At 45.2% G+C, this 113,661-nt stretch overlaps 27 protein-coding genes across 27 annotated transcripts; 7 read left to right on the top strand and 20 right to left on the bottom strand.

Annotated features, from left to right (window-relative positions):
• Positions 1 to 8,610: 8,610 nt before the first annotated feature.
• On the top strand, positions 8,611 to 8,963 carry DFL_003714 (uncharacterized protein; the record flags this gene model as incomplete). Its single annotated transcript, XM_067632690.1, has 2 exons — positions 8,611 to 8,819; positions 8,876 to 8,963. The coding sequence occupies 2 exons, from the start codon at positions 8,611 to 8,613 to the stop codon at positions 8,961 to 8,963; spliced, it is 297 nt and encodes a 98-aa protein (XP_067490934.1).
• A 1,889-nt stretch (positions 8,964 to 10,852) lies between these two features.
• Positions 10,853 to 11,943, bottom strand: DFL_003713 (uncharacterized protein; the record flags this gene model as incomplete). Its single annotated transcript, XM_067632689.1, has 3 exons — positions 10,853 to 10,871; positions 10,922 to 11,347; positions 11,411 to 11,943. 3 exons carry the CDS (start codon positions 11,941 to 11,943, stop codon positions 10,853 to 10,855), a joined length of 978 nt encoding a protein of 325 aa, XP_067490933.1.
• An 836-nt stretch (positions 11,944 to 12,779) lies between these two features.
• Positions 12,780 to 13,860, bottom strand: DFL_003712 (uncharacterized protein; the record flags this gene model as incomplete). Its single annotated transcript, XM_067632688.1, has 2 exons — positions 12,780 to 13,794; positions 13,853 to 13,860. The coding sequence occupies 2 exons, from the start codon at positions 13,858 to 13,860 to the stop codon at positions 12,780 to 12,782; spliced, it is 1,023 nt and encodes a 340-aa protein (XP_067490932.1).
• Positions 13,861 to 16,157: 2,297 nt separating this feature from the next.
• DFL_003711 (uncharacterized protein) lies at positions 16,158 to 16,850 on the bottom strand (the record flags this gene model as incomplete). Its single annotated transcript, XM_067632687.1, has 1 exon — positions 16,158 to 16,850. The coding sequence occupies one exon, from the start codon at positions 16,848 to 16,850 to the stop codon at positions 16,158 to 16,160; it is 693 nt and encodes a 230-aa protein (XP_067490931.1).
• Positions 16,851 to 22,691: 5,841 nt separating this feature from the next.
• DFL_003710 (uncharacterized protein) lies at positions 22,692 to 23,651 on the bottom strand (the record flags this gene model as incomplete). Its single annotated transcript, XM_067632686.1, has 1 exon — positions 22,692 to 23,651. One exon carries the CDS (start codon positions 23,649 to 23,651, stop codon positions 22,692 to 22,694), a length of 960 nt encoding a protein of 319 aa, XP_067490930.1.
• Positions 23,652 to 26,729: 3,078 nt separating this feature from the next.
• DFL_003709 (uncharacterized protein) lies at positions 26,730 to 27,813 on the top strand (the record flags this gene model as incomplete). Its single annotated transcript, XM_067632684.1, has 2 exons — positions 26,730 to 27,018; positions 27,083 to 27,813. The coding sequence occupies 2 exons, from the start codon at positions 26,730 to 26,732 to the stop codon at positions 27,811 to 27,813; spliced, it is 1,020 nt and encodes a 339-aa protein (XP_067490929.1).
• Positions 27,814 to 29,179: 1,366 nt separating this feature from the next.
• Positions 29,180 to 30,106, bottom strand: DFL_003708 (uncharacterized protein; the record flags this gene model as incomplete). Its single annotated transcript, XM_067632683.1, has 2 exons — positions 29,180 to 29,553; positions 29,773 to 30,106. The coding sequence occupies 2 exons, from the start codon at positions 30,104 to 30,106 to the stop codon at positions 29,180 to 29,182; spliced, it is 708 nt and encodes a 235-aa protein (XP_067490928.1).
• Positions 30,107 to 30,834: 728 nt separating this feature from the next.
• Positions 30,835 to 31,305, bottom strand: DFL_003707 (uncharacterized protein; the record flags this gene model as incomplete). Its single annotated transcript, XM_067632682.1, has 2 exons — positions 30,835 to 30,897; positions 30,964 to 31,305. The coding sequence occupies 2 exons, from the start codon at positions 31,303 to 31,305 to the stop codon at positions 30,835 to 30,837; spliced, it is 405 nt and encodes a 134-aa protein (XP_067490927.1).
• A 781-nt stretch (positions 31,306 to 32,086) lies between these two features.
• On the bottom strand, positions 32,087 to 33,893 carry DFL_003706 (uncharacterized protein; the record flags this gene model as incomplete). The annotated part of the gene is made up of 2 exons (XM_067632681.1): positions 32,087 to 32,914; positions 33,855 to 33,893. The coding sequence occupies 2 exons, from the start codon at positions 33,891 to 33,893 to the stop codon at positions 32,087 to 32,089; spliced, it is 867 nt and encodes a 288-aa protein (XP_067490926.1).
• A 1,784-nt stretch (positions 33,894 to 35,677) lies between these two features.
• DFL_003705 (uncharacterized protein) lies at positions 35,678 to 37,502 on the bottom strand (the record flags this gene model as incomplete). The annotated part of the gene is made up of 4 exons (XM_067632680.1): positions 35,678 to 36,365; positions 36,432 to 36,862; positions 36,930 to 37,161; positions 37,228 to 37,502. The coding sequence occupies 4 exons, from the start codon at positions 37,500 to 37,502 to the stop codon at positions 35,678 to 35,680; spliced, it is 1,626 nt and encodes a 541-aa protein (XP_067490925.1).
• A 913-nt stretch (positions 37,503 to 38,415) lies between these two features.
• Positions 38,416 to 39,654, bottom strand: DFL_003704 (uncharacterized protein; the record flags this gene model as incomplete). The annotated part of the gene is made up of 5 exons (XM_067632679.1): positions 38,416 to 38,472; positions 38,529 to 39,220; positions 39,354 to 39,393; positions 39,452 to 39,468; positions 39,558 to 39,654. 5 exons carry the CDS (start codon positions 39,652 to 39,654, stop codon positions 38,416 to 38,418), a joined length of 903 nt encoding a protein of 300 aa, XP_067490924.1.
• A 1,769-nt stretch (positions 39,655 to 41,423) lies between these two features.
• On the bottom strand, positions 41,424 to 43,405 carry DFL_003703 (uncharacterized protein; the record flags this gene model as incomplete). The annotated part of the gene is made up of 3 exons (XM_067632678.1): positions 41,424 to 42,754; positions 42,816 to 43,170; positions 43,253 to 43,405. The coding sequence occupies 3 exons, from the start codon at positions 43,403 to 43,405 to the stop codon at positions 41,424 to 41,426; spliced, it is 1,839 nt and encodes a 612-aa protein (XP_067490923.1).
• A 669-nt stretch (positions 43,406 to 44,074) lies between these two features.
• DFL_003702 (uncharacterized protein) lies at positions 44,075 to 46,266 on the top strand (the record flags this gene model as incomplete). The annotated part of the gene is made up of 7 exons (XM_067632677.1): positions 44,075 to 44,126; positions 44,217 to 45,201; positions 45,264 to 45,363; positions 45,427 to 45,536; positions 45,617 to 45,809; positions 45,868 to 46,000; positions 46,064 to 46,266. 7 exons carry the CDS (start codon positions 44,075 to 44,077, stop codon positions 46,264 to 46,266), a joined length of 1,776 nt encoding a protein of 591 aa, XP_067490922.1.
• A 4,405-nt stretch (positions 46,267 to 50,671) lies between these two features.
• DFL_003701 (uncharacterized protein) lies at positions 50,672 to 53,804 on the bottom strand (the record flags this gene model as incomplete). The annotated part of the gene is made up of 5 exons (XM_067632676.1): positions 50,672 to 52,231; positions 52,282 to 52,650; positions 52,717 to 53,003; positions 53,058 to 53,116; positions 53,260 to 53,804. 5 exons carry the CDS (start codon positions 53,802 to 53,804, stop codon positions 50,672 to 50,674), a joined length of 2,820 nt encoding a protein of 939 aa, XP_067490921.1.
• Positions 53,805 to 57,419: 3,615 nt separating this feature from the next.
• On the top strand, positions 57,420 to 58,040 carry DFL_003700 (uncharacterized protein; the record flags this gene model as incomplete). Its single annotated transcript, XM_067632675.1, has 1 exon — positions 57,420 to 58,040. One exon carries the CDS (start codon positions 57,420 to 57,422, stop codon positions 58,038 to 58,040), a length of 621 nt encoding a protein of 206 aa, XP_067490920.1.
• A 6,965-nt stretch (positions 58,041 to 65,005) lies between these two features.
• Positions 65,006 to 68,632, top strand: DFL_003699 (uncharacterized protein; the record flags this gene model as incomplete). The annotated part of the gene is made up of 2 exons (XM_067632672.1): positions 65,006 to 65,220; positions 65,278 to 68,632. The coding sequence occupies 2 exons, from the start codon at positions 65,006 to 65,008 to the stop codon at positions 68,630 to 68,632; spliced, it is 3,570 nt and encodes a 1,189-aa protein (XP_067490919.1).
• A 3,614-nt stretch (positions 68,633 to 72,246) lies between these two features.
• On the bottom strand, positions 72,247 to 74,405 carry DFL_003698 (uncharacterized protein; the record flags this gene model as incomplete). Its single annotated transcript, XM_067632671.1, has 7 exons — positions 72,247 to 72,643; positions 72,709 to 72,953; positions 73,026 to 73,122; positions 73,178 to 73,326; positions 73,380 to 74,035; positions 74,102 to 74,194; positions 74,264 to 74,405. The coding sequence occupies 7 exons, from the start codon at positions 74,403 to 74,405 to the stop codon at positions 72,247 to 72,249; spliced, it is 1,779 nt and encodes a 592-aa protein (XP_067490918.1).
• Positions 74,406 to 76,674: 2,269 nt separating this feature from the next.
• DFL_003697 (uncharacterized protein) lies at positions 76,675 to 77,570 on the bottom strand (the record flags this gene model as incomplete). Its single annotated transcript, XM_067632670.1, has 2 exons — positions 76,675 to 77,114; positions 77,198 to 77,570. The coding sequence occupies 2 exons, from the start codon at positions 77,568 to 77,570 to the stop codon at positions 76,675 to 76,677; spliced, it is 813 nt and encodes a 270-aa protein (XP_067490917.1).
• A 407-nt stretch (positions 77,571 to 77,977) lies between these two features.
• On the top strand, positions 77,978 to 79,567 carry DFL_003696 (uncharacterized protein; the record flags this gene model as incomplete). The annotated part of the gene is made up of 1 exon (XM_067632669.1): positions 77,978 to 79,567. One exon carries the CDS (start codon positions 77,978 to 77,980, stop codon positions 79,565 to 79,567), a length of 1,590 nt encoding a protein of 529 aa, XP_067490916.1.
• A 284-nt stretch (positions 79,568 to 79,851) lies between these two features.
• Positions 79,852 to 80,292, bottom strand: DFL_003695 (uncharacterized protein; the record flags this gene model as incomplete). Its single annotated transcript, XM_067632668.1, has 1 exon — positions 79,852 to 80,292. One exon carries the CDS (start codon positions 80,290 to 80,292, stop codon positions 79,852 to 79,854), a length of 441 nt encoding a protein of 146 aa, XP_067490915.1.
• A 1,825-nt stretch (positions 80,293 to 82,117) lies between these two features.
• On the bottom strand, positions 82,118 to 84,043 carry DFL_003694 (uncharacterized protein; the record flags this gene model as incomplete). The annotated part of the gene is made up of 7 exons (XM_067632667.1): positions 82,118 to 82,363; positions 82,430 to 82,506; positions 82,564 to 83,290; positions 83,346 to 83,400; positions 83,464 to 83,504; positions 83,616 to 83,956; positions 84,037 to 84,043. The coding sequence occupies 7 exons, from the start codon at positions 84,041 to 84,043 to the stop codon at positions 82,118 to 82,120; spliced, it is 1,494 nt and encodes a 497-aa protein (XP_067490914.1).
• Positions 84,044 to 88,464: 4,421 nt separating this feature from the next.
• DFL_003693 (uncharacterized protein) lies at positions 88,465 to 89,226 on the top strand (the record flags this gene model as incomplete). Its single annotated transcript, XM_067632666.1, has 2 exons — positions 88,465 to 88,966; positions 89,024 to 89,226. 2 exons carry the CDS (start codon positions 88,465 to 88,467, stop codon positions 89,224 to 89,226), a joined length of 705 nt encoding a protein of 234 aa, XP_067490913.1.
• A 704-nt stretch (positions 89,227 to 89,930) lies between these two features.
• DFL_003692 (uncharacterized protein) lies at positions 89,931 to 90,443 on the bottom strand (the record flags this gene model as incomplete). The annotated part of the gene is made up of 1 exon (XM_067632665.1): positions 89,931 to 90,443. One exon carries the CDS (start codon positions 90,441 to 90,443, stop codon positions 89,931 to 89,933), a length of 513 nt encoding a protein of 170 aa, XP_067490912.1.
• Positions 90,444 to 94,140: 3,697 nt separating this feature from the next.
• On the bottom strand, positions 94,141 to 95,758 carry DFL_003691 (uncharacterized protein; the record flags this gene model as incomplete). The annotated part of the gene is made up of 3 exons (XM_067632664.1): positions 94,141 to 95,347; positions 95,410 to 95,599; positions 95,692 to 95,758. The coding sequence occupies 3 exons, from the start codon at positions 95,756 to 95,758 to the stop codon at positions 94,141 to 94,143; spliced, it is 1,464 nt and encodes a 487-aa protein (XP_067490911.1).
• An 8,133-nt stretch (positions 95,759 to 103,891) lies between these two features.
• Positions 103,892 to 104,888, bottom strand: DFL_003690 (uncharacterized protein; the record flags this gene model as incomplete). Its single annotated transcript, XM_067632663.1, has 2 exons — positions 103,892 to 104,738; positions 104,794 to 104,888. The coding sequence occupies 2 exons, from the start codon at positions 104,886 to 104,888 to the stop codon at positions 103,892 to 103,894; spliced, it is 942 nt and encodes a 313-aa protein (XP_067490910.1).
• A 683-nt stretch (positions 104,889 to 105,571) lies between these two features.
• DFL_003689 (uncharacterized protein) lies at positions 105,572 to 107,270 on the bottom strand (the record flags this gene model as incomplete). The annotated part of the gene is made up of 2 exons (XM_067632661.1): positions 105,572 to 106,730; positions 107,095 to 107,270. The coding sequence occupies 2 exons, from the start codon at positions 107,268 to 107,270 to the stop codon at positions 105,572 to 105,574; spliced, it is 1,335 nt and encodes a 444-aa protein (XP_067490909.1).
• Positions 107,271 to 108,101: 831 nt separating this feature from the next.
• On the bottom strand, positions 108,102 to 111,605 carry DFL_003688 (uncharacterized protein; the record flags this gene model as incomplete). The annotated part of the gene is made up of 4 exons (XM_067632660.1): positions 108,102 to 108,175; positions 108,249 to 109,119; positions 109,185 to 110,929; positions 110,990 to 111,605. The coding sequence occupies 4 exons, from the start codon at positions 111,603 to 111,605 to the stop codon at positions 108,102 to 108,104; spliced, it is 3,306 nt and encodes a 1,101-aa protein (XP_067490908.1).
• Between the last annotated feature and the right edge of the window lie 2,056 nt (positions 111,606 to 113,661).

Genomic DNA, 113,661 nt, shown 5'->3' with positions numbered 1-113,661 from the left:
AGATCCCTGATTTTGTCTCCCCTCTTGAATTTTTCCGATTCGTACTCGATTTCTTTCGTTGTCAATCCAGCTCGTGCTTCTTCTATCTAACGCTCAAACTCTTTGACTTTATGTGCAGTTTTTTCTCCATCTAATCTGCGTTCTAGTTCTTTGATCCTGTCCGTTTGTTTCAACTCTCTTAACTCTCGCTCTTTCTCCCGAGTCCCTCTTCGTCTAGGTATCGAGTCTCTGACGTTGTAATTACGAGAAGATTAGCGTTTTCCGTTATATCCATTCATGAAATTGATCTATTAGGGTCTTGGGTCTGCTTCTCTTCCTGTAGCATACCTTATATAATAAAACCCGATATTTAAATGAGCTCTGGCTACGACAAAATATTAGGAAGATTGGGCAGGGGGAACGAACAGAGGTGGAAGAATACTGCATATATAAGTTGTGAGTATTCGTAAGTATAATAGGGTCTCCTTTTTTTTCGCGAGCCTGAAAACCAAGTGTTTAGTAATAGCGATCATAGGAGTGACCAATTCCTCAATATTTAAAAGAATATCGCGAAAGGTTTGACTGCTATCCAGCGCAATGGGAAGGCGTCTCCTTCGTGCAAAAACGAAGTTCTGAGAAACTTCGCTTCCAAAAGAAAGCCGTGAAATTACGACGTGTTGTGAACTGATTTGATACATACAGCTAGCGCTAGCTGTATATCTAAATCTCGGTATATAGGTACTCTCTGCGCCATTACAAAGCCATTAAGCGGCGGGTTCGATGCTACCATTAATCTTCATGGCAGCTTTCACGCAGCCTATCAGCTAGCTATGCCTTGGATCTTTCGGTCGGAAAGGATCCTTCGGCTCTGACATTGTGCACTTTTGTCTTGATAATATATGGCTACCTAGATGGGTTCATGACTGCATACCAAGAGAATTTTGCTGGAGGTTAGTATAGCCAAAACTCCTTTTTTCAGCTTGGAGTAATAGAAATATTGCAGCGTTAACCCTGCGGGGTCAATAAGCCCTCTGGTCATCTCAAGTGGTCGAATCTTGAGCACCATTTAAAAAATTTTTATTTTTTTTCATCTAGTAATAATCGGTAATCAATGGGATTGGCCGGTCCCGTTTAAAACCGCTCCTACATGACGTAGGATTCGTAATAAATATTCACCCTAAATTCAATTTGGAGGGCTGGTCCTTTCAACTTAGTTCTCACAACCAAGGCATATAAATACCTAAGGATAAAGATACTACCTAATACATATGCTGTACTAGCTCAACGAGAACCAATTAATATAACCAAGACATCTTTTCAGTTGTTTCTAGCCCCGTTTAGAGTCAGTACTAACTATCTTCTACCCACAGTTAACCCTAACTTTAAATCAATCTCGGCGCGGATGGATTGCCGGCTAATGCATATGCCATGGGCTTGCTCTTGAAACGAATATTTTATCTTCAGAATCTACTGCTGGCAACTATATGCCATGTTAACATGTTATATTCTGATTTTAGATGCTTAAAATTATTAGTATCATGATATATCATTGCCTCGTGTAGTAAGTTCAGACGGCGCAACACCGGACGCTGAAGGGTAGAACAAACCTTTCAGAGGGCCAGCTGGGACCGGGTCTTACAGCTTGGCTGAACCACACACCTGCTGCAAAAGCAAGGATAATAGCCTTCTCTGAACTGCCCGACACACCTTATCCAAGCAAGGATACCACACATGAAGCCTTAAAACATTGAATTGAATATCGTACCAAACTTGTCAAAGGAACTCTCACTCTTTTGCAACATTTTGAACAACTAGATTTTTTTTTTTTAAGCTAGTAAATGCTTCCACTTTCCAGCTAGACTAATTACCGGCGTACTATTGGCCTGCGTCGTAGCCCCTAGCCTGCTCGCTTGTTCACCAACTGACGAGTGGTACCGTGGAAGCCAGCTTGCGAACTGTCACTCTGTGGACGTGCCTGTGAACCGGCCTGCCTGCCTGCTTGCCTGACTGACTACTACTTAGTAAAGAGATATAGCATTTGTATTACCGAAATTAGTATTAAATTTGTGCGTTTAGACAGGCTAATTAGTAGACGCGAGTGGTTCGTAAAATAAGCGGCGTAGCCCCCGGCTAAGCGACAGGGTAAGTGAGAGGACCCAAAAATATTACGTAACACTATGGAGTCGCATGTGAAATATGGGAATTAGCTATGTGATATTAGGTGGTAACTAAATGCTAACCGCTCCGATATATTGTACCACCGCATATGTACATCTTGGATGCGCGGTTGATCAGCTGAAAGGTTGGTGCCCTGGATTGCGCGCACAACACTTGGCAAGAGACTAAGTGTCTAGTAATCCTAAAATCTGAAGCTGCCTTCTAAGCCTCATGTTGGAGTGTTCGATTAGTACTGTCTAATCAAAATGGATTACTTCATTCCATTTAAGTTATTGTATTATAAATGATTGTATATAGTTTACAATCTTGCTCTGTTTGCGAGGAAGTTCCACTGGAAACCGCAAGGTATTCTACACCTGTATCGCTACAAACGTTAACCGACCAAACCGAACCATAGAATCCACCACCACTTCCAGGCATATGGCAAGCCTTGATGAATGAAAATATCTGCATCACGTGCTGCAACAACTTAGTTTCTGTCGACCCAATTTTTTTTAGCCACAAAATTTAGAATAACCTTGGGTCTTCGAATCGATCGGAAAATATAAATATCGTCGCCATATATGGGTTAGACTAGCCGAGTTACTTGTCGACTAGTACGGCTGTCGTTAGCGCGTTACAACCTACCACTTTAGATTCATTAATGCAAAAATCCCCCCTATGGCGTATTGATTGTGAGTTCGGGGTTTGAAGTTATCTGTGCAATTGTGTCGCCGTGAAAACTCCGAAAAGGAATCAATTTTATAGTGTCTAAGGGATTTCGGGCGTTCTAATATGGGGAGGGTATCCGATGTGCCATATACACAGGTTGGTTATCGAGAGACGCTGATTCGCAAGCAGGTGGCCTAGAAGCTATCAGACCTGAAACAGGCGGTAGCTAAGTTGATGATATTGCCGGTTTGACAAACAAATAGGTGCTTGTTCCTATAGTATTATGGCATAAATCTGTTTTCGATCGTTAGAATCCTTAATATCCATGAAAATAACTCTGTAACTGAAACGGAGTCAAGCAGAAGGTTCAAATGAAAATGTTTTTATGGGTATAAGCATCTAGTAAAGATGTATCCGTAGCTGCAAAATGAAAGCTCCTCGAAATCTAAAGAAGCTAATACCAGGCCCAATACAGCACATCTAAGGAGTCTATTTGATATTTTGAAAAGGATGGAGGAATTACTGAAAAGCCATAATATCCCGATCGTGACGATAACTTTATAAAGTTACCCAAGCATATGTTGGAGTGCTGCGCAATCAGTATATTTGGATTCTACTGCATCGTAGCTTCCATTAACATTGTTCCCGTATAAAAGTTAGATTTGATAGCGACAGAAAGAAAAGAGAGAAAAGTTTTAGATCCTGAACTTTCGAGCGAAGCAAAAAAAAAAAACAGAAAAGACGAAAGGAAAGGAAGACGGAACTCAATATTGAGGGGTTATGGCTAGGTATTGCAATGCATCGGCGGCGAGTCTGGGTATTTGGTCATGGGACTGGATTTGCCTTAGCTTTCTGGAGGGGAGTCACATAGGGATGATCGAGCTCTGGGAACAGTAGCCTGTCAGGGTGCCATAGAAGTCTTTGCTCACATTACACGTTGCCACAGGGCCCGCAGTTGATTTGAAGTCATCCGTTGTCATCCAAAAAACCAGGCTGTGGATCTGCGCCTCTCGTTTTCTTTCGTTAAAAGTTTTTATTTGTTGCTAGCGGTATCTGCATGAGCGCGCAAGACCCAGCCATCTTTTATTCTACTTTCCGTAAAGAATTGCTCAAAGAAGAGGATGCAGGATGTTCTGCAGTTTGAGTTAATTATCGCCTACAATAACGCTGTGAGATGCATGTACAGCTCAGTAGACGGGGTTGCAAAACAGCGTCGGCAGCGCATGCACATTAGGAACGTCATTCATGAACACAGTTTCTCAGGTAGGTGTACGATAATTAGTCTACTTAAAATATTTACACTTCCTCTCAAGGATTTTATTTTTGTTTCAGTGCGCATGGGGTATAGCATCTTAACTGCAAATTTAATTGATGGAATTTGTTTATTCTCGAAATCAAGGATCGGCCGAGTCTAGGTGCTGCCTAACGCAAACTGAATGAGCCAGCTTAGACATTTTCTTCTCTCCTCAAGAATTCTTTCACACCACTGACCAGGTAATTCTGTATTCACATATATAGTGATTTAGCATAGTTTACTGTGATTGCGACATGTAAAAATCTGTATGTTCAGACAATTTTAAGTGGAGCGTTCTGAAACAACTTTCAATTCTTCAAGTGGTTCTATGAGTAAAGCGCTCTCGAGTTTTTGTGGGTGACGAAACCGTAGGCCTAGAAAACGCCCATGTACAAACTTTCGCATCTCCTGACTTCGTTTAGTACAGTTATTTCAATGCATTAATGTACAATAATGTCTTTCCAAAATTTCGACCGACTCAAAACAAAGCTTGCAGCCAGAGCAACAATATGGCAAAGCTTTGTTGCGATATCCATCTTCCGAGCGGGCGTGGGCTAAGTAGAAGCGGTGTATTGGTTTGACCAACATCTCCCACTTGCAACCGGGGACCAGACATTTTGGATTTCCAACGTTCCATGTAGATTGTATGCGACTTGTTACTCGTATTTTCCGTTGCACCAGTAACTGCAGCTTTTTAACACGATGCTCTCTGTTGTTGGTCAAGTTTGTTTTCTTGAAGTTTTCGCGTAGATTGTTTTTTAGGCTGGGGCTTCCAGCTCAGTCGGTTGTACGTGGACGCGAGGCGGTTGCGCCGATGAAGTAAACCTTGGTGTACTTTTGAAAGTCCAAATAGAGGGCGGCTTATGTGCTTTCCGGAAACTGTGGGTTTCGGTTCATCGCCAATGGTATTTGTGGACAGTTGTATCGCGATGTTGACGCCATTTGATTGCTGGTTATTTCCTGTGTGCGTGTTCATTTTAGTTTGGAGGTACTTGCGTCCGTCAAGGGCCGATTGAATTGAGAGGGTGGAGCAGACGGCTGGATATTGGATGAGATATGCCAAAAGTAATTTTAATTCTAATATCAAAAAATTTATAGTTAAACGAGCTTTGTAACTGTTCTTAGAAAAGCTTTGAATTCCTCCCTCCAGCTTTTTGGGCGACTAATATACTTTATATCAGCGAATATTTGGTTTGGGCCTCCGCCTATAGTTGTTAGCCAGACACGTGAATTTGTAAACATCATTCAGACAATTATTCTCCAAAGCATGCAATTACTCAGGGCCCCAATTCAGCAGACATGATGGTTCTCACTAAATTCCACCCCCCATTTTCCTCATCGATAGATCTTAGGATTATTCTTAGAGTTAAACATGTAACTAACGCAGACCTTTGGTCGATTAAAATTGCGACATTGCTATTAGTGGGTAGTTTAACCTCCCCTACCACGGTTTATGGAAAATTAATAGTGCTTAACTGAAATCACATATATAACGCGGTCAAAGCTAGTCTCACGGCCGAGCTGAAGCTATAGTTCATATGAATCAAGTTTCTTTTAATCTAGAATGAGCCTACGTTCAGAAACCAATGGTAGTTTCTTATTCCATCTTGAAGAAAAGGATTTGATCTTAGTAGATTTACTAGATTTAGATTCTAGCTTCCTGGTTGACTAGGTAGAACCAATGAAAGGATATGTTATATAGGTTCCATGACTTCGACCACGAAACCAATGATAGATATAATTGAAGTCTACATTGGTGCCAATAAGTTCTCTAAACTGTTTAAAAACGGTCAATTCATGGTACTGCTCGATTGCCCATGGTATTTATTGTGTTCTTTACACTAATGCCAGTGACTCCGCTTTGAAATTCTCTCTCCCAATCTTGCAAAGGAATGCTGGGTACTAGTGACAATGAGACAACCAAAAAAGCCAGCTTCTAATTCTGCTCACTAGTCCAGCTGTGCTCTTCAAAGTTCTAACGATTTCCTAGATATAAATGGCGGATCGTGGTAACTTCCTTGTTGAAAACTCGACTACCTAATAATTATCGGCATAGGGTCAAGTGCATTTGCTGCACTAGATGAAAAGGGGTTGTGCAAGTTAGCAGACCAGGTAAAAATGATTTGATAAATGCTATAGCGCTGATAAAGCGTAAATTACGAACCTTATATGTGAAGCTTCATCATCGTGAGCTTGGGGTACCTCTCGGCTAGTTATTGCTATTCAAACGTCTCTTTCTCGCTGTCCGGTTGCTCTTGGCCCGGTCTATGCAATGTCTGAAAAGTCACTGAGGATGGAAGAGTAAAAGGGAAGGAATATGGGGTGGGATATACCAGGTCTTTAGGTAGTTTTGAACAGCTCCAGGCTTTATATTGAGTATATTGACTTTGAATTAATGTAGAAGAAGACGCTCACTTTCTTACTGTTTGAGAAGATGTGAACAGAGACTATCAAAATAGAAATAATGTAGGGCGACTGGGAAAAATGCTCAAAAATACTGGGAGGTGTCGGGTATATTGAAGAATTATGGACCAGTATTCGCAATTGGCTTGCCGGGCGGGCGACCGACGTGTCGCCCCCCCAAGTAGACCAAAACAAAAACATAAACAAAGGCTCACAGGACAACAGTGCGCGGTCTCATGTCGCATGACGTATCAGAACTGCTGATGCCGACAAGCTTCGTTGTATTTTAGTAGCATCGAATCCGTATTTTAGCGGCCCGTTTGCTGTCTGTGCATGAGCTTGTCTTCACTAAACGAAACTGGAAAGTCCAAGCTAATACTGAATCACGCGTACAGCCACTAGACAGGGTTAAGACGTCTTTGATGTTACACAAAAGTTCGACAGCCCGCTCTTGTAGATTGCCTGCTCGCGCTATAACGCTACTAGTTGTCGCCTTCAATGGATGGCAAAAGCACTTTCAAATTAACCGTAGTATCAGTTCTAGAAACATCTATCAGACTGAAATGTGATGGCGGGCGTGAAAATCTGGCAGTAGGCATCCCGCACGACAAGTGAACCCGAAATTTTCTTTATATAAAGAGAATGTGCTTTCTCACATGTTTGAATACACGAGTTTAAGGTAGCCTCGATCGACTAAAGTACCGAGTACAATCCAGTCCTCGCGGCCCCGTTTATCTAGCCACACTGAAGAGAAAACATCAAATACCCTCGCTTTTCTAGATCTTAGCTATAGCCATTGAACTTAAGATCTGATTTGATTCTTCGAAATGCCATCTCGAAAAGCTACTCGCTCACAAACAGCAATGAAGGTGTGTGTGATAGCTCTAGAAGAATATTTCAGTCCCCAAAATACAGAATAGCCACTAAAAATCAGTACAGAAGTTAGCGCGAGTGGTGTACAAAGCCATAATTGCAAAAGTACCCGGACAATCTAGAAAACCTTGGGACAGGATAAACCTTTCCCTACAAGACCTAACTGTACATTTTCTTACAAAAAACGCCGGCCTCCACGTATACCAACATTCTTATCAATCGCAGGCAAGAGATATTATGTCTCGACACATTTACTATCGGATAAAATATCGCCGAAGGAAGTTCCTAGCTACCGGATGCAGATAAAGTCAAGGAGAAATATCGAGGACTGGACCATCATTGTGCTGCGTTACAGCTCGAGCTCCGGCCGGTTCAAGTGCTTAGTAAGCTCTTGAAACCCAATAAATTTTGTTTGGGCCACAGAGAAACTTATCTTATGGCGTTTAAAATATGTCATCTTATTACCGGGCAATTTTAGATCAAAGTTTTAGAACTTTGATCGAGGAGGTTGCATAGCAGCCTCGAATCTTTTTGAAAAGAACTTCATACAATTGTAACGAGTACGATAGGAAAGCACAGTTATCGCTTGTGAGATAATGACTGGCCGCTTTTTGTACAGTTATTTGGTAGGTTCTTGGGTCGTCGGCCGGCAGCTGTTAGTGCCAAGTCTTGGGGACGCCACTGTGACCCGTGCGCACAATTATCAGAGGTCCTTAAAACATCCATGTATTGCAGTTGGCAGCTTAGCATAGTAGTCTTTTCATACAGGTTACAATCCTCAAATGTAGTATATTAGCTAGTCTTCTACCTAGCTGTTCAATACGAGGGGATGTGAAAGGTATACACCTCTTCTCTTTAAATTCTTACCCACAACGGTCAGCCGAATAAGTTGCGTAGGATGGCGCGATCTTTTAGCGATCGCTAGCTGTATAAGTGCAGTAGTTACAGCAAAAGATTTCACCGGCCGGGTTGCACATGGAGGTACCGTGGGCTTGGGCCTAAAGCAGTGGGATCCAGTATGTGCCTATGCCTGTCGTAACTCCGCAGCGGGCTTCATGTTTGACTACGGGGAGTCCCACCACGGCATGGATAATGGCTCAATGATGATGCATCATATGCCGTCGCCCCAATGTTATGCTACCAACGACTTTTTCATGCAAACATTAGCTTAATGTATCCATACTCATTGTCCCGAAGATACACCTATTTCGAAGTTGGAGACATACTGGGAAATGAATGCGGCCGGGCGCAAGGATAACCAACCACTGCCAAAATATTCATACCAAGATGCTCTAGCCCGTGTCACCGACCCACCGACGGATATTGTCAATTCCACCGAAGTTCTAAATCGAACTTCGTTGGTTAACGAATGGTTCTACTCCGCCAACTACGGGGTGCTCTCTGCTATTGAGACGAATATTTCAGTTGACAATGTTTACACGTAAGTTCTACACCTACTAGTCGACGAGCTCTCTACTAATAGTTTAATTTTTTTAGTCTCATCATTTTATTGATGTGCACACTCGGACCGATACTTTTCTCCTTCGTCCCCTCCTTACCCATTCTGCAATCGCTAGTAACATAAATTTACTCGAACTTCATCGATCCACCAGCTTTTGGGTCTAGCCACGCTGTCCCATTGTATCCCGAACCTCTGGTATGAAGGCCTACAAGCCGTCGCAATGTCGGTCGCAAATCGCGTCGGCATGTTAAGCTTCGGAAACCTCATCCTGGCCATTCTCTATTCCAGTCGCAACAATCTCCTTCTCTACGTTAAAAATTGGTCTCGCTCTAAGTTTGTGTTGATCCATCGTTGGCTCAAATTCTTGACTATCATTCAAGCATGTCTGCACTCTGTTTTATACCTTCAGGCTCAAGTCGAAGCGGGCACCCATGCAAAAGAAGCTGCTTCTCCATATTGGTACTGGGGTATCATCGGTACTCTTGGGTTTACCCTTATCCTTCCGTTCTCTATCCTCCCTATCTGTCAGTAGATGTATGAGTTCTTCTTAGCTTCTCATATCATCTTGTTCCTCGTTGCTATCATTGGGACATTCCTTCATGTTTATTTCCGTCACTACTGGTAGTGGGACTATGAGATATGGGCTGCAGTTGCATTCGTACTTTGGGGATTCGACCGCTTCCTCATGAGGCCAATCAAATCGGTCCAAAACGGCCCCGTGAAAAGAGCCCACATCTCTATCGTTGGCGACGACTACCTCAAAATCGAGATCCCTAGCGTCGATGTACAAGGTCAAGCCTATCTATATTTCCCAACATTGACTTGGCGTGTTTGGGAAAGCCACCCGTTCTCGGTGCTACTCCTTGCCCTACGTCACGGAGCGCCACACCTTCTGAGGATTTAGAAACTGGAAAGGAGGGCGGTGCAGAGGCCAAAACAACTGTCGCTAGAGTTAGTGGGGGAGAGCAAAGAGGTCCAGGTATTGTATTCTTCATCCGACGTATGGGCGGGCTGGCATCCAAGCTTGCTGCGCACGCTGGAGGCACCAATGGTCTTCTAATACTCGTCAAAGGCCCTGAAACTTCTATTCTCTATTCACCAAATCCCCGGCCTTCTACCCAATACCCAAATGTGTTGTTCCTCGCCGGCGGCGTGGGGATTACTGGAGTTCTTCCACAACTCGATCGCCCATTCTTTCTTCCGTCCCAGGCACAACTAAGCTTTTCTGGGGCGTACAAACGGAGCCTTTAGTCCGAATCGTGGAAGATTTATTAGGCGAGCGAGGTTGTAAGTTCGTCGATGGAAGGCAAGATGGGGCGCGGCTGATATAAAGGTATCTGTTGGTGTGCATTTTAACCTTAAAGAAGTGCTAGAGGCCGAGCTATTGGGGGAGCATGGCGGTACCACAGTTATGGCTTGCGGGCCCCATCTATGAGAGATAAGGTTAGGGTATTAGTCGCCCAGCTCGGGAAGAGGGGCGCTGTAGTGAGGTTTACTGAGGACCAATATGGTTAGTGATTTGTAGTTAGTATAGTGCGTTATCGAGGTATCGTAGTATTTCTCCCTCAAATATGTAATGTTTACATCTGAATAGTCGATATCCTGTAGCGCAAATTTTGTGAGAATGCAGAGAAGCTCAATCTCTTGGCTGCCGGGCTTTCTATTGACCTCATGAGATTTTTTCCCAAAGCGTCGCAACCAGGATATCCATGAGGGGTAGCAAGCACCGAAAGAGGAAATCAGATCTGGATGGTATGTTATGATAATTTAGTTTACAATGGTAGACAACAGGAACTTGGATAATAGCGAGAATATGTGAGTTTACATGAAGGAATATCGCAGCAACGCACCCAATGTCAAAGAGTCCCTGCAGTATAACCATAGAAGAGCTGTTGATAGTTGTCAAGACGAAAAACACAACAAAGATATCGATACTCAAACAAACAGAAGTACCTTACAAGATACAGTCGGCCTAAATAAGCTCTTGGCCTCATCCAAAAGTTCAAAGTAGTTCACTTGGTGAATTCCATACTGGTCAGTCATATGATCATATAATTAGCCGAAGTATCTTCAAGAGTAACCAAAAGAACACCACGACCCCAATAACAGAAGCAACTTCCGGGTTCTCCACCGCAAGCAAATGCCCCACAGAAATCACAATCTTTGTCCCATTGACCATAACCAGAAACGTAAGAAACGCCACGAATACTGTCATAACAGGTGTGAAAACCTTCTCGCCAAGCCATTTGACCACCGTATCATCAGGGCTTAGGTAGTGATACTTTGCGAATTCGACGGGGTCGAGTCCGTCCGTCTCTCCTGGATATCTATCTTGATATTGGGATTCGTCGTCTAAGTTGGTGAAAATGGCGGTTTCATATCGACCGGTTTCAGGGTTGAACCAAATCTTCTTCTTGGTGTAAATCACGTTCGAACGGGTGAGTGATCGGTATTCTGCGCGGATGTTGAAGAGGTCCCATCCTCCATCAACTGGAGGGTAACGGAATCTGGTTGGCATAAAAGTTAGCAATATTAACCCTTAGGAGAAAGAAATCTAAGAGATCACATACGCCAACTGCCTCCATTTTCCCGGTCGTCTGACATTCGCCCCAAGCCAACTGGAAAACCAGTAGACTATGTAAATGTACAACTGTATCAAAGCATATATCCACTCCCTAACTTTTTCCGTGATGCGATACCTTTGTCCACAATTAAACACCTGCCGAACATTCTCTCTCTGGTTCTCAAGTTGCTCGGGCCTTGGCGCACCGCCTCCATCCAGAACATGGCTTTCATTGATATCTACCCACTTCGGTTTGGGGGCTTCAGCTGGCTCCGGCCGAATGATTTCGAAAGGTCCTTTGCGTTCAAAAGACGTATATATTGGGATTCGGGTGAAAACACTCCCCTGAAGTCGTTCTTTGAAGAGTTCATTCGCCTTGGTGTTAACCAGACGAACTAGATCCAGGTTTGCTGGTGCTTCTGTCTTTTTAGCCGCGAGTACGCCAGGAGTTAATCTACTGTAGTAGGCTGCATTGTTGGACTTTAGGTCTGGATCAGGGATCTTGTTGCGAAGACCTGTGGGCTGCTTTGGGACGCGCATAGACAATTTTTTGGGGGCGGTTTTTTTTTTTGAAGTATGCCGTGGAAGATTTTGCACATGCGAGAAGACTGCGGAAACTCTATTTAAAGCTATGAATAATCCGTATCAGTATACAAGCAAGGGAGAAGGTTGAGGCCTATAAAATGTGACTATTGAACATCATCGGGCTTAGTTTGGGAAAGGTGAAGACGGTCCATTATGAGTTCATAGAAGCTAAACACCGCGACTCTTTCGTTTTGAACTACGTTCCACCATCCCTACGCGTTTTACGCGGGTGGAGAACAAAGGCACAGTCTTACCACGAATGAGATTGAAATCTGTTTTATGTTTCTCATTGTTGCAAACCATAGTAGGTGATTTCAGTGCCACCCAACAGTATGGGTGACATACTGTGGCCCTTGCAAACAAACGACACGGCTACGAATTTTTATTTCAAGGGATACAGTACGCCAAAGCCAAAAGGCGAGAAGCCAAAATTTATTCTTTCGATGGTGACTTGTACTATTTAGTGTTGTAAACAGTACAGGTTGACGACCCAAGAATATTCCATGAGCAAAGCTTTAGATTGGGCCAGGAATAGGCGGTTTAGGCTCAAAAATACTCAAAGAATTACTATAAAGTGAAGTAGTAAGACCATTGGTCTAAAAATAAGAGAACCTGCCGCCATTAGTTCAAATAACGATTAACTAAGACCATAATCCGACATCTTCGCTCCCCTATTTTTTGCGACCCTCGTCATCAGCATTCTCATTTTGCTTAGCTGCGTAATAATCTTGCCATCGCTTAAAAACTCTATCCCTCTGCGCTCTCGCGGCCGCTGCTTTTTGGTTGACGTTCTAAGTTGCCCAGTAGGCGACGACGAGATAGACGACCATGGCGGCGATCAAAACGAGACAAAATTTCTTAATCTTCCACAATGTCTGTTCCGATTCATCATTTTCGTCATCGATTTCATTGTCGTTTGATGTCTTCAGTTTCTTGAAGGCTTCTAAATCTTTGCGAAGTTTAGAATTTTCGAGTTCTGAGGCTTTGACTCTGGCTTGGAGATTTTGGATGACGTTAGCCATATCGAGTAGCTGCTCCTCAATTGAGTTGAGATGTTTATCTGCCTCTGTCGCTCTAAGCTTCAATTGTTGGAGTTCAACAAGAGCCGAGAGGGTAAGAACGCATTCCTTCGATTTGACGCGACCCTGATCTGCAACCGCCGAGGTAGCAACGCTTTGCTTTTTCTTTTTTTTAGCAATCCTAATGTAGGATGTAGTACGAAGCCCGTCTCCGGATGGACCTCTGACATTATCGAATGAAGGTGGAGCACTTTCATCACGGTAAGGCATGACGAATTTAACCAGCTTCTTACTCGGAGGGACAAAGATTTTGGTGGCCTTTGACGCAGAATTAGTGTGAGTGGACGATTTGGGGCCTCGGGGGAGGGTATAGTTGTCATCTAGAAGAATGGCGTTTTCTAGAGCGACATCGACACCGGGAGGCGTTTGACGATTTATATCAGTATTGTAGGTAGACGGTGCTTGAAGCTTCGTTTTGGTGTCGTCACCGGATGTGGTTTGGTTTTTTTTATTCTTCTCACGGTTAGTAGTGGGGACCTTGGATTGATACTGGAAGTTAAAATTAACGTCCTGGGAGGAGGTGAACGTGAATGTCTTCTGGGAACTGGGTGCTCCATTGAGTGTGTTTGAGATAGGATTATCTCTAGTAGTCGTAGGAGGCATGGTTTCGTTGTTCGAGGCAGTGCCAGTGATACTACAGTCCTTCTGTTGAAGATTGTAAGCTGAAATCGATCGAGAATTGGTGTTTGGCGCTTTCTCGGTAGGTTTATGCCCCTTATTCAATCCTCTACAATCACCACGTCAGGGAAGCATGAAAGGCTATTTTGATACTAGTGAATACATACCCGGTCATTTTGGACTTCTTGAAGCGGTGTAAACTACAAGTTTACGTTGTGCAGGGAGTGGAAGTGGACGTGGTGAGAGATGTGGAGAAGGATTGAGGTGGAAATTGAAAGTTTGCCGAGGGGAGTACATTTATACTCTAGGGCGGTGAGGATATTGTCAATATATACGCGCAGGATCCAGACACTGACTTCAGCATATGGAATCCTTTCCAACCACCAATTCTCCATTTCAGGGCAATAATTCTAAATTTTCTATTTTCCTGCCAGCGGCCAACCCAAATTTCTACGATTTAGTGTTCGCCAATCAAATTAAGCTCGCAAACATCCAAGTAAAATCGTCCAAGGATTATTCTATTTCTATTACTAAGTTAAGAAACACTAATGAATGTATAGCTCAGTTTCCAAAACCCTGGCAGGAAACCTTAGACGTAAAGCTTTGCTAAGACGCTTCCGGGCGTAGGAAATAACCGTTAACCCAGGCCTAAGGCTCTAAAAAGTAAAGCCATGTTTAGAGATAGGAGTGTCATTTATGGAATCCCGGAAGTAATGACGCTCTCCCCAGGTGTAGTTGGTGAAATGATTCTCACATTCTGGTCTCTTCCCTCCGTCATACTTTCCTCAATTATGTAAGAAATAGAAACAACCGCTTTACCGATAACGGACTTCATACTCGCCCCTACGCTGAAAAGCACACTCTTGAGATTGACATTTCAGGTGAGGAGAAGTATGATTAACATTAAGGGGATCCAGATAATCATTAGCGCGATCCTGGATCATTCGTCTGCTCGCGGTACTTTGGGTAATTGTATATTGGCGAATTCCCAAACCTGTCCCGCATTGTACGTTCTTTAGATATGAGTTATTTGAGTAGGGCTAGGCGTCCTTGCCTAACACTCACTTGGTCAAGTTTTTCAAGTTCGAGCGGAAGGGCAAGTTTTCTCTCCCAATCCTTCAAATATGCCTCGATTTCTTATTTGTTAGAGTTTTAACCAGGGATATAGGATATCGAAGACTAAATAACATATCTGAAAGTTCTTCTGAATAACCCCTCACAGAGGTTTCATTTCGCTTTCTATTGCGTGGACTATTATCTTCGGACATACTATACTGCACTGAATTCACGAACCGATGTAATATCACCCGTAATATGGATAGGTTGAGATTAGGCACCGTAGTCGAGCGGTTCAGATTTGGCGCTGTTTAAACTTTCGATAGCTACTAGAAATAACAGCTTTTTTTACAAGAACTCTAAGGTATATATACTTATTTACTCTGTGGGAGCTAGGCTTCATCCGAGGCTCGCCAAATTCGTTTGGCAGAGGTATAGTATTCCATCGTTGAAAGAAGTTTAGATTTCATGCATGAACCCGGTAGATCGGAAGGGGTCTAAAGCATATTGGAACCGATCATACTTACGAACTCATGCTCCAAACAGAACTAAAATTGTTTTTCTACAGCAAAACGGGAAAGAAACAAGAATGTGGTAATTTAGCTTGCCAATGAAAGGGTCATTCAAATATGCATTACCTATTTTGACACACACATAAGGACACTTTACTTAATTTTTACAGATCTTGGAGGCGTGGGAAAACCCACTAGTTTCATTAGAATTGGCTAATGTACTCCTGAAACTAGAGGCAGTGTTTAGAAACGAGTCGTAATAACAATGCCATTGGCCTATGTAAGGGATAACCTAGGGCAGTAAATGCTAACGTAGGTGCCAGAAATTCGACTCAGCAAGGGGTAAATGAAACAGGCCATCGAAATGAAGTCAGTCAGAAACAAATGCTTGGGATGGCCGAATACAATCCACGCATAAAAGAAAAACTAAAACAAAACCTTTAAATCATTTAGAGGTCGATCTTGGAGACAATTTTTGCAGTAACCCTGGTGAGAATCAAAGCGGTCGATTGTTCGTTGGTCGGAGTCGTAGGGGCATCGGTAGCTGTAGCGATGGTCTGACATCGGTTGAGGATAAAGGTATCCCAGAGACGAGAGGGGCTTGCTTTTCGTGCATGCATTGCAGGGAACAGATAACAACGACGGCCAGAAAGAGGAAGAGGAAATAGGTGGCGAAGCAAATGACATTGCGTCGGGCGGGCAGGATCCTAGGCTCGATGGGCAATTCTTTGTCTGAGGTATGAGGGACAACGTTGGGAGTGATGGCCCCGCCATGGCCGTTTCCTTGACGTCGAAGATATTGTTGTTGAACCTCAGGGCTGCCATAGCGAAGAATCATTCGGGGCTCGATATTCTCTTCGTAATCTTGGACCTCGCGTTCTAGATCCGAAGAATCTATCATGTGCTACAGAATTTGGACATCAACCTCAAAGCCATCACCCTGAAATTCTTGATCTCGTTCCTCTGCCTCCTCAATCTCCTCAAATTCATCAACGCCTTCCTCAATCTCATCCTCATCATCTGCATCAGCACTCTCACCATCATCATCCAAAAGTTCATCATCACTATCGTTGTGGCCTTCAATTCCGTCGGCGGCGGCCTCGAGATCCGAGTTAGCGGCCGTAGATGGTCCTGAATTTGACAGGGAATTGGACCTCTCTCGAGCAGATCTGGAACGGCTAGCGGCGCGTTGATTTTCCTTTAGGCACCAAAGGACAAATTGGTACAGAAGCCAGCCAACAGCATCGGCCTCGCGATCTCGGCCTATGAGTTTTCGAGTGAGAGGAGCATTGAAGAGATCCATATGTTGGCTCGCAATACGGCAAAGAAGCTCGCATTCGCTGGTTAAACGGAGGTTCAAGCCGGGAAAATCTGGGTTCAACTCGATGATATTTTCCAAGACAAGGCGGACAGAACGCATTTCGTCGTCTCGAAGGACGAGATGAGATTGAAGACTATTGTAGCCAATGTCCGAGCGATGGAGGATTGAAGTTGGGATGGTATTCGGTCGAGTGGAAGATAATCGAATGGCACGTCTAGACAAAGACGAACCGCTACTACGGCTCTGTTTTGATCTGCTCTGCCTTGAGCTCCTCATTATGAGACTATCTATTCTTAGTCCGGGACTCTAGCCAATCTCGGGAGTAGAACCTACCTTGCTTGGCTCAGAAAGAGCCCTGAATGGGGGTTGATGATTCGGCAGAGTCGTGGAAAAGCTTAAGGTGGTGATGAGGGTTGATAGTTTGGTTGGTGGGAGGTGAATCTGAAGCAAGAGATAAACATGCAATCATCGATTGAGGGATCGGTGTCTTCTACAAAAGCCAAGTCACAGGGAAGCCAACTTCTTAATTGTGGCGGTTCTACTATCTTACCACCGGGACGATTGTTACAGGTTCTTCTTGGAAATCGGGGGTGCCAGGGCATCATGAACTAACATTTGGGGTCAAAGATGTCCCGGAATAGCCTCGAGACCAGGCGCTCTTGAGGCAGAGGACCCAGAGCATAAGATCTAGAATTATTATTTACATTATTTTGCAAAGACAATTGATGTTAATGTCGAAACCAGTATATATGCAATTAGCTTCAGATACCTTATAGGCTTATCTCAGGTCCCCAAAGTAGTGGCATTGATGTCTTTCGGTGTAAATAACCTCACTAGCTTCAATGATCCACAATATCTTGATTACCATAGCAAAGCCGACAATAGCTAAATAACTGATAGTGCCCTTCCACTGGGCAAAAACTCCCAAATTGCCCTTCCAATACCTTCGACAGATGGTGAGTAGTCCGACCGGTATACAGGATAGTCCGATCAAAAACAGCATTTCCATTGTGGCAATGGGGAATGCGGTTGTCCAAAAAGAAGATGTCATGATTAAAAGCAGAATAACCATTTTAATATTCTTGCTTTCCGCCTTTAACTCCGTTCTATGCTGCAAGCTAACAGGGTGCAGTAATCTTCGTCTTCGGGACGGGAATGAGGCTCGGGAACTTGTCGAAATAATCACCCGTGAAAATCGAAGTAAAAGAACTTTAAGCTTCGATAGAATTCGGAAAGGGTTCATTGTAGTCATCCACAGTCTTGTCTTCAATCTCCATAGGGGGTTGGACTTCTTCCGTACTTTCACACGGTGCAATATCCTTTTGTGGACACCGTCTTTTTGTTTAATTTCGAGGTTTGTGGGCGTAACGTTTGTCAATTGGTTGTGTTCGTGATTCTCAGAGCTATCCAGCGTAGAGTATTTCCCTTCTGGCTTAGAATCCGAAATTTCATCTGCTTTGCCATTATGTGTAGAAAATCGCGAAGGCGGCAAAACAGGAGTTTTCTTCCCAACTGTTGTCCTTAGTTGTCGGGTAGATATATCTTGATCCACGGCTTTCGGTATGGGTTTTGTATTTTCATATAAACGTTTCTTAGGAGGTGCCATTCCGTTCCCTGTTCTAAATTTGAATCGCAATTTCGATAGACCGTAGGTTATATCCTACCGTTTTTTGACGCTCCTGGTGTAGTGATTCGAATACGTGGATTTCGAGACTAAATATGACCATGCATAATTTTCGACATGTCGGAAACCCCGATGACGCCTAGATTTGCAATGTGTGACTTCTCATTATGCTGAATATTTGTTTAGGTTTGTGCATTTACGGTCGATCGACTTGTTGGTTGCGTGTTAAGTTGGTTGTGCCGCATATCGAACAAAGAAATGGCTGTCAGAGCTAGTTCCATGTTAACGTGTTATATTTCCAGCTTTGAAATCATCTATTCGTTGTTTGTAATGCTACCTCGCGTGTGAAAATAGTGTATCCTATTAGTTTGTCAGCCGGTGCCATTAGACACCACAGACTTGGTTCCGATTTTGCACCCACAGCCAGGAAAGGAGTACATAATTCAGCCGCACTGATTTCTTTCCCGCGAATTACAACATCCGGCATCCAGCTATTTTGTCCCAGAAACCTTCCTGATATTTAGCTACATATTCTTGAATTCATGTATTTGGCTAGCCACCATATTTCTCGGCTAACTCTGTGGGATCTAGATCCGGATTGGATTCCTTCGTCCAAATATCTCCGTAGCTGTCACACCGTTAAAACAACTAAACTCAATGGACGGAATGATCTTTCGGCCTACATACGTCGAGCATTAACTACTCAAGTTACAATGACCGAAGCATACTATAGACTGGCTATTAATACTCAGCAGAACCTTTCAGAAACCTGTTTAGGAACGATAAATTAGGAGTAAAGCTAGCACTAAGAATGAACTATCGGAATTCTATTTCCTGAGAAGAGAAACTATGTTCTCCCGTACCTCTCTATTACTGAACCACGCCTACTAGAGTGTCTCCTCCAAATCCACTATAAATATATGGGCACCTTGGCGATCCTCTCCCTCATCATAGCTTTTAATCCCGAAATACTTGTACATCTTGATATTTTGATCGGTAAATCCAGTCATCCAGGCAAGAAAGTCCGATGCAGGTTTCTTGACTGCTGCCGGCGGTTGAACCCACGGGTTCCTCAGAGCTTCTTTCCCTCTCTCGGTGTAACTAATTATGCAGGCCTTCCCGGTTTTTGTTAGATATCAATTACACGGCATGGAGATAATAAAACAAGCTAACCTCTTTGATAAAATCCTTTCCAATCTATGTAGCCATGTGCATTGCTTCGATTTCCTGTGTTCCAGCAGTGTCTTCAAGCTGCCCCTCTCTGACCCTTCGAGCTTTGCCATTTGTGATCTCAGCTTTGAGAAATCCACGATCTAGCCACTCAATTATCCGTAGAAATTCATGAGACTTCTAGAGCCACATTTATTCCTTAGTCCAACTCGGTAAGTTAATTCAGTCGTGACTCCAGCACCAGTTTTCTCGTTAAGAACAGTAGTAGCTGCGAGGAACTAATTGTATCCCTTCCGATTATATCCAGTGAAGTTTATTTCCTTCGCATCGACGTTCATCCCCAATGTTTTCGAAAGAACTTGTGCAGCTCCATCCCGGCTGTATCTGAGACGGATAATTTTTGTGGAACTCTTTCAATAGGGCTTTCGGGGATAGCTTGGTAACGATAAGCGTTTCGGAGCGGGTACCGGGTTGTTAGGCTGATGAATGTTGACGGTGCGATTGGATCTTGGTTGGTGAAGCTGGTCGTTGTCAATGAGGGCATCAAACAACACATCATGACGGAGTGCTACACCGCACAATACCACATCTCTGAATTGCAATTAATATAGGGTGTATATGGTCCTGTAAACTAGACAACGATGTAAATATACTATTCCATTATACTAACAGCTAATTTATTTGACATCTTCTATGTAGCCTGGATTCTAGGCTGTCTACCTTCTTTCGGATGAGTGTGCTGTGCTCCGGACTTTCCTCTATCCTCTGCAAGGTCCAACGACAACATCCATTGCCATCACCAAATTCATCCGACCACTCAAGCCTGGAGAGACGTTAAATATTCCGTCTGCTAATCAACATCTTCTTCAGCCACTCAAAAACGATGAGTTCACCCTCCCAATCTGAAAATAACCAAATCACTCCCTCGCAAATGTAACCGTACTCCTTTCTCACAGACCGATACGAGAGGTTACCGCCTTAAACCCAACCAACTTCTCAAGCACCATAAAGGAATGAAATACTTGACTCCAATGAAACTCTTCATTTGTAAAATCCGCACTAAGACTTTCATCTTGATTCATACTCTTCATTCCTTCCTCTGCGATATCCATGCCGTAAAGGTGTATCTTTTCGACGTCCTTCAATTCGTCGACAAGATCCAAAAGCTTTGGTTCATAGTACCTAGTCCTTCGAGAATTAGCAAGGTCAGATTACGCGAACAAGGGATTTCGATGTTCTGAATGATGTCGCTGGACATGTAGATGCTTCGAAAAGACAGTCTTTTGATGCCATCAGGCATATTCTCAGTGAAACGTGACATGATCAAGTTATCGTTGCAGCGGAATCTCTCCGAATATATCTTCATCTCTTTTGCATCACGGATGAACATGGGCAACCCGATGTTGGACGATATATATCCGAAGTAATCATTCTGGAATATCTCGTCAACCCACTCGTAGCCGGCCTCTCGATATCCCCGGAGATTTGGAAAGTCACGCCAACGGTAGAAGTATAAGTTTATTTTTTCAACTCAGCAGATTTAAGAATGTTCAGGAGGCTTCTGAGAGTGTGATATGGCGACCAGTCGGTTCATCTTTGAAAATGAATTATTCCTATCAAAAACGGTCGGGGGTTCGCAGAATGTAATCGATTTAAGTAGTTTGGAGGAGCTGCTGAGAAGATCCCCAATGAGAGCGATTTCCCATCTTGGGTCTGTATTCCACTCTAAGATGGCCCGTTGAATCAGATTTTCACAAGCAGCAATAAGCCATCATCCGATATCCTAACCTTGTATTATGTCATGACTATATCCAAATTGGATATTAAAGGAAATGGTGAGATAGAGAGATGTCTCATATAGTGAGCCAGACGATTTTGATGCCCACGAGTGAGCTCTTGAGCCGCTTTCTTGGTGTGTTCACTGTTATAACAACGTCGGATCATCAAAAAGGCCAGTAGGGTAGCAATCCTCTCGAACTTCCGACAGACTAATCTTAGGCCAAACAAGGTCCTACTGTCTACCTATCACAACTCTTGTCCCTCAGCTCTGCTTTCCTGTTCCTGGGGTTTGTCTCGATGCTCGTTAATATCGTCCTTAAAGTGGGGTTGTAGACTCGGTCCGCACTCCAGATCACGCTTCAGATCACATTCAGAGAAAATCTCCCATTCGGGGTTGTCACCGTGTCGACATTGAAGTACGAAATTATCTAGGGTTTTATCTGAAACTCAGCGAAATCCACAAAGGTTATACCGACATTATGCATGCCGGCACTTTTGCCTTTAAAGTCGTCTAGGAGTGGTCTGGTATATCTAGAATAGTCTCAACAAGGAGTTTAAATTTCAACGTACTCGATGCCAAATTTCTGTTGGAAACTTCGCAAGAGCCATGACTAGCTAACAGAGAATGGTATGAGGAGCGACGGAGCGAGAACATTCATGCGGGTGTGAGCGATGATGGAGCGCGCGTGAAGGAGCGCTAGATCATGACTATGGCGACCATGGAACATAGACAACCGTTTTGTGTTTTATGGATCCGTTTTGGACAAAACGCAAAGATTCTATTGGCCGCTGTCGCTAACCTTTACCACTCTTGGAAGACCAACACAACTTATGTCAAGAAAAACTTTGGTTGAAATCTGTGGAGTATTAGGTTTTCGATTCACATATCAGCATATATGATACATTTTCTTTTTACTTGCTTAAGTTTATAAAGTATAGGGGAGGAAGCTAAAATCTCGACATAATAAGCACAAGAAATTAGACGTTGACACCAGGGCCTGAGTAGTCTGTACAGTCACAAGTCGAGTGCTATCCCAGGACTACATTAGTAGATTCTGTACTGCCCTGCTACAGCAAACTTATAGATGCTAGACGAAGCTTCGAAGTTCCAAGGCACCACGGTACCGCCTCTTCCTGCCTACCAGCTTCCCAAATGCGTGGATCCCCTCTCATATTTCTTGTCAGGCGGCTTGATTTCTATTTCTACGCAAAGTTTTGATACACCTTTGTCCTTTCGAGATTTTAGATAACTATAGATTATATGTATGCCCATGAGACTAGGTTAGAAAATTAGTTGAAGAAAGTCATTCATGCTCAAAAAATAATATTGGGTTGCTACATCAAAAGAGTTTCCTCCCGGTGCAGACTAATATATACACATCATAAAAGATAAAAAAAAGGGCTGCGAGCACAAACAAAGATGCATCCGCCAAATGGTGGGTATATATACATATGAAGGGACCCCCTACCCTTCTAGGGATACCGATTCCTTCAAAATCCTACCTCCTTTCAAAACAAAATTCAATAGCTGGTTAAAGAAACATTTATAGGCACTGGGAGTAGTATGGGTTAAGAACTTGACAGGTTCCCGATGCGCAGGAAGTTGGGCCAGTCCAACCTTCGCCACCGCACTGTCCGTACATCGGGGCGCCACTTCCACCACTGCTACCGCCGGGAGTAGTAGTTCGGGTGGTCTGAGCGGCAGCGGTAGTAGTGCGAAGGGTAGTTTGAGCAGCAGTAGTTGTTGGGTTACCGCCGCCACCGCACTGCTGCTGCTGAACTGCACCACCAGGGGCAACGTATGTCTTGCCATCGTTATCGGGCTTGCCGGAAGTTCCGTAAATGTTGAGGAGGATACCAGGGTCGCTCTGGGAGTAAGAGCCTGGGAAGCTGAGGAAGTTGGAGCCAGTCCAGCTGCCGGAGCCGCCGACTCTAAGTTGAGCGCAAGATGTGTAGAATTGCACACCCTGGCTGCTGTAGGCGCTGTGGAGAGCAATGATCTCGGCACGGGCGAGGTAGTCACCTGGAGCCAAGCAGGTTGGGAGGTTTGCATACCACCAACCGTTGTTTTGGATCATGGTGTCAACACCCCACTTGCCACCGCTGAGACCCTCAGAGGCAACCTTAAACCATCGTTGGCCGGTCTTGGAGGCAGAGGCTGCGTTATCAACCTTGGCGAGGTAGAGCTGGATGGGTCCCTTGTGGGAGGAAGCGATCGGGTTGTCTGGGTCATTAGAACCCTGTGGGCCACCAATGACGTGCTGCCATTGAAAACCAATTTTGTCACCTGGAGCGACATCGATGATAGAGCTGGAAGTGGTTCCACTGGCACCACAGATGATATCTTGGGAGCTGACGTCTCCGACGGGGTTATTGTTTCCTGGGGCGCGGATACCAGTCAAGAGACCCTTATCGGCTCCATTGACGGAGATCCTTTGCATAATTGCGTGGGCATTGGCAGAGGCAGCCAGGCCTACAGCGGCGGCAATAACAGAGACCTTCATGTTTGATAGAGATTCGTAACGAAAAGAGGATTCGTGAAATTTGTTGTTTTTGTTGCAAAAATTGTGAATAGAAGGAGACGTCAAAGGAAACCTGTTCCCAAAGATATCAGCTGGATATGTGATCCCGATCGCTAGGATATTGATGAGAATGGAGAAGCATGATGAGGAGCGACGAGGCGTCCATTTTATAATCCAGCTTCTTGTAGGGAATAGGTTGTAATGGGTATATAATATCAACAACTTCCTTGTTCATGAACGAACAAGATTCGATTCAGGCGTTGTCTTGCAAACATAAGCCGATATATTCGAGACGGAACCCTAAGCCGGCAGCGGTTTTGCGGACCGCGGGCTTCACAGCCGACAAGTCTGTCCAACGTGACCAAGAAAGAGTCCTCCACATCCATCCTCCGACCCCAACATGGTGTGGCCAGATCGAGCCAAGTCGAAACTTAGCCGGTTTCTCCGCACTACGATTGGCTCAATTCATAATACCCCTGTCGTAGCCCTCTATCGGATATGTTCGCCGGGGATTTTTCGAAACCCAGGCGAGAAAATGTTTCATGGCTTTGTATCGAGGAAATTTGGGGGTATGACAAAGGTCCTCGTGATGGAAAACTAGGGGGCAATTCGGTAATCCAGAATGCGTAGATGCCCCGAAGTTTCTAGCCTAGTTCTGGAATTGTGATATCTCTTCTCTATACATATTTTATGAGAGATTGAGAATTCCTGCCAAAACTTCGGGGTATATCACGACCTCTCAAACAGCCCAAGTTCTTTGAATGTCTAGATGGCAGTACGAGTATACTGGAGTTTAGACCATTCAACGTTCAATAGTCTGGATCATTTTGTCATCTCGCCGCGGCGTTAATGCATTTTCGACGCCACGGGTGTACAGACATTCGCTTCCGCCTCTCGAGCTGCATGTCAGGCTTTCTCAAGCTTCCACAGAAGTCCCCCACTGTTTCGCATGCTGTACGACGGTATCTTGGATATCTTGGTACGGACTTGTCGGTGGAGAAGTCCCTACATAATTATTATATTCCAGTTTCTACAGCTGCAAACCATTCCTGGAAATTACAAGTTGACGGCAGCCAACCCCTAGAAGCAGCGTTCCTACTACAAAAAAAAAAGAAATCCAGGCGCATTGGAGCATGACCTTGTCTCGAATCCCTGACTTAAAATTGCTGTTAACCTAGGCATTATATATCCTGCAATGCTGGAATATTGAGATCTACAATACTTACGCTAGCGTATCCCGTTGACATATTCAACGGGGAAGCTCCAAGCTTTGTTCTCATAGAGCAAGCTTTGCTTCGACAATATATCCGGCGTAGGCAAGATAGCTTCCGCCTTAGCTTCATTTCTGTAATCGCCAGGCAGGTGTAAGAGGCATGGGAGGATGTCAAGCTTACCTTGGTCCATGACTCGGGTCCGCTTGGCGCGAAACTGGTTCGATCGATAGCCTGGCGAGAAACAGAGGATCCTACTGTTGCTTTCCAAGTTTTCTCTCCTAGCATCTAGGCACACGTGCTAGGACAAGGGCACAATTATATAATCGGAACAAGCTGGGAATTAATTTTGTATATCCAGTATTACGTATTGGACAGTGACTTGCAGAGAGGCCTTAGCTTCGATCAGCGACCGGAATTACGAGACGAGGCGTTAGACCTAGTCTATGTCGAGCATGTTGCTCGGCTCGATACACCATCTTTTACTAAGTCATGATATTTATGTTGAAGGGCGCTCCTGTTGAGAATCAAAAAGGGTCACGGATATGCGGACAGAAATATCCTTTCAAAGATTTTAATATTTTCAAAAGTCCAGCCATTCGCGCAAAGACGATGCATATTTCTGCTTGCCGAAACAACCGTGCCTATTAATGGTAGTTGAGGCTCCGCTTCACGTCTCAAAATTTGGAAATAAACCTGGACCATTGTCACTTCCCGAAGCCCAGAAAAAGACCGCAGGCCCATTCTGTATCCGTACCCGGATGGTTTTTTTCTCTCACGATACCACCGAACATTAAGACGAAACAGCTCACAATGAAAGCTCACAGCCAATTTTCTTGTGTTGAGTTTTGCCTCCACGTGAATTCCAAATCGAATGTGGCTTTGCTAGTACCTGTCGACGCACAACTGCCGGCACACGGCCATGGCCGGTTGTTACTATAATTGGCCCCGCAATACTTTTCGAAATGGCTTCTTTTCTTGACTTCAAAGTTATACTAGAGGAGGCTCATGAGCAATCAGGTACTTTTTCGTTCCCCCGTTTTAAGTCCCCAGCCTGTAAGCAGGTTTGTACCGCCACGATCTGCAGGTCGCCTTTGATACTGACCGTTTTTCTCGCCTCCCGCTCAAGGCTAAGGCTCAATGGTTCACGGGGATATATACAACTCAAAACGGTATACAATATGGCTCTTAAGATTCCCAAACGAAATTGCGCTCGTCATTGCCATCGACGATCCTGCTTAGTCCTCACCTCCAATATCCTTCCATCTGCTAGCTTACCCACAATGCAATGATAAACCGCAAGTCTCAAAATAGTATCAACTAGACCAGGAACCATGACGCTTGAGCGTCGGAGCAGTGGGGCTCCACCTCAAATCTCCAGATACAATACAGCGGGTTCCCCAACAGTCCGACAGGAAAACCCAAATATTCGATGAGGACATCGGTGCATCCTAGGATAGGAAAGTAAATTTTCTGCTTTGGCCAAGCCTGGTTCATGGATTGGATTGTCAGAAACACAACTGGTAGATCAAAGCTTCATTTCTCGAGCTCGGGATGTTTTAAATATGTAGAGGGGGAACCCGGCAGCTGATGTCTCCTTATATTTGAACCTTTTCCCCTGGAGACCTAAGACCTTTTTGCCGTTAGGTTTTCTTTTTGATTTTCAATTTTTTTTCTTTCCTTTGGATCCTTTTTCGCAGATGGCTTTTTTGTAAATATCGAAACCCGAATCTTCAGAAGATAGTTTTTCCTTTCAATCTTTTCTCCAAGCTGTCAAATCTCTGCATCAGTGACGTGACATCGCGGCCGAAGTTCCGACAGCCTAGCCGGGTTAAAATAATCCAACAAGATGCAACGCATCACTACATTCTCCATAGCGTTACTCCTGCTCAGCCTATCGTCGCTAGTTTCCGCACAAGATCCAGACCCGCGACCGTGCTTTTTCCCCGGTGGCTCAAGAGCGCCAGGTTACGTGGCATGTAATAACGCCGCGACAGGGCATTCTGCCTGTTGTAGGAATAATAACCAAACAACATGCTTTTCAACGGGGTTATGTTATCTGGAACGCGGGTTTTACGAGAGAGGGGCGTGTACGGATCAGTCATGGCAGAGCGATAGCTGTCCTGGGCCGTGTAGAGGTAACATGGACTCACCATCGCATCTACATAATACGGAACCACTCTAACACAGATAAATAAATAGACTTCAGAAATTCCGGCCAAAACATCCTCGCCTGCTCCGACACCACGAGCTCTTTCTGCTGCGGAACCGGCAGTAACCCTTCCTGCTGCCAAAACCGAGATAATTTCTTTACATTCGAAGTTGGACAAATCGCATTTATAAATGGCGAACCGGTATCAAGAACACGCACGGCCGGTCCCGCAACGGCTACCGGAACTTCAACAAATTCACCTACAGCTACAACAGAGCCTCAGATAATCGAAAGAACTTTAACCGGTGTTATTGCTGGTATGGCAGCTGGTATTGGCGTTGCGTCGGCGATTGCCATTGTATTTGCTATAATGTACTTCCGAGAAAGGAAGAAGTCGCGGAAAGCCATGGGAGGTGGGATGAAATACGAAAGTAGTGGGAATAGCGGGAATGATAGGATGTATGATGAGCACGATGACTACGGACACTACGCCGGACGCCACGATGCAGGCGAACGAGAAGGTTTCATGAGTCCCAGAGGTGCTTGGGCGCCGAGTGGTGATGGTGGAAATGCAGATAGCCCTCGAATGGCGGCAGCAGTCATCCCGCCAAAATATGTGCCTCCAGAGAGGAGAGGAGAGCCTATCGTACAGCCCCAACAGCCACAGCAAACTATGGATGGTGGGCAACTCCAAGGTACGCCCGTGGGAGAATTACCCGGCCAGGGGAACAGCATAGAAGGGTTGAGCGAGCTGGCTGGAACCGAGTCGAGGAGGTATTAGTGAAAAAGAATTACTGACAGAATACTGAGTATTCCATACCCTCGTTTATCAATATTCAGGAATGTATCCAAGGAGTTTTGTTTTCATTTGTCGAGTATCTAGCGTTTAGATGTGTATCCATGATACCAATACCATAATTTTATATCAACCCGGAGCCCGTCCGGCAGCGTCCGCAGTCGGGAAGCACTCAACACCCCGCGTTGACGCTGCAAATCTTCACCAGTCCAACGCACGGTGTTGAGCTTGCCGTTGAAATAGAGTGTTTCTTTTGTACGATCCTATTCTTCCCATTGACAGCAAAAGCGGCGATGTTGTATCAGCCGCCCTCGATATGTCTACACGATATACATATAGATGCACTATTGGGCACTGGTTTAGCTGGGATCGTACACTGGCCTTCCTCAAGTTTTCAGTGAGTCTTGCTAGGTTCATTTCCATGTATCTCTCCGTTCATAATAGGCAGCTATCCTACCCTAGCTTCCGCAGGCCAAGTTCACCGAGTTCCCCATTCAAAGACGGTTATCTGTCGGCACCCGTCGACGAGACACAGGCACCAAATCAGAAGCACGCAGCAAGCCATTGCCAAGCTGATCGGCACTCGCTTAACGGATTCGGTCGCACGTGACAAACATAAACAACACGCTGTGTTGAAAATTTTTTCGCATAAGCCTCGCCCTTGTGTAATTACAGGCGGCGAACAGAATTCGAACATCAGGATCCTTCTCACATATCGGAGGCGTTCCGGAAAGCATTAAAGGAGTCAATGCAAACGTAAGTTTTGGGGTCATTTAAGACCAGTCATTTGGATATTATGATACCAGCTATTTGGTAACAGAGTATTGCAGAGGAATAACGATATCGCGATGCGCATCCAGGGCAAGAAAAACAGGACTTCCACACCCAAGCAAGGAAATAGTAAAAGAACTCCAGCGATGAGAAATAATCGAATGATGAATACCAGAAAAGGGAGGTGACAGTGACCGCACGCACGGACTGAAGGTGCTGCGAGAGGAAGTATTTTCAGAAGGAAAAGGATATGATGTTGTGGTCGTTGAAGGAGAGAGGAGGGTAGAAATACAGAGGGGGAGTTGTGCTATTGTGAGGCTTTAGCAGGTAAATACGACTGCTTGAACAAACACAATTGCGCGAGAGAGGAGATCGAAGATATGGGACTCGGGAGTTGGGAGTATTGATGAGAAGGAAATGCATATAGTAGTATCAGCCACACGGGGCCTCGAGAGAAATTCAGAAAGGCCAAAGGGGCTGTAGTTTTGGCTGCTCACACTGCTCATGATAGAAAAGGAATGGAGGGAAAAATCCAGGCAAAGGTCCAGGGAAAACGAGAGATTTAGAAGAAACACCCATCCTATTTCTCGGTATTCTTGTCCTCTTCGTCGACATCCGGAACTGGGGGAGCGACTGGCTCTCCGGGCTGTGTGGTGTCCATGGGGACGTTAAGAAGTTCCTCTTCAGCTGGAGGAGGAGCAACGACACCCTCAGCGGGGGCCTCAGCGGCATTCTCCTCGTCTGCCATCATGACGGCCTCTACACCGAGTTTGCCCTCCTTGAGCATCTTCAAGACACCGTTACGCTCTGGAGCGAGCCAGCGCATAGGTCCCTCTCGTTCGAAACAAGTTGGGAATTGTTCGCCTTCGTCGACATACCAGGAGTATCCCTTAGCGGATGCCTTAGACTCGCGAAATTGTACAGCCTCGGCGGGAAACTCTCGGCCAAGCAGATCTGTAGCGAAAGTGCTTGTTAATATATGATGGATAGATAAGACAATGCTAAAGTTGATGGAGATATAGATAGGCGAAAACCAACTGGCTAGTTAAACCAGGTCCCAGCTTGAAACCACCGGCCAGAGACATGGCAAGCAGAGTGGATAAAGATGGATACCGGAAGGACGAGTAATGGAAATATATTAAAAGTCAATGGTAATGGTAGGAAGCTACATACTACTAATCAAACTGCCAGCGATCTCACGGATCTCTTGAACCGTGTTATCTCGCGACGTGTACTTGGTCTTAGGTCCACCAGGGGTAGTAGGCGACTCCAGACCTCCGGTGGTAGGAGTATTGACCTTGGCTCTCTTTGGCTTCTTCTTCGACTGCGGTGTCTTCGAGCCAGAGACACTCTTACGCTTATTGGTACGCGTTGCAGAGCCTGGTTCACCATCGGCATTCTCTTGTTCGAACTCCGAGCCTTCGGACTCGACCTCCTCGACCGGAGATTGCGGGTTGGCGCTGGACTCGGGCTTGGAGGCCGGTTTCACGATTTTGGTTCTAGCCATGGCTTCAGAAGCGACCGTTTGAAGCAATCTTGATATCGTAGGGACGGATATGGGTTGCGTGGATGTGTTGAAGAGTTGTGATGGAGGGACGTACGTGTGTTGAATGGAGGTGAAGTTGGATGTCGAGGTGTTGATGTGTTGAGAATTTCTCAGATTCGGAGGAGCGAAAGGCTCTGTGCTGTGATTTGCTGTGGATTCGCTGTTGCTGGGTTCAAAATGAAGAGGCGCAGAAATCCGATAGTTTTTTTTTAATTGTGTTTTCCTTAGTGCCACTGCCAAGACGTTTGGTAGGAAAAAACTTTCCTAAATTGGAAAAAGCGTGCAAACATGTGCAACATCCAACATTCCACGAGCGCCAAAAAAAAGCTATCAAGTGTGCGCTAAGAGGCCGGAGATGCCGTTGGACGGTGGAGCCTGTATGACTCTGTATTGGGTGGTTTGGTTGGGCTTGTATCACACCTTTTCTTTGCTGTGAGAGTACGAGTTGTCCAATTCGGCATTTTATGTGTAGGACTGTTAGATAATCCTGCATGCGTGAATTGGTGCGGCCGAATCAATACTGGGCTGACTAATTGTAAGGAAATATTAGTTATCAATGGTGCGAAAGGAAATAATATCATGATCATGGGAGTTGTAATCATACAATATTTCCCCAAATCAGCGAAGATAAAGATTAGGTCTGTACGAGACAAGAAGTTTAAGTAAGTATATATCACACCATACCTGACTTAAGAGGCAATCAATTTTGAGAGTGGTATTCTTATCGCAAACATCTGAACAGTCAAAATTGCCTATGGCAATTGATCAATATAATTATCTATAATTGTTATTATTTCTCCCGGTCTATGTGAAACAACCTCTGCTTCCATATCCTCTGCATCTCCCGAAAACGACGGCCGCGGGAAACTAACATAACTCCTCCTAACCCGTCTCTTCAACTCCCGATTCTCATTCCCCAATACTTGTATTCTGGATTCCAACTCCCTCATCCGATTCAGATAATCTGCTCTCATCGGTTCTACCTTCATGTCTAGTTGCTGAGTGAGGACGTCAATATCGTCTCGTAGAGACCTGCTCTGCCATCTTTGGGCTTTGTTTAAGTTCGTCAGTCTTACGATTTCCGCCTGTAAGGTCCTGCTATACTCTCGTTCGGTGTTTATTTTCTTCAGTAGGATTTTGTATTGTTCTCCTACTGTCATTCTGGTTTTGGTAGTAGATGAGAGGATGGTGGTGGCTTAAAATCGTTGCGGTTGTCGTCAAATAATATGTTCAAATGACAAGGGGATATGGAAATATTTTCGAATTCTAAAAAATCTGGCGTAGCTGTAGCTTTGGATATCGGTCGTGCCTCGAGAGATATTATATTTTATGGAAATCGGTAATGTACGGGGAATATTACATTCCCGACATATAGATCCGTAGAGTATAAGACGGCACGATTATTCTAAATACACAAGGGATCGTGAAATTTCCGATAAAAAGGTCGCATAGTACTTTACCCAATCTCGCATTTTACATGCAAGCTTACCTGTTCGGAACGAAATTCTCGGAATATCATCTACTGCCTCACCCAGGTGTTTCAGCCGCCAGGTGAACCCACACAAAAAAAAAAAAGCTCCGAAGGGCTCCCTCCACAATATTCTCCTACATGCAAATAACGGGTGACGAAAGCGAATCCAAACTCCCAAAAGGTGTCGGCCGAATTAGTCTGCTTCGGCAACCTTTCGGAGAGCCAAGCTCGCGCTCGTGCAAATACCAGGCCCCCTCAGGCGGCGAGCATCGACCGGCCTGATGGTCGCCACCACCTCCCAGGCCCTACCCCGGACTTCCTCCAAGTCCTTTTTGTAAGGGACACAGAACTTCTCCTCTCAATGTTCTCCCCGGGGTTTTGAAGAGCCCAAACTTCTGCTCGTGACGGTGCCGGTGCAGAGAAAGCTCTGCACTCTCCTGGACAATCGTATCTAGGAGCCTTTCAAGCCCCTAGATGCCCTCGGGCAATAGGTAGTCATTTTTGTTAATGACTACCCTCATGTAACGGTTGAGGGTATCCACGGCACCCCTGCGATAGTCTTCCACGCCGATTTTATCGGACATGGAAAGCTGTGCTACGGTATCGGCTGTCCATTTACAGACTGCTGGCAGGTCCGTCTCTGCGATTTCCTCGCGGACGGCAGTTAATGCGTCCCGCGTTGGTGGCGGGCACGCGGAGAACGGGTTGTCGAAAAGCTTTTCGACAATAGTTGAGGCCACAAGTGCCTCGAAGAACGCGGGGCCCCTGAGAGGCCTCAATGCCTCCCCCGTGGAGACATTGAAGCACCCAAACGAAAAGAACTCCCGAAAGGCTGGGCCCTGTTCTAGAACTTCTAGTCCTGAAACCAGGGTGGCAACATCAATTTCCGATGCATCGATGGCCCAAGACGCGGGTTTATCTCCGAAGAGGGCTTTCGTGCTCCTCTGAGCGTCCTTGCTGAAGATGACTGATTTCATCTTGGTGTTTTCGATATGTTGTTGCAAACGGAACACTACGCCCTGTCGACAGAGCTCTCGTAATTGGCTCCATTTCTTCTCGTTCTTGAAACTCGCCTCTAGCCTTTCAGCGCAAGCCAGAAGTTCCCTATTCTTCTTCTCGGCCTTGGCCAATTTGGCCTCGGACACCATTGCCCGTTCTTCGGCTTCCGCCAATTGTTCTTGCAGCTTTGCAATCTGAGTCTCGTACTCAGAAGCTGTGGCCGAGTTCGCACCGTTGCTGTGATTAAGAGTGCTCTCCTGAACGACAGGGAGCACTGCCTTTGAGTTTGGTTCGCGGCGCTATCGAGAGATTGTTAGCTATGCTAGGCTTTAATGATAATTTGCAACAAACTTCAGGACATATTCTATTCTTAGAGCCAGAGCAGCCCTAGATAGAGCAAATTCAAAGCTAGGATGTGTACTAAGTGGAACCTTGCCTTTGCAGCTGTCGCATCCGTGTCAGCTTCTACTGACTGTCGCCCACGCTTCTTCGACTAATTTACGGGTTGTTGGAGCCGTTTTTAGCAACGGCCTCCTTCTTCGCTATATTTCTCGCGGATCTAGGAATCTTGGTTGTGGATGTCTAGATATCTGATATAGGTACAAACTTGATCAGGAGAGAAAGTTAATGATCGAGAGAAGAAAGCCGACGAGAAAAGACAGTGGCGAGAGAAAGAACTTCAAGATGCCGTAACGACCCAAAAAAGAGGCTGCAGTGAGTTTGACATCAAGGTAAAGTCGGAGTTAAATGAATTGGGGTGGAGATGCAATGGGTTAAAATTGAGGAGCATCGCGAGAGCAAGGAGCATTGGAAATTCTATGCTGACCCGTATATATATACAGCCACGGACCGATTCCTGCGCTACTGTCACTACTTTAGTGATGGTCCCCGAGACTACTCTGACGAGACCGTAGTCCAGGTTGCAGTGTCCAATACGTATTCAAATGGTATTGAGAATCAATAAGCATTTAAGTTTCTTATAACTATAACTTGGATTGCAACGGTATCCAAAAGGCAACTACCTAGGTGCTGTCCCCCCTTTCTTTGGTCCGTAGGCTATCCTTCCTCTGTTTACTTAAATAGTTACCCCTCCTCCTATCTGCGATAGAAAAAGTTTCACACATTCCATTAAATATACTTAAATCATTTACAAAATTCCTCTTAAAGCAAACTTTGACCACGAAATAGTCACATGACGTTGTATTGCTATAATCACCGAAGCTATCAGCACACACTTACCTGCCTGCTGGCTACTCCTGAGCTCATCTGTGTTATCATGATGGTGCGCTAGTGCTGAGACCGTTATCGATCATTAGTAGATTAATTCAGCCCGTAAAAGTGCAACAATCTCAATTGGTACGGCTACCGGGAGAACAGAAGGTTTAGAATATTGGAGTCAAGGTTTCGAATCTGGAAGAAACAGGCGCCTAGGCCGAAGGATAATATTATAATACTTTCTTGAGCATCAATAATATTCTGCTCGAAAGATTTTTTGATTCTAAATGATAGAAGCGGAAGGATGCACTCCTATTACCAAATTCGTACGGTAAAGGAAATCACAAAACCCGACTGAACAAACAATCCAAATTCGTGTCGAGGATAACAAATTAACCATATTCCTTAGTAAAACCTCTTGCAAATACCCATATGTACAACAACAGCAGTTTTCTAGGAGTGCTTGCTAGCTAAGTAGATACTATCGATTCACTAAACTCCCCGATTGCAAGTATATGCGTGATAGCCATAGTTCTAAACTTCAATCATGGCAGTTTTACCAGATCGATCGCGACCAGGAGCTGGTTAGCACTGAATATATCTCGTGCTGTCGTTGTAAGAAAGCGAGTTCGGGGTCCAGCCCTGGCCTTCCCGTTGCACTGTTAGTTGCTCGGCTTGTACGCTGGAAGCATGGGATGCTGTGCGACAGCATCCTGATATGACTCCTGCTTTATTCGTTGAAGGCATATTTCGAATACTCTTGCATATTACATGTGTGACTGTCTGACTTCTCAAGCGGAGGGTGCACTAGCGACAAAACTGGAGATATTTTACCACTACTGCAAGGCAACAACCCCCGGTGGACCCCAAGGTTCGGGGTGGATGGCCTTGACGCTGCAAATGATACATAAAATGCTATATTCGGACGAAACTAACCCCAATCGACATTCTCGGAAATTAAGACCGTCGAGAAGTCGAGTCAAACAGGGGCCCTTATGTAGGCATTAACAGATATTCTACATATTCTCAGAGAGGCAGTTCGTATGCCCTTTGAAACGGAGGAATGTAATGCGTTAGTAGACATGACGCAGGATTTGGTATCTGAGGCGTTCAAACCTTCGGTGGAATGGCACTCCAAGCCCTTGGCATTTAAACAGTATGGAATGGCTTGGTTCTCGAAGAAAACACTTCAGGCTTGTAGCGATTTCTTAAACTTCGACCTTGGCGATAAGGAGGCTATTTTGAATTGGGAAGAAAAAGATAAAGATCAGAAACAACATGTAATCGCTGTAATTTCGCCAATGCTCCTAAGAGAGGAGTGGGAAAGTTTAGGAAAACCTCGATGGTAGGTGAAGGTCTGGACGAAGCTAAGGCTGCTGATTGGTCCTGGTCTGCTACCGAAGATCAAGTGAGTCGAATTCAATTAGCCGGACGCTGGAGCTTAGCTAGCCTCGAGGGAGCCTATCTGGCGATTTGTATATACTGATAGAATATTTCAGGTTGGATACAGCGGTGGGGAAGCCTATCAAAAAGGCAGTGCAGCCCGGTTGCATTGAAATAAATGTGTAGATATCGATATTTATATAAGCGAAGCATGGGTTATATTCACTTTTATGCAATAGCCTTAATTACAATATGAAAGATTCGAAGACGAAGTGACTGATACCCGTAAAACGCCATACATATGTCCCGTCCATGTAAAAGAAAATACTCGAGCAAGGCCAAAATAGATATAAATACTACTTACGTTGTGGTAAACTTTTGACTCAAAACTACTCCCACGTGGATACACCGATCACCCAATACGCAGTATAGATAGATAGCTGATTCAAAACAAGCACCGAGGCCTAGTAGATGCGGATGGGATGGGCCTCAGTATTGAAAACCCATTTCTGCTTGCTTCCGGCCACAAAGCCAACCTTTTCTTTGGCTTGGATCCCTTCTTCGTTGAAAATCAAGAAAAGATATTTGAGGACTTCTGCGAACCAGAAGCTTTCCTGCTTATCGTCCTTCTTACCTCCGTCTTTTCTAGACACGTCACTGACTGCTGTGAACCCATGCTCCGTTCTGCATGTTCGGTTAATGGCCACAAAGGCCTCCCAGGCCCATTGCCTGTATATATCGTCTTGAGTGACTACCCAAGCATGGTAATAACTTTCGATAACTTCAGGCCTAAGTCGATAGTCGATTTCGCCGCCATAATACCACCCATTCTTGTTGAAGAATTCTTTCTGGTTGGACGGTACAAGATTGGGGTCCCATCCAAACCTTTCTGGGCCAATACCAGATGGCGAATTGGCATATGTCGTACGACAACCCTCAACAAGTTGTAAACCATAGATGTTGTATTTCACGTTACCAAGAATTTGGCCGCCTAGGAGGAAGTTTCCTCCGATGAAGCATGCAAGATGAGAGCCGCGCAATGCAATGGAATGGGAATGGCTGTATTCGCCTACAAAAATAAGATTTGAGGGAGGTGTAGTATCGGGAACCGATGTCAAGTATGTCATTGTAGAATCGGCTGCCTGGATCCATCTATCATGAAGCAATGGTTAGCGGAGGACCTAGACCTCAAAGTGCTTATATCGTAAGAGAACTTACCTATTCATGTACCTTCGGAACCGTTGAGGATCATAAGCATACATCTTGATAAGATACTCGTAGTAACTATCACCCATAGCACCCCATCCACCGTAGCTGTCGAGGAACTTTCCATCGTTTAGTCGTACATTGGTCCCTAGCAAGCCAGGGAACGGCTCTCCAATCTCAGGATTCTCTACTTTCAGTAGGTACTCCTGCGCTCGCTGAGCCATGTTGGTGTATTGTGGGTCGCCTGTCAAATCCGACAGCCGGGTCCACTCGAGCACAAGTGTTCCAAACCCAGCAATGCTATTGATATCGTCCGACTTTATTTTCTTTGAGTTGAGCATGAAAAAGGGCATAGGAATACCGGAAGTGGTGTTGAAGGACCATTTGAGAGCGTCGGCAAGTGTTACAGATTGTTTGAGTAAGGAAGATACGAGATCGTGGTTCTGTAGCACCCTATTAGAAATCTACCACCAAACAGGTACAACATCCGTATATCCCATTAACACCAACCTTCTGACCCTTCCCGCCTTGGATGAACTGAGAATACGGCCCAGTCAACAAATCATACGCAGAAATCATCCCACCAAGGTATCGTATCGTTGTTTCGAACAGATTGATTTGATGTTCACATTGCGTGTAGTCAATTTCGGAGATGAACCTAAGCTGCTGCTCGACGACTTCGGGCAGTTCCATCAATATCGCCGTTCCAATACCGTCGATAACGCTGGCGCCCCAGCCGCTCCTATGATGCGATTATAAGTTTAGCCGACGGCTGCCGTGATATCTCCTCACGTTCGGAGGCTCTTACATCGAATTTCCACCCTGTTTCGATATCGGGAGCAGTTCATCCTTTGGGAAGCCAAATTGCATATAGCCGTTCCACGAATGCTGGTACGCCTCCTTGATCGCATCTGCCCGAAACTTGATTTCACCATGCTCCAGTTGTATCCCGCTGTGCGGGAAATATGTCCGTATCGATGTCACCGCCGTCAGTTTTTCGGATTTCAGATACATTGTCGACCCAATGATGAAAAGGATCAGCCCCATCAGGAGGACCCGGGACCGCCTCGGGAGTCCAGACATGGTTTATGAAGGGGCGACAACCCGGCGGGAGATCTAACGAAAGTATCGAGTAATCGGAGATCAACCGAGTGAACCTCTTAAGGATAGGTAGGAAAGATTGGGACCGAGAAGCTGGCGCAAAGCTCCTCCATATGTTCTCGCGACCGCGGTGAGTTTGAAATGTGTCTATGAACACCAAAAATCAAACTAGAAGTACTATGTTTGCAAGAAATTCAAGGATCGGCGTCGCTCTTCAATAACGGGAGAAAGACGAACGCCAGGGTCAAAGGCGTGGATGCCACGAAAGGAGAGTAACTAATTAGGGCTATCACCTTACAAGCAAGCAAGCTAATTGTGGCAGAATCTCGGGCCGCGTCAGAGAGGTCTTCATCTCGCCCCAGCGCGGAAGTTGTCGTGGATGCTCAAAATAGCCACACTCGCCAATTTCTTGTCCTTCTGTAAGCGTTGATCTGGCATCTCAGACAGGCATAGCACATCCACCGTCGGAAGATTCCGCGGGAGTGTGGGGCCGCACACTGGATTCAGCCAGTGGTAAGCCTCAGGGGTAGCAGTTCGGCAGACGTGCAGCTCCCTAGATTCCACAAAACTTCTAAATACATCGGCACCGCGATATCGCCTATCAGAAACGGCCCATTCAAATCGATATCGGCACGGGTATAACAATCTAGCAATCTGATAGCGGATTGGTGTTGGAATTTTAGCACTTGTATGTCAAAAAGCTTACGTCTCCACATCGAAACAAGTGCTTTCGTAGACCATGGACTCTTCGTGAAATGATCGACTTACGCTATACTAAATTTAGACTGGCCTCGAAATGCAGCATTTCAACGCATATCTTAGTGCGAGCACTTGGTAGTTAGGAATTAGAACAAATATTCTACACATAACGCCCGTCCGGAGCCCATGGTGCACATTATTGCCTTGCAGTTGAATTGCCTCCTGTTATGATTTGCCGATCGCAGGCTCCACGCTAGCGGTCGGTATTAGACCCACAGATTCCATCATCACGACACCTGGCGCACTGACCGGTATATCATATTTCCCAAGAACCCAAGGCCCAACATCAATCCTTTCCATTGATGCGCTATAAATCATCAATGATTCATCATGTCTCCACGCTTCATACTTGACCTTCATACTGCCTGTCGGTGCCTTCGCCAGTCTTTCAAAAATCGGTTCGATCAGGAAAGAGAGCACAATAATAACAAGCCCAGCGAATATAATAATCAGAACGCCCGACAGGCTATAAGATGTATAGTTCCCGGTATCATCTCGGAACTTAATCATCCTTCGTTTACAAACTTCGCTATCGCCCAAAGATCTATGATAGTTTGGACCCTGACGCTGTTCACCGGTGCCGAATCTGACAATAGCCATCTTCAGCCCCGCAAGCGCAATGTTCATAAAATTTGTAACTTCCAGCTTCCACTGCTCCGGTGAGAGATTTGTAGACTTCCCATTCGCTGTTTGGGCATCAGCTAGGAGTAGTGATGCACCACGGTTATCCACAAGGTATGAAATTGGAATGAACGGGAAAGTGATAGTATCGAGGACCCTGACGGTGTCTTTTTGAAGATTGTCCCATTCCAATTCAGTTGAATTGTAAACTGGGATACGACTACTCGAGGGTGTATCGCACCTTCCGTTTGAAGGGTTACAAAACTGCCGTTGTTCAAGGCATGCAAGTACCGAAACTGGCTGCAGCGCAATGGCGAAGCCTGAAAATGTTCGGAACCAGGGATCAGTTTGTGTTGTCGGGTATAGTAGGGTACCAGCTGAGAAAAAATATATCGAGGAATCAGACGGGGAGGATTTCAGTGCTGATATGGGGTTCCATTTTAGAGTTTGAACGTTCTCGTCCCTTCTGTCGGCTATGAACCAAGACTAAGAGCTAATACGCTGTTAGCTAGATGCTCCCATTTTGGGGGGCTTTCTGGGACTTTTATTACCCAAGAGTCTATCCTTTCTGATAAACCATCAAAGCCTGATTATACTAGAAAGTCGCATCATTTCCAACCGGGTCTCGAAACGGCCCGCTCGATGTATAGTAAGTACCATAGTATAAATACTCGCTGGCATATTCTCCAGTAGCAAACGCCCCCCAGGTTATATTATAAACTTCGGCTATTGTCTTTATTAGACTGCATTGCATCGTATGCCGAACGGTAAACGGATTAGGAATATTAAACCCTAGGTCGGCGCTAGATATTCCCAGAATCGATATTAAAAGCCGACTGGGGACCCTCGGAGCAGAGTCCATTGCCAAAAGGGCATGTTGCATTATGTATCAACTGAAATTCTGCGGTCGGAGAAACAAGGCGACCGCAGTTACTCGATCCTGGTTTTAAACACGTAGATACGTGCAACTGCGCTGCGCGTGTAAGATCCAGTGTCCAGTCTCTCACCAGATTAGAAGTTTCGCTTTGGAGTGTAAGGTCCGGGAGATAGAAGCCACACAGGTTACTCGAGGCTTGAACGATCGGTCCGACTATAACGAGTGTCTCCGCAAGACCAACCCCGGCCCAGGCCAGAACGTTGAAAATCGCTAGTATTGCCACTATCCTTGCTATCCACCTGGATCTAAGTGGTGCAACGCCCTTCCAAGCCGATGAAGCTTTCACAATAGACCCAAATGCTGAAAGCGCTGACTGGTTGCGCAATATGACCTCAATCATACGCCGTAGTCCATCCCGTTTGGTACCATACTTGCCCCGCCGATGAATAATAAAAGTTATGGGAAACCAAAAACGGGTTCCGACTAGAGTTATCAGAAGGAGGAGGGCGTTGTTGAACACAGCTCCTGAGGAGAATGATAAAGTGAGGATGTGTCTAGGTGCTGGAGATGTCGCGTTCCAATCTACCCAGGATCCGATATGAACCGCTTGGTTACCTATTTTGATACTCGACGCGTGCGTGCTCGTGGATCGATTTTCATGGTTTCTAAGGGGTTTTTCCAAGATGGACGTGCGAACAGGTAAAGGGTTTTATAATCAGGATCTGTTCTCAAATTTGCTAGCTGAACGCAGTACTATATTACTAGTACTTTGCGACAGTCGGGTTATCCAATATCGCGATATCGACACAATACGTTTGTCACAAACCTCTGGTGCACGATCGAGTTTCTCGGTTCTTAAATTTCTCGGCATGCAGCCACCGATGCGCCTGTTGGTCGGCACACCATATCAGTTGAGCACCTGCGATTCCACTCAGAAGTTGAAATGCCCAAAAAAGTTTAGAACATCAGTGGCTGTCGGCCTTTGAGAGACGTCGATTGGTTCGTCGGGGTAGAAAGCGGGGCGCACACACGACGAAAGCATTTTTTTGGATTAGTTGTAAATAAGGATTTCAAATACGATGCTTAGAAAAGGTAGATGGCGACTTAAACTTTGAGCCCCAACCCTGGGCTTGAACTTGCTAGTCTCCGCCCACTAGCTCAGATGCGGAGAATTTGGTTAGAGTACCTGTTGCATTTTCTATGTTGCAGAGTTGAAGGACGAACGATGTCACTATAGTCGGCGAGGAGCATATTAGGTGTCGAGACCGGTGGCAGCCTTTAGTCTTAGTCTCCGCCTCAAGAGTGCCTGGAGTCGAGGTTTGGTCTCAGTGTCCATTCTTGTGCCAGTCTCGAGTTTGTTGATACCCTAGTTTCAGTGAAACTTGGTCTTGCAGCGATGTTTACAAAGGATAGCCACCATATATAAATTTTATAAAGGTCATCAGGACCCCTAGTGATATACGTTACCGTTGTCCTAAAATACAAGTTATCGACAATTAAAACCCAGCCCACATACGGCCGATTCCACTTCAGCTTGTAAAAATTTCGCGATAATATGTTCCATTCACGTTCACGTATCCCCTTGTATCAACCCAATAAACCCGTGAGACACGCCGAAACGCCTCCATCCCATTGAAACTGAAAGCCTAGCCGCTTCCTGTTTCCATATGATCATAGCCTGGTAGGTCGGACTTGTCCAACTCAACCCCCTCCGGATCCGCTTCCTCTAGAAGGACTGAAGCCGTCTCCCAGACGATCTCTATCTCTGATCCTTCTGTATCTCCCTTCTCGTAGCGAATAAATCCCGGCGTAATCACGGCCGCAATTCTATATTTGACGTTCTCTAGTTTCTTGTTTTTTGGGAAGACGGTGACGTACTGGGATGCACCGTCAGTACACCAGTCAATTCCTTTGGATTCGAGCCAGTCAACGTCAATGATGCAAAGACGGAAGTCCCTCGAATGCCAATCTTCTGCGAGACTCGCTGAGGAAGTTATCAAATCATATATTTTCATTTCAAGTTTAGGAGAATCGAGTTCGGTAAGCGCGTTGTGAAGGTTGAGCAAGTTGTAGACTACTGTCCTGATCTCAGAGATTATCTTGTCCACGCCGGCTGGCTGCGGGAAGGGGTTTTCAATTCTGTCCACTGGATCCAAGCCATGAGAATCGCCAGTTTCCTCTGCCGAAAGCTCCTTCAATAATTCAACGGTATTTTTCTTCCAAAGTTCCATATTTTTCGCATTCTTCTCCCGGCCTCGCGAGTAAACTGTATAGAGAACTTCTTTTACAATAGGGTTATTTTCGGTTCGGAAAAAAGGATCCTTGAAGAATCTGGTTGTGATTGTACTGTAAAGTACTGCATCAATGACAGCAGTCGCAGTCAAGTCGGAGTTGTCCCGGATCATCGGCCACGAACTTTTCGTCCACCTTGAAGCGAATATCCCTGGAACCATCTTATGGAGATCGGGATGTGTTTCAACGCTCAATTTCCAAGAGACCTTTCGGAAGTGCATCCTACTGATTGCTTGTATCTTGGTGCGGATGTTATTTGTGAGATGGTCTTTTGCTGTTGCATCAAGGAGCGCCTCTTCTCGGTGCAGCTTCGCAAGTTCAGTTTTCTGAAGTTTACCAATTTCTAGTTCGCTTGTTTGCAGCTTTTTCTCCAAGGCGTAGTATTTATATTCCAAGGCTTGGTAGTTGGATTTCGTAATATCGAAGTTGGATCTCAAGGCATTGTAGTCGGATTTCCACATTTTGTAATCCCGAGTGTGGTTATACCTCGATTGTTGCAATAGGTCTTCCTGGTCCTTGAGCTGCCATTGAAGCTTCTCTATTTCACTTTCGTGCCAATTCAAAGAACTCATGGTTTTGGTATGTTCGTCCTCCTTTACAGCGAGCTTTATCTCCAATTTTTTTATCTTACGATAGGCCCTGCAAAGATCACAGACACCATTTTTCGTAGAGCCCACTGCCACAACTTGCGACAATATTTCGTCAACATGTGACGGGTGAAAAGCAAAGCTGGAGCAGATACTTACTAGAATCACAGCTCTTGCAAATATCATTGGGGATTTCAATTGAGTCTATACTCTCCAGCGCGGGACTTTTATGGCCATCCGCGCGTACAGCGTCCAAGTTGACAGAATCCTTTTTTTCAGTATCTTCCAAGTCGATTAAATTCCCAACTGGTACGGGCTCCTGCGGGTCGCCAAGGTCGTTACCTCGAAGTCTTTTCGATATAGCATCCTTTTTCATCTTTAAGACATGTTCGAGATTTGGTGGGACAGTTATCTCTGGCGGCACAGGAGCCGATTTCGAAGAAGGACTGTAACGAGACCTATAGCCACGGTCTCTGTAGTCAAGATGCGGCCTTTTCAGACCCCGCTTCTTGCTCTGGTGCACCGAGGTTAGAATGTTAATATCTGTGAACTCAAATTTAACATTTAACACATGATAGGGCTCCGGTTAGACTCACTTTTCCATTGGTGGGCATGTCATTACTGCTGATACTCGAAAGGGAGGTCCTTCTGGTAGACGATGTATTATGAGAGATTGTGCTCTCTTCAGCGGATTTTCTGGACATCCCAAAGAAACTTTTACTCTTCTCAACCCAAGAGTTCGAGCTCATCGCGAAATTTGGTGTATGGCACACGTGAGGCGCTAGCTGGAGGGGTCAGTTTAGGGAGCAAAACAAAAGAACTGTCTGTTGATCCTAAGGTACCGTGTGACGGGAAGTGTCGATAGATGGTGAGAGAATTGTTTAGTCCTTTATTTGGCGGTTGCGATCGATTACATAGTAAATTGAATATTGAGCAGAGGGACAAGGCTGACCTGAGCTGAAGTGTTGTTGGCCTAGCCACTGAAGGAGCCCCGCAGACTTCAGGCGGCATATCAGGGCTCTGAAGCTGCAATTGAGTGGCACGTATTTGCATGCATGCATTCGTATGTATTCTGGAACCAATCAGAATAACACCCTGAGTTAAGGCTGGGAACTATCAGGAATCCTTCTGGCCCTTGTGATTCAAAGAGTGCCTGAATTCACAAGGCTCAGCAAATTCAAAATATCTGGTTGTAGGCATAAGATATAATGCACCATTCAAATCTAATATAATATTAACCAACCGCAAGAAGCCTTTACGGGCAGTGAATATTATGACATACATAAAAATGTAGAAGGCCCCAGTGTGGACGGGCACACACTCTTGATTTCAACCATTCTGCATACCAAAGAAGAGATGCAACATTTCCCTAAAAACGTTAACAGGCTTGTTGAACTGAAAACTGCCAATCAGCCAAGATGGAAAGAGAGAAATTGATGGTCGCTGTCGACTTCGGAACGACATATTCAGGTAGGTAGTTTTCTCCGGATACATACTATTGCCTAGTTGCTTGGTTTTGACTCCTCACTAATTATATCCAAATCAATGTGTGGGACGCAGGCATTGCATTTTGTCATTCAAATCAAAAAGAACTTAGCGACATAGAAGTTATTACCTCATGGAGCAACAACGGTGTCGCTCCAAAGGTACCCACCGAAATTCGCTATATTCCAGGGAGGGAGCCTCGATGGGGCGCTGAAGCATCGGTTGCCTGCGAACGACGTCAAGCAGCGAATTCCGCGATCATCTATAGCAGGTTCAAATTATTACTGGACGTTAGAGGCGGATCCGGCTTGTATCGAAACCAAATTACGTCCCATGGCGCACAATCGGATGACCGAATCAAACTTCCAGATGGAAAGTCACCTATCAACGTCGCGACAGACTATCTTAGGCTCCTTTATGAGGAGTTGATGGAGAAAATCCTCCGTAGGCGTCTTCCCGAGACACTGGATATCACTCCAATCCACTTCATATTCACTGTTCCAGCGATTTGGGGTCACCAGGCACAACAGGCTACAAAGATGGCTGCGACACGAGCTGGGTTCTGTAGTCGGATGTCTGACACACTCTCACTGGTCTCAGAACCGGAAGCCGCCGCGACCTACGTTTTGAAGGCGATGCACGCCGCAAACTTTAGTCGTGTTTCGACCCGGGCCATGCCTTCTCTACAGGAAGGCAATACTTTCGTCGTATGTGATGCCGGTGGCGGAACAGTGGATCTAATTTCATACGAGGTTGAAGAGGTACGGCCTAGCTTCAAGCTGAAAGAGACGGCTGTAGGAACTGGTGCAAAGTGCGGATCGTCATACATTGACGAGGGTTTTCTTCAACTCTTGCGCCGGAAAATAGGTCCTGCATTTGATAATGATCGGATATGGAACAAAAAGGATATCGGCCGAGGGAGTAGCCTCATGAAAACCTTTGACTCTATCAAAAGAAGTTTTGGTCAGACAAATAATGACGTGTGGTTCATTGAACTCCCCGCTGAAGTCGCGGACGACGAAGAGAACGGAATAGTCGACAATGAATTGGAGTTCACTGCGTAGGATACACCCTTCACTCTACCTACATTCGTCGGCTGCTAACCTTCCCTAATAAAAACAGAGAGGAATTAAAAGCCCTATTCGACCCAGTGGTCGATAATGTCGTTCGTCTCGTTAGAGACCAAGTCGATTGCATTCACAATGCGATGAAAGATGTTTCCGTAGGCACCACCCAATATTAAACCTTATTGAGTCAGGGTTTTGACTAACAATGCTCAATCTAGGCAATTTTTCTCGTAGGTGGATTTGGCGAATCCCAGTATCTCTATCAACGCTTGGTCAAATTCGCAAATGACTACAACCCACCTCTCACCGTGATCAACCCGAAAGAATCGTTAGTTACCTCCTATTGACACTAGACGAAAAGAGAGCCCAACGAAATCACCATAAGTTGCTAATCCAATTCCTGCTTAGCTGGTCCGCGATCATGAGGGGCGCAATTGTACGCGCACTCCACCCTGTCGTCAGATCAAGGCGCTTGCGCCATCATTACGGATTTGCCTGTAGTTTTGAATACGACCCTGACAAGCACGATTTCAATAACACATATGTATGCCCATTTGGGGGACGTCGTGTCTATAATACAATCCAATGGGGTGGCCATTTGGTAAAGCAAAAATGATAACTTGAACCCCTCTTTTTGTCGGGTTGCTAACTGTATATAGGGAGATGATTGCTCCGAGGACGCTGGCGTCGAGTTTGCAACATACTGGAATATCAAAAATACAAGCCCCGGAAGGGCTTGCAGATTATTCGCCAGTAAAGCGATAGAAGCACCTTACTATTCAACAAATCCAGGTTTCGATCTCAATTCCACATCCAAACTACCTCGAAACATAGAAACTAACTTTTACTATATAGACGTCTTCTCAATCGGCACCGTTTATCCTGACTTCTCGTCTGTGAATATTGCCGATCTTCCTTCGGCATACGATGCAAACGGGGAAAGAGTTTATGAACTCTCTACTACAGTTAAAATGAAACTTAGGTCCGCCGACGTATCATTTTCGATCTGGCGCAACGGTAGACGTATCGGAAATGCAACCATTGCCCATGATACTTAAAGGCAATGCCATCTGCGAGAACCTCTAGATTCCTTTTTTTTTTTCGCAAACATAATTAACTATGAATTATTGCCTCTTTCTTTTGCACCCTGAATCACCATTGTTCGTTTGGATATGTCCTGGCGACCTTTTTTATGGATCCTGCAAATGTTACTAGCTGTTTTTTCCTGGCCCTTGTATCGAAGAGAAGTCAAGAAATGGATACTACTCAATCCATGGAGATTAAGAAACCCAAATTATCGAGATCTTTATGTTGTTAATTGAAATGCTTACCCTACGCGGCTATAACCTTCCAAAAGCAAGATCCTATGATCGTTTTTGAAATCCAGCACGTTTTACAGGATGTTTAATTGTTTGGGGCATGGTCGAAGGCAGACCTTCTATCCTAGAAGCTTCTCGACTTTCTCTACTCGTTATGGTGCCCGTTTATCTGGTAAACCAGACGGTACCGGAGCGCCCTAGATAAAAATATTTACCTACTAGAATTATCCCCAGCACAGACACATATGTAGTCAATCTACTTATTTTAAACATCTACAAGAACAAGATCATAACGTTTGTGAGCTCTATAGCAAGCTAACTATTGGGACTACCCCCGATTTCCTTTTCACGATCATCTTCTGTTTCCGGTACAGATTCACTAGGTAAATCTACCGGATACCAGTCGGGTTTCCGTCCATCATCCGAACACTGGAATTTAACCCTTTCTCTCCCCGTAACCTCTGACCAACCATGATCGGCATTCAATTTACATCTCTGACTCCCCTCCAACTCCGCCGCAGGTGGCCGTGGTATATCAGGTACCGATCTACTCCTCCAATATTAGAATACTCCACCGCCGATACAAACTTCTCCATCTCCAAAAAAAACCATGACAAAACGTCATAAGCATAATTCCCCACGACAGAACCAGTAAACATTTCAAGTTCCGTTAATCCCTTTGTAATGCTGAGATCTTCCAGGCTTTCTGTTTTATTGTAGACCTCTGGGGAAGGAATACTCGTTGTGGAATTATGCTAGTTATCTAAAATATTTTGATTCTTTTGTCAGCTATAAAGTGTAGACGGAGGATAGAGTGCATTTTCATACAAACGCCATAAATCTTTGCAACCCGACACTTCTCTCCAGCCGGTGTAAACACATAATTCGGTTCGTTATAGCTTAGACACCGTTTCGAGAGGTCTCCGGGAGTATGAAAGATCCAGCTTATTCTGTCTCCTGTAAGACGAGGTGTTATATCTTGCGGGGGAGTTCCTATCCAAGACCTTTATTGGCTTTTACAATTCCCTACAATCCACAGAGATTATCTTCAGAAGACCCCTCTCGAGATATATACAGTGAAAATTGGGAAACCCCTCCGTGACCACTCACCAACAGAAACATTAACCGAAACCCCATTATAACCCTTATAAAACTGTTTAAAAACTCATTCACACCCCACACTATCAATTAGCCTTCAAGCTCAAATACGAGAAGCGTATTATAACGCGGGAAGTGGGGAGAGTTTATACCCACCATAGCTTTAATTCCCTCGAAAACAACCACCCCATTCTGCGTATCACCCTGCTGTTCCCCAAACCCCGCACTCACAATCCCAACGATCTGTAGAAACGCCCCCAATATAAAGGATATACTCCGTTCCCATCTTCCTCTGCCAATCTCCCTGGTATTGGCGATTGGCAACGACATCTTTAATGCATGACAATAAAAATCATTGCATTCCAATATCGATATCACAAACGGGGGAAGACAGGTATATATACCCCATTGCAACATTAAACAATATTCATCAAAAATCTCATATTTACAAAACATCAAATCCAACAACCCCTCCCCCTGGCCCACGTAACTCAAACGAGGGTCCCAGCGCCCAAGATACCAAAAGCCAATCGGCGGCCACGGCAAGCGAGTAATAAGTATTTATCCACCAGCTCTGTGGCACAACCCGATCCAATAAGCAATCGATAACCCTGCGGTATGCCAACAAACCAATTAAATATTCACCTGTGGTTATACAATGTTAATAAAGTCAGGGTCTAAATCCACGGGCCGGCTGGGATGAGGCTCGCTTACCATGGTCTTGGTTCCCGATCTAACGGGTCATTCGGCCCTGCAGAAATTTACTGCTATTTCTAGCATCAAAATGTGGCTTCTTTCCGGTTGCCTAAGCCATCGGAAATATTAATGAAGGATGTATACCTATTGTTTCGAATTTAATTGGGGTACCATTGCATCAAAATCGAGGCTGTCGAGATTCAATTGTTTGTGGTCTAAAATACCACAAAGTTAACACGTTACGCGTCTAGAAGGGGTAGCAACGGCCTTGCACTTCACCAAAACATTTCACTCAGCAGCTTCGATATCACAAAGCCAACTAACTGAAAAAAATGTGGCTAAGCCAAAATATGAAGAAGGTACTCCAGAGGCAGTGCAATACTGGGTATACCTCCCCGTTTGTTGAAGACGGGGTAAAAAAAAACCTCACCTGTTGAAGGCAAAGAAAAAACACCGAAGTCCACAGACACCACCCGTGTTAAACAAGTAAACATCCATGACCTTCGCAAACAAACGGGGACCAACAAGTCCTCCACCCTCTATGTTGAGTAGAATGGCTTTGGCCTTGTTGGCTTAAAGGGGGATGACCTACCTTCTGGAACCCAAGGCCCGATGGTGAATAGGAGACTTGGACTCCAGTACCTACCTCGGGAGTGCAGCCTCGCTACAGCTTCCCATGTTGAGACAAGAGCCGAAATCTTGTCTCATCGCCAGACACCCAACTATGTGAGAGCTGGAACCTAGAATGGTTAGTATGCCGCCAGCCTCCCGTGTCGAGGGAAGCTGACGATTGTCGAAGGGAAGCTAGAGATGTTAGTATAGCTAGAAATGTCAGTGTTGCCGTTGCTAGATGTTAGTAGCTCGAAGCTGTCGATTGTCGAAGGTCGAGAAGCTGTCGAGGCAAATTGTCGTTGCTGGAGAAGATGGAGATGTTAGTATCCATCCTCGAAAGGATGTCGAGAAGAATACAGAAGCTTAAATTCGTCGCGATACTTACTGGAGATGCTGTAGATGGTGGAGTTGCTGAGGAAGTCGAGGTTGCTGAAGAGGTCGTTGCCGAAGAAGTCGTTGCTGAAGATGGAAGAAGAAAGAGTTCAGTAAAGAGGAGAGGAGAAAGAGAGGGGGAGAGAGCAACGGCCGGGGGGATTATATACCCGTCAATTGAGGGAATAAAAAATAAAAAATCACCCATAAATCGAAATTTGAAACCCGCATTGCCCTCTTCAACAGATCGCAACATCCCGTCTACACGACATAGAAGCCAAGTCACGCGGCCTGGCAATACCAAATCACATGACAACCTTGGCCTTCAAAATCGGATTGATTTTGCACACTTTTAGGCACATTTTTGCTTGGTATTTTAATATTGGACTTTAACGTTGAATTTCTCACCGACGGAAAGCAGTAATTTCAACCTAATAAGGGGAAATTTAAGCCGTAATATTAAAGATTCGAAATATATTAATTTCATAATGCTTGAAACAGTGTTCGTGAAAGGGTCCTAGGTTCGAAATCGCGAAGTCGGAAAAAAAAGGGTGTGGTTTCGGGCAGTCAAGTCACGTGTCATGAAAGTCACATGATAACTTTGACTTTCAAAACCCGTTCGATCATCGCACTTTTTAAGCACATTTTGGTCGTTATTTCGATACTTTGACTTTGGCATTGAATTTCTCAACAATAGCATGGAATAATTTAAATTGGAGAGCGGGATATTGAAGTCCTGGTATTTGAGATTTGGATTACTTTATTTTCATGATGTTGGGATGAGTATTCGTGAAATGGCCATAGGTTCCAAATTGTGGAGTTGAAAAAAAAGTGGTGGGTCTTACAAAACAGTCTCATGTATATCTCAGGCTGAGGAGCCAGGAGGTACGAGACTGTAGAGACCCCTTGTAGACCTTTCCTTATGGCCGTATGGACTCAAGACTACTTTTCTTTATCAACTTAAAACGAATGCTCTTATAATTTGGAATTTTGATTTATCGGGTACCCGAAGTCTTCATATTGTACTTCAATAGATTACACTATCTCGAACCCCTCCTCTATCTATCCATACTATAATACCTCTTCCATGCATGCAATATAAGAACAGTAAAACACCAAAATGCCAACAGTATTTTTACAAGATTCCCAAAAAGATAGAACGCCAAATAACCACCAGCTCGCAGTTTATATATATAGTTTCAAGTCTGCCAATTCGTTCAATCAAGAGGAAAGACAGCCAAGTTTAATATGCATGCCAAAGCTAAAATTCATCGCCAGAAATCCTTCAATCCATTACCACCTCTTCTTAGGCCCTCCGTATCCTAACCTCAAGGTAGAACCCGGGTCTACCTAGCTTCATCCAAGTCTACCACCTATCCGGCCCAAATGTCTCCCCAGGCGCCACACTCTTCAGCGCACACCCCTTCCAATCACACCCCTGCTTATAAACCTCCGTCCCCCACCAGCTCCAATTCCTCACCCAATCCCACTGCGGCCATACAATCGCAAAAAACACAACTCCAACTCCAACCGCCAATCCAGTATCCAAAGCCGCACTCAAAATCATCCTATACTTCCTCCACCAATCCGCTCTGTGCTTCTTAATCCACCCATTCACCCCGTAACATACCAAACACCATGTCGAGAAGTTTAGTCCCGTAGCTGGTGGGATCCAAGACAGACTTCCGAATACTACTGGTAAACTAACGCGCTTAACGTTGATACCGGTGTATCGTCCGTAGGCCCAAACCATAATCGGGGCAACCAAGCCAAATGCAAACGCCCATACGAGTGGATTGTATAACTCTCCCGGTCCGAAGAATCGGGAGGGCCCAACCACACCCCATAGCACACTACCGTTGAAATGCACCCTCGCGAGCGGGCATGTAAACCCGCTGAGTGCTTCAGGTGTGCATATTCCAGGAATACTACTGAACATCCAGTTCAGCACCCCAATTTGCGTCAAACTTCCGACGGCAGTAGCGACCATTTGGACCGTAAACAGCATTCTCGGTGGAATCTTGACGTATTGACCTAGTTTCAGGTCCGAGGCGAATTTAAGACCTTGTGTTGAAGTGATGTATCCGTATGTGACGAACACCATATTTGCGATACCCCTGCCCTCAAAGACGTAGCCGGCGACCATTTGGCAAATCAAAAAGATCGAGGATTGTTGATTCGTAATAGCCATGACGATGCCAACGGGGACGAAGAAGATGGTGCACATAAGCAGGGCGAGGAGCAGACCATACCACGGAAGGTGGATTTCATATGCCTCCACTAGCCACATTCCCACGAGCGTCGTCACGATACCAGTCGCCAGATACCAACTCGTCGGTGCCTCCGGATACTTCTTCATAAGCCTGACATGCACGTCATCATCTCCGACAATATCCGCCCACTCTTCATCGTTCAAATCCTCCTCGCTCTCAACTCGTTTTCCAGAAGAAGTCTTGAGTCGCTGATAAATTCCGGTCGTCTCAGTTTTAGTGATCGATCCGATTTTTAGCGCTCGTTTGCCTTGTTTCCAGATATCTTTCCCATGCCAGATAGTTGTATGGGTGACCAATGCGGTCATGGCGGCGAATTGAAGAGCGTAGCTAAGAACGTAGGTAATCGGTAGGAATACCTTGGAGTAGGATTTATAACCGGCCTCGTCAAACATAAAATCTTTGGTCAAAACCTTTTGAACGTCGTAGAAGCCGCCGGTGTTGTCATACACGGAAGAGGATAGTATAGGCATATAGGAGGAGAAGAAGACGTTAGAGTAGTAGAGGATCGGTGCCAAGATCCACATAACGGCAATAAGCCCGATGAGGACGTTAGTCGCCGCCCAGAGGGGAGTGATAATAGGTGAGCCGATGTATGACATCTGCGCCCAATCGAAGGTAATTGGGATCAGGCCGAGACCCGTCGATGTTCCAAACTGTATCTTAATTAACACAAGACGATGCGTGTGGAGTAGATTGAGCGTACCAAGTTAGCAAGGACAACGCTGTCGGGCTTTGCCCAAGTCCCAATGTTGAAGTAACTCAATCCAGGCCAGATAAAGCCAGGAAAGAAGTACCAGGCCGCACTACCTCCAAGAACTGTCATGAAAAACTTCCACCTGCCCCACTTCTCCCACCCTTTCACATGTTCCTCCCCTTCCGCTCTATCATGTAGGGCAGTAAACATAGCGGTGGACTGCAGCGTCACCGGCCATATCATACTCGACGGATATACCAGCCATTGTCTCGTAACTCCAGCGAACGTATATCCCAAGAACTGCGTGGATAACGTCAAAAGTATCTGATACAAAATCGGTGTCGGCTGCTTATAAAAGTGGTTCTGTGACACAATGACCTGACCATAAATCGATCAGCTAATTTGTCTTCCCCAGCACGTGCTATATTGTGTAACCACACTCACATCTGTAGCGAATGCGAAGCCAAAGCTCACATTGGAGCTGATATACACGCAGGCATGTTCCTTCTTGTTCCAGCGTCCTTGGCCGAGCCATCTCATCAATTTGCCGTATGGCGTGGTAGCGCCGACTATTTCCGGGAAACACAGATCCCATATCCGACCGAGTGGGTGGGCTAGGAGGAGAGCTATGAAGGGTGTGATGCTGACGGATGGGTAGCGAAGGGAGAAGAAAAGGTTTGTAGAGGAGCCGACGACGGAGAAGAGGATGGCGAGCGTCCACATCCGAGGTGCTAACGAAAATTAGCATTGCACCATAATTATCTTTTCTATAGAAGAGGACATACTGCTTATGGAGAGGGAAGTATCGTCGGTATTAGGTACAGAGGCCCGCACCTGCGCATAGCTGGTAACACCCCAACACACAATAACAGAGTCAGCTATTAATCGACGGATCATATTAAACAGGTTGGATGGTCACACCAACACCCAACCCATGACGGCATATTCCATGATCACAAAATCAAGTCATCGGGAGCAAAAACGTACGGAGAGTTCGCATGAGGATTGAAGGCGAGGCCTTCGCCATCGCTGTCGGCATCGCTGTCCTGCAGCGGATGGACCTGTTCGGCGGCGTCGTAGTCTGTGGAGGAGCTGGAATCCGATTCCGAGAAGGGGAAAGCAGTCGAAGAGCTACCAGCAGTTTCACCGTGGAAGGCACTATAACCAGTACTGGGTCTGACCTTGCTCAGCTTGACGCTGGGGTCTTGGTCGTCGGTGGAAGAACGTCGTCTCATGTCGATGATTTCGGCTGTCGTGTGGTCTGCTGTTGCTGCACCTGCATGAGCAGAAATGGCAGAGCCGTCTTCGGTAACAACTCCATTCGAAGGATTCTCGGCAGAATTAGAAGTAGTGAAGGTATTTCGAAGATGACTTCTGCTCTTTCCCTTCTTTCGTTTCGAAGCAGTCGGGGATTTTGGAGGAGACTCGGGACTGCTGGAGAGGTCGGGGAGAGCACCGTAGGAACCAGTTCCCAGGGCGGGTGAAGAGCGGATAAGCAGGGGTGTTGAGGAGGAAGAAGCCGGTTTGGGCATATTCACACACGCACAACTCGCTTTGGCCCGCACAGCACGCAACTGCACGCTCACTAACCACCTATCCACAGGCTGACCGACTTTGGAGGGGTAGGGAAGGCTAGCTCTTGGCAAGACCTATATCATATATATAGAGGGGCCGTGGTATCGATAACTGTATAATATAGCGCTGGAATGAAATGGTGATAGAAAAGAAAGAGCTAAAATATAAATTACCCCTCGGGCATCCGCATATCTTATATTTTAACAGATTATCGTGACTAAAAAGCAAAGATCCTTCTTGTTATTGTCAGTCCAGTCAGCTCACTCATTTGCTCTGCATTTACATTCCGGTGACACACGTGTTGCTTTTGTTTTGCAGCTCCTCCCCCAGTCCATTCATTAATCCAGATCATGCCTCACTCACTCACTCACTCAACCTCGGGCTCACCCCCACCGTATTATAAATACGGAGCTAACTGTGATCGTCAATTCTTCAGATGAGACAGATACTTGGTATTTTCTTAAAAAGAAAATAACAGCCCGAGAGAGGGTGGATGGAAGGGTGGATGGGATGACAAGAAAAATATGCAGGACAAAACAAGGTCAAGAAACAAAGGGGACCACGATCGGGATAATGGATCGATTATCTCGGCAACTAACTTTTACTCCAAAATCTGGGCTGGAGGGGGAAAAAGGCATCGTGCAGTAGTCAAAAGGAAAGAAGGTCTTAATTTATGACGGCGGCTGCAGACGACGGACGACGAACGGAGTCCAATTTCCAGCCAAACCGGGGTTGGATTGGGCTGCATCGGGCTGATCTCTCTCTTTCCCTACAACTGCAGTTACAGCTGCTGTATCAATCGGGAAGAAGAGTAAAAACCCATTCGCATTTAAATCCGCACTTGCATGTCTATACCGATATAATAGAAAAGAATGGGGGGTAACTATCAAGACACTAAGAAGAAAGAAATTCAAGCTACTTACTTGCTTTACTACCACTAAGCCAAGGAAGTAACCTCGTGATGCAGTCGTATGATGATGGTTTAACCTCTGCCCAGCCTTATTTTCTCAATTTTCCTTTAAATTCTCTCTGAATAAAGCCTAACTTTTCGTCCCAATTTTCTAGCTCCTTTAGTTTGTCCTTTAGCTACTTTTTTAGCTTGTCTGGCGACCAGTTTTAGTGTCTCGAATGCTGATACCCTTTAGTTAGCGTGGATTGTGTTGTGTCGAATCTCCAAAAGATCTAATCTGATCGATCAGATGAGACCAGACCATCCTTTATATACCCCTCCACCTCTCACTTTATCTTATTAATATTGGCATGTGGAGATGATGGAACCTAAATCGTTCCGAGTTTTAGTCATTGGTTCTGTCATGCCACCTCCAACCGAGTTTAAAATTCCCCCTTTTCCTTCAATCAAAACTTTGCTTTTCCGCGTATTTGTTTCCTATGAGGAAGGCTCTCTTACAAAAAAGTTGGGGGTTCCCGCTTATTGACGGTGACCCGAACATTATTATATGACCAAACCTTCGCAAATGTACTGCTACCTTCTACTAACTAGTACTTTTATAGTAATTGAGTGGGTAAGTATATATTCCCAAATTGTCCCATAGTTTGCCAAAGTCACAATCACCATAAAATATTATACGCCAAATTAGCACGGTCCATGTCAGAAAGAAATGTACAAGGTCCATATGAGAGATAATCAGAAATACATCCGCATTCATACTAAAAGATAGAACGAATATCGCAAGTATTGCTAAAAGGTAACCTCCAGTTATTCCACGCATTTCTGGCCCAAAGCTATTATTCAGAGAGCACTGTAACCAAGCCTTAGTATACAATACTTCCGCAACAAATAGAGTCACTATTGTAGTTACTTCTGGAAGACAAGAATTTAGTAATCAGTACATGCTGGTCTCGTACCCAGACAAACTAAAGTTTTAAGCAAAAGATTCCTGGGAAATGAGAAAGTTCCGGGGAGACCAAATAGTCATTGCCGGTATAGGTAAATGCTGTTTTTAAGGCTGCTGCTGCAGACTTTCTGGGCTGGCACAAATTTTCAATTGATGCCATGGTCGATGAACTGCGACTATGGGGGTTCAATGCAATGCGTCGTAGGTTTTCTGAGGTTAACGTTATGGTTAGAGGGTTCTTCAAATACAAGAATGGCGGCTGGAATTATACCTATTTTACGAAGTATTAATATTTTAAATATTTGGGGGGTCAATCGTATGTAGATTTTTTATCTGCATCCGGATGTCCCGAATTCCAATTTGAAGGTTTAAACGAAGACTCGCGCTCTGGACCTCCAACCCTGTGTTTAGGAGCAAGTATGTTTGGGGAGCTCTGAAGTCCCTGCAGGCATCCCAAATCATCGGACGAGACTTGGATCTTTTCCTTTCCTCGGATCAGACGACTCATCCCACCCTCATACGTATACCTTCTAGTGCGGGGTATACCAGTACTGTGACGTCCCTCCCTTAGTATGTCGGCATTATCCGTGCTTATAATGTACATGTGATATAAAATACAAGAAGTCAAGACTCTCAGCTTGATTTCTAGAATTCATGTCTTTGATACTCATGTCCCAAGATTCTTGTAGACGTGATACAGTGATAATGCATGCTATTAAGCGTTCGTCCTACATATAACCCTGCCTAGCCCGGCCATCATTATCAGATCGCGATCTCCCCGCCGTATCCTTTTAGTCCCATGTTATCCGTAGTTACCGCCCAACGAATCAACCCCCGACTAGCTTCCCTTCGATATATTAACTCCATTCATGAAACCATGATAACTGACTAAGCCAACCAAGCCCCAGTCGATCAAAATTCTGATAAAGAAGGAAAAAAGACAAACAGCGTCTACAACAAAAAAAATTAAAAGCCTCCGCCAAGCAAAGGAAGGAAGGATGGGAAGGGGTCAGCCTCGGATTTGGAATTCCAAAGTCCCGGGAAATATACCCCTTCTATTCTGTCTTTTCAACCTCTCAGCCCTGAGCCAAGTTCTGATTGTAGGTGTAAGTGCACAAGCAAAGTAATATAGTGCTTGGAGTGAGACCAGACCCTCATGGAGAAAAAGTGCTTATTCATTGAACCCATAATTAGAAGCCACAATCCGATCCACCTTTTCCTCATCTTTCCTGCAGCAAGCAGCCGCATATGGGTATAGCTGGTTAACATACAAAACTGAATCGCTGGAACCGATTTTTATTTTTCTCTTTATTTGTATTGCTCCATCGAGACGAATTCGAACATTTTGAGATCTGGCTTTTTTTTTTTTTTTTTTTGGGGGGGTCTCTCGAGGTTCCGTGCTGGTCGCAACACAGCGTGCAACAACGTCACATCTCTCCCCTAACCTAACGAGATCAAACCCAGCTCTGCTCCTAGCTCTTCCGCGACTTCTCTCAGCTTATCCCTCCCGACATTCCACAACCGCCCCCTTCTCGCCATCCACGACCTCTACCCTCCCATCTACCAACCTCCATCATATCAGCATGACCATCTAAACTCCTCCATCACTCCCTTTCCAGCAACGCCCACCACAGCTACACTTACAGTACAAATAGTACACCCACACCTTCAAACCACCCCTTAACCCACATCATCCACCACCCGCATTTCCAAACCATGCTCTCCTCCTTCGCCATCCTCCTCATCGTCATCGCCGGCGGCGTAGTCCTCGGCTGTCTAATCTGGGTCATTCACCTAAACCTCCGCGCCCGAAGACTAGGTCTCCCATCCCCGCCATTAATCGCCTACTTCCGTCCTCCATCTTCAAATCCCGTTTACCAATCCACAGGTCCTCGTTCCCGTCATAAAAACTCTTCAAACCAAAGCGGTAATAATAACGGCAACTTCTTGGGGATATTTGGAAAGAAGAAGTCGAATTCTCGTGGAGAGTTCGGACCATTGGGTGAAGACGAGGGTGCATGGGATTCAAGGGGTTATGGAGGGTATTATGAAGAAGATGCAGAGATGGGGTTGAGAGTTGATACGAATACTTCGAGACATAATAATAGTGGTAATGCTGCCGGTGGAGGACGAACAGGAAGATGGGATGAAGAGGATGATAGTCCACCTAGAGGAAGGAGTAGGAGTAGGAGTCCAAGACCTGGATATGATATTGCGGCGAATAGAGGACCTGCTAGTGGTGCAAGTAAGGGGAATAATCCGTTTGGAGATGAGAATAAGGTTAGGAAGAGTACGGATACGGGGAGGAGTAGTGTGTTTACGGAAGAGACTTTTTAAAACGACCTACCCTTTTATTTCCGGCATTCTTTCTTTCTTTAGCGCTTTAGGGCATTGGAGGCAACGGTGGTGAATTTAGCCTTTAGCTACCCCTCCTCGTGCGGAACTTTGGCATATATACACCTATGCATCATGGTTAACACCCCCTCGTGATATTACGAGGGGTAAATAACATTGCGGTCGTTTTGTTGATACAAAAACTTTAGCTAGATTCACCGGAGGAAAAGTTAGATTTCTCTTTTTTTTTTTTTTGGTCTGTGGATTCGGGTTATTAGGCATTGGGAGTACGCTTTGTATGATCTGATTATGACCCCTTTCTCTCTTTTCTTGTGGTTACTTTTGGAGCTTTCTTTGATCTTTGTCTATCAATTGTGGTGAATATACTCTCTTTTCGTTCTGTGTTTAAATTATGTGGATTTAGCAAGTATTAGTTTAGTCTTTTCTAGTGATGAATTTCATTTCTATTTTATTTAGTATACAAGACGGTAGAGCATGAAACTTCATCATTCTGGTGAATTAAGATTGTGCAGCATCTATATTTGGTAACCATCTCCAAATCGCTCTTTACAGCACCCAGGGGTTTTTATCAAAAACATCAGCTATCAGTTCGTGAAAAGGGGCCTAGATGGAATGTATTTGTTTACCGATCACCATTCTTCCACATGATTGGGTTTACCTTCTATTCCACACATAATAATCCATGGAAATTGCTTCATCAAATGCTACTCCCACCTCTTCTGTGCACCCGGTTTCTTCTTCCTTGATATATATAGGCTTCAAACGTTCTTCCTTGCCGCCATTGATCTCATGTATGAACTCGGCTGTTTCGATCTTTCAGTTCATGGACTATATGTCCACGGCGCTTCTCTCAAATTGTTCATAACATCGCGTCTGCGTCTTTTTCACATAGAAATCTCAATTCTAATTAAATTACTTTTAATTTTTATATTTGGTTTTCTCTAGAGTCATATTCTGTGTGTGATAATCGAGTCCAGACACTATTCCCTTGTCTTTATCCGTACTTGTAGGAATTTCATCTTCGGAGTTCTCATCCTCTTTATAGTTGTGGATTATATATTGATGTTAACCTCGAGATCATCAAGCTGCTGTGGCCTCCTGCCGTAGGAAAAGGCTAATCGTGGGCGTAATGGCGAACGTCCTCTTCGGCATGTCTCATCTCCGTGATGAATGTGGAATATATATTATTACCCAATCATCGATGCGTCCCTGGCCGCCTCTGTGCCTGGTTTCGAGGCTAGGTATATATATGTTGGTAACGGGGGATATGACCCCGGATGGGGAGTGAAGACCATACCGAGTGTGTGATGTGATTCATGTGGTTCATTTAAGCTTCATAAGCTGCGGCTTGTGCGCTTTGCATTGCTAAATTTTCTTTACAGGTTTGGCGATAATTCATCGTACCGAATTGATTGTATCTAAAATTACGACTACTTTGTCTTTGCTAGATGTATTAATACGCTTACCCAAGCCACATTCCTCATACGCCCCCAAAGGTATTGCCATGATGGTACATGACACAACCTGACGAGAAAAAGTAGTTTGAAGCCTTAGCTGCATGCTTAGGCGTAACGTCTGGAGGACGCTGACATATTAGGTGTATTGCCTGTGGGTAGTAGTTCGAAGGTGGGTTTGGTGTATAAATATATATACTGTCATTGGCACTTTCGCCAAAGGCCGTATAGATATATATTCGCGTCTAAATCGTGTTGCTTCTATACGACTTTCCGTGGTATTCATATATTTGGCTGCAATGGTTTCCATTTCTTAGGTATCCTAGCCGTGTATTGAGCTGGCTTTGGGGGGAACCTTATATTATATTTTCGTCATCCTTGGGTACCTTTTTGAAACAAAGGGTTAGCACACACAAGAATGTAGGCATTTCCCACAAGTCAATCATTTCCAAGTATATTATCAGGATCGATGAGGTAGGAGAGGAGCATTTGTAGTAGCATACAGTCGACACTTGTTTATTGTCGATCAGCCCTGAGACTATACATAGTTGCAAAACAGCGACTCATCTGCGAGACCGAGTTCGCTCTCTATACTGGTATAATTGCCGGAACTTAGCGCTATCTGACCGCCTCAAACATCGAATAGATTGGGGTCATGAATATGATGGGCCGGAATGATCGGTTGATCGACGTAGATGTCATTTTATGAGTCACATTCGGCTGCGCTCTCGCACTCGAAGCGCTACCAAAAATGTGGAGTTGCGAGATCTGTGGCGGTCTCGACACCGTGCGAGCACAAGCCAACGACATGGCCAACGCATACAACTTTTTTCGGTTAAAAAATAATATGAAAGCTAATATCAAAGATAGTATCCCATACTAAGTCAATAATATTTAATTTAATACCATGTTTATTTAAATTTTGTAAATTTTTAGGAGGGACGGCCCAGCGTACGAGGGCCATATATGTGTTATAGCATGACCGGATAGGAGTTGAACCTATAATATCATGCTCCCGCCACAGCCAATATTGTAGATGGTGCGTAGATGCAGTCCGACGGAACTCTCGGTTGATGCCAGACCGTCCCATAATCCTTGGCTCCTCTTCCCCGAAGTCAGGGTTTTATGTTCGATATATATGCGTATTATATTAGGAGCATTATTCCGTGCGCTCGGTTAGCATTTAGTGGTTGAAGGAATTTGCAATTGGTTTGTTTCGGGGTTTTGGCGTAGAGAAACTCTCGCTTTTGGAGGGATACGATCACACAGCGACATACACAGGGCGCAGTGCTGATAGGGCAAGCGTATCCATTGATGTGTAGCCGTTTGTTCGTCTTCCTTAGAAAGGTACTTGGATATATTCCAACAAAATTCTGGTAGTCGTGATTTCGTTGGAGGATATTATCGATATATCTCCATTTGGCCTGCTTGTCAAGCTCTTCCATAGATCATAGGTCATCTGTTGCATATCCGAAAATATTGTTCAGAAGAACTGCTCTTGTTTTTATATTTTATAATGTAAACTCATAAGCCTTGTAATAGCAGTGATATATAGGCTGTACCTCCAAAGCGTATGGATAATAAATTTTGATATGCAGGCCATCATTTGTGTTTGATCTCTCATCTCACGTAGAGATAGCAGAGATGACTGGTGATGATTCCCGAAACTGCGGGAGGTTCTGTTTCGGTCGAATTCGTCTTTGTAGCTCCTTTGTAATCGAGCCAGTTGGACCGTGGGCCTAATTTTTTTGATAAGATCTGATAGTACCCTCTGCAATTTTTTATGCTACGCAACGTGTCGATATTTAACAATATTATCGTATATTGTCGTTAGTATATTCTCATGCTAATAGACCATACATCGACCATGTTCGACTAGTATTCGTTTGCGTCGTCACCTAAAATTATATTAAATTACCACTACTAGAGGTAATATGATCCTTCTTCACTAACCATCGTTACCTTTCAACTGCGGACCTAGCTCCCCTCGAAGTTGTATTTTGATGCATATCCAGACAGAAACAGGCCTGGCCTATATTTCGATGTATTTTGATCATCATCGTTTCGCAAAACAGAGTTCCATAACCTGGAGAGCCGAAGTATAAATATATATGTGCCAAATATATGTGTATAGGGAAGCAGCTGACCCAACTCTGATGGCGTTTCATAGTGCTGAGGTGACAGTGAATAAAAATTTGGTATGTGGACACACCCATTGGGATGGCTTCATAAATATTTTGCTCCACTGTTTCCACCGTTGTCTTCTTGTTGGAAGGACGCTATCGACATTTCTTATTATCTTATGTTCTGATCGAGCGGCATCGTCGTATTCCTCAACCACGGTTCCAAATTGGTGCTGTTGTTCGGGGCGAGGAGAATTTGCATGAAATTGCAATGACCTTGACTAAATTAATCGATGCGATATATATGTTTTTTTTAAAAGCATTGATTTCCAATCCGATGATAGAAACCAAGGGTTGGAAAAAGCGGCGCGGAAGTCGAAGGTATATATATACATACTGAGTAAAAGTCGGGTGGTAGTCATTCGTGGACATGCATCGTACAAGTTGGTTTCGAAATTTCATGCCCTTCGTTCAAGATTATCAGCAGTATTTCAAGCCAACGCAATCGATAAATCGGTAAGAATCGCATTCGAGGCTTATGCCTTCGGATGCTCATCTGTAATTTAAAGGCCATCCGATGCCTTCTATACTAGATTCCTTTTGGGGCCAAGAACGATATCGACCGACCATTCAATTGTTATATTTCTGTTCTGTTCTGGTTAAGGACTTCGAAACGCCCAGCATCGTTGGTTCATTCAGTTGTGTATATCGGCTAGTATTGCTCTGAGGTAAGAATTCCAAAAAAGTCGAATCGTCTTCCTAGAAGTTCCACCAGTCTATATCCCAAATTGCACCTTTTTTTTTATAAATTTAGCAAGGGTAAGTTGCATATTAAGGACAGGATGTTTCCCTCCATGGATTTATTGAAGGCTCTCAATGCTTCTTCTCTACAAACATAGAATCTGAGATGATCGAAGCAACCTCTTCGCAGATTATATTTTCGTTACTTGATATATCGAAATCGCAATTCATAAGTCCCAATGATGATCGACCCCGAAGTTCGGATAGCCAGATCATAAAATTCGGGTACTTGTATTTGAAAGTTTCTATGCCTTTTTTGCATGAGGTAGAGGCACGGTTCAAGCTTCTGAAGGTGCCTACTTCGAAGCATTATCCGTATTCAAGTTCGTCGTTTGATGATCTTTTGACACCATGGCTAAGTGCTCAGTTCTTCATATTTGTCATAGTAACACGTTTCATGAGATCACAGACACGGCTGTATAGTTCAAATATATCATCCAGAGAAACCGGCCTTCCCTGATGATTTTACGTGTTGAAATGCTATCTGGAGGGCATGGTTAAGAAGTCAAACCAAATATAAGAGCGAGGGGACATGATGGATATATCTGAGGGATGACCATGGGCGTCAGTGTAGTGTTGATGACAAGTAGCCATCAAGGGTAAAGAATGGGGAAATGTGGCCCTTTTCGCAGTCAAAAGGCGTATATATATATGGAAAAACCCTTCGTCATCCTGGGCTGTAGATATCGATATTGTAGTATCGATTGATAGTAATGGACGTCCAAGTGTTAGGCTAGACCTTTTAGATCCATGGAGGAGTCTGGAAGAATCCTTTTTGGTGAGAACTGCGGCTGCCGTTCTAGAACCTTTGAGGCCGGTCTTGCAACAAGCAAAGCTCCTAAACCGAGTCCACAAACTCACTTGTGGATAGCGATGTCTCCATCCACTAACCAAATCTGTCCCTCACAGTAGATTATTTTTAGTGTCGTGATTGTTTAATACAGACTTTAGGGTATCATGCTTAGTCTAAGCTCTTCCCAAGCATAGGAGAGGACCAGATGTGTCGTAGAAGGTCTGATGCCCACGTCGTAGATGCATAGCGGTGGCGCTCGAACGCAGTTGTTTCTCTAGGAGTTGATTTGATATATCGATAGTCTCACGATATATCTTACACCGAAAAATGTGGGGTGGTGGTAAGTAATGGTGGAAGTTTGCCTAGAATGCCAGATCGCGTTTCTCAGATCGGTGGACGCGTTCTTGGGATAGAGCGGTCTCGTTCCCAGAAGCCGGTTGGCCACAACTGTGTTCTTGGGCGGTCTGGCAATCCAGTTCGTGATATGATCTGACCTCCTAGATAGTATATCTAAGGGAAAGTATCCTGGGATATCTGGCGTCGTGAACGGTGAAGAGTGTATGTGGTTGTAAAGTTGTGAAAGTAGGTGTAAGTGTGAGTGGAAAGAGACAAATGTGTAGAACAATGTTTATATCCACAGAACTGCAAAGTTCTAGAAAGATGGAGGTTAAAAGAACCAAGCCCAGCCAAGATAATTTTAGTCTGTGGACTAGACACTTCTAGTGTGAAGCTGAAGCTCTTGGTCTTGGCTATAGTAAAGTAGCTCCACCCAAGGAAGCTTCTCCGGGTATTACATAGGACAAGGCTAATCTAAAACTTATAGCTAACGCTAAGTTATTGTGAGAATGGATTTCTAGAATTCTCTTCTCAATTTCCAATTCTTTCGGTTAAATTCAGTGCTCTAGCTTGGTGCTTTCACCCGCCAAATCCATCCATACTCCGAGATTACCTCGTGAGTTCAAGATTAAGTGTCCGACACCTACAATTGACTGAGGATGAAGCTGGAAAGCTGCCCATGTTTCACGCTTGTCCTAAGTGGACATAAGTTGCGATACAAAACGCGCTCATCGACGGAGATATCAAAGTGGAAACAGCTTGTTGGATTTCGCGCGTTGTGTGACGGCTTCCTAATCTGGCGCGGGGCTGTGCAGCTGAGATCAAGGTCCAAATCCGAATGTGACCCCATGGGCTCGGAACCACAAAGCATCCGGAACAAGCATACGACGCCGCCGACAGCTACCGAAAGGAGGTGCCAATAATCTTCTTCTGCTCACCGACATCATCTGGCATCTGACCTGCATCGAAGGCGCCTGTCAGAAAGGGCATTCTAGCTTTGTTCACAAGCCAAAGTTCTGAAGTGGTCGAGATACTTATCGCGGTCGGTTCCGACGTCATACCTCATTCTTCTTCGTGCCTGACTGGTCTAGTCAGCCAGTCAGCCAGCTAGCCATCCAGCTAGCCTTGATGGTCGCAACTCAAAGGACCCCTATTTTCAGCCTTGTTAGCAGCATCATGAGCATACGCCTGCGACATCCCACGATTACCTATCTTTCGCCCTCTGCTATTCCAGCGAGGCTGTCGCCGTAACATCTATAAATCATTACACTAGTCGATAGTCAGCCAGATTACGAAATTCGAAACGATATTCTCCAATCCTGTCGCTGCAAGCGACAACTACCGGCCGAACTCGTGGCCACTTTTCTTAAGAGATAGGGATCGGGTACGACGAGTAGTCTTTTCAGACTACACGGGGACCTTCTGCCGTCCGCTATTCTCATGAACTTTCTTCAGGGTCTGCGGACGCCTTCACCGACTGTCGCCGCCATCGTCAACAGCCCGGCTCATCCGTCTCACCTCCACACTGAACCTTTCATTACAAACGAATCGCTTGCCAGAAGGAGTCTGCTGCTACACCACGAGGCTACTCGTAAGGAAGCAGATATGTTGCTCTTACACACGACCGGCAGCGTCAAGATTGGCGAGATCTTGCGGTATGTGGAAATCCTTATCTAACTTCCGGAATTTGTACTGATTTTGTAACAATATAGCTACAAAGTAACATATTATCCATCCCGCGATCGAATCCTACCCCTTCCTACAGCTCTTCATCTCCGAATCAAGAATACAGAAGCTATACCTCTCCGAGCTGCCTACCTCCACGGCCCCTTCGTCCTATATTGCTCCGTTAAGTCCGAAAACTATGATCACTGGTCACCCGTTATCAATCCTCGGGAAGAAGGCGGATACCCTGAATTTGAGCCGAATCTCAAAGCCGGAAGCACATGGGAATGCGAGCTACCCGTCCCTGCGACAATGAGGAAAGAGGTCATGGCTAGGGAGCGAGAACGACGAGCGAATCCCGGACATAGGATTGGAGATCGAGTTGAAGGCACAAATAGAGAGGAAGAGAAAGTGACCTGGATTATCGAAATTGTTTCTCAAATGATCTTTTCAGCATCGGCGAAAACAAACTTCGATCTAGCGATTGCAAGGGACGAGAGATCCCTGAATATCTATGGTACCGGGTTTGAACAGGGGACCTTTTCAAATGCGGTTGAGTATTCGGTGATGAATACGCAGCAGATTTGGAACCTACCTCCTTTCCCCGGAGAAGAACAAAATAAGCTAATGTCCGGTAGAAAAGGAGTTCAGAAAGAGCAGAAAACAAATAAAGGACCGAAAAAGGTGCACCTAGTGCTGATAACCCATGGAATTCATTCCAATTGTGGAGCCGACATGCTATTCGTGAAGGAGTCTATCGATAAGACAACAAAGGAACTGCGTGAAGCTCGAAGGCGACAAAGGCGACGAGCAAGAGTACCGGAAGAAGTGGATATAGGGGTTTCCACCGGTGATGTCGAAAAAGTTGATGAAGATGATGACGAGGATGATGATGACGAGGAGCAAGTCATAACCCGAGGTTTCCACGGCAATGTTTGCCGAACAGAAAGGGGGATCAAGTATCTTGGAAAGAGACTGGCACGATATGCATTTTCCATAGCATATCCAGATCGACCCCTTCCCACCAGTTTGAGGAGCCAGAAGTCTAATGGGCTTTGGCGAACTTCCACTAATGACTTGCATGAGCCTAATCCTGATGCAAAGTACAAAGTCACCAGCATTAGTTTCATCGGCCATTCGCTCGGTGGCCTAGTACAAACGTACGCGATCGCGTATATCCATGCACACGATCCAAACTTCTTCACCGAGATCCAACCAATCAACTTCGTAGCGCTTGCAACCCCATTCTTAGGATTGTCTAACGAAAATCCAATTTATGTTAAGTTCGCGCTAGATTTTGGCTTTGTTGGGCGGACAGGCCAGGATCTTGGGCTGACGTGGAGGGCGCCAAGTATGGCCACCTCGGCGATGAATGGGTTTAACCTAATGCCTAGTAGTGCCAGCGTTAAGAGTGAGGAGTCACAGGCACCTGGTTCAAAGCCATTACTAAGAATCTTACCAATGGGCCCTGCACATGAGGTGCTGAAGATGTTTAGGAATCGAACCGTTTATGCAAACGTTGTCAATGATGGCGTTGTGCCATTGAGGACGTCTTGCTTGCTATTCCTCGATTGGAAGGGCCTCGGACGAGTGGAGAAAGCTCGACGGGCAAATGAAGGACCAATCGGACAGGTGAGCGGTCTTGTCGGATGGGGCCTGGGGCAACTTACTAGCGGTAACAGCACCCCGAGGCGTTCCTGGCAGCGTCGCTCATCAGTCGATTCGATTACCTTTGCAGAGAGTGAGCACAGCGGGAATCAAGTTGGCGAGGCACCGTTGACAAAAGACCCCGTGCAAAGAAGACATTCTAACAGTCAAGAATTATTACCTTCGCCAAAGCCAGACCATCCAGCCCCGAACGCTTTTTCGTCTTTCTGGACACTGTTTAGACCGCATGCGGGTGCAAGATATGAGAAGAAGTTACAAAAGATTCTTTCAAGATCGCAAACAATTGGCCCCTTGGCTGATGGCAGCGACCCCACACTATCGAGCTCTCGGGCTTCCAACCTTTTCAAACCCGAGATCACTGAAAACCTCGTGGACTCGCCATCTACAATGACGCCAACACCATCATCGACAACTCTGACGAACGGTGACCTCGCAACCCAGTCATCTAGCACGATCATGGCCGGTTCTTCAAATACGGGTGATACGACCCCAACACTCATAATAGATGATGACCCGACGAAGACAGCGAGAGGCCAAGCAACTGCTGCAGATGATGGTCCGGATGCTGAAAACTACGAGAAGATGATGGCACCACCGCGGACGACATTACTAGAGGCTGCCGGTGATATTTTAAACCCGCCACTTCCATCTCTCAGCTTCTTGATCAACCCAGAGACTCGCCCAAGGACTATCTTCCACGATAGAGTCTACCACCCATCCGACATCCCACCACTTCCCGCAACGACCCCAAAGAAACAAATGGCTGGCAGGATATCCAGGTCCGCCTCCTATAACTCAGAGACGAGCGATATCGTGAGCCCAACGAGTGCTACAACATCTACTGCTCCCTCAGCATCGAAATCGTCAGGGAATTTAAACGTCCTAGCCAGTCCGACATTTTTCAAAGATGGCACCCACTCTCCGACCTATCCACATTCTCCAACCGGAAGCATCAAGTCGGAGTCTACCGCAGGCAGAAACCTAAAACCCGAAGAGAAGATCGCAAGAGCCTTCCATGACGGAATCAGTTGGAGAAAGGTCCTAGTTAGACTTGAACCAGATGCCCATAACAACATTATTGTCCGCCGCGAGTTCTCGAATGCGTACGGATGGCCTGTGGTGAAACATCTAGTTGAAACACATTTCGGAGATACAGTTGCAGCACGATCCCGAGATGATGAAGAAACAGGAGAGGAGAGGGCGTTTGATATTGATACCCCTACTGCCTCTACCGGCCATCTCGGAGCAGATGATGGAAAAGAACACTGGAAAGGCGGAGAACGTGAAGTTGAAGATGCGTTCCTCTTGGTCAAGGAAGATGAAAGAGAAGGAAGAAGTTCTGGAAGTGTGACACCTAAAAAACCGAAGGAGCGGCAAATGAGCCCCGTATGGAGTGATAAAGGTGATTGCTCAAGCGATAGCGAAGAAGAAGAAGAAGACCCTATCGAGAAACGAAAGAGAGAGGAGTTTGAAGAAGAGAGACGGAGAATGGAAGTCATTGATAGCTTCTTAGGAAAGCCTCTGCCACCTGGGAAGGGTAAAAAAAGAGATAGTCATCATGAGGCAGATACAGAGACTAACGATATCATCGCAGAAGGAATGACGACAGGACGAGGAAGTGCCACAAGAATAGGGTTAGGGCTGAGTCCTGGATTACCAGGGGAACCGATCGAACAAGTGAGGAAAAGTTTGGAAACCGCGAGAGATAATGCGGTGAAGCAGAAGCACGAATAAAACATATTATTGGCCATCGACTTCTGGAACAAATTGTATTTTGCATATTTTTGATGCGCTTTGGAGTTGGCAACTTTTGCATATTGATCTTTAGCTTCTGAATTGATAGAGTTCATTCTATTTGCCCCCCTTTTCTTTCCTTTTGTCGGGAGGTGTTTCTTCATAGTTAGCGATTCCTAAACACAATTTATATGACATTTAGTCCACTTAATTCTTATAATAAGGGGATCATTATCCGCTACTTACAACAAGTACTTAGCACCTAAGTGAAGTATATAAACCGAACGTTAACTTCACATGACACGGGTAAAGAATGGAAAGTGCAGACCAAAGCGTCACATCTACCGGCTCTCCAGCTGCTTTTTCACAATTTTGCTAGTTGCTAGCTCCAAGTTCGAGATGCTAAACTAGCCTCCAAATACAACATCAGTCAACTACACTTAAGTGCCTCGCCAGATCGATCCTCAGACGTTTACTCTAAGCATCAACATGTATATAATCTTACGAATATGATACAGAATTTTATTAAAGAAAGAAGTTCTCCTGAGGAACTGCAATGGACTTAAAGCATATAAACCAGTGCTTTGTGGTACTTTACAGTTCGAGTTCTTCATCATCATCAAGTGTCACCACAGTGCTCGTAAATATTCTTAACCTCGTAGCCAAAAGACTCTTTCTCCAAATTCCGCCACCAGACCAAAGTCTCACCGTTACTCAGACCCCAACCACTTAAATCCTATTCACCAATATCAGGCCTACCCCAAAGTCTCATCTCACATACTGCAAAAATGAGTTGCGCCGGAGGCGAAGAAGAACAAGAATATCTCGACAAATTACGAAAGAGACTACACAACAGAAAAAAGACCTACGAAGGGGCACTCCAAGAGATGGGACGCAAAACAGAAGAGCGAAGGGAAGAATTTCGTAAACAACTCCAAGAAGTAGCTGCAATGGATCAAGCTGATAGAGCGGCTGCGCTGGAGAATCAGAAGCTGAATAATGATAATAATAATAATAATAATACTGAGGGTCAAAAGTAATCGCTATATATACTATTAAGAAGTGTAGGATCTAGGCCTAGGTACAAGACAAAATATTGAGGTGGTCATAAACCCATATATGCTTTCATAGCTTTCAAATTTTCTGGAAACCTTAGAAGAGGGTCATTATGACTGGAGAAAGGTAAAACCTAAGGCACTAGACAATAGGAATAATTGAATAGAAGTGAATATACTAAGGCAGACATTGTCTTATACTAAGGCTTGTATTATTCGGACTCCTATGCTTCAATATACTTGAGTAGGCCCCTAATATAGTTAAATTGATTCGTACATAGCTATCAATACAATGCGCGATTAGTACCGTAGACTTTGGCTATGATTTATAGTTAACGGAACAAGAGCATTTACATACCCTACAACTAGAACTAATTTGTAGAGGCTAGCTGGACCTACGTAACGAGATTACCTATATGACCTACAACATAGCTAGTTTAAAAGTGAAGATGGTTTTTACACCCGTTTTTAGTACACCTTAGCGCAAAGCCACCTCTATCCTCGCAAGCAGGACACCCATTCTTCCCTTCTATCATCATAAAAGTAGTATTCTCGCAACTGATACAGGTATGTAGGAAGAGCGCCTTGTTGTGAAGCCGAAGATCGGCGTTGTGGGAGATAGCGCATTCGAGTGCCCGAATATTCCAAAGCATTGCAGGATCGGTTTTGTCTGGAAGAGGCGGTAAGTCTGGGTCGGATAGTGGACAGGATCTTGTCAAGCTTAGAAACTTCGTGGCACCTGTTAGGCTGTAGAATTTAGTGGATGTTCTTTCTTGTGACCATTTTTTGGAGTATAGGAAGTTGTTGCTATCTTCTTTTATTTATGAGATTGCGAGGGAAAGGGTTTTGAGGTAGGCTTGAAGTTTGGTGATTTTCTTTTGGAATCGGACGAGGGGGGATTTAATATTTATCAACCGAAGGGGAATCCACCGAGTCCTTGAGAAAGTAAAATTGCGTAGAGAGAGGGCAAGTTTGCACGGTTGTTTCAATTTCTCCTGCGCTGATGTAGATACATATCGGCTAACAAAGCGAACAAGTTAAATTAATGTCACCTTCACACATACATAAGTTCACAGATATCTAACAAAAATCACGATACTGATAGAGGAATACTGAAACGTATCTCCTAGATTATGTGCCTACTGCGTCGCTCAAAACGCAGCTGATTGGATCTAGGTTCTAAATTTCCTTCAGGCTATACTCAGGATTATATATATACCCTCTTCCATGGTTTCAGGCACTCTTGCTCTAAAGTCATATAATTATTTCATGCTTGTCTAGTTTTCCCTCGTCCTTGACCTTCAAACTCATTAAATCCGTCCTAAAATTCAAATATTTCAAATATAATTCCACCAAAGCAATCTATCCGAGATTTCCTAGCCCAAAGGGCCAGAGACGCAGTTCAAACCGTACAAAATGGATTAGATGAACTTGGCTCGCCTAACACCAGCACTTCAACACACACCCCCAGAACCCATTCACGGCCGAGCAGAATTGGATCACGAGAAAGATATTTGGCATACCTAGCAGCGAAGGAGGAGAAAATGCGCAGGAGGTATATGAAACTAATGAAACCGAGGAAGTGAAGCCGGTGGATGAGTATTGCATCTCTTGTAATGATATCGTCACTGAGAAGTCATTGATGACAGAAGCTGGCGACGGGGTTCACTACTGCATGCGGTGTGGTTCCTTATCTTAACACCATTTGCAGATCTCGAGCCTTAGAGAATTATGTATGCCTCGTATCCAGATCGGGTCAGGATTGATTTCAGGTTATATAAATACAGAGCTCAGGGCCTCTACACATTCACGATTTTAAAGCTCAAAATATCACTCCCAAAAAATGCTGCCACAAAATACCACAAATGTTTTGTGTTGTCACTTCTCAGGCCTTCACAAATATGATAACTCCCCACGCAGTCAACAATACTAGGCTGCTCTTGCCATGCATAAAGTCACAGGAAGCCATGCTTCTCCACGTTTTAATGACCCGGGTTTCCGTCCCTGACATTAAGTGTTACCGTTTCCCGTCGCCGCCGAGATATTTGATTGATTAGTAAACACGACCCAGATATCGACCTGCATGTATATATGCACGAACTTCGCCCCCTAGGCCTTGTAGAATATAAACGCGTCTCAAAAACCTAGCCCTAGAGAAAAATAGCAGGTTTAGGCACCATATATGCCCATGCGACAGCCATGGTTTCACTGCGTTTCCCAATCTTTGGGTATGCAGAGTTTGCACAAATATCATTATGCTTGGTCGTCTGATCTTTCTAGACATACACGCATAATTTCGCATATTTATTTTGTTTTTTGAAATAAACCAAGATGGCTGACTGTGGGCCCGCTGCAAGTGGCCTCGATGTCATAGATTGCCCGTATGTGTAATTGTCTTAGGAAATGAAAAATGCAAAGGAAGGTGGTATCATTTAGTTTGAATAAGAAACAAAAAACTCCCGTGAATGTTAACCAAAGCGCTATACTCCAAAATTCATTATTGCCCTCAGTTCATGATCAGCCATTATTGATTACACTAGCAAAATTGTGCTGTTCGTTTCAAGGCAATTCGGATGGGATCTCCTTGCCCTTAGTTTCAACTGCATCAGGTACTCTGACCGTATCGCCGATTTCGTAGATACCTTTCGGGCCTTCCTCGGTTTGAGGTGGCAATCCGGGGTTGACAGGTCCTTCGAGTTCTGGTTTATTCCATTGCTGGGCTTCTGGGAGTGGAGGGTTAGGTGTAGGGTGTTTCTTGATATTCCTTCTGTAGTAGTACCAAATTCCGGCAATGATCAGTCCCAGACCAACTACACCGCCAACCACTCCACCAGCGATAGCTCCTTTGTTGAGGGATTTCTTTGGCTCGGTTTTTGGTACTTCGACGAATAGTGCTTTGATATCAGGATTTGACCAATCACCAGGAGGCGCAATGATAGTTGCATTCCCCGTTTGGCTATTGACATAAAGTTAGACCACTGGGTAATAGAAGTATAGAGAAGTAAGACTGTCGAAACTTACTTTCCGTTGACCTTTTGGGCGACTTCGACAGGTAGTTCATAAGGATCGCTGTGCGCGAGGTATGTGCTACTCCACTGTAATGTCGTGAGATCGTAAAGCGCAACTGATTTTGCTTCCCAATCGCACTGGCTGTCGTTGAAGTCTGCAGTGTAGTATCCACCAAGCCCACCGATCGTGATCATTTGACGTCCCTTGGGGGCGACGTGGCATGTATGGCCATAGCGGGGTGATTCACCTTCAAAGATCTATACAGAGGGCAATATAAGCATTCATTTATTTATTTATTGCTATACAGAAGTGTAGGAAGCATCACATACCTTAATCCACTGGAAACTAGGTAGAGTTAAAATCCAGACATCGTCAAGATACCTCGGTGTTCTATTTTCATCGTAGGTGATACCTCCGTACATGTATCTAATGAATATTAGTACACTTGTGGAACTAGTGAAAAGCTAGCCGCCCAACTCACATGTTTGCACTCGAGTTATCCGGCGCGGTCTTGACAACTATGCAATGGTCTGTTCGTCCTGCGGGAAACTCTTTGGCGTGTGGCGTTGCCTGCTGAACATACCATTTATCGGTCTCGATGTCGAATAGGGCAATATCTGACATTTGAACCTACCGCATGGAATTAGAATGCTGAAAATACGGAGGAGGTTGTAAGAACTTACCATATCCCCTCTTCGAGTCCCGCTCATATCAATAATTTGGCTACTCTTGACTTCTCCACCAAGAACTACTAAAATCCCTTTCTTATCACCTTCACTAGAAGAGTTTAAAGTTCCATAGTTTGGGATATAGACCATCTGGGAATATGCGCGCGCTCTGTTACCGAGTCCAGCTGTCGAGATATTGCGAACAGATTCGGTCTCAAAATCAAACTCCAACAGTCCGTCAAGGAACCTAGGGGATTGTAGGTCGCCGCTCTTGTCAGTTGATCCACGGTCAATAACCCCTCCTAGGTAGTAAGCTTTGTTTAGATGTGGCGCGACAACGCTGCCTCCAAAAGAAGCTCTGGTGACAGACGAAGATCCTTTAGCATATTTAACCGGGTCCCAGAATTTCTCGGCAATGTTGTATCTCCAAAGAGTTTCCTTGTCAGACTCTGGCTCCGCATATAGCGAAAAGTTGCTTAGACTGGCGTTCGTGGTTCCTCCGTAAAGATAGAGGAAGGTTTCATTTGCGTTCGCCCAGAGGGCTCCACCATTCAATGATGGAACGTATCCGGTCTTCCTTCCTGGCTCTCTTGTCTTATAGATTGAGGTTTGCGAGATATTGCCCTTCCAATCCCAGCTATCGTCCATGTCGGTCGTAATCAAGAAAGTGTCTAAAAAAATTCGCACTATGAATACCAGCGCAGTCACAGAAAAATAGCCATGCGAGAGCAACTTACTAATTCCCTGTGTAGTAGGACCCCAGACGATGGGGTCGTCATGGAACCACATTGTTCCGCCATCGATAAAGAGTGTTTCTGATGTAATGGCACCTAGAAGTTGCACAAAGGTTGTAAGCCAAGAGCCCCGAAATCGACATCGGTCCTGTCAATGGAGCTCACTTTGTTGTTGGTATCTTTTGCAGAAGTTATCTACCGGGTCGATTTTTGGAGCCTTCGATGTCTGTGCGACCGCAGGCGCAACTAGTAGTAAAGTAGCCGTTGCGAGGGCGAGGAGGTCGAGATGGGCCCCAAACTTGAACATTGTCGATATTGTAATATATACCGTGCCTCTTAGATATTCCAGATATCGTGTTCTAGCCCTGCTTGGGAGCCTTCAATCGCTCTCGTCGAAAGACAAGCCTACGGGATGGTAGGTCGTATTAAGCTAGTGGGGGAAAGTACGGGAAAGAATGCAGGACACAGCAAGGGACAGGCGAATTCGAGAGGCTTGGTCGTCTACCGCACAAACAAATTCGATCTGAAAAGTCCTAATTGAGTGTTTCCGACCGTACAATTGTACAAATTCAGATGCGAAGAGGCGAAGAGACGCACATCAAGGTGCATATACAATGGGGATGTGGATGATTAGTGAACAACAGAACCTCCAGTCGGCTGGGTCAACGATCAAGTGGGTGGATCCCAACCATATAAAGACATAGAGCTGTTGCAATTGTCCATGTCCAAAAATTAATGTTACGGAATATTGCTTCCCCTCCCAAATTTGCAAATTCTGGACAAATATTTCTTGCTTGTGCGGGCACAGGGGAAAATCCAACCGTGGGGACCTTGATAATTGCGAGGATAGAGCTTCGATGCATGGGAAGGACGTGCAGAATGCAGCGAGACTAGGCCTCAAGAGGCCAAGGGGAGTCAGCACGCTTATCGTCCGTTTTGAAGTTGTATAAATTGTTCAGCTCTGGGAACCAATTTGCTGGTAAGAAATTGGGGGACACCTGCATTGTTCGGTCTGGAGTTCCTTTTTTTGTGTAACTTGCAGACGAACCCCGGGTCCAGCGACGAGACGAATGGTTAGACTTCGAAACTCAAAAGCCCAGGCTATATCTCGTGAACCCTGTAATTGGCAAAAGTCAACGGTAGACTAACTTGATATCGTACCGGAAGCTACTTCGCACCTGCGCTCCTATCACAAATGCAAATACTAGTCCAAGCTGGTATAATTCATGATATCTTTCTCGCTACTCGATACTAGCTTCCCTTGTCTGGCAAGCTCTGGCGAGAGAGAAAAACCTTTGGTGGGCTCGATTTGATTCTTCACGACAGCTTCTGGAGGGATTTTTTGACCCACAATGCTTGTCGCCATGGCTGGCTTTAGCGAGTACGACCGCTGCAGAATTATTCCCGACGTTAACCTCTTAAGATCTTGTCCAGAGTTTCAATCGCCATAATTGTAAACTCGGCTTTGCGGCGCCGGCTCGAGAATAGTTAAGAATCAATGCCAGCACGTGTCGTGCCGTGGTGGTTTTCAGAAGGCTTGAAACTTCTCGCGGGTAGGCAGAAACTGGCCTTCGCGCTACGGATCTATATTTGGTGAAGATGCAAACCTACTCCCACGCACCCTCGCCGAACCTGGAGTTTCGAGGTTTCTATCTTTGCATCTATCCCCTCAGCATAAACCTTTCTATCTGACAAATAGAAACTAAGACTCGACGGGATCGATTTAGAATTAATAACTCGGAGGCCGGAGGGTGGTCATCTCGACTCCGAATGGTTAATGGTTAGCCAATGTTGGCCAGCGATTTTACTATTTCTCACATTAATATCGCCCCGTGCCAGCATTGCATACCCTTGCTTCAACATCTGCGAGCGCTCGAGCTCTACCTGCAGAAAGACAGCCGTGTTCCCAAGACTTGACACCATCTTGTCCTTCCCGCAGCAATGATTTGATCAACTCTTCTATATCCGGAAAGTTATTTTAACCTATTAATTAAGCTAATGCATGTGGACGAGATAATTCCAGCCTCATCAGATGATTCGATTCTGGATTTTCGAAAAAAAAAAAAGGGTTGCTGCCGCCCCCGAACAAAACTTCCGATTAATGTGATCTCGAAAAGATGGATGTGTTTCAAGCGGCGCCCTCCCGCCAGAGGCAAGTGGGGACGCAAGGTTGGCTTCCGTGTGGGATGTCCGTTAAAAATCACATTCCAAATCGCCTATCTCGACCAATGGCAGGTGACGGGTGTATCGGGATTGAACCGAAAGGTCTCCCATTCAAGAACACGCATATATAAGAAGAGTTGACAATCATTTATTCTCCTCCTCCATGTATGTAAATATGTACATCCACTTTCTATCCTGCAGCAATTTGGCCGCCACAAGGCGTCCATCCCAAGCAATATTGTACTGCCAGCCCCATGAAAAATAATAATTATGTACAAGAAGAACCGGCAACCGCGGCAGATCCCGCATGGCTCGAGCTCCTGGAAATATATTCGAGGGAAGCCCTCCACTGATGTGTTCCTGCGTGACGCCATGGCTGCAGGTGAGATCGGGTAACGTAACTAACCTGTCCTTCATGACCCAAATTTCGATACTTGGTATGGGTACTCCAATGATTCGCCTTTCCTAACCCATAATTTCTTCTTTTTCTTCGTGACAACATGTTCACCAAATAGTTCGTTGGCATTCTCCTTCTTCCACTTTTTGATGAACCTCGGGTCCCAAAGCTCGCTTGCAACACCTAAGTCCTTACAGCACCTCATCATAGCATTGGACTTGCAGGCTTCCATCGCCGTCGGAATGCCAAATTCATCAAAGTAATCCTGCTCGCCACGGGCAACCGAAACGAGCCGTCCATGGCATACCAAGGCATATTCGCGAGTTACCATTCCTCCTCCATTCGGCTTCTCAGAGATTTGTGTTTCACCTCGAGGAGCAAGACCCCACCCTCCAGGACCGAATGCACGATTCAGTATTCGCCGGTATTTAATTTCAGGGAGGTAAATGATGCCATCTATAAGATATTGAAGTTTCGATTGTTAGATATTAGTCGAATGAACGGGAATAGCGAAGAAGAATAAATAGTAGGGTAATCACCTGGCTTGATCTCAACTTCACTAGGGTCGAGAGGTTGTAATAACACATCTGCAACTTCTTTTGCGAATGGTTCCTGTGATAGTCCAGAGAACGAACGTGACCAGTCTGTTGCCAGCTCCTCTCCGGGATCTATTTCTTGGGACGCAATAGGGCCATCCTTGATCTCTGTAAGACGTATCGTAGCAGGAACCTTTTGATCAGCTGGGACTAAAGATGGGGTTGGAGTTTGGCGTTTAGTAGGGGTCGTAGTAATGCAACGAGAGGCGATAATTGGCGCTGTGAATCGGGGTAATGAAGTTGAAGTTAATGGTTTGAGTAGCCCCGACACTGCAAATCGTCGTAAACTGGTGCTGGCAATACGTAGTGTCGCCATCATGGAGAGAACGTGTTCAATGAATCTGGTAGAGCCGCGAGAAATAAGAGTGGGGTTATCAGGTTCGATGAGATAGTAGGTTCGCTGGCTGTCGCGTCTGCTAGAATGTTGTCATAAGGCTTGAGCAAAGCACTGGTACAGACTATACGTAGTATCGGCCCGATTAGATAAGATTGATCAGATAGTTCACATCAACGGCAACACAGTTTTCCCAACACCAAAATCTGCACTTCAAGTCCGACACTATCTCAACCGCACGGACGCCGAAACAAAAAGCATAGCCTGAGCTTCCCTCTGCCAGCCAGCATAGATACTATGCAAAGAGGATATGTTATAGCAGGAGACCCATGAAGGAATCATATCCTGTCTCTGTCACGTTATCTCCTAACCAATAGAAGAGGCCTTAAATGTCCCTCAGTTCCGCCTGGACGAAATTGACCAGCTATGCCCAGCCGCTGAAAAGTAGCCTTCAGAGCATATTCAGGAGCAAGCAACCTCGTGCTGTCCCTCTTGGTAATGTCAATTCTGTCTCACATCCAAATACTAGCAAGGCGGGTGCTGCCGACGGCTTAGGCCATGGCACGACCACGACAAGAGACCAAACCTCGCCTCGGATGGAAGTATCTGATGAGCTTCGAAAGGCCACCCAGGACCTTCGCACTGACGATCTGAAGCGTAAAAATCGGTTCAACACCCCAGTTCCCAGGGCACAGAGAGAACATGAAGATTTAGGGGAGGCGAATCACGGTGCAGACAAAACTAAATCTGGACACAAAACCCTAGATCAAGGGGGCGGCACCGGTCAGGCTGACTCTTCCACTAAGAAGAAGAGGCGGAAAAAGAAGAAACACGGCCTGAAGGAGAAGAATCTAGAACAAGGAGTGCCCCAAGAAGCCAAGTCGATAGAGCAGGGCAAACCTTTGGTCACAGCCGCTTCAATTGATAATCTATTAGATTCGATATCTGATCCTAGAATCGGGTCCCTAGGGCCATCTCCTTCTGAAGGAAAACCATCAAAGAACTCAAAGGTCACAATTGACGCCCTACTGGAGTCAATTCCTATTTCAAAGGCAGGTTTATCAAAGCCGTCATCAGACGAGCCTTCAGCGAGAAGAAGACCAAAGTCGCAGACCCCAATAGCGGACCAGAGAGGGGAAGATTCCGATAATGAACTTTATGTCAATATTACTGATACATCACCGCCGTGGAGCAATAAGTCTGTATCAAGGGCATATCATATTCTTCGGTTAGAAAATTGCGGTGCAACAATGATCAAAAGCGACATCGACAGAATATTCTCCAACTATCATGCTCGAAGGCTCGGATGGAACTTCACTGTTATACCTGCAAGAACCAATCTTCGTCTACAGCGTAGAAATCGCTACTATCTATACTTCGACTCCGATGAGGCGGCTAAACATCATCTTGCGCACTTTGTCGAACTTTCAGAATCCGAAAAGAAGAATGGGCGGTCTCAGAATGTTACTTTCCCGCCTCCCGCTGCCGCACAGACGTTCCTCGAGTCGAAGCCTCCTGGTCTTGATCTCAATTCTGAGGCTCTACAGGGCAGTGCTGCGTCCGTTAGCAAATATTGGATTCCAAAATTAGTTCTTGTCAACCCGCTTAAAATGGCCCTCGATGGGGTGATCCCGAACTTGTTATACCAGTCTGAAGGTGCACCCGGTCGAACAGTGTTACTTTCTTTGTGTGCGAATTCCCACTGGCAATTGCTACAAGTGTGGTTAAAGCACTCACTGATCGAGAAGTACGGGTTTGGGAGATGGTTGGTACCGGGAGGCGATAAGGATGGATATGGTCTAGAGCGAATCCCAATCGTTGGACCCAATACTCCCGAGCCCTCCCAAGGGGGAAGATGGGTAGTGAGGTTCCGCGATGGTTCCGCGAGCGAAGCAGAGAGGCTTGTGAGGGATTGGGATGGGAAGTGGGTGAACGTGCGTGGGAAATGGGGCCGCCTAAGAGCTGAAGTGCTGTGGTAGTTGAATAAGTATGACCGTATGTATAGTATTGTCTCGATGAGATTCTATTTTCTGTATATACTCAAAGCCTTTGATATAGTTACCCCTTTGTCCGGAATTATTGTGATACATAAATAATTTCTATAAAAGCGTACCGAACCATAAAGAATATATATAGACCTCATGCTAGCGCGCCCTTTAGGAAAACCAGATCGTCCAAACCAACAGGTACCTTTACAGAAACAGAGTCCAATATTGCATATATATCATAGTCGTTTTAGCTGACATGATCGATAACCCTCCTTCTAATCCCAAGATGAAGAGCCACCACCGTCGCCACTTGAATATCCACTGTCTCCCGAGTACCCTCTGTCACCCGAATACCCACTACCCCCAGAGTTACCTCCATCCCCACTCGAATAGCTAATATAGCCTCCATCCCCGCTCGAATAGCTGCTATGCTCCCCACCACCACCGCTGCTTCCACCTCCGCTTGTACCGCTATACGAGTAGCTGTTATCGGAGCTATTCTTCTTGTCGCCAAAGGAATCGGTTCTATGAGGTGTATGGTACCAAGCCGACTCGTCACGACTTGTTGACCCTGGTGCCTTTCCAATTGTGGGACTCTCAGACCCTTTATAAACGCCATCAAAGCCTGAATTTAAGCTTTCCGCCTCTTTGATTTTGTCTCCGATGCCCGTATTGCTTACATCTACATCACCAGCAGGCGTAGCCTTCGTAGCCATGTCAGAATCACTAGAATTGACACTACTCCTTCTATTATCCCAGTGTCTCGTGTCGGGATACATCCAAGGTATTTTAATAACCACTGATGATAGTTGTTTACGAGATCATTCGGTGTGTCCTTTTGAAAATTGATCATTTCCCTTTGCCTTTTCCTCGCGGCTTTCGATTCTGCCGATCGCTTCTTGCTTGAAGTCGAAGAAGGATCGCCACTAGAAGAGTCCCCGTCAGATGATATATCTTCTGGCCGTGTGACATTTTCCGGCGGGGCTCAGTGCTTCTCTTGGATCGGGACGGGACCTTTGCCTGGGGTGGGCTGCTTTGGAACGTTGATAGAAGGACCTGCATTTTGAGGTGTCGATGACGGCTTCTCTGTCTTAGTGGTAGGTTGTAATTCCTAGAGACCCTTCCGTAGAACTCTAAAATCTTCTCTAATTTTTTGACTGAGGCTTGAAGATGCAAATTTGGGGGTTTCTTTGCCGTAGTGCTGATCTTTGATCTCTTGTATTTCTTTGGCTACTGTTTTTCTCTTTCCGACGAGTAGCAATATGGCCCAATAGTCCCATTTATATTAGATCTTGAAACTCTCGGAACCACATCAACCCGCCCGCTTATTTAACTCGTCAAGCTCCAAAGCGGTCTGGGGTATGTTAGTCAAATATTGTAGGGCAGCAAATCCCGATGGTGCCAAATTAGCGCGAACCTCGGGAAGGAATTTCCCTCAAAAACCCACCCCCAAATCTTGGGGCATTAAACCTTGACAGCTAGCCGGCTTTTCTATTATTAACGCAAAAATATCCTAAACCAGGTCATAAGATTAAAACCTGCCAGTCGGTTTTATTTTTTCCTTCTGATCTAGTAACGAGGGCGTGGGATACGCGGCCCTAACGTGAGTTGACAATCCGTATGCTGTATGCTGAGCCGGATGTCCTCGGAGAATGCTGGGCAAGTTCGTAAGTCTAAGCTGGTTTGGGAAGTTTATGCGTTGTTCGTGTGGTAATTTCGTTAACGGCCAGCAAAATTGACAAGGCGAGAATGTAAGCAATCTGGGAGGGAAAAGACGTCTGTATGAGAATGAAACGACGAACGGAATGCTGAAAGAGATGGCAATTAGATTTCGGATAAGTGCGTGGTCTTGGTCATCTTATAGTTTTCATCCGTCTAACGTCCCGATGTTGTGCAACCCCTGCGCAGAAGACTCTGACCCCAAGCCAAGTTCGCGCGGCCAAATTAGCGTGGGCTTCGAAGTCTTGACGGTCCACTCACTGATCGCCTGCTGGCGCGGGATCTTTTCACAGCCTCAGGCTCATCAGCACCTCCGCACTGTTTCTCGAGCCGAATTACTGCCGTTTTGGCAGGCCGCCTTGGCTTGCAAACAGTCGAATGATATCTTACCCCGCCCTGGACTGACGTCTGGCCTGTAAACACAATCGACTAGCCTTAAAGCTTTGTAGACCCAATTTGGCAATTTGACAATTAAGGATTGGTTTTTCGGGCCCAATTGGCATGCCTAAAATTCGATTTGAACCCTATTTTAGCTTTGTTTTAATTTGGGGAGTAGTTGAGCCACATAAATATCAGAGGATGGCGGGTACGTATACGCTAAATGAAATGACGTTGGTAACGACAGAATGTTTGATATTATGAGTAGTTGAATATACAAAGAGTTGTTCCTCGTGATACCGTTCAGAACAACTAAATCGTGATGCATACACATCGCATTGAAAATGAATGTGCGCCTTGGAAATGCTCTATACAAAAGCTCCTAACCCTGGTAAAGATATTGTTTTAGTGAGCGTTTTAACACACAAATAAAATCGCTCTGCATTAAGTCATGTATCGGAAAACTGGATGGTCGTCTCCAAGTTCCATAGCGGATAGTTCTTCTTTGCTGAGATGCGAAAGCTCGTGTTTTCCTTGGTCACGCTTCTTGTTCTCCAAGGTAATACCGGTATAGTAGATGGCGCAAGAGAGGGCCGAGAGGCAGATGAAGGATATACACAGCTTGTAGCCTGTTGGGTAGCCTGGGGCTTCTTTGGCAAGGAAGGCAAAGGTAGCGACGATGCCACCGATCTACACAACGTTATGTTAGAAAGAATTTCAAAATACATATCCAACATGCATAGGCGATAAACTTACGTTTCCGAATCCAACTTGCCAACCAGTTCCAACGGCTCTTCTGGCGTGAGAGCCTAGATTACAAGCATACCAACAGACTAGATTTTTCATAAGTAAAAATCACCTCCGTCGTAGGATTGGTGCCTTGGACTTACTGATAATGGGCATAGCGCTGTATGTACCCATAGCGCATAAAAACAGAGCAGAATATTGCGTCATGATATTTACAGGTCCATTAACTTTAAACAGAACGATGAAACCAGCAAGCGAGATGCAGATTGGAACGATTGTGAATAAGAACCGATGACGAAGGAAATCAGAGAAGGTGGCGGTGATCATGGCAAGACCGAAAGCGCAAGCCCATGGTGGGACAGAGCGCAGTTGAGTTTGAATGGGCGAGTATCCGAGATTACGAACGATCTGGGGCGAGAAATAAGCGTATCCGTAGGCTGGGACGATTAGGCCGAGATACATGATACCTCCGATGAGGATTTTCCAGTCGGAGAGAATCTTGAAAACGGTCTTCGCTGTCATTTTTCCATGGCGGTGGGACTCTCCAGTATCGGCCTCGAGCTTGGCTTTAATGAAAGCACGTTCATCTTCAGTAATCCATTTGGCTTCTTCAGGAAAGTCCGGAATACAGAAATAGAAGATGAGGCCAACAACAGCGGTGAGGAGGCCTTCAAGGATGAAAACCCATCTCCAGGCTCTATATCCTCGGACTCCATCCATCTTGCCGATGGCCGCGGCGAGGAGCCCACCAAAGGCACCGGCCAGTGTAGTAGAAGAGAAAAAGAAAGAATATCTCTTCTGGGCTTCAGATCGTTTATACCAGCAGGCGAGAAGGTAAAAGCAACCGGGAAACATGCCAGCTTCAAATAGCTACGTAGACACCGTTAGTGTAGATCACCAATATTAATCGGCTAGTGTAACGTACTCCGAGGAAAAATCGAACCGCCAAAATACCGCCATAATTTTGCGTAAATCCCATACTATCGATCATAATCAGCTAATCCAGAACTTTAAATATAGAATCGAGCACCGAAGGTCCTTACATTATAGTCATGACACCGAACATCAACATACAAGCAGACAGCTATTTGTTGAAATATTAGAGAATGATTAGCCTCTATTCCTCTAAGATAACACTAAACCGTACACGCATATAGCAGTTTAATCCTCGAGATATCATCAATTTAACACTTACCCATATATGCGGCTTGAACTTCTTGAGAATGATGTTACTAGGGATTTCAAATAGAATATAGGGAACGAAGAAGATAACCAAGACTGTATTGTATTTTGTGCCCTGTAACAGTCCTAAATCCTCTTTCAATCCGTATAAGGCGGCATTGGATATGTTGACACGATCCAAAAATGCCAGGAGGTAGAGGATGCAGAGGACAGGTACGACTCGAAAGTCGATTTTGGTCATCAGGCGCTTTTCATTGACTCCATAAGCCTTTGAATCCACGTATCCCGGATATTCCTCCACTAAGTCACCCCCCGCCTCGACATCACCCCTGGGCAACTCCTTCGACGGTTTTTCTGATGTCATCCAGACGGCCAGTTAGCGGAATAGATAAAGAATGTTGAGATAATGAAGAGGAATCAGTTTTGCGACGAACCTGACATGATTACTAGGTCAGAGAAAATAAACTCGACGGGGTTCTGACTGAAGATTTAAAGAAAGGGGGCCCTGGTAAGACCTCCGTTTAGAAAGTCAAGTGCGTGAATTCGGGCAGGTCTCCTTACGACAATAAATCTTATTGGTCACACAACGTCGATCCCAATACCAGGGCAAGGTGATATCAAACGGAATGTCGGAATGAAAGATCAAAAGACGGAAGCGGGCTTCGCATATTATATAAACAAATATTCTTCTTCACTGAATGTTTTAAAGTCCGAGATCGCATCCTTTGCCATCCACTTGCCCCGGATTTTCATCCAGTTTTTTCTCTTTGTGACCCCAGAAAAATCGGTCTGATATTTCTTGCCCGGTTATCGTGGAAGTTGAGGGGAGGCAACACGCTAACTAATCAGAAAGGAGAGAAGTTCGCAACGTTTACCCTGGCATCTCGCTCATTTGCCGCTAGAAATATGCGAAATTGAGGAACCAAGAGACCCAGACAGGCGGGCATTGCTTGTTCCCCATGTTTCTGGTCCGTCGCCGACCTCATCGCCAACATACAGATTCTGCGGATCATTCGAGTAAAATATTAGCTCCCCCACACATCCCCACAAAACTTTGCCTACCAGTGGTGGAAAATTCGCCGCGAGAGGGGTTGCAAACTGTCGCGTGGGGCCAAACCTAAGCTTGTGATTTGTCGGACCGACCGAGACATAAAACTTTCAGACTCACATTCATAGTTCAGGCTGCAACTTTTATCCTAAAATTTTTATGATGTTGAAGCTCGCACGAATTTGACCTCGGCTCGGAATCATGGAGGCTCGTATTCAAGAAGGGAAACTCACCTACAGTTCTTAAATGCCTTCGAAGTGGCCTGAGAAAAGCTAAATTGGTGGTGCCGATCGAAGAGCCGAAATTCGACAGCGTGCCATAGCAGTGGGTCCTTAGAGGCTTTAGCGGAGCTTGTCCCTCAATCATAACGATGTCTTAATCCGCCCAGTTTTACTATTGTTGTTTTTGGAGTTCGGCATCGTGGAGATCGAAGGGCGCTTGCAATCGGTGATCGATGATCATGGTATGATAGCGGACACTCGTAAGGATACACCTCGAAGAAGGATTTTCGTTGCCAACACAATTCGTGGCTTAAAAATGGCAAAATGACACAAGGATTCTTCAACGGCCTTAGCTCAGCAAGATCACGAATTTCAACCGTTCAAAGATGTCGAGGAGATTGGCCTGTGTTCTTGTTTCCAGGTGGGGCCCTGACTTGCAATATACCAGCCGATTCTTTTCTCAACTAGCTTGTCTCCAAGCGGCCGATCAACATGGCCAACCTCGCCAGACTATGTCCAACTGTATAGCCTCAGGCGTCCAATTAGTAACTAGAGCTTGATACACGCTGGGATTCCTTTATATGCCAATTAAGACTTCCTCGCTTTGCTAAGCAAGTCCGTTTTATACGGCACAGAATTCCGAGTAATTCTGGACAACTAAATTATGTGGAAATTCCATGGCCATGGCGAGGCTTAAAGTCCTAAAGTAGAACTGGGATCCGAACCGGCTGTGGCTGGCTAAAACCTATTAGCGGTCAGAAACAACTCAAGCCGCTCCTACTGCTTCTTGTGCGACTTACAAGAAAGGACTTGTACATATTTAAACTTCGGTTTGCCTTCGAACTAACACTTAGCGGATATGATAACTTCTTTCGAGGTACAAGCTAGATGATGTTACGTTACTCCTTGCTGCCTTCTGCCAAGAGACTGCAAACCAGGTATGCAGTTGGAGCTCTTCGAACCCCCTTATTTTTCAGAGATAGCCCGTTTCGGATCGTTCGGGACAGCAGACTTCATTGTCTGGGCGCATTCTTGCAGATGTCCTCTAACGCTTTTAGATATATCGGCCGCGACGTAGTCGAGAAGTTCGGACAACCACAGAATTCGACACTCAAAGAAGCTAAAAAAAATAAAATAAAATGAATAAAAATTAAAATTAAAATTAAATAGCTAAGAAGCTAGTTTTGCAAATATTGGATTTTATTCGAGGGCTAAAGTTTGTCATTTCTACCATGTCTCTAGTCGTGTTGAATGTTGCCAGCATATGCTGCGAGGCCAGTATTTGCCAATTTCGTACTACGCTCAATCAATGGCGTTTAAAGGACGGTTGCGGAGTACCGGTACCCTTGATATTCCCGCTCCAGAAGTTTGTGTAACGCAATGGGGAACAGTCACCTAGCTATTTGTGATTAAGTCCGAAAGGATTCATATATATATGCGCGTCAGTTCAGTAACGGTGAAGCATATTTATAGCATGGATACGCTGTTATAGATTCGTCAACATCTGCAAATACCACTATCTAGATCCTTTCTCGCTAAAGCGTCGTATTGCAGTTAACCATTCTCGATGATCCTATAGTATTTTACATCATAGTAGACGTCAATTAATGTTAGTCTGTTCTACAATATGCAAAAAGGTCTATAGATCGACCTGTCTAGAACACCCTTGATCTTCAGGAACGAAAATCAGAGGGCTGGGATAGCTTTCCCGGGCGCCGAAAGATGGAAAGACTAGATAATACCCCCGCCCTCATCCTGCCATAACTTGATCGGGTAAACGAACTCCCGGCCCATGGGCTGCAGCGAGGCTCCAGTGCAGTGGTCCAATTTGAGTAACAACTAAATGTCAAGTACGAAGCTAATTAGCGAATGTAAGCCAAGATGGCATATGCTCCGAGTTCCATTCGGGATACTGGTGGTAGTCTACAGAAACTATGTATCTATGATACCCACCTTCTCATTTCGGGGCCCTATCAGACTAGAAAACTAAATTAAGCGCAAGACAAAATTTACTGTTCGGAGGCATAAAACGGCCGCATCCCCTTTCCACCCATGAACTCCAGCTTTTTCGCCTTTGTTCTAAACAAGGATTAAATCAGCCACGTGTTTCCATTCATGCATAAGCAAATTGGCATACTACATCATACGACAAAATACGTCTTCCTCCGCTATCACCCAATCCCTTTTCCACCTCGCGGGCCGAATGACCCTTGAAGCGATGCTGCTTACAGCAAAATCTTCTATTAATAGGCCTACAAATAGCCCACGGTTCCACATGTTCAACATGAGAACAGTGCAGAACGTGGAACAGCTTCCTAGACGTTTATCCAATACGGAAATGTTATCGAAGGTTTTCCAACAAATCCAACATATTTTTATGATGATTCGTTCGATTGTTCGCCGGCAGGGGTTGAATTCGCTTGGCCCTGCCTCTAGGTCCTACCAGCTTGTGAGAGTCAGCTTCTCAATGATGCCATGGCCGCTGCTATTGGATACCGTGAGGGAGGCAAAGAGAAGGATTGCTCTTACAGTTTACATCCAATAGCCAGCCAGTTAAGAGGTATGGATCTACCATACTGCATACATGCACTTATTATTTGTAACGAAGGCAACTAAATTTCAAATATAGCAAAATTTTGAGCAGGTGCGACATTTATTATAGATATTATGTCTTTGGTGCGTCCGGATCTGAGAGTAACCTTTTATTAGAGATGTTATAGCTGTTGATTTAGGATCCACCAGACTATTAATTTAAAATTACCATGATTTCACCTGGGCCCGTGGCCACCAGCATGATATTGATATTTGATATGGTAGTTTGAAGGCCGGATTAACTTATTGAGGTTTTGGGTAAACTTCAGAATAGTATATCATATAGCTATGCCTCCGGATGGCCAGCGGGAAGAAATGGTAAATTGAGTCTACTCTTCTACTGTCCAAGACACTCTAGGCCACAGGATTGATCGCTCTAGGAGCTCTGATTTCATGCACGACCATGCGAAATTACAATTCCTTCGTCCGTTGTCGTACAAAAATCCCGAGAATTTACCGCTGAAGACAATCACCATCTAGTAGCCTTGCAAGCTTGAAAGAAACAAAAGAGAAAGAATTCTTTAGCAATCAATCTAGCCCTCGGGCATACCAGAACATGCCTGCCTCTGCTAAAGTATTGCAACCCCAACAAGGGTTACGTCGCTGGTAGGACGAAATGTGATATGTTATATGTTACTATCCCCCAATTAAAGGTTTCCGAGATGCATTCACGGGGCCCCTTCGCCTAGGCAATCAGTTACTCAGGATTCGACCCATGAGACTTTTGAGCAGCAGAGACAGTTCTATAAATTGTGCTCATGAGGATTCTTCATGTCGAGAACTTACACCATCCTTTTAATACTCAGCTCACCTTCGTTTTGAGCAACAACTGCCAAAAAAAACTGCATCACTCTCGCTGTCTACTAGCTTTTTACCTGGAGCCAAGGTCGTCTTTCGATTATTTTCACTAAGACAATCTCAAACTGAGATCAGTATCTCAATCGTGAAAAATGTTGCTCCACACTCTTCTATACAGCACTGGGGTCTTACTCCTCCCAGCAATGGTCTTTGCTGCCCCGCTTGAGGAAAATCAGCGAAGGGATGCAAAGGCTCAGCGTTATGCTCCTCCCCCATACTATCCCCCTCCACCTCCTTCATACTATGTTCCGGCTCCTTACTATCTTCCTACGACTCGTGTGTATACGCCAACACCTTCTAGCTCCACTGTGAGCGAACCAATTGATACTACTTCAAAGCCTCTGTACGAGCCAAGCAGCTCAACTAGTAGTGAACCGATTGAGACAACCAGTAGTTCTTCTGAGGCAGCCGAGATCTGTCCGCCTGCTAGCACAGATATAATTTATATTACGGAAATTGAGACGGAAACCACCACAGAAACTGCGATAGGAACTGCTACAGAGACTGAAACATCTACCGAGACTGCCACGTATACGGAAACTGAGACTGAAACCGAGACCGAGACAATAACGGAGACGTCTACGGTTACCCTTCCCCCAGTCACTCTTCCCGCAATCACAACATACATCACTCGTAGTGTCAGAGGTATGATAATATACTATCGTAAAACAAGGGTATAACTTTACTAATATTTCCTCCCAGTCCCCCAATATACGACTTTGACGGCTCCCGCATCACCACCTAAGACCATAACAGTATACTCCACTCGTGTTTCATATAGGACAATCACCGCGACACCGATCAGTTACTCTACGATCAAAGTTACAGCTACAAAGACTATAACTACTTATCTATATGGCTATTACGCCCCAACCCCTCGTCCATACCAGCCATATCGGGCTTAAGGTGTAATGAGCTTCCAATTTACACCCTGATGTAACTCTTTCCCGAGAGAGATGGTAGCTTTCATAATACATCGAATCTTTTTGATCCTTCCTCAAAATCATGCATAACATTCTTATTCAACGACATTTCCGTTTATTTGCATTTTAGAGTAGTATTTCTTTTGGAACATCAAGGCTTAGTGAACATGCGGAGAAGCGCATTTTATTTGTGTTTTTCATATGAATGACGGAATCTCACTTTCCCCACTCTCAATCTTACCTTCTCGACACTCCTTATCTGTTGTACTTAATTCCTAATCAGTAATGAAAACAACTACGGAAATGAAGTGAATTTTATGAGGGTATCTATAGCACTCTATTTCCGAGCGAGATATGGTTACGGCTTGTCAAACCAGCAAAAACGTTATGAGAGAAGTGATATATCGCAGAATTTATAAAGTAATAAACTGGACTATTGTAAGGGTTCGGGTTCATTATGAGTAATCTTAATGTAAATACATGCTGGGGCAAAAGGAGTGAATTCGGTTGGCCCTTTTGTCCATGCTATGATCTGGAATCTAATATGAAAATAATGATGATAAAAATGCAAATGCTAGCTAAAATCCAAATAATGCTGTCATATGCTATGCCGTTATATGCTATGCTATGCTATCCCACACTCCATTTCCAATGCTTGTTCATCCTCCGTACTCAACTATCTCCATCTAATTCTTAAGGGCCTGTGGAAGGGTGTACTTGGTGTTGCCAAAGAAGTTTGGAGCAACTGGGAAGGATGGTCCGCGGTGGAAAGAACCAGTCTTGTTCTGGTATGGACCATCTTCAGCCCAAACTCCGAGGACGTTCTCAGCACCAACGAGAGATGGGGCTTTCCACAAAACGCAGTCGCAGTTAGCCATGATTTGCCAACCGATGCAGTTGTCAGCAGCCTTGCAGGAGGTACAACAATGCATTGGGCCGAATGTTTGGTGAGACTCTGTGACGATTTCGAAAGCTGGGACACCGGGTTGAGTGATAGTGAATGGTGCGGTAAAGGAGTCTTCATAGTGGACCTTCAAGCAACGGGCTGGGGTTGGGTGGTTGTAGGCGTCAGTGCCCTTGGAGCCTTTGCCCCAGCAGATATTGACATCGCGAGCATCGAGTTGGTTTACTGGAGAAGCGGAGACGGCAGCCGAAAGAGCGGCGACGGAGAGGACGATGATTTGAGTGAAGGAAAGCATTTTGATTATATTAAAGATTGGTTTATAATTGTAGTGGATTAAGATTATAAAGTAAAGTAAAGTTGAGAAGCTGATACGAGACTGTTATTTAACGATTGGGTTGAAATCTGTAGTCTTTTTGAAGCGAAGGCTGTTTGATGCTGAAGCTGATGATGATGATAATGATAAAAATGAAAACATCCTGAGAGGATTATGGCTTTCTTATACCTTTTCGCTCACGATAGTCCGAAGGAGAAGACCGATACCTCAATCTAACATCACTTCCAATTTTCTCGCCAAGGCTGGGGTTGGAAATTTCGATCATAGTCGTAGGGCTTGCCGGACCAGTCGTAGGGCGCTGCATGTTGGCAGATCGAACTCTGCAGCGAAAATTCTAACCGGAAGTAACGTCAGAGCCCTGAAGCTGCACCTCGCGGATATTTACATCGTCGTCTCGCATTTGAGGCCTCCGCCGAGACGTGTTCCCCACAACCCAAAATCGTTACATCTAAGAACGCCACAAGCATGCCGCATATGCGCCTTACCTAGCATTGTTGGATATTCTGTGTTGCGAGATTTCCTCGTTTCCCATAGGCTAGAAAAAATCGAAATGGCCAATAAAAGTTAGCTTCGTTACATAATTAGAACATCGGCTGGAAGAATTTTCCCAAAGAGATCGCGGAGCTCTGGTGGAGCATTTGTTGTAGTACAAACAGGCGGAGCAGCTTTCTTTGATTTTCGCGCAGTTCGGAGCTTGCCAAGTATGCACAATGACAAGATATCTAGGATCTTGCTCGCAGAATGTTACCAAAAGGGCCTTAAGGGCTTCATGCAACCCAGACAGGGCTTCGAGACTAGCAGCCCAGCTCGCGGAATGCTTCTCGAAGGAGGTAACCGAGAATCATATTTAGCAACCTCATAATCTTAAGCCTTACGGGGATCAGAAGGGCAGATAACACCAGGCCAATAACTAGCATGAACTTTACATAGATCTAGATGTGCTGGACATAAATATTTTGACTAAACTAGTCTTGGTTTTTTACACACCTCCCAAATTTCGAGTCGTCTATTCTTACCCAAAGTGTCTAGTCGGCTGAGGCCGAAACGACCATGCTACCTAGAGGCCTGTTAGTCAACTGATATATGTTAGCCGTACTTCCAATCGATACCTGGTTTCGATGAAACCTCATAACCGGTCTTTCTCCTACAGTTACATCCACCATCTTGTCGCGATTTTATAGGCCCACCAGAACTTCTGCTTCGAAGTGAAATATGGTTACAGACCGCGACTTGTTAATTAATGATTTTACGGGATCTATGATATCAAAACACCCAAAGGCCATGGAATGTATTCTACCGGCCGCCATCAGCGCATCGAAATTGATGATATCAGCTGAAGAGACATTAAAATTGTCTCGGGCACTGGTGCCTTGGGCCATTCGTGTTCCACTGCAAGCGATGGCTAATTCTATTAGCTACCTGGCCCTGCTATGAACGAGATTCCACAAACTGTATCGTCAAAGGCCTCACACTCAGAGCCCCACAACCACGCTTAAATTTTTTGGCATTAGGTATGTTGAGTTGATTCCGTGGTATGCAGGGCAGGCCAGGTACTTACAACAAGCTGCTAAAGCAATTTAACATCATAGGCCCTAGGGAATATCAGCTTTATAGAGAGGAACTATTCAGTGTTGGGTGTTTTATAGTTTTTGTCGGCTATAGTTAGTAACTTCCCCGATCTCTATCTATTCAGTACTAGTATCTTTGCTTCGGCTGACTAGAACTATATGTTTCAGGCAAGGGCAGTATCAAAGATGGGGGAAGTGGGACAGCGGATGTCGGGTGCCCCGGCCCCACCTGCCTTTGTGAGAACTTAACACACTGTGCCTTATCGTTATAGAATCCAAAACATACCACCGGATTTGTTAAGGCTATCGATAGATCATACATATTAGTGTGGCAAACTATGAATCTAGGGCTGCCAGATACTGGTAACTCACTAGTTCTACCACAGATTCTAGTGCAAGATCTTGGAAGCTTAATTAATCTCAGGGTCTCAATACCGAAACTGTTCCCGAAATCAAAAACGAAACCCAAGACACGTGTAGGACGGTACGCATATATGATCGACAAATGGCGTTTTTAGCAAGGACAAAGGAGTTTATGTCTTGGCCGGATAGACAGATAACGCTTTGGTTTTCGAGGGAGCCTAGTATCCACATACATGCATATACTTACATAATTTACCAAACTCACGGATAGCGGACGGCTACGACAACGAATATATTAACATCTTTCACCCCTCCTCTTGGTGAACAATACATGCTTCCGATGTCAATTGGAAGAAAGTTAAACACATGCACGCATTATCTAACAGAACCTGTTATCTTCTGCGTTGCGCACCAAAAGGCCCACACCCCAGCCACAACAGCAGACGAGACGGTTATCCAGGCACCCACATTTCACCAAAAGACAAGCAACCATGATAGATAAGAAACCCCGGTTTTGATAAGGCAATATTAAGCAAGAGCAAATGGAAGAATAAAAGTCTATAATTAACCAGGTCGCCGTCCACAAGTTCCTCTATCTTGCAGGATTAATGGGCTCCTACCTTATTGCAATTTCTCTTCGAGATCTTTTACTCACAAGTTATGCTTTCGAATATGCCTTACAAGCCCGATTCAAGCATGTTAACACATATACCTAGTTACGGAACACTAGAGGATCGACTAGCCTATGGACTCCTAACCTCTGCGTCTGATACGTACAGCCGCCAGTTCAACTTCCCGTCAATAATATCGCCAAAATCCCCCCAACCGAAAAGAAAATAAAACACTTATGTTTCAGAAAAACGAATGCTAGCCAATGGCATCTATTCCGAATTTCCGAAGCAGTTTCTCATCCTTGGATTACACATTTGACCTACGCGGTATCAAGGGAAGAAAGAAAGCGGGAAGTTCATGTTGCGGGTGACATTTCGAAGATATGACAAACAGGAAAACGTAATGGTCACCCCCAAAATGAACGCCAAGCCGGTGTCGGCTCCAACACAACAACACATGCGTCTTGTTGATCTTCAGCTGGGGCGTAGACTCTACGAGACCGGCGCAGACTTCAGCGACAATCCGAATGCGGGGATGAAGGGTCTAAAGATCATTGACGCTTTCGAATAGTAAGAGAGGGATTATTACACGAACGGTCAACATAGCTGCTATTATTATATTTAGGTAGCTCGGCATCTACATAGCTACCAAATATAGTCTCACCTGGTCCCTTATTGATAAAAGTAGTTAGTGCTGAGGGCTTTCAGATTACGCTACGTCACAAACCCTAGTAGTTACATTCGGAAAGGAATGTATACGAAGATGCACGCAGTTGGGTAGTGCTTATGGTGCATTGAAATAGAAATGTATAATCTGGTCTCGTCTAGTCTTGGTCTAGCACTGTGAAGCGATTTAGTAGCGAGATCATCGTGGACTTAATTAACCGTTACGAAATTACTCAAGGGACGGACATCTACGATTGAAAGTATTTGATCAAAAGAAAGATATAGCTTTCCATTATACTATATAGGAAACACGCTATTCGAATTAAGAGTGAAGACCATCACAGGGATGCATAGGAGAGACTAAAAAGTTATAGACATGATGTAGGCAAGGTCCGTACTCATGTTGGACAGAAAAGAGAAAAACAAAAGTCACTGTTTAAAACGATCATTCTACGGTTTCGCTTCTACCTGAGCAGCATCATCGCCGTCCGAAGATGGAGCCGTAGTCTGTGGTGGGACCTTGGAAGCCCGCTTGGCATCAACGCCAGCCTCGAGAACTTCCATGAGACCATATTCCAATAGCATCTCACCCATATCGTAGTGATCAATGCCCTTGTCCTCAAATTCAGAGGGGATTCGGAGATCGAGTCCAGGAATCTTGTCAAGAACGAAAAGAATGAGACAGGTGACAGTGAAGGCGTATGCGAGGATGGCAACACAGCCGGCGAGCTGGTATCCGAGCTGGATGTAGTTCTGGTTCAACCAACCACCGTCGATTTCAGTGCTACCATCAAGAGCAGCAATATAGTCAGCAGCAAAGAGACCGGTAAGGACGTTTCCGACAAAACCACCAACACCGTGAAGAGCAAAGACGTCGAGACCATCATCAATCTTGAGAATGTGTTTAAGGTCGAAGGCGAAGTTGGAGGCAGTAGCAGCGAGAACACCAATTGGGACGGCAGTGTAGATAGGAACGAAACCGCATGCTGGGGTGATGCCAACTAGACCAGCGATGGCACCGGAGCAAAGCGACACAATTGACCATTTTTGACCCTTGCGGAAATAATCAATAATGCAAAAAGTGAGGGCACCACAAGAGGCAGCGAGGTTGGTGTTGACGACAGTGTAGATGGAACGGATAGACATGTTGACAGCAGAACCGCCGTTGAAACCAAACCAACCAAACCAAAGGAAGACTGTCCCGAGAGCGACGAAGAAAACATTTCCTGGCTTGTAATGTGGCATCTTTCCACCATGATCCCCAGTTCTGCGACCAACCATCAAGGCATAGGCGAGAGCACCTGCACCAGAAGACATGTGGACAGGTCCACCGCCAGCGAAGTCGAGAGATCCAAGCTTGGCCAACCAGCCAGCGCCGTTCCAGGTCCAGCAAGCGATAGGATCGTAGACAATAGTCGTCCAGATGAAGAGGAAAACCATAGAGGGGAGGAGACGACCACGTTCGACAGCACCGCCCAACATGATGATACCGGTAACGCAGGCAAAGACAAGTTGGAAGAAGTAGAAGAGAATATCTGGAACCAAGCTGGAACCAACGGAGGGAGCACCAAGAACGTGCATTGAACCGAAGTTTGTGAGGTCACCAATGAAGTCGTTGGCACTATGCGAGAAAGTCAAGGAGTAGCCCCAAAAGAACCTAAAGGTCAATTGTCGTTAGATATCAACCGTAATCGAGATTTCGTTAAGCTCAAAGCTTACCATTGGAATGTGACGATCCCAATTGCGACGAGACTCTGCCAAAGCTGTGCGGCGGAAGCATGTTTTCTCGACAATCCGGCGTAGAGAAGACCGACACCTGGAATCATGAGCCAGACCAAGACGGCGGAGGTAAGGACCCATGCGAGATCACCGCGATTATATTGGTCATTCATCGCTGCAGAAATGGTGACTGTTTATAGTCAAGACAGACTTCTGGTTAGCCGTTTCTGTTGTTTTGAAGCCGCCCCTCCTCGAGATAAAGGTGTCTGCAGAAAGACATACCATTGCTGGAATCACCTCCGTCGAGGCCGTAGACCGTCAGGTCAATTGGCGCCTCCTCAGCCGACATCGTTAGATATAGGCGAGTGACTTTTATTTATCGATAGTAAAGAAATGAATCGACACCGATATGGTACAAGACAGTAGAGATGTTGAAGCTACTTCCTTTGTAGCGGTCGTGTGATGAAAGGAAGTTGCAAGTTGGTGAAACTAGCGGAATGGGATGGAGGGGGAAAAATTGGAAGGAGAATGGGATCAGGGTCCAAGATTATATATGATAACGACCACAGCGAACAACTTGACAGAAGGTATCCTTGGGGAAATACCGAAGCCTCAAAGCAAGTCAGTTTCTTTTCTTTTTCTTTTTATGGATAAGCCCCGAGGAAAGGTTCCCATGCATAAGAACACACACTTCAGACATACAGTATGTACCTGTCGCAAGTCAGGTCACACACATCTAGTAAGTTATCATCCCCTCATCGTTTTTTACTTTTTGATAAAATTTATTATTAAACGCTACGGAATATCGCAATATCAGCGCCGGCAGTGGTAGCTAGCATTAGGATCATAATCAGCAACATTTTGGCTTTGGCGGGCGCACGACCCAGGGGTGGTTGGATGGGTGGGAGAATGTGCTAAGTCTGCACGTACGGTAGACCCCCAAAGATGGACATCCATCGAAGGTAGTGGCCCACCTGCATGGGCTATTGGCTTCTCCATTTCCACTCCCACGAATCGCGAGCCTGCTATGTTCCTCCCCGGCGCTGGCTCTAACGAGGATACAAATTGTATTCAGCTGCAAAGTCCCGAAAGCCTTCGACATGGACAGGCGAAAGCGACATTGCATGGCACGACGAAAAAGAAAAAAAAGCAAACCTAGCTATAATTTAATATTTGCAATTGGAATGCCTTGAGCAGATAAGGAATGTTGCTATGCTTTTGAAATAAGTAAACCTCCCTAATACTCTACCTTCTATTTTGTTTTTATTTTTTATTTTTATTTTTATTTTTTTATAATATCGTGGTTTTCTAGAATTCTCATCAGCAAAGATTCATGACAATTGCTATGTCCCAGATCCGGCCGAATATCTAACTTTCGGAACAACGACAAACAAAATGACAACCGGCCAGCTAAGTTTCATAGATAAGGATGAATCAAGATATCTTCTTCTCGCCTTCAAATCCAACAAGGCTTGTGGAAGGAGAATTCGAAGCTATAATATGTCTCATCCCACCATTTTCCCGCCACTTGGGACATCACATACATGTTTCGATATCCGAGAACGTGCCCAGCACTTTCCGAACTGCATTTTGTCTTGTCCACAAGAAATAGCTTGTCATCCGGATAGCTCGGTTCAAACACGCGAATAAAACCCAGGTCTTTCCTGTTTTTAGCAGATACCGTCCTCGCCGATTGATTTTACGATTAACTGGCATAACCTTTAATGTCCTATTTTCGATGTCTACAATGAACATATCCATAGTGAGGGACTAACTAAACCAACAAGGATATCCAATCGACGACGCGCGATTGATCGAAGAAGCGAACTGGCAGAAGCAAGAATGACTGTCATGAGATGAAAACAAGACACCTTCAAGCTTCCCTTTAGTTTGAGACACCCGAGATAAGGAATCCGCATGTTCTTATAGGCTGAATGGCCTGCCAAGACGGCGCGTTGGGGTTCAGAAGGCTAACCGTTTGGCTGCAAATGCTAGCTAAGGAACGCCACAAAGATAAGGAAAGATCTTGGCCTGCGTTGAAGGCCTGCAGACGGGTGGATCTGGACGCAATGTAGGGTGACCCCCATTCCGATGCACTTTTTTCCAAGCTTACAATTCTGGTTACTTTTCACAGGTAATTTGGCTCGCAGGAGGGAAAGTTCGATGCAAAGGTACACACGCTGCAAATTAGGTATATGCGCGATACATATGGAATACCTTTTAATTTCATACTCACCTGCAAAAAATGCTCCACTGCTACTCCACAATTCTAAAAGCTAAGTTCCTCGATACCATCGCCGCTTAGGAGGTCGCCGAAAAGAATTCCCTGTCGCTTATGAGGCACATCTATTCCGAGATAAGGTGAATCACGATCATATGAAATGACGAGCATGACCTGTTTCCCCTATGGCGGTTGAAATGCAACCACCTAGTTCCAGTAGGCGAAACCTTCATGAATTCACTTGGGCTTGGGCCCTTGAACACGATTATTGTATTATTTCGACAAAACTTGATTTCTTTTGGGAGTGATCATCACGACATATCGTCTGTATGGAGACTGACAAGGCATTTCCATGACTTTGAACCGAGAACATTGCAGAAATGTTATGAGCAACTGAATTCTAATCAGAACGAACAACTTACCACGAAAAAAGTGATAGAAACGTTCGGAATAATTACCATAAGCGTTTTCAAATCATAATATTTGAACGTTGATAACGTAAGGTTCAAAGGCCGATCGAGGTGCCCGGGTGAAGTCGGGTTTTTCCAAGACAAACTTAACCTTAACTATGGCTTCGGTACCCGAGTTTCGTTGTAGACGCCTCCTCATCATTCATCATGTGCCCCGTTCGGTGCAGTTATTCCGCCAAGTTAAAAAAAAAATATTATAAACCGACAGAACATGAGTTTCTGTGACCAATTCGTCTTACTGTTTGCCGATATCTACGAATATCCTGTGCCTTCGATCTTTCCCGCCCCGATATGTATGCCAGAAGCGAACGCGAACATCGTCGGACATATACAAGTTTCGAAATCGTCTTGGAGCAAAAAAGCACTCAACCAGGGGTTTTCTGCAGAACACTCTGTCCGGTGAACTAACTGACAACCGAAGAAAAAGGGAACCATTTTCCAAGACCCCCTCCCAACACAATTCGAACCAAGATGTGCCGAATTACTCATGTTCCGAAACGGTGGCAGCCCACAAACCGGTATATCCAAGACGTGGGATCATGATCACACATGTGTTCCCAAAACCTGCCCCATCCTATCGGTTTTTCATCGATGTCGAGGTATGAAAGAGAGCGTCGGATATACGGTAGATATTCCGCGGCGAATTATTCTCCAACGGTGGAATGCCTGTCATCGCGTAGCTGCAGCCAACATTCCTTTTCGGCCTCTCTCAAGAAAGAGAGGATCAACGATCCAGGGAAGTTGAAAAGGGTTTTTCCATACGACGTTTCCAGAAGGCTGAAGGCAAGGGACGGACAGATATGATGTGGATCCTTTCTGTTGGATGGGCGCAGTACACCAACTGCAGGAAGCCTGCTGCACAAGCATGAAATTTGGGTTGGAAGATTACGGTGACACAATCGAGAAAATGGGTAACGGGAACACAAACCAAAGGTAGCGGTGTCGTTGTTATGGGGAAATTTATCTGCTCCAGCACATTGAAGGAAACCCGGTAAATGTTCTATCAGCGTGTTTCGCATCCTTATTATCCAAATGCTGAACTGCGAAGGCTAAAAACGTGGACTCGGAGTTTGGAAAAGGGTCACTGTCACCTTCGCATTGAAGTGTTGGGCTCACATACATCGACGTTGATATGTATACGCCATTTCCGGCTTGGCTTCAAGGCAAAACATGCTAGCTTCCCGCTCTCAGGACGATTAGCGAATATTCGATCCGCTGATATGGATTAAGCTTAAATTCTCGCGTGGCTAGAAGAAAAGCCCTTCGGGGTATTTTTGGTTTTGAATTTCTTCTTCTTTGCTTCCAAAGTTTTGGGGTTTTTGGGCCAGACGGCGAGCACTTGTTTAGGGGAGGTTTTACGTAAAGCGTACGTTATGGGAATGCTTCGTCGGCGAGGGCATGCCAAGCAGCGTGTTGGGAAATCCAGTGGCGAGTAAGCGAAGGGCGTACAGAATTAAAAACCTCTGGCATGATGAGATCTGTAACAGTAATGGCGCATTTTATAATTGAAATTGGCTTGGCTCCTTCGACTCAATTATACAAATTGGTTTATATCATGCTTGAAGCTTCAAATCTAAAGGGCATGATGTTCTAGATCACAAAATGCAACATCCAACACAGTCCGCTTCGAAACCACCATAAATTTATAAAACACTATTCAAGTATTATCTACACCGAGAAATCTAGGTTATGCTCAAAACTTCGGTGGGCCAAGGAGATCTAAGTATCTGCGAACTTAGGAAAGAAGGTCTGGCTTTGACCAAATCCGCATAGACTTATCCTTGCTCACAATAAGAACTTTAATTTTATCTGCTTTTCTTCCGTTTGTGTCTTTGCTTTTAAATTTTGCGATTTCAACCCGAGAAGTTGGCTCCGATAGACTGCATTTCGACGGATATATACGGCATATATTATGTCAAAATTAGAATTACGTATCCGAAAAGGGTGGTCGATGAGAGGAATCAATCGTCCAAAAAGGTAAGCTTAAGGTTATCCTAGCCAAGCTGACCAGATCGAAGTGAACGACCAATACCGTTAAAACCCAAAATCCCTCCGTTAACAGTGGGGCCATAGTCAGTATGGGGCACGAACGGGTTATCATTCGCCTCCGGATTTGTTCGCAATTGGACATCAGGTCCTTGTATATTAAACAGCGCCTCCAAAACCTCACTCGTATAATCTTCAGGAAGTACCAAAGGATTATTCCCAACAAAACTCGACTGAAAGTCATAGTTAGCAGGCGGTCTAACCCTCGAAGCACCCTTTCTTTTTCGTCCATATATTAGGCATTTATAAGGTCCTTGAAGTCACTACCGGGACTAGTAAAAAGAGAAGGCGGGCCAATAGTAGGTGACTTATTGGCACTTACATTTCGCTGCTGCGGAGGAGCCCCGCGTATTATAGGTTCCTCTCGTATGTTGTCCCGTGGGTCTTCCTCTTTCTCTTCTTCCTCTTCGACTCCTTGAGTTGGGGTTCTTGCCATTTTTCTTGGATTCAGAGGTTTACGGCGGTCCGGACAAGATGTTAGCTGGACCAATGGGAATCCGGGTTTTCGTCTCTGTTCGACAATTCCCAAAGTTAGGCACACCTTCATCTCTGAAGCATTGAATTGTAAAAGTTTACTCAATTTCTAGGGGAAACCTACAAATTCCACCGGATCTCGACGATTTCTCTCAGGGTTCGATGCTGCCCACCGTTCTAAACACGGACCGTGGTAAGAACGTCCACAATCCCCTAATAAAGCACTCGACGGCCCTCTTTCAATAAGTGGTTGCAGACAAATCGTACATAGCCACTCTTTATTCCCAGCCGAAAGGTCAGCCACCACTTCATCAAAAAGCCTTTTATCTCGATTCCACTTCTTCTCTGTCTTCAACAGTATATCTTCTGAAGGATTAACCCTCGAAATATGTGGTTCGTCAAAAACGCCAAACTCAACGAATCTATTAGTCTAAAATTTCCTGTTCGCGTTTTGATCTCCTGGGGTATATCGTATTCTCCACCGCTATACAGCATTCGTAGATGATTCGGAACCTTATATTCGTCATCTTGGAAGAACTCAAATTTGATATCACTGTCTCTGTTCGGAATGTCATATAATATAACGTTTAAAGCCAAGTTTCTGACATGTTCGAAAGTATATATTCTTCTGGTTATGGTATCCACGAGAGGGGAACAAGGGTTCTGGGTAGCGGGTTCCTAGGTGTTTGTTCTAGCCGTCGATGGTCTTGGGTACCAGTTGATTGCTGATTATTACGTCTCCTTCGATGTGGTAGACGAAATTTGCGCCTTCGGGGGTTTTAAGGAGTGCTACTACCGCCAGGAAAGGAAATATGGCAATAGGGATGGCTGTGAAACGTAAATAGTACCACATTATGACAATGTTTTGGTGGCATTTTTTACCCACGGCATGTTACCCGTGTTGGCGAACTGAGCTCAATAAGCTATTTCGAAGTATATATGGTAGGATGAGTAGAAGATTTCGTGCAGCGATATTGCGAGATGACTGGCCTCGCACCGGAGGGAAGGTGTTTTCTTTGACTTTGTGTCTAGCTAGTTAGGGCCCTTTCGTCAAAATTGGCCAGGTACCAAACAACATTTGGTGAACTGATATAGATTGTTTTCGTTGTGCGAAGTTCATAGTGCAAATCCAACTTCAGGAGTCCGTAGGAGAAAAGAAAATCTTCAATATGGGGGATGAAGAAGGGATGGTGGAATCTATCTGGGAGAGACCACCCTCTCGATATTTCCCCAACCCCTCAAACACGCCTGACTAAAATTTCTTCATAACCCTCTATTGAGATCCCCGAATAACCTACCGTAGGCAATATCTTTCACCCGGAAACTTACTACCCCGAAGAACCCAGTCCCAAGAAAACTAATAATCAGCAAAGTACCCATCAGCACCATCAAAATTCCACAGGCAAGATGTTCACGAGGATGGATATCAAGATTCCCAGGGCCCTTAGCCCTTCCTCCCGAAAACAGTAGAGCTCTACCATTGAAAATTTCATAAAAACTGCTCAAGATTAGAAATCAAAATCGAATAATCAAGATATTTCATGAAACTTACAAATCCTATCATGCAGTTGAAGAAAGCTATTTCCTATTCCAAGGAAATACTCCCTCATATGATCCTACGAGATGCATAGAAAGTGGAGATATATCCAAATGGTCGGATAGATACGTGTCCCCGAGAAGTTTCTGTTGAAGCTGTCCGGGGAGGTTTTCGTTGTGGATCATCCCTGGAACCCGAGGTCTCGAGATAGAGTCTGAATGGAGACTACGGTGAAATCCTACCTGTGGGAATTCTTGCAATTAGGGTTTACGGCATGTTTCTCCAGTTCCTCTGCACTAATTGTAACAGAAAACGTCCTGTCGTCTCTAAATTAGGGTATTTAGAATAGAATATAGCAGGCAGGCCGGTTTATGTTTGATTATACACCAATGCACTTATCCAATCTAGAAATCATACTCTGTAAACTTTCAGCATATATTATAGAGACTGTAGGCCGGGGGATACTCATACGGTAAGGTCACAAATCTTGTTATAGTAATTCAGCGAAGTATTAGTACATATGACGAATTTTGATATTGATATAGTTTACACAAAATTAGCTAGCACTGCATGATGCACTGGAACAGTAAGATTTTTCACTCTAACTAGAATATTTTATGATATTATATCGGAATTAGTAGAAAAAGCTAATAGCATGATCAATTCCTCCTAAAGTATCATGGGTTCGTAGTAAACATCCTTTTGGGGATATTGGGAACTCAGCCTTTCGAAGTTCATCGTATATACCTACTAAATTAATCCTAGATAGCTCTTACTTGTAAACTTCTAGGTAGCAATATATCCCCGAACTTCCGTCTCTAAACCCGCCAGTTAGCCCGACCGATACCCTGACTATCGATTGATACATCGATCCAACCCCTCAACACCGGAAATCCCACATCCGAGTTGCGGGGGCGGTAGCACAACGCTATCCCCAAATAGTTCTAGTATAGGAGTACCACATTTTGCCAAGCTATGAATCATTTCAATTCATTTCGCTAGCATCCGAATTCAGACACCCACCACAATGAGCAACATTGATGGGCTGGCACATCAGTGCTGCGTCAGAATTGGAAGATTCAGTGTTCGGGGAGCATAACCCGGGTTGTACGGGGTCATGATGATTTTTTGTCTGCAGAGGACGGTGAATTTTGGCGTCGTTGTGAGCTTTGTAATATCGTAACCGTAAGATTGAGCTCTTATAAAATGTATGTTGTGTATCTGTATATTGTTAGAATAATATAGAATATCGAATTCAAGAAAAATACAATGTTGTGTCCAGCAGAAAATCGAATGAGATGAAAAAGATCACAAATTGTTAGCGATGCTAATGGTAAGAAACTTGAAGAACTTCATGATCTTTTTATATACGTCTTGAGAAAACTTGCACTTTTGGCAAGAAAGACTCATACACATATCGAATTGGGATTATGTCCAAATGACGATAGCATAACTTCCTTGCCCAAGATAACCTGGCTCATATATAGAACAATCCATAGCCATGTATGAGGACCGTATCGCTGACATCGACTGATCATACAAAATCCCATTTGTCAATATCATTTCTCACTGTTATCATCATGCATAAGCCCTACAGGGTTCAGATTACAAAAGACGTTCGAGAATCAAGGCTAACTCTTATTCCCATTGACATATTAATAAGGTACACATGTATGCGAATCTGGGTTTCACATATAGATCCCCTTCCGATCTCGACTTCTCCACAATGAATAGCTAACTATCGCCTCCCTTCCCCTTCGCCATAATCTCCCTTAAAACTTGTCCTTCAGCCTCCTTTCTCGCCAGCAAAAGCCTCAACTCATCCCGCTCCCTCGTCATATCCGCCAACGCTGACTCCAATTCCGAAATCCGATCAACCTTCTTCTGTCTGTACTTCTTAGCGGCAAGGTTATTCCTAAACCGCTTGTCAAGTACTTCTGGAGAATTTTCGTCCTCTCCTGCGATCGTGGGAGATACAGAAGGAAGAAACTTAGGTTTGGGCTTTGGTCCTGGTTTGGTCCTTTGTTTTTGGACTCGGTATGGTTGCTGTTGGGAATGATGGGGTAGAGGGGGAAGAGAAGGGGTGGATTGAAGTGAATGCGGATGATAAGAAGATGATGATGTCGAAGGCGACCCGGAAGCCGTGGACCCTAGGGTTGGGGAAGCCGATGAAGTCGGGGTTGGCGTTGGGAACAGTGGAAGCCCCATTGTGTATTCATCGAGTGGAATATGTTGTGAATGTAGAGAGAGCAATGAATCCAAACTTCCCGATGAAACCATGTTCAAAGAAGGATCTTGAAGTGATGTTGTAGAAGACGGCTGGGAGAAATCCCCCGAACCGCCGCCTTGTGAAGGCGTGGTCGAGGTTGTAGTTTGAGAATTTGAAGCAGTGTTGATACTGCTGAAATCAAGGAACGAATCAATGCTGTCGATACTCCCGTTCCCTCCTTCCAATCCTCCTCCTCCGTCCAAGAAACTCCTGAAATTTGTAGAAAAATCAAAATCAACAGTAGAAGAAAGATACGCATCAACCGATACAAAATCGTTAAAATTACAATCAATATCCTCGAGAACGTCCGTACTAAAATCAAAACTTTTACTCTGTTGCTGTTGCTGCTGGGTGGAAGATGAACTACCACGGTGGCACGCCGGTTCCTTCCAACCGCTGCGGCTGGAAGAACATAGTGGCTTCTGTGGATGTGAAGAAGAATGCGACGATTGAGATAGACATGCTTGCAATGTAGTGGTTACTGTGTCGCTTGAAGGCCCCACGGGGAGACCTGGGAGGGAAACGCTTTGAGTTCTCGAAGGCCCTGTAGAGGATTGAAGGCCTTCGGTGGTCGCGGAAAAAGTTTGAAAAGTTGAAGTCGCTGAAGAGCAAGTGCTCTGGTGAGGAAAGAAAGAGGAGAAAGGAAAGAAGGGCCTGGGGTTCGATCTTGCTTTTAAAACCGCCCAAATCTAAAGGAGGCTAGCAGGGCAAGGTTAGGGCCAAGCTAAGTTCGGCCAGGGTAGTGCCAAGTCCCGCCGGAAACTATGGCTATGACTCTGACATGCAGGAGTGGTCAAACTTCAGCCTAGTTATTCGCCAACCGCCGAAAATACTGGCCGAATGAGGTCTCCATGCAGATGATGACAAAGAAAGAGAGAGAAAAAGAGAGCTCGAGAGAGATCTATCTATTAGAGACTAACAATGGACTCGTACAAGATAGTAGTATACTGTGTAGTATGCATGTAAGAATCAGTGTGCAATGCAACCTCGAAGAATTCCAATAGCAGTTAAACAGTATGCAATGTCCTCCGGCGCTGTGATGCCCTCTTGCTTGAGGTGTATACAGCAGTATCCCCAAATCTATCAAACTATCGTCTGCCCCTAAGTATCCTTATCATAATCTCTCTAACAATCTTCAGATACTCCTAAGACCTCCTCCTCCATTCCGTTCCTCCACCAGGTGCTCTTCCACCGCTACTCCAGCTGCCACCTCCTGTGTTCCCTGGCGTACTAATTCTCCTTCCTGGTGGTGCTGATCCACCACTAATAGCTTGAAACCCGCCATTCTTCACACCGACAATGTAAATAACATAAAGAACACCAGCAACCATGCCATACCATATCAAAGTAGCAATGATGCTGCTTATAATCCAGAAACTAACAACAGCTCCTCCAAGGAGCACCCAAGGGTTCTGTTCACTAGCCTTCTGTGCAATCCACTTCAAATCGATATCTATTCCTGCAAGCTGGAAGTTTTGAGGGATACCATTGTTTCCAGGTGTAGCCGCCGGTTGGCCCTGAGTAGCATGTTGTAGGTAATTTAGTGCATTGCCTAGTGTAAATGGGCTGCCTCCCTGCTGTTGTGATGGTGCTTGTGGTGGTGGTGCAGGAGTCTGCGGAGTAGCTAAATGGCTTGATAGATAGTTCATAGCATCACCAATGTTAAAGGCATTGTTGTTGCCAGAAGCTGTATCAGGTACCGGCCTATTGTTGTAACCTCCAGGAATATTGTCATACTCTTGCTGTGGTTGCTCGTCAGGCTTTGTAATACCAGCCCGGGAACCGATGAAAGAAGCGGCGGATCCTAAGACGCTGCCAACAGCCGCAGCGTTATCTGCGTTAAAGATTGCAGACATTATGCTACCAGATGGTGTTCTTAGAGCACTTGAGGCTGTGGCTACTCCGTCTCGTGTAATGGCGCGAGAAGGAGAGGTACTAGGTGTTCGGTCTCGATTTTGTTGACTAGGTCGTCGGTCGCGAGACCTGGAAGCGGAGTCGTTAGAGCTTTCGGAAGGTGTTCGAACGTGACGTCGATGGTATGGAGATTCAGAGCTAGATGTTGCAGTAGAGTATGAATTCTGCTTAGGAGTTGGACCAGTACCGAATGCAAGGTCGAATTCAGCGTCTTGTCTACTAGTGAAGGTGGAACGATATGATCCTGAGATGGAGCCCCTATTGCCTGCTTGAAGAGATGGAGGAACACCGTAGGAACTGGAGCTTTGTGGAAAGGACGAAACTTGCGGGATTAAGAAAGGATCCTTAGGGACGACTTCTGGGATGACATTTGGAGTGCTGGCGTGCGAGCTGCAGAATCATATGCATGTGCATGTCAGTGACAAGGTTTTTAATCGACAACTGTTCACCGCACACAAAGCAGACGTGGCAGTTTGTGTGATTGTGATAGATAAGTACACAAAGAACAAAGGACGTCGCATGCCACAAAGGAATAATTCTTATTTATATTTATTTTTATGTCGAAGGTCTTCCAAAGAGGGGAGGGTCTTTCGTTTGTAGAAACGGCCAGCTGCAGCGGACGCTACGGTCTCTGCAGGCACCATGTCGGCATCACGAGACATGACCACCCCTCTACCTCCAAACAAAACCATCTTGAACATTCGATACTAACTACCACTAGCTTTTCCTTAACCGGAACGTTGAATTGACTTACGCATTAGGTACATCATCGGACCTCCAGCCTTCGAAGCCAGGCACCGAGTGCACATTCCGATTCCAGTCGTTTACAGCCGGGTAGTTGGCTCCGGGCGGGTTTGGCGTCCGTCTGGTAGGACTCCGATTGGGATTCGAATTCGACGGCGAGTAGGCACGATACGGGTAGTCCGACATTTTGAACGAACGAACGAACGATAGTAATAAGACTTATAAAGAAAGAATGAGTCTGTCCGTCTGTATATCTGATTGTGTGGGTTGTTGGCTGTGATGGATGGTTCAAAGGGCAGCTAAAGCAGGGACCTCCGGACACCTGCTGAACAGTACCGCTTTTAAAGATACAATCGCCGAAGAAACGACGACCACGCAGACTAGCGGAGGGTTATACAGCCAATTCGACGGTAAAATGTCGTTTTCTTGGGTGTTTCGAGAGCGTGACGGAGAGAACCGTGGCCTTTAAAGAGCGTACGTAGCAGTGTTACGTAGGATGTTGTCGGTGGTCGGACCAAAGTTGTGAGGCAATTCAGTTTTGTTTTGCCGAAGACCGCATTTGCTAAGACTTCCGCAAACGCTAATCACCAGCTTCCAATCTCAGAATATCCTGGATACCCCAATTAATTCCTCAAGCCAAGACGCGTTTGAAATATTTTCAGGTCAGCCTCTTTGCGTAGTATAGCAGACAAGATATTGACGATATAGTATATTATCATAATATGATACGTAAGTAGTATACAATTCTTTTTCTTATTTAAAGAAGCAAAAGAAACAGAAAAAGGAAAAGGAAATTTAAAAGGCATGCAAGGGCGTTGAAGAGCTTTTCTCTATATTGCTTCCCACCCAGAAGAAGATTTTGAACTCCATGTTAAATGTAGAGGTTCCCGTCATGTTAAAACCGAAGTAGGACTATGAAACGCCGATTTGATGTTGAAAAACTTGGAAGTAGACTCTTCAAAAGAAGAAGTAGAATGAATCAAAAGGACCGGTAGAAAGTATCTAGTCTAGGCTAGCTCAGTGCTCAACCGGAGCATCTCCCTCCTGGGGCATCGGATCGCAAGTGCAGAAAAGATTCGTGTCACCGAAGGCTATTAGCTCATTGTCAGTATTGATTTATCCAATATAGTTGTGGGATTGGTAGAACGGGGAAATACTACTTACCATCGTCCACTCTTGCCACTGTTGGCCAGAATTTCCTCTCACGCAGGTAATCAAGGGGGTATCCCGCCTTCTCCCGTGTATATCCTCTATCCTTCCATGCCTCATCTCCCTGCAACAAATCTTGTATGGGATGTGGTGCCATCTTCAATACATTAACATCCTTACGCATCTTGCCCTCCTCTATTTCCCTGATTTCGTTTCTGATTTCAATCAAAGCGTCGCAATACCTGTCCATCTCTTCCTTGCTCTCGCTCTCCGTCGGCTCAATCATGAGAGCTCCGGGGACTGGCCAACTCATGGTAGGTGCGTGGAATCCGTAGTCCATCAAACGCTTTGCAATATCAACAGCCTCGACACCAGAAGCCTCCTTCAATGGTCGGGGGTCTAGGATAAACTCGTGTGCGCACCTGCCATTCTCATTCGTGTAAAGAATGTCGTAGTGTTCACTGAGCCGCTTGGCCATGTAGTTGGCGTTTAGCAGACATATCTCAGTCGCATGTTTCAATCCAACTGCACCCATCATTTTGATGTAAGAGTAGCTGATAGGCAGGATGCTGGCACTTCCGTATTGTGCCGAAGACACCGGTCCGATAGAGCTAGTCGCGTCCTCTCGTAAAGTCTTAGAGTCCTTCGTGTGTGATGGGAGGAACGGCTCGAGGTGTTTGGCCACACAAACGGGTCCGACACCAGGTCCACCTCCACCGTGTGGGATACAGAAGGTCTTGTGGAGGTTGAGATGGCAAACGTCAGCGCCCAGATAGCCAGGGGATGTGATTCCAATCTGGGCATTCATGTTTGCACCGTCCATATAAACCTGCCCGCCATTATCGTGGACTATCTGAATTGCATCCTTGACACCAGGCTCGAAGACCTATAAATTAAGGGGTTAGTTCTATCGATACCTCATGTGGTATTCAAGTTTAGGGATATGCATACACCAAAAGTCGAAGGGTACGTGATCATAGCACCAGCGAGCTTATCACCAAGCTTTTCGGCTTTCGCCTTCAAATCCTCGAGATCCAAATTACCCGTCTTCGCATCACACTTGACCGGCTGAACCTTGAAGCCAACCATCGTCGCACTGGCAGGATTCGTGCCATGTGCACTGACGGGGATCAGAAGCGTGTCACGTTGGCCTTGTCCGATCGATTTCAGGTAATTTCGAATCATCCTAAGCCCGGTAAACTCTCCTTGCGCTCCAGAATTGGGTTGGATGCTGCAGGCATCAAAGCCCGTAATCACACAAAGCTCCTTTTCAAGGTCTTTGACCAAGTCCGGGAAACCCCCAAGCCTAAACAATGGGGTAAGCGGATGGAGGTTGGCCAGTTTTGGGAAGCTCAACCCTATCATTTCCGATGTAGCATTTAACTTCATCGTGCAGGAGCCAAGAGGTATCATGGTGTTTGCCAGCGATAGGTCCTTAGCCTGTAAGTGGTGTATATACCGCAACATTTCAGTTTCGGAGTGATATTTATTGAAGACTGGTTGTTCCAGGAACTTTGACTGTCTGGCAAAGTCTGCTCGGACCTGCCCCATGTTTCCAGCTTCCAGCACTTTTCGAGTAGCATCTTCGGCAATCTTGCCGGAGTGCCGGTCCAACAAGTAGTATTGTTTTTTCTCATCTCCGTCTGTTGTTGCCGGGGCGTCACGCCTAGCAGGTCCAATGTAGTTGAATCGTTGGATTAACTTGCCAAGTCTAGACCAGTCCGTAACTTCATCGAATGACACGCTTATCCAGTGGTTATCACCATCTTTATAGCCCCTCAGTTCCCCGGCAAACATATAAGACAGAGTTTGCATCTTTTTCCATGTCTTCGGGTCGGTAAATCCAATGTGCACAGTATCAAAATCGCTTTCCTTAACCAGTTCTGACGGCCAGCCGATATCTAATAGCGCCTGAGCAAATATTTGCCTAGTAGCCACAACTTTTTGTGCAATCTTCTTGAGCCCCTTCGGTCCGTGGTACACGGCATACATGGCGCTCATATTGGCGAGAAGCGCCTGAGCGGTACAGATGTTACTGGTGGCTTTTTCGCGTCGAATGTGCTGTTCACGAGTCTGAAGCGCTAGACGGTAGGCCTTGTCGCCAAGCCTATCTTTGGATGCTCCGATTAAGCGACCTGGAAGCTTGCGTTTGTGCTTATCTGATGTTGCGAAGAAACCTGCATGGGGGCCACCAAGACCCATTGGGACTCCAAATCGCTGAGCGCTACCAAAAGCAACATCAGCACCCCATTCACCGGGCGGTTTCAGCATCGTGAGGGCCAATAGGTCAGTGCCACAGCAAACTATTCCACCTCTTGCATGAATATCCTCCGTGAAGCTCGGAAGCCACTTTCCAGTATTCGAGTCTATATCAGGGTATTGAACCATCGCACCGATCATGTCGCCATCGCCAATCAGCTCATCTAAATTGGCACTTTCGAGATCCGCCACAACGATTTTGATGTTGAACCCTTCAGCGCGTGGATATAGCCCAGCAATTGTTTGGGGGAACATCTTATTCGAGACGAGGAAGAGCTTTTTTGTTGACTTCTGCCTGGATGCCGGAAGGCACGCATAGGCAAATGTCATTGCTTCGGCCGCAGCGGTCAGTTCGTCAAGTACCGATGCATTTGCAATTTGGAGGCCCGTAAGAGACGTAACCATGGTCTGGAAATTAATTAAAGACTCCAGTCTTCCTGTATAGCTGTAAGCATCTGCACCATTTCAACAAAAACAAGAAAAACAGAGAAACTTACCCTGGCTGATCTCAGCTTGATACGGTGTATAGCTGGTATACCATTCTGGACACTCCAAAATATTACGTTTAATAACTTCAGGAACCTTTGTTCCATAGTATCCCTGGCCGACGAACGAATATGAATTCGTAACGGCACTCACGATTTCTTTCAATCTTTTCTGCCATTCTGATTCGGAAAGTCCATATTTTTGAGACACCTTCAATTCCTGGCCTGACCTGATCTGTTCCGGAACAACGCTGTGAATGAATTCCTCCATAGACTTCATACCTATAGTATCAAGCATCTGCTTTACTTCCTCGGGATCGGGTCCAATGTGTCGTCGAGGAAGGGTGTCGAGATCCGCGAGCGGCTCCGGTGCCGTAAGATTGGTCTGTCCATCGAAAACCAGGTTCTCTTTCATAAACGGGAGTTCAAGCTCAGGTCCGCGATACGGGATGTTCCAGGTTTTTAGACGGGGTTTGATTTTCCCTGCCGGGATTTTGGCCTTGTTGGCATCATCCGATATCGTCTTATCCGAAAGACATCTTCGAATAGTGGTAGCAGGCAAGCGTGCCGCCAATCGGTGTCGCGTGGGAAGGATAATTCGAGTGGATCTGGCGAGATGTGTCGTCATATTGCTGGTGTATTGGGCAAACGCCTCAAAGACGTTGAGATAACGGTTTATTCGAGTACAAATTAATTTTATTTTTTTATTTTTTCAGCCGTCCCGGGCCAAACTTTCTTGAGGACGAGAGCCTCGTAAGGAAGATACAGGAGATGTATCAACCAGAAAGTCGGTGCGCCAATGCAATAGAGGTCCGAGAGATGTTGGCGGTTGTTGGTTGTGAAGAGAAAGATTTTTTTGGCGATAGAGGTTGTTGGGATGAAGGAAATCTCGTATCAAAGGCAACTTTTGATACACCCATGCCAGTGGATTTTCTCGTACCACTGCCGAAGTAAAAAAAATTAGTCTTGCCATTAACCTTCTAAGACAGCGACTAATTTTTTTCTGTTTGTTTGGGCAGTAAAGCCTGTGAAAAGCCCGAATTCCAATTGGGCTTTAAACTTCTCATAGACTTTTCGCAATTCGGCTATCGATGTCGCTTGAAGTGAGTTAGCACAAGAGCTACCTATCAGTGCTCCCTATTACATACCACATGGAGCTGCAAATGGCCCCTCCAAGTCTTCACTGCTCCGACAAGGGTGTAAATGCAGCTAAGAACTCCACCGATAAGCAAGGGACCGCCTGTGTAGGCATGCAATGTTCATCCGTCTGTACCCTACAGCACTTGTCCTTCCGAGCTCCAGTCCCGTTCATGTCGCCATCCAGCCATTAGTCCGCCAGCAAAGATGATAACGGGTAAACTCGGGGCTAGTTGGCTCCTTCGGTGGGTTTCCGACTCAGAAGCCTATTCTGATCAGACCAGCGAGTGTTCTTGACGATTCGGGCCAGCCGGCCAACGCATCGGGCGGGTTTTAATTCACATTTTTCTCAGGTAAAATTGACATAAAAAGTCTCCGAAGGGAAATATCATTGCAATTGCAATCGGTACTATCCGCAGAGACTGGTCGACCTCGGGTCCGAACAAAGTCAGTCTTGGCGAGAATCCGGATAGCAATCATCGGGATGGGAGAACTGCAATGATCTGTCGTGTTTCCTGGAGGTTGGAGAATTCGAAGCTCGATAGCTTGGGCTCACAAATTGGCAGAGATGCAGATGTCGGAGTAAAAAATTAGGGTCAGGGGGCTGAGATGTTGCATTTTTAGCCACCAACGCATTATGGGGGAGCCTTGACGTGGGGCGACTTCGCTAAATTCCGCCTTATGCATGGCATTGATCACTATGCCTTGAATTGACAGCTTATGTTAACAAGTTACAGGGAAATATCTTGGAAAGTATAAGCTACCGAAATCATGAAACGTATGTCATCTGACAAGCGAAGGTAGATGGATACAATTTTACAATCGGACAATCGTACCGAGCTAGCTTGGCACCTTGACATCCAGTCCCTGATCATGCGGTCGCTAGCGTTCCCGGTCTAGACTTGGTCGCCTCGAAACAAGTAGATTCAATATTTCCCTGTTTTTCTTGTCTCGTGAACCAGAATCCGGTTTTGTTTTCCAAATTTATCAATCATCAATTCGCCGTGTACTTTTCGTTCTTATAATATTACTTCGCACATTGCCCAGACAGACTAGTTCACAAGGCCTATATCTCCCGCACGGAACATTGAGATCTTTAGTCCAATGGATTGTGACATCAACGTTGTGATCAGTCCCTGCATTATGTAGACTTCAATCAAACCCGATACGCCTTCTGAGTCAAGTGGAGCACCTTAGATGTAGCTTACAAGAATAGAAGAGCCCAATGTTCACAATCTCAAATACAATGCCAAGCATTATCGAATTGCGACGGTGCTTCAGAGTCGAGACTAGATTTTGTGACAGGAGATGGGTCACATGCTCCAACCAGAGCTGGATAGGAACGTGCATATCTTACACTTCCAAGAACCCGAAATTTATTATCTGGTTAGCCAATTCTAAAACTAAGTGCCTACTTAGTAAAAAAGAGTTCATATCAATGACTGTACACTTTCGGGGCAGTTTCTTTCCTTCCACGAGAAGGACGAATGTAGGTCCTCAACTAGATAATTTAGTGAAAAGGATTGCGATCAAGGCAGACGCGTCGC

The sequence above is a fragment of the Arthrobotrys flagrans genome, assembly GCF_004000055.1.
Source record: "Arthrobotrys flagrans strain CBS H-5679 chromosome Unknown unitig_0, whole genome shotgun sequence".
In the NCBI taxonomy this organism is placed as follows: domain Eukaryota; kingdom Fungi; phylum Ascomycota; class Orbiliomycetes; order Orbiliales; family Orbiliaceae; genus Arthrobotrys; species Arthrobotrys flagrans.
The sequence above is the reverse complement of the archived record's forward strand: the minus strand, read 5'-3'. Positions and strand labels throughout refer to the sequence as shown.